Source organism: Delphinus delphis, chromosome 7 (genome assembly GCF_949987515.2).
Source record: "Delphinus delphis chromosome 7, mDelDel1.2, whole genome shotgun sequence".
Taxonomy (NCBI): domain Eukaryota; kingdom Metazoa; phylum Chordata; class Mammalia; order Artiodactyla; family Delphinidae; genus Delphinus; species Delphinus delphis.
The window spans coordinates 102,543,194-102,687,372 of NC_082689.1; positions in this window are offsets into that span (position 1 = coordinate 102,543,194).

Below are 144,179 nucleotides of genomic sequence, written 5' to 3' on the forward strand. Positions count from 1 at the left end.
GCTCCACTGTTGAAGGAAGGAATATAAAGGAATTTGTGGACATTTTAAAACCACCACATAGGCTTATTTGGATACCTTTTTTCTATAACTTCTTCTCTTTCTCACACTCACCTTATACCTCTGGGATATGTGTTTTTTTTTGTTTTTTTTTTTTTTGTTTTTTTTTTGCTTAGAAGTCACCGCTAATTTTAAGAGATGGAAACAAACTAATTTAAAACATATTTTCTTAGATAATCTTTAAACAGCTATCCCTCCTAAACTCCCTGAGATAGGTAGTGTCCTCAGCTACAAAGTTCAGTTATTCATTCAACAAATATTTTTTGACTGCATGCGATATTTCAAGCTCTGTGCTGGGTGCCAGGGTACAGCGTTAAATAAGTTCCAGTGTCTGAGCTCATCTAACTTATGTTTACATGGGACTTCAGTTCTTGGAGGGATACCTGGGAGGAAGTCAAGACATGTGCCCAAGGTCACAAAACTGACACTGTCCACTTCGAAGGAGGAGTAGCAGGGGCAGGGACTGAGAGAAAGGAGGGAAGGCATTTCGAAGGAGGAGTAGCAGGGGCAAGGACTGAGAGAAAGGAGGGAAGGGGTTTCTTCTTGGTTGCCCGGCACTGCTCACAGCCAAGGAGAGGAGGGAGGGATGGGAGGAGGATCTTCAGCCAGGGGGCGAGGTCGTACATTTGTCTGAGTGCCCACTGTGGTGAGACTCCACAAAACAGAGGGACAAGAGCCTTGACTCCACTGCCTTCAGTCCAAGGAGCTGGCAATCTGGGTGTCCTGGGAAGGAGCAACAGGCCAGATGTCTGGGCTCAAGGATGTTCTTTGGCCTTCCCCACATCACCTGTGCAGACAGCTGTCCCCTCTGACTTTCAGGGGACTTGGTCTGGCCTTTTCCCGGCTGATGTATTTAAGGATTAAGCACTCTGTGACCTGGGGCCTCAGACAGCAACCCAAGGTCAGTCCAGATGCTAACACCCATGGACATTCAGGAAGGAGCTCACGACATGTTTGGAAACAGAACTTGCATTGTATCAGGGGTTTGGGGCAGGGACTCAAGCAGAAGGGAGCTATTTTGAAAGCCAGACGTGAAAGGGAGGAAGGAACACTTGAATTTCCAGATGGGGTGGGCTGATTCTGGAGCTGCTGGAGCCTGGGTGGCTGTTGGGAGCTTTTCTGCTCTGTTGCGGTTGTAATTACAGCATCTGAAAGCTTGCGTGACATTGCTAATTTTAGAGAAAATGGGACACTGATATCTGTACGAACACTCAGGCTCAGGTTGCTGATTAGTGCTACCACGTATCGTGGAATCAAACCCAGAAATAGTGTAGGCATTAGGAAATATTATTATTAGAAGAATGTTCCTAACGATGGAAATGAAAAATGTAAATGCCAGCTCTTTAGAGAGGTTTAAAGAGATTAATTGGAATAATAAAACAACTGGAAGTCAAATTGGTTATGGAACTGTGCTTCGAGATGATAAATTCCATTTGAAGTCTGTTTTCCTTTGGCACATTCTTTTTTGACTAAAATATAAAAGTAAATTAGTAAAACATAGCCGTGTAAGTGAGCTTCTCAAATCCATGAAGGACTATATAATATGGGATATGCTGACCAAGTATTTCCCATGTGGTGTAAGAAAATACATTTTAAAAAGAGAAAGAAAGATGTAATTGGAGAGTGTAGGGTAGCTATATAGGCAAACTTGTGGGCAGAAAGTGAGACACAGGAATTGGTTATCAAAGGTCAACTAGATATACCTTCATTTGAAAACAGGAACAGTGGGATGGTTTTAAGACTACATTTAGAAATAGTATAAACAAGAATAGGGTTAAGAGACAGAAAAAATGGAATGATGTAGTTGGAAACAAGAAGTGTACAATGTTTAGGCCTGGAATGAATAACACAAAGGTGTATTTGTTTGTTTTGACTAAGACAGAGAATAGTTCACATGCAAAGATCTGAAATTAATCATTATTCTTAAGGATCATAGCCTGAAACAAATTTGACAAAAAAATGTGTTATATCACATAGATGTAGGCTAAAATCTTATCAAGTTTTCTGACATTGTATTGTTAATAGTGTAGTTTTATAGTTTATAAGTTTAACTTCCAAGAGGGCTGGAAAGATATGAACTTTGAAGCTAGATGGAGCTGGGTCTGATCTGTGTGATCGTACACACTTTATTTCCCTGTACCCCTGGTTTCTCTGTGTAAAGGGAGTAATAGCGTTAACTTTTCAAGATTGCCGTGATTAATGAGGCCATGTGTGTACAGCATCTTGGCATATATTCCACCCCTGCGAGTGCCTCTTCTTCCCCTTTACTCGAAGGGAAACTACTTAAAGAAGGGAAACTATCATGTGCTATGTTGCCATCACCTTAACTGCCTGGGCCACAAGCCTCAGCTCTAACCTCTTGAGGTTTATACCTCAAGCACGGCTCTGAATGATCAGAACTTGTTTTCTTGAACTGTCCATGGACTCAGGAAAACTTTGCATGGAATCCTGCAAAGCGTTTTGGATTCCATACTGAAGATATTAGAGGGAAATCATTGGAGCAATTAGGCTAAAACAGAAGTATGTGTTTAATACCTATGGTTGTTAGACAATAAAGCAAAGTCAGTGATTAAGTCATTAATCGTATTTTACCAAATATTTTCAGACAGCCTGGCTCTAGTCTTTGCCAGCTGTGTGACCTTGGGAAAGTCACCTAATTTCTCTTACGCTCTGCTTTCTTGGCTCTAGAATGGGAATAATAATAGTACTTGCCATGAGGTGATGTATAGAAGAGTGCTCAGCAGAGTGCCTGGCACAGATTGGGCACTAAGTCAATAGCAGATCTAGTTAAACAATTAAGTAAACAAACAAAATTAAACAAGTAAATAAACACAATTAAACAAGTAAACAAACAAAATCCTTGTCCCTATTAAAGGGTAAACAGGGTTTGTGCCTGAAATTCCTAGCACTTTGGTGACTGCTGGCTCTCAGCCTTGCTGTATAATTAATCACAGTACAGTGAACTCTCGATTATCTGCACTAGTGAAGGGCAGAGGCGTGGATAATACAAAACAAGGGGCAATCTAAAAGTCATTTATATCTTTGGCTTTGGAATCAACTCAGAGACAGGCACACATTGCGCATGTGTGTGCGTGCGCGCACACGCACACACACACACACACACCCCTCATTTTCTTTCCTGCGAAGCCTTCCCAATAGGAATCCCTGTCAGCTCCTGGAGGCTTTCTTGGGGCAGGGTGCGAGGGAAGGTACACTTGGCACTTACCAAAGGACATAAAGGATATATAAAGTACTTAAAAAATTTTTTAAATATACAACATATACAAATATAATAGTCATTATTGTTATTAGTAATAGTTGACTTGCAGATTTTTGACAGTTGACTGAAGGCATAAATCAGAATCCAGGAAGCAGGTTGTTCTCACTAACAGCTCCCCGTGACAAACCATATCACCCAAATGAAGTAGAATTTTGAACTGACTGAAGACAGAGTATGATTCACTCTTAGATCCCTCTGAAGTATTTAACTAACAGAGTGCTGCCACATAGTAAGAGATCGGAAAGCATTCAGATGGGAATTGGTGTCTTTCAGGGAGATTTCTGCTGGGGCGATGTGGTCTGTAGACTTGAGATGGAGCCTCCAGAGAACTCTCAGAAAGCACGGACGGCTCCATTCACCTGAGATGGTTTTCAGCTTTGACCTTCTTAAGGCTCATGGTACCTTCTGGAGAGGTTCTTCTAGTCCTTTTGCTGAAATACTTGACAGTGACAGTGAAGATGGAGTGGGTTAGAGATCAAGAAGGGGACAGAGAAAGATGTGATAGCAGTCTCACAGCTATAACATTAAAGAATTTGCAGGCTCTCCCAGGCTAAGTCCCCACATCTCATCAAAACTTCATTTATTTAACCAACATTTGTTTAGCATCTCTTGCAGGTCAAGTCTTGTGCTCAACACCAGAACAAATAGGCATGCATTGTATTTGAGTTGCTTACGTGCCTGTTTCACCTCCTGCGCTCAGCTCTTCAGCGGCGAGAACTGCGACACATTCATCTCTGTGTCCCTAGCAGGCGGTACAGTACTTAGCACAGCACTCCACACAGATCTCCGCACAGAAAACACTATCCAGTGGTTAAGAGGGATGGAGTCTATTGCTTTACCCAAGATATTTTCCCCAGAAACAACAGATGTCTATGACTTGAGAAACATACCAAGAATTTCATGGTACTTGATGGGTGTAAGAATGAAGTAATAAATGAACGAGGGAGTTACGGTGTTGTTTTCTCAAGGAACCTGTTGCTTGGTAGGGGAGGCGGCATGACAATAAATGTTTGCAGAGCACTTAACACAGTGCTGTTATCAGGGGTTGCTCAGGGAAAGTCTTCATAGGTTTGTGTGGGCTGGGCAAGGCTCACGGAGGAGGAAATGCATGACCGGGGTCTTGCAAAAGGCTAGGGTTTAGCCAGGTGAAGAAAGAAGAGGAAGGCTCGCCAAAAACGGAGGCATAGCCTGTGCCTATGTGGAGCGTGTTGGAGTAGATTTGTGTGGAGGTGGGAGCAGAGGGTGGGAGGCTGATCAGGAACCAGAGAGCCACACAGGCCCTCATTCTCATCTATGCATCACCGTGGGTTCTTCATTAAAGGCTGGTTGCTTGAACATTTTCCTGCATCTCTCCAAGGACCATCTTTTATGCCTTTCCTTTTGTTCTGTAGCAACCAAAACAGGTCAGGGCATGGAGCATACACACTCAAATTCGTTTGGCTATAATCCTGGTTCCCCCCAGGGGTGGGTCATCAATACCTGGTGCTGTGCTTTTTAGCTACCAGTCTTCTAGGGTCTTGACAAAGATTATGCCCTTTGTCTCTTCCTCTCACTCATCCATCCATCCATCCATCCATGATTAAGAACAGCAGTCACAGAGATTACGTATTTTTTTAAAAAAAAGGATGCTCGTTAGTCAGTGGAGAAGACAGCAGAGTCAGGTCTCCTAAGACATAACTTGCACTGGTGGGTGCCTGTAAAGGTTTAACTGCTTGATTTTCTTTCTTTCCTTGATTTTTCCTCCCCTCTCTCTGTGAATAAATGAAGATGCTGACGGTCTTCTATCAAGATCCCACTCACTATCTTAGATCGCTTAGATAGCTCAGCTTTTCATCCAGAGATGTCATCTTCCCTGGCAGCAACCCAGGGTGGAGGAGAGGAAGATGGTGTGAAGGAAGTTGAACCCTTCTGTTTATCTGAGACCTGCCTGAAATTGGATGCATCTCCTCTCTCTCAGCTGGGTCATGAGGCTTTCTTAATATCCGCCCCGAACACTAAATATTTAGCGCTAGGGCAACAAGGGGCCAGGAGGGAGGGAGCGGAGAGGCCCATGGCTCTGTGTTGGAGTGTTTGCTTCCTACAATGGGAGGGATTGGGATAGAAAAGACCCAGGCACAACATAAATATTTCCTATTATAGAGGACTAAAGTCACAATGGAATCTGTCATGCTTGTGATATGAGAGATGGACAATATTTCAAGGCTGCTGCCATGCTGGCACCTGAATGGAGTTTATATTTTGTTTATGGAGCTGAATCCGAAGCCTTTTATTTTTTTGGCCCAGCCTGTGTAATTCTTCTTCATGGGAGCTCGAAATGGCTGCGGAGCAGCTCAATATTCCATTTATTTTATTTATAAAAGAAATTCAAAGGCTGAAAAGATGAAGTAATTGACTTACTGGGATGACAGTTAAACCCACTAAATTTAATCTTATCCTCTCAAGTACAACATATCGCACTTACAAATTATCGCCAGGCACCAGGCAGCCCCGCACTCCTCACCTAATGCAAATGGCAGGAGGCCTCTGTTATTGTATTATCTGACTTTACTATCAGCATTAATCCGGCTTAGCTCACTTAATGATGCCACTTGTGGCACTCTGAAGGCAGCGGAGAAGTCTATAAACTACTTCCATTAAAATGCAAATCGGGCCCGCCGAGAAAATAAGTGACACAAAAAAGTGGGAGAATTGGGCCCTGCGCAGCCCGGCTGCTGCTGCCCGCGTGATCCAGGGATAATGACTGATGCTGTGATTACCCGGCCCGCAGAGGCCCAGAGAAAGGGAGCCAGCCTTGCACAGAGCGCCACAAAAGTGCTCCAACAAGCCGGGGCATTTAATTTCTGAAGAGATTTATATTTTTTTGTTGTCAGGAAATGAACAAATACTTATCAATGTAAAAACTGCTATCTTCCATCTCGCTGCCAGGTTTTTTATACTGATATTATTTCACCCCATAACACAGGAAATGAAAATCTTCTCTGCCTTTCAGTTCGCCACTGTATCTTCAAATCCTCTGCTAACAGACTTGCCTACCCTGCTCGGTCTCCCTCCCCGGTAAACAGAAGAGAAAACTTTTGTGGGCTCAGGATTGAGAAATTCCAAGGCTTTGGCTTTTCCAGCCCTGACTTGGATTTCAGGGACAACAGGAGGGCTCCCTCTGTCCGGTTCAGGGAGAGAGGATGGCTGGGGGAGGGCTAGGAATCATGGAACTCAACGGTAACATCTGTTTTACTTAAGCAGCCTGATTCAGTTTTAGGATGAAAAAGTATTCCCTTTCAGCGTGAGGAATCATGGGCCCTGGGTCTTGTATTGATTCAGAACAAGGCCTAATAAAACACGAGCAGGTGACTTAGTTTCATATTTTGATTCCCGTGTTTAAACAGTTTCTCTCAAGTTCTCCTGTGTCAGTTCGGGGATCATGGCATCCCCACTTTGATGTGGGAGGAACGCGAGGGCTGGCCGGGCTTGGCCTCCTCCACTCTTGCAGGTGATGGCGGAGTCCAAGGGCACTGTGTTTCTCACGGTCTCCCGGCAGCCAGCCCGTCCTCTGTGGTCAGGCTCTCAGCTCTGCAAGGATTTACGGTCCTCGCAGAAGGATCAATACCACATTTTAAATATTACAGTGGCTTTTATCAAGACAATATTACAACAAAAACATTTTATCCTGTCATGGGACCCAATTAAAATTGATTTCGGCCCTGTCATTGGTAGGCTTCCCTGTTGCTCTGTATTTGCCACATCTGAAGACATGAGCGTGTTCACCAGGCCCGCTGGTCCTGCCCAAGAGGCCTGGGAACAGAAGAGCAGGGTGATGCAGTATGTGAGGGATGCAGGGCACCCCGGGAGGGCTTCAGACACTGGTTTTTGCCTAAGAGGGCTTTGTCCTCAGCCTCACCCACTGTTTTCTTGATAAGAAGGAATCTCAGGGGAAAGCAGGCTAAAGTGGGGTGAAGCGAGAGCCTGGCTGTGTGGGAGAGGATGAGATTTACCGTGAAGCCCTCGGACAGGGCCACAGAGCATCCTCTGTGCTTTCCTCTGTCTTCTCTACACATCTGGTACGCATTTGCCATGTTGCCTTGTAACTCCCCGAGCTCACGTCCTTTTCCCAGGCTCTGGCCTCTACAATGAATGTGCCTAGCAAGAGTTTGTTGAATGACTAAAAGAATGAAGGAAGAATCAGTATATACTCTTACCCCTATCTCTGCATACCCTGAAGAATTGCCTATGAGCAAATGCAGCGCATCCATGGATTGCCCTCACACAGAAAGAAAGATCCCCTCAGGCTTTCTTGGTCCACTTGAACTTGGCTAGCCCCGCATGACCCAAGTATGGAGTCATACCTGAGTTTGTACCCTGGTTTCTTCACTGCATAGTCGTGGATCTTGAGAGGTTTTCAGAATCGTTCTAAGCCTCAGCTTCCTCATCTCTTAATTGGGAATAGGAATATCTGCCACGCAGAGCTGTTGAGAGTCTGTTGAGATGCCGTGTGTTAATGGTTCTCGGGAGAAGCATCTAAGATGATTCTTTTTCTGTGAGCTGGGAGGTGTGTGTGTAATAGCGATGGGTCACAGGCTGCCTGTTACCGATTTGTATGAGAAAAAAATTAATGCAAATAATTTTTTTAAGATTCATTTATTATTTTATTTATTTATATTTATTTTTGGCTGCTTCGGGTCTTGGTTGTGGCACGCAGGATCTTCGCTGAGGCGTGCGCGGGCTCTTCTTTGTGATGCGCGGGCTTCTCTCTAGTTGTGGCATGCGGGTTTTCTCTTCTCCAGTTGTGGCGCAGAGGCTCCAGGGTGCGTGGGCTCTGTAGTTGTGGCGCGTGGGTTCCAGAGCGCATGGGCTCTGTAGTTTGGGGCATGCAGGCTCTAGTTGAGGCACGGGAGCTCAGTAGTTGTGGCGTGTGTGGGCTTAGTTGCCCCGCAGCATGTGCGGTCTTAGTTCCCTGACCAGGGATCGAACCCCCGTCACATGCATTGTAAGGCAGATCCTTTACCACTGGACCACCAGGGAAGTCCCAATGCAAATCATTTTAATTTAAAAATCCTAAATTGCATAGATTTTTTTTCTTCTCTTAAAACGTTGACACATGGCTTTTGTAAGTGGGTCCTGTGTAATGGAATTGAATGTATCTGGATTTCATGGAGTTGATCCACTCATTACTTTTCCACAGATATTTTTAACCTGCTTACCACATGCCAGGCACTGAGTTAGGCGATGAAATACAACGAGAAAGATCAGGGTAACCAGGGAGCTTCTGTTCTGGGGGAGAGGAAAAGAAAATAAGTGAATGAGCAAATAAAGACTATAACCGCAAATTGTGATAAATGTTATGAAAGAAACGGAGAGGGTGATGTGATGGGGAGCATCCCACAAAAAAATACTATGATTTCTAGATAATTGACCTTCTGCACAAACAGGAGAAGGTGACTGTACGTGACATCCAGCCAGCACCTAAAACAGCCGGTTCCGGTTATGTATTCCTGAGGAAACAAAACACCCCCAGACTTAATGGCTTAACATATCAACAACATTCACTTTGCTCACAGATCAGCACTTCGAGCAGGGTTCGGAGAGGGGAACAGAGGCTGGGCCTGGGCCACCTGGAGGCCACCCCGTTTGCTTGGGGGGAGGTTCACACTGGCCGTCAGCTGGGACCTCAGATGGGGCTGGGTCTGTTGGAACACATGGCCTTGGCATGGGGCTGTTGGCTTCCTCATGGCCTGGGGACTGGCTTCCAAAGGCAAGCATCCTAAGAGAAAGAGAGCAAGGTGGAAGCTCTAGTGCCTTTTATGACCCAACTTTTGAAGTCCCACACCATCACTTTGCTGCATTCTGTTGATTAGAGGTTAGTTACTGAGGTAGACCCACATTCAAGGGAGTGGAAGTAGACCCTGTCTTTCCACGGGAGGAGCGTCAAAGAATGTGTGGACATATTTCTAAATCGCCCACCTACTCAGTTGATGAGATATGAAGCATTCATTTGGATAGATGTTCCCAAGAGCGCTGTACCTCCACATACCGTCTCCCCTCCCAACCAGTTCTCCTCCCTCTGGTCTTTCTATTCTTGCCATCCTGCCACGCCCAGGCAGGGCCTAAATCTTCCTCTGATTGTTTGTTTTTCATTTTGTCACTCTCTCCTTCAGTGGCCTTCAATTGTCTGCTAGAAAAAGCCCAGGCTCCTTTTCCAGAGTCAAAATCCTTGTGTATCTGGCCGCAGCTTCCTTCCTTACTTTATTTCCTAAACCAATGGACTGAAGCTAAATTTAAGGATGAGACCCTCAGCTAGGTTGGGACAGTTATTTTCACCTAAATGAGTCACATTGTGTGTTTTTTGTCTGATACTTTCTCTATCAGGTTCCTCCCCACCACACAAATCCTACCCATTCTTCAAATCTCAGTCCGATACTGCCTCTTACAGAAAGTCTTCCTGGACCAAACCTAGTTAACAATAGCAATAGTAGCATTTATTGAGTCCCCACTATAGGCTAGCAAGTTCACTACAAGCTTTGTGTTTATTTCCATTCATTCTCACAACAACTTTGCAAGTTACTATTTGTTCATTTAAAACGTGAGGATGCAATGGCACAGAGATTTAACTCTAGGCTACCCAGCTAGTATGAGGTGCATTTGGGATACAAATTGTGCATATGCCCTGAGTTCGAGATCTTTCTACTATGATATCTACAAATATCAGTGCTATCTCTACAAGGTAGAAAGCGATAAGTAGATAAGCCATAAAGGAAAAGTACAGGTGGTTCAGAGGTGAGTGTTGTCTCTCCCTCTCTGGAAATTGAACTAATCAGGAACTTCCTTGTCGATGATATGGTGTCACTATAGCAATAAACAGGTCTATTCCAAATTGAATGTTTTGTTTGTCTTTAGCTTGCATGACACTCAAGGCCCACCATGCTCTTCAGAATTATGATCATGATTTCTTTAGGCCTCCCAATTACCTACTGGGAAGCAATGCCTTAAGACCTGAGTGTTGAAGGGTAGAGAGAACAATGGGCTAGGATTTAGGTAGCCTGGCTGTTTGTTCCACCTCAGCAATTTTGAAATAATGTTTTGTTGGGCAGGATAAAAAAATATGGCTACAAATTCTCCCCTTTCCTGTGTACATGCCCCTTGACAATGTGTCTTTGATGTTCCTCCCATAAAAAAGAGAGAGGGCTTGAATATGGACTGGACTTGTGACTTGCTTTGACCAATAGGAAGCAGTGGCATGATGGAAGTTCTGAGACTCGGACATAAGTGGCCCTGTAGCATCTGCTTCTGCTTCTCATGACTCTACTCCAGTCTGCCATGCCAGGAAGACGCTGGGGTAAAGGACCAAGTGGAGAGTGAGGCCCAGCCATGTCTGCTCTCCCATCTGTTCTGGCTGACCCCAGCCCCCATCTGACGGCTGCTGTGGGAATGAGAACTGATCAGCCAACCCACAAAATCTCAGGGAAAGGTTAATTGTTAGTTTAAGTCACTAGGTTTTGGTGTGATTGGTTGCACAGCAATAGATAACCTCTACATGTGGGTGAGAGTTCACCATGGAAGGGAAATTTCCTTTAAAATAGAGGTGTAGAAAGCGGCTTTGGCTGTAGGAATCGAATGGAATGGGATGAGAGAGAGAAAGTTCATTATCTCCTGGAAGTTTATAAAGTTGGAAGAAAACAGGCACATGAAGGATGTTCACACCAAGAGTTAGTATTCAAATACTGACTAAAATGAGAACCAGAGTATCAGAAAATTCCAGGGCTGGGAGGACCTTCCAAAATCATGTGGTCCCAGGATGACAAATGGATTCCATTATTCATCAATTCCAGTTGATTGGTGGTGGCTGCCTGGAATGCTGTGTTGAGAATTCTGAGGCTTTGTCTATTTTCAACAGAAAGAAGAGCTCTGATCAATTAGTAATGTCTGCCATGAGTGCAGGTCTTCAGTTACTCTATTGTGCAATGCTCTTTCCTGTCTCAGCACCTTTACCCTTGCTGCACAGTCTATTTGGAATGCTCCCCACCCACCCATGTACAGTTTTTCTAGCTGGCTCATCCTTCAATATTCACCTTTAATGCCTCTTCCCTGAAGAGTCCTTCACTACCTAAAGTAGAACCCTCCCTGTTAATGTCTCTTCATTGCTCTTGTCATAATTTGTCATCATATATTTGTGTGTGTGAGTGTTTAATTACCTTTCCTCACTCCCCTTCTCACAATACATTCATGTACCAGCAAGGTTCCTGAGGGTAAGGGCATGTGTATTTTTCCCCAGCTTTTTATCCAGCACCTAGCACAGTGCTGGGGCACAGAAGGTGCTCAGTACTATTTGTTGAAATGGTGATTGAGAGGTGATACAGATACCAAGTTTGGACATCCCAACCTAATCTCATTTCCTTCTCCACTATGGAGTCATTAGGTCACATTACTTGCTCACACAGTCTGTCAAACTGCAAACTCTTAGTCCAGTGCATCTTCCAAACCACCGTGCATACGAGGCTAAGGCTGTAAGAGATTGTAAGCTCCAGGAGGAAAGTTGCTGAGACTGTGCTGAGAGACCATGCAGCCGGCCAATTCAGACACGTAATCAAGTTTTGATGGGGAAAAATAGTGACCACTTCACATAAAAATAATGATCTTGAAATTTGTCATTTTAAGCTGACATTTGGCCAGGCTGTGATAGCAACCGTCGGGTGGTACCAAGTTGTGGACATGCAAGGGCTATTCTGTTTTGGGCTTTGTCTCTGCTCCCATCAACATGACACATTCCATATGACCTGGAATTAAATTGATGTGTGGTTGTAGCACCCGGTATCCTGGGGGGAGCATATTAAATGTAGTAAAAAAATTTCATTTTCCAAAACTCTTTTAAACATTAATATTTTGAAAAGAAGATTAATTGAAAATGAAAAATAAAGATACTTTGTCTCACTCTCGAAATTAGAAACAATAAAAATAAATTAACTGACACATGCCCAAAGCAATCACGCTATTTGACGTAGGAAGCCTTCTTTGTTGCCCTGGATCTTCCACAGAGAGCAGACACGTTTCACTCTTTGCAAAGCTTTTCTCATTAGGAATGACCAGTGTTTCCCTGAGGTGAGTCATCTGCTTATTGGGCTACCAAAGAACTGGCTAAAGAAAGCATTTCCCCCCTCAATGTACATTGAGCAAGAAAGAATACTTGGCAAATTTTATGACAGCTGTATTGATAATGACCATTTGTGGGCTTTAAGCAGTGGTAAGAAACATTAAAATACTTTTACTATTTTCTCAGTTAAAAACCTTTATTCTCTCTTTAGGATAAGTGTTCTCTCTCTAGCTCTACCCTGTAGGACAGGGGTTGACAAATTTTTCTGTAAATACTTTAGGCTTTGCCAGCCACAAGATGGTTGCTGCAACTCTGCCATAGAGGTGTGAGAGCAGGCAAAGTGTTGATTTCCAAAAACTGCCTCTCGCCTCCTAATATATAATTAATATAAGCAGCAAAGTATGGCCAAATTCCTATGATTTTAAAGTTATTAAAACAAAGAGACTACGTTCATTGTTCCTCTAAAATGAAGGAACAGTGTCTAATCTAAGAAACTGTTCAAAAATTAAAACGATGAATAACTTCCAAATTCTGCTTCTATGCAGCAGCCCTCGTGCATTTGAAATTTTCAAGTAGAATAGCTATTATTTCCCACTGATGAACCACAAATGGGCTGAAAGTATTTGCATACCTTTTTACACACAGTATACACCAGTACTCTAACCTCTGATTCTTCTTACCAAATTCCATTTAATTTGTCATTAATTAGTAAATTGTTATGTGAAATGCTGCAAAGCATCTTGGGTGAAACAGCCAGCATGATGATTATTCTTCTGGAAGCTATCTGAAATTATTACTACTGAGCAATTTCCATGAAAATAGAAGGGTCTTTGGAGCTGTTCTTTTAAAATAAGAATGAAATGAACCAAATGGGGGAGAACAAATAAAGGCAATAATAAATCAAGGACAAAAGACAGGAAATTAGTCCCCAAAAAAGTATCCAGGAATAAACCATATTAGCTTATTTTTGCAAAGAGTAGATGCTTCTTAACTTTCCTTTGAATATACAATTAAAAAAAAAAAAAAAAACAACAAGCTAAAAACAAGTCCAAAAGTAAAACTCTATAAGTGCAATTTGTATCTGCCTTAAGAATCTTCATATCTCTGAAAGCCTTTATCTAAGGGGGGTGGTGGGAAGAATCTTGGCAGAGTAGAGGCAAGTTCAAGTTCTTTCCTTCTTTCTGTTACACCCACCACATTAATGTATTTGTGCTTATTTTGTCAATTTCAGAATCATTGTTTTGAGTGATTAGCATTGTTTATCTTCCTCTTTCTCTCTTTCTTTCTCTTGCCTAGCTTGCTTGCTTTCCTCTATTTCCTTCTTCTCTCCTCTTCTTTTCTCTCACCTAAAGCCCAGCTGAACTCATCCTCCAGATAGATGGGATTTTGCCTTCAAGTTGTTTCCAGTGTTTAATTCCTCCAACTGCCACCTCCATAACCAAGTCCAAATGAAAGGGAGCCTCTTTGACCCTCTGCCCTCCCTTTCCTGCCTTCTCTTCTCCCGGGTTTCAATGGTTGATTGAACGGTGTGTTAGGTTCACTGAACTTGGTCTTGGCTTCAGTTCCACTCAACGTCTGCTTCCAGGCCAATTTCCATATGAAAGCAGCTGAAATCTTTCCCCATTTTGGAATTCCAGGCAGCACCCTGGGCTCTGATTTCTCAGACTCAAAGTTTTTGCCCAGCTTTCCCTAAGCCCTACATCCCGACCCACCCCTAGTCTCCTCCCACCCCTGTTTCTCTGGCCACCAGATTTCCAGTTCTTCCAGCGCACTACTGTGGCCCCGAGAAAGCATCTGTGAACGCAACTCCAGAGCAACTGGCTCATGTTTCTCTGAGGCTGATGGTGTAAGGAGAGATTTGCTTCTTAGGGTTTGAGATGGGCAGTGGGAGGTGGGAAGTACCATTAGGATGGGGAGGGAGGGAAGAGTCAACGCTTGTTAAGGCTAAGTCTAAGAAAATCATAATTCCCATTGCCAACTATTTAGGAACAAATATAGCCCCACTACAGAACGCATCTGCTTGTAAACCCGGTTTGGGGTCTTAGGCAAACTGCCTCCAAACTTTCTGCTTTGCTTCTGAGATGTGTTTTTGCCAAGCTGAAAAATGACAACAAAAAAGATGTCGCTCCTTTCCAGTGCATTTCTTGGGTCAGCAAATGGCCTCTTTGGACCCTTGAAATGCCATTAGCAAAAATCATCTCCCCAAGCCAGGAGGAACGCAGGAAGCTTGTCTCAATTTGAAAGCCACAGAGATGTGTATGGGCCTCACCCTCAGGTCCTCATCCATTTCAAATCAGAATGGTTTCAGAAGTTGCTGGTGGCCAAATCAGCCCTTATTTATTTACTGGCTTGTGTTAATATTGTCACCTTCGTGTTTCCACTTGAAGCTCTGTCCAACATTAATACCTGGTCACATTTTGGTTATGTTCTGAGCAATGCTTTGCCTCTTCCTTTTGCTGAAATTCAGGCACTGTGATTTATAGACTTCTTGGGGTGGAGCAAATACTGTAATTGTTTTCATTATGTCTCCTAACATATGTCACTTTTACAGTGGGGTGCGATTGTCTAGAAGGCTATAAATGTGGCTATAATTTGGACACCGCAAGATTGTCACAGAATTCCTGCCATGGATATGAGGACCTACATGCACGAAGAGAGTATGTGTGTGTGTGTGCATGTGTGTGCACATGTGTGTGTACAGGCACATGTATATCTGTGGGTCTTTATAACTGTGCTCATACATATGAACAATGCAAGTGTGTGCATGTGTTTATTTTCAACCATGTGCACAAGGGTACTTGTGTAAATATGCGTAAGTGTGCGAGATGCATATGCACGTGGGATAAGCGTGTTGATGGTCACTTTTATGTGTGGACCTAAATTTGTATAAGTGGGTATGTGTGTCAGGGAGCACTTAAATGTGCAAATCAGGATGTGGAGTTCATCCAGTAAGAATCCTAGCATTGTCCTAGCAGCCAAAGGCTTTCACGGCTCTTTGTTAATAGTTGCATTCCCAGTAGGCTCCAGTCTTCAGCTTCTGCCTTGAGGTGCAGTATACTCTACTGAAAGGAGACATTTTTGAAATGCAGAATGTCTGCTGTTGCAAGCCTAAACTCACTAAGTTGTGTTGGCCAAGTCCCAGAGAAACAGCCTAGACATCACTGGACATGCAGGCCCTAAGCAAAAACATATGTGCACGTCTCTGCCTTGGAATCCAATGGCCTTTAAGGAAATGGATCTATCTCTGTGGAAGAGGGAAGGAGGAAAAACTGCACTGGCCACACCATTTGCAGGGAAGGTGCCTGGTATCATTTATTATGCTGACCAGGTACCTTCTCTATGGATTATAATAAAATAACTTGCCCTTGTTTTTTCTGTAGACCCGTTATTGTCCTGCATCTGGCCTTGGTGATGAATTCATACGTACACGAGTGACAACAAGGGAGAAGAGTTTAAGTATTATGGTAGTTGTTAGTATTGATCACAGAATAGATTAAGAGACAGCTAGGAGGAATTTCTTCGTGGGATCAAATTCTCCCCTTTCCCACCCCCTGAGATAGTCGGCAGCAGTAGACACCAACATTTGTCAATGCAACAATTTCAACTCTTGAGCAAAAAGCCTCCCATCTCAGAAATTTTGCATCTAACAAATCACTGTATTTTGTCCTTAAATTTATCCTGTGGCAATATTTTGGCAGGATTGTTAGACTGTGGGATAAGAAGGGGAAGAGTTTTCAAGAAAGGATTTCCTACCCCCAACTGCTGCACACTGAATTGCATTGTCCAGGGAGAGGTGGTGATGATTAATCATGTCCAGTTCCCAAGAACCCACTCTCCCCTTCCCCCTCTCCCCTTCCATCCCCTCCCTTTACGTAGGCTTCTGTGACAGGGAGAATGATTTACTGACTAGTGAGGATAACAGATATCAGTTCTTAGGTCCAATCTAGTTTAGTGTCTTTTAAATAAACAGGCCTGGCCTTGCCTTGGGCCCTAACACCATTGCTTTTTCATGGCCTTTATCCTACATAGTGTGTCTCGGCTCCCAGATCTTGTTTGCTTGGTCCCTGACCCTTTGACTTACTTTGCAACCAAACCCAGGGTCTCAGATGCTGCTGAGACTTAGTTTGTGGGCTTGCATTCCCAGTGCTGAGCTCTGCTTCCCTTTTGACTGCAATTCTCACTTGCTTTTCTGGTTATTCTCTTTTGGGGCTCTCTGTGCAAGCACTTTGCGTGATCCCACCCAGCATCCCTGCTGGGGTCTCATTAGTTCCAGGGATAGCACCCCAACTCCTGGCCAGCTGCAGCTGTGTTATGAGAGTTATTACAGGAGTGAGATTTAATGAGAACTAAAGAGGAAGAGGACTGTGGTTTATTGAGCATCTCCTGCCATGCCAAGTGCCGTGCAAGGGAACTTTACGTGTGTTACCTAATACAACAAGATGGGTAGTGTTGTGGCTCCCAATTAAACTTTGCAGAACCTGGATCGAAGAGAGTTGAAATAACTTGCCCAAGGTTACTCAGCACAGCTAGTGAATTGAAAAACCAGGGTTTAATCCCACATCTAACTTTTTTCTGTTATCGTACTCTTTCCAGTAATCTGTATCCCAATCACAGCAGTATTTGCTGAGCATTCGTTTCTGCCAGGCTGTCTGCCAAACATGCTCTCTATATTGCTTTTTTTTTCTTAAAAAATTGAGATATAATTCACAGACCATAAAATTCATGCTTTTTACTTTTAAAGCGTGCAATTCTGTGTTTTCTTAGTATATTTTCAAGGTTGTACAGCCATCACCACTATCTAATTCCACAATATTTTCATCTTCCCTAAGAGAAGCCCCATACCCCTTAGCAGTCACTCTTCATTCCTTCCTGTCCCTAGCCTCTGACAACCACTGATCTCCTTTTTACCTCTATGGAGTTGCTCATTTTGAGCATTTCATATAAATAGAATCATACCATACATGGCATATTTTTTGCATCTATGCATCTGGTTTCATTCACTCAACATAATGTTTTCATGGTTCATCCAGGTTGTAGCATGTATCAGTACTTCATTCCTCTTTATGGCTGAATAATATTCCATTGTGTGGGTGTACCACATTTTGTTTTCTACAATGACCTTCACAACTACCCTAGGAGGTTGGTGCAATTATCATCTCCATGGGTAAGCATAGGGAAAGCCATAGAAAGATGCAATGACTTGCTTTAGGTCATATTCTAGGAAAAGTCTGCAAAATATGATCATTTTGCATAAGTATTTTCTGTTTAACTTGCTTTTTGTCATCCCTAGCAGAACACGGAGCAGGCTTGTAACCATGCAACATGGATTCAGGATGTAATGCCCGTTACACAAGGGCTTCACATAGGTCGCCCCCACCCAGAGCCCTCCGTCTTCTCTGTCTTAGGGTTCCGCTACACACTGTAACTTCAGGAAGCATCCTGACCCACCCCATGCCCTGAGCTCTGCAGTTTTGCAACACAACCTGGGGCCATAGTCTGGAGTGGAGGGTACATGGAGAGAAGGCTCACTCTTCTGCTGGGACTTTGATTCTGCTTCTCAGAGGGCACAATGTGTCCATTTACAGTGTCCGCCTCAGGCAGAGCCTAGGGGGTTGCAGTTTTTCCTTTCCTGATAAGGATTCCAAAGGCCACATTTTCTATAGAGAAAAAGAGGGTAAGAACTAAAGAACGGGTTGCATATTACAGCAGTAAGTAAACAACTCTTTTATCAACAAAATTCAATTTCATGTCAACTTCTAACTGCTCCAATCTGGCTTTAAGATAAAATACTGACTAATCACCCACTGCAGAGCCTGTACAATGGAGGTACTAGGGATTACCCACTAGGGGTTTCCACCCAGAGTAGGGAGCTAGGACATGCATGGGAAAAGTCACTGCTGTAGCAGCCTCTGCACGCTGGACCACACACTGGCATCGGAAATGGATGTGCTGGGGAAGGGAAAGTCGCGTGAGCTGGAGCAGTCAGGGAAATCTCCCTGTACTGGAGTGGGAGAAGATGGACTGGGGGCATGGGAGCTCTTCAAAGAAGACTGGAATTTAGTCAAACATCTAGAAGAGGATAGCGGTGGAGAAAACTTCCCAAGGAAAGACCTGGAGCTAGGTATAAGCTGGGTGTGGTTGGACAATGAGGAGTAAACCTATCTGGCTGGAGTTGAAAGGATGTTGGGAGGGGCTGATGAGGGAGGCAGGCATGAGACTGTGGCAGGACAAAGAATTTGGATTTTATTTGGTAAGCAAACAAAAATCAGGGCAGAGGAACAGAGGCAGAGGCAGAGTTAACCTGAGTATGGTACAGTTGGCTGGCAAGAGAGGAAGACCTAAGTAGCTGGGAAAAGGTTTCCCAACTTTATTGTTCCTTGAGGAATAATGGCAGAGATCCGGGACTTGGACCCAGAGAGGAAGGTGTGCTTAGAGTGGTGTGGTAAGAGCACAGTGCAGATAACAAGCAATGTTGGCTGGTGTGATGAGGGAAACCAGAGAGAGTGCTCTGAAAGTGTATGGGCAGTCAGACAGCACTTCTTTGAATTGCCCAATTTGGTAGCCAAGTCAAGGAGGTGGGCTCAGGGGCAGAGAATGAAAAATTGAGCTAGCATCTGGGACGGATTGTGCTCACACCTGAACTTAAGAAATACGTTCATAATTCAGCTCAAAATCTGGATGATTTTGAAGGTCCAGTTTTAAAATGTAAATGAGAAACTTTTCATTCTGATGAGAGTTATCATTTATTGGACTCTAAAGTTTGGGGTATGTTATATATCATAATGAAACAGCTCAGAGAGGTTGAGTGACTTGCCCAAGGTCAAACAACAAGCAAATAGCAAGGCTAGGGTTCAGCCCTTGTGCAGTGACACCAAAGCCCACGTTTGTTCATTCACTCAGGTTATATCCATACAGGTTTTCAGACATTGTATGACAGAGAGGCATCTGTGCATACTTTCATCCCAATCATCTTGACTTTTGACTTAATCCACATGTGAGGAATATGACACAGCCTAGTTGTGTTTCTTTGCTGTGGCCTAAAATATAGATGGTTGAACATAAAGCCTTGGGAGATTGGTGTCTCTTTTCAAGGCTTTAAACGGTAGTTCAATAAATGTTCTCTGTTCATATCCATGGAATTTTATGCCACAGTCCCGTGGCTGAATTTTCCTGCAATTGCTCAACTATCTAGTGTTAGTATTTGTCTCTATTTATAAGTTACTTTTTCTGTAGGAAGATTTCATCATTTAAACAGGAATAGACATTGTTATTTCACAGCTTTGTGTTCATCCTGGCCTCTTAGTTTATAATATTTGTTGGGGGAGTGAAAATGGGTGTGGGCACATGCTTGTGTGTGTAATGTGTGCGTGTGTGTGCACACACCCTCAGCCTTTGTTACTGGATGAGAATGAGCACATTAGGGAATGGGCAGTGGTCTGGTGCAGGAACATCTCTCGTGGGTCTGGTGAGGTCCAGCTGCAGGGTCTGTGCTGCAGGGGTGGGGTACGAGGGTGGGGGAGGGCTCCTCCCCTGACCTTTCCACCCAGGATTCTGGCACCAACACTGACATTCCAAGCATCCTCTCTGAGGGCACTGCCTGGGGTATGAGGCTGCTCACGTCAAGCCAGGAAATTTCATCCATATGTTTCTGATTCATTTACACCCATAAAAATGTGATTTTTAAGAGCAACGTGACATGCAATAAGATTTCTAGGCCCTCTCTCCTGCTCTGGCTCTCTGCTCAGAGGAGCGGACAGATCCATTTTGCCAAGAGAAAATGAATTCAGACTGCAGGATCCTCGACCCCAAAGGCCAGAACACCAGCGAGGCTCACACAGATGGTCCTCTGCCAGTGTAAGGCGACTCCTGACAACATACACGATCAGGCTGAAATTGTGCCCAAGATCTGGCTTCTGCCCTTCCCCAGGGAGCCCTGGTTCAATAACTCCATGATAATGATGACTTTTTTCCTTGCTGTTTTTATTTTCTCTACTTCTCAACCTTTCCTTTGCCCTCATTACACGAGGAGCATTGATTCCCCTGCTCTGCCTACTGCTCGAAATATTTGCAGCTCCTATTGCACCTTTGTCCCTTCAGATGAGCTCCTCATGAGCCAATCCATTTATTCTCCTTGGTTTTCGTTCCTATTAACTGAGATATTGCAAATTGCCTGAAATTAGTGGAACTCTGTTTCATTCTCAAATCCATACTGCCTTTTAGGCCATTTGGCTCAAGAACTCTGTCTCCTGGCCTCTACCGAGTTTACCTAGTTTTGCCATCGTTCTATACCTAGTCTATTGTCTTTTTGTTTTACTGATCAGCCATGACTGGTTTTACTCTTTGCTGCTCCTGGAGATGTTGGGTGACGTCTGCTTCTGTTCCAAGTTATGGGAAAAAACTAAATGCCACTGCTTCCAATTAAGGGAAGGATAGGAGTTTTGGAAACCCACAGATTGGTAAATTAGTTCTGACCCTACCACTTCTTAGTTGTTTGTCCTTGGGTCTCAGTTTCATCCTCTGTATAGTGAAGATGATAAAATACATCTCACAGAGTAGCTGTAAGGATTTAATAAGGCCGTGCCATGTCTGTCCTTGTATCCACATGGCCCAGTACAGGGCCTGGAACACAGGAGGGGCCATTTCATGTCAGGTAGAGTCAATGTCCTTCAGCTAAAGGCCACCACGGACAAACTTGTATTTGAGAAAGTTGGGTTTATTACTCATTGCAGCAAGGGAGAGAATAGGTTCTGGGAACCGTGGAATGTCTCACTAAGGGGGTGTTTGAAAGAAGCTATGATGGGATTTGGGCTTCAGTTGAGTGATTTGGGGGAGAGTCTAAGGAAGCAGGGGTTTGATTCAGGCAGAAAATGGGGGTAATTCTATAATTGGGTGTCTCAATAAATCTGATCTCTAAGGAGGGGAGGCAAGAGTAAGGATAAAGCTGTAACTGGTAAAGAAGTAGTCACTCATTCTGCCCAGAGATGGGGGTGCTGGGTGTGTCATGTGTGGCACAGTGACCCTGTCTTTGTCTTTTTTTCGACGCAATTATGACGTGGCCTTGCTTGGTCTTATTTTATCATGACCTTGGAGTCACCTTGTCTGAGGTTGGTGTTCTGTGAGTTTACATCTGATAGGAGAATAACAATGATTAGCTGTGAGTGCCAGGTCAACTTCCCAATGTGAGGGGTGCCTTTTTTTCTTGCTTGCTGGCTTTCTCTTTTTCTCTCTCTCAGAGGAACAGCAAACTGGCCAGTGTTTCTGTAAGAAAGTTGAATTAGGGATGAGTAACCCCCATGTCCTGCTACAACATCAAATGGGCTTCATGGAGCCCAAGTCTGTGAGAAAGTGACTCTGATTGGTGAGCAGTTCAGGCAGCAGTTCAGGGGAGAGAAAGAAAAGGCACTGGGGAGGAGACTGAATATTACCTGAATTCTTGTCCTGGATAAGTGGGGGACTGGAGGTTCCAGGAGCTGGGGTTGAGCATGCAGAGGAGCAGGAGCATGGAGCAATCAGGTGGCTGGGGGCAAAGCCAACACAGTGTGCACACAACTAAGTACGCACAATGGGATCCAAGCACTGAGCGATCCAAGTTAAGTGGGGAGGTCAAGCACAAATGTGAAAATGAATAGAGGCAACCAGAGAAACACCAGAAGCAGTGAGAGGGAGTAAGAGGCTCAGGTATTAGAACTTGGAAAAACTTTATAAGCCCCAGAGTGGAGAGGCAAGGAGTTTATGAGATGTCTTGGTCCTCACCTACTCGTAGGATAGAACTCTTAAAGATACTGGACCAGTTCATAGAAATATGACATATTAGAAACCCATGGAGTAAAATGTCTGCCTGAAAGTTGGGAAGGAGGAAAGTGACCAGATTATTGATATTTTTAAATGTAGTTTCTCTATCCTCTACTCCCTGTAAAACACATTTATTTGTTAGGATGAATGAACTATGATGGTTAGACTACTGAAAGACTATGCTGATGTTACTGAAAGATTGGTGTTGCCTAGAAATCTTTCCCACCCTGAATCACAAAGATGGCTTGCCTCCATCTTTAACAAGCCTTAGAGTCTACTGGCAAACGACTATACACTAAATGTTTATGTTCCCCAAATTCATATGTTGAAACTTAATCCCCAGTGTGATGGTATTTGGAGGTGGGGCCTATGCGAGGTGACCTAATGGTCATGAGGGTGGAACCTTCATGAATAGGATTAGTGGCCTTACAGAAGAGACCCCAGAGATTCCTTGCCCCTTCTGTCATGTGAGGACATAGGGAGAAGATGGCCATGTATGAACCAGGAAGAGGGCTGTCACCAGGCACTGAATCTGCCAGCAACTTGATCTTAGACTTCCCAGCCTCCAGAACTGTGAGAAATAAATAATCTGTTGTTTATGAGCCACCCAGTCTATGGCATTTTGTTATAGCAAACTCAGAAACAACCTTATCATGTTCGCCAAGATGCAGCTCTTTCTTCTCCACATGCCTCATAATTGACTGCCTGCCTAGTACATCTGCCATTGGGATACTTTCCTCAAAGTCAATGCCAGAAACTGCCCTTTCCTTGCCCCAACTCTAGCTAGTGCTCTGGGCAGAGAGGACAATAAGTCCACAACTCCAGCTCTGACAGTCTATGGCCCAGGCTACAGCCCCTCTTATTCCTCTACCAGTTTTCTAGACTCTTTCCTAAATTCTTTGTCTTGTTTCAGACAAATAAGCGTCCTTGATTTTCTGAATTCTTACTACTAGACAACCTGGAATTCTCTGTGCTTGATTCTTCAAGGTTTTTTTTTTTGCCTATTAGATTTCTTACTTACCATGAGGAAATTGGCGTTTGGTCTCAAATCCTTGGGTTGCAGTGACCACCAGCTTCCAGGTTCAGCTTCAGCCCTGCTCAGTTCTGTGCCTTCCCTAGTTCAGGCCCTGGTTCCCTTCCTTGATACCTAATACCCATCAGCACCCCCTTATTGTCTATAAGTCCTGTCATTCAAAATGAAGGAAGTGAAGGTAATATATTCAGTAGAGAATAATTTGGACTATAGAAGTTGCCTAATAAATACTGAGGAAGATACATTGATGGAAACTCAGCCCTTTGGGATGTTTTTCTTGTTTCATAAAGAAACCTGTCCTGGTTCTCAAATAGGTTGTATTGATGTTGGGGTGACATGGTGGGTCTGCACTGCTGCCCCAGAGCTCTAGGAAGCATATTTCCTGCTTGGTATCTAAACTTGAGGTACATGGCTCTGTTTGCCCTGTGGTCTGCAGAGCTGTGGAGTCAGTTTCACCTCTCTGAACTCTACCCATCATCTGCCCTGCAAACATTTCAGCTTGGTCCCATTCTACATTTATTTCAATTATTCCAAATGAACAGTCCCCAGTTGTGCCTTGAACTTCATTCATTATATTCTCTTTTCACTTTCCCCCCATCTGCTCCAGGTTCCTAATTTTACAAATGCCCCTTTACTCTCAGCATAAGATATTGGATTCCATTTCACAAGGAAAATAGAGGAACCAATGGGTGGCTCCCTCTTTGTGCTCCCCCACCACCCAAATGTTCTTGCATCATACTCACCCTTCTCTTCTTCTCCAATGAAAATATAAGAGGTGACCCTCTTCCTGTTTAAGGCTACCTTTCATCTGCTTCCTAAGTGACCATTTTTCATTTTATTTCCCCCAAATTATCCAATTTTCTTAACACCATTTATTAAATTGGTCCATTCTCTACTGATTTAAAATGTCAAATTTATCATATAATAAACTCTGTATATCTACAGAGTTTAGACTCTATTTTGTTTGTCAGAAGTAAACAAAGCTGGAGACTACTGAGTGAGGTAAGGACAAATTTGAATCAATAATATACTATTGCAGTGGAGAAAACAGTCCAGCGTGAGCTGAACTCAATTTTGATTTGTACAGAGATGACTGGGTATTTTTAAGGGAGAATGATGGAATAAGGATCCAGGTAAGTGAGGACTCAGTAGAGTCAGAGAAGTGAAAAATTACAAAATGCAGGAAGAGGGCTTTGTCCGTGTGAAACCCTATGGCTTTTGAAGTTCGGCCCCTACCCTCCCATGGAGGCTGGGAGACTGGGACTCTGTCTTCAGGTGCTGTTTGGAACAAACAGTAGATTCTTTCGGTAGCTTTGAGTTTTCCCAGGCAGGTACATTATGGAGGCCTAAAGTCGTCCTGGGGATGTGGCCTTGAGCAGTTAGAAAGTATGTTACTTTTTGTTCAAGTCATTATAGGCCAAGGTTGAGGTCTAGTCAAGAAGAGGGCTCAGAGGAGCCTGGCTAGAGTTTGGGCAAGAGGAGCCTTTCTCACTATGCATCTCTTGTCTGTTCTTGTGTCAGTGCCAGAGTGTTTCAAGCATTATAGCTTTATACTGCAGTTTATACATAATAGAGGCTATTATATGTGTTTGTTTATTTATTTCTTGTCCCTTACCAGAAAGTAATTTCCGTGAAGTGGGGTTGTTGTCATTTTTGCTTGCTGCTGGGTTGCCAGCACATGGTAGGGGTTCAATAGCTCTTTTTCACAGAGTGAATTTCCTGTACTTTTAATCTCTCTTTCTCAGTTGCTTCCTTCTTACCAATATTTAAGCAAATTCTTTCATTGAAAAAATAAAATGCTCTCCCTGTACCCCATGCTCCCTCCACCTACTACTCTTTTTCTATTTCTTCAGTCATACTTTTTTCAGAATGTTGTCTACCCTGTATCCTCAGTCCATTCACTCCCCACTTCCTGCAGTCTGACTTCCACCTCCACCACTCCCTGGAAATTCTCCTGCTATAAGTACCTGGGATCTCTGTTCTTAGGATATCCTGTGCCCCCAAATCTCAACCTAAGCAAGATGCCTCTTCTGAGCTCCAAAACCATGAACCCACCTCTGACAAACTATTTCCACCTGCTTCCTCAAATGATGCACAATGGAGCTTACAATCCTCCCTTTCCTTCCTAACTTGCTCTTCCTTCCATGTTCCTTGTCTCAGATAACGACATTGTTATGGATCCAGTTGTTCAGATTGCAGACGCAAGACATCCTCAGTCGCCCGTGCTTCCTCACCCTCCAATTTCCAGCCTCCAACTGCTAGTTACTAAGCACTCCTAAATACATCTGTAGTTGATTCTCGTTTGCTAGTTCAGGTCACCATTCCTGTATGCCTGGATTACCTTGGCAGCCTCCAGCCTTCATGCCTCCCATCTTCTTCCTCTGAGACTCAGTCTCCATTCTACAGCCAGAGCGAGCTTTTGAAATAAAACTCCACTCCCGTACTCCCACTTTAAGTCCATCACTGGTCCCAACTGGCTATGGAACAAAGCTCAAACTCTGAAGTCTGAGTTCAAATCTCCAGTCTTTCATAGCTACATAAATATACAAAAGTCATTCTGAGACTTAGTTTCTTCACCTATAAAGTGGGAATGATATATATTCACTAATATGTATAAAATAGATAACTAATAAGAACCTGCTGTATAAAAACATAACTAAAATAAAATTCAAAATAAAAGTGGGAATGATAATGCATGCCCTTCCTATTTTGTAATGGGATGAAATGTCATCAGATATGTACAATATAAAGTGCTTTATGAAGTAAGGAATAATAATCCACGGCTTGATACATACCTGTTGTGTGGATGAATGAATTGCCTCTGTCATTCTGTTCCCCCATTCAGGCCCACTGGATGGGGAGGGGAAGCAAAGCAGTAGGGGAGACAATTTCTAGCCCCTTAAATTTGAGGGGGGTGCTGCTTCACAATCTGGGATCAGCATGTTTAGTACCGACTTTCCTTCTCCTCAAGTGTCTTTATTGTATCCATTCGTAAATCCAGCTGTGGAGGAACCACTTCAAATAAGCTCTCCTTAACATATATCACCACCCCCTGAGGAGGATATGTTCTGTGAAGTTAAGGGAATAAATATAGATTTTTTTCTAGAAGAGAAGAAAAAGGAAGGACTTTCACTTTTATTCAAAATTATCACTTCAGCGGCTGTCTACATGACTTGGAAAATTCCTCTCACATCTCTCAATGGATTCTCCATTGTCAAAGTCCCCATTCTCACTGGCTGACGGAGACTGGTTTTTAGAGCCAACAATATTTGATGTCAAAAATGCAGAGGGAGGTGACACCAGGATCTCTTTCTCCACATTAATCTCTTCATTATTTCTGACATAGATATTATAATGTCATCACAGATTTAATAGAGGATAATGGTAATACAATTCTAATGCATTAGGTGTGATCTGGGGTGACTATAGTCTAAACTTCTAATATAAAATAGATATTCTGTATGTGAAGGTAAATGAGCTTGAACACAGACTCATACAATGGCTATCACAAAGGCACTGCTTTCACAATAGGGAGTGAGAAATGAACTTTTCATTACTGGGTATGATTGACGTCTTTTTGTGTCCGTTCATGGCTGCAAAAATCCCAGTGTCATAGCAGAGAACATGAAGAATTTCTCCACAGCTGCGATGGAGACTTTAAGGCACAAAGTTATGGAGGTTTGAAGTCAATTGTTTCCAAAAATGCAGAGCAAAATGAAATAATTTTGCACCTTGCTGTTAGTCAAGATGTTTTGTTCTAAGGCATTTTTTTTCACTCAGTGGTATCTAGATGATATATATCTTTTCAATAGCCACAGGTGGTAGGTGTCTGTTCCAAGGATTTCCCTTTAAACGTTTCCAGCAGACCCCCATGGAGCTAAAGAAACAGGAGAATATCACTGCCCAGTTCTTCAGCTCCAGGCCATTCTAGTTTCTTAGAACTAACTTATCTTTCCTCTTTTTTCCTTTTTGTTTCTTGTTGTCTTTTATGTGGATTTTGCATCTGGACTTCCCCTCTTTTCTCTATGTCCCTATGTTCCCCTGATTAGGAACTCAGTTCTAACTTAATCCTTAGCTTGATGCTTACTCCCTTGAGTTGACTGTTTTTTTCAAAATCAATCTCTCTGACCACAGTTAAAAGAGACACAGCACACTTTTTCCACTGCTGTGTCTCTAGGGGTCCCTCCCAGGTAGGCCTAGAGCATTGTCCAGGTCCTGATTGTCCTGCAAAAAGATCAAGTGACAGGTCATGAAGATAGGGTCATGAGGCTCATTCTGTGGATGGGAAACTGGGGCTTGGAAAGGTCATGTGAGTGTATCACCCTAACCCCCCAAGTCAATGTTCTGATTCATAGGAGATTAGGAAGAAGAATTGAAATAGAGATAGTTTCCTATATGTTTCATAAGCAAAATATTTCAGGACACATTAGAATGGATTCACACAGGTGGTGGGAGTTTCCTAAAATTTTGGCTGCAAGAATTTCTTCCTTTAGACATGTGTTTCTCAAGAGTTTCTCAGACTCTAACAAAGGTAAACTATTGAGACTTGAGAAAATTTCTTGCCATAATGGAAAAAAAAAGAAATAAAGAAAAGAAAAGACAAAACCAAAACCTAGCAAAAGTCTCTTAGAACGTCACATAATTGTGAAATATAATACTATGTCTTGCAAAACCATGAGTTCTTTAGCAGGTTTATAATGAGTCAGTTTCCCATCTAGGTTTACAAAAAAAGGAAAGAGCATTCTAGTTTGTAAATCAGTATTTTCTGGGGTGCTGGTGTACTTGGTTTGTCTTTCTCTGGAGGTACTAGATTCAAATAGGAAGTCATGAAAAGAATCAACTAATTTTGTAAAGCTGAACTGGTGAATCCAAGTTGTGAAGACATATTTTATCTTAGAAATTGCCCTATCACAGTGGTCATTTGAGGCATGTTGTTAATAAAATATTAGGGAGGTAAAGAAGTGAAGACATTTAGGTTCTAAGGAGCAGAAGCATGAGGAATAAAGACTGGGTAGAGGGGGATAAAAAGGTTGTAACTGGTCAGACAGCATAGTTAATATTGTAATGATTACCATATATTGAGCTCTTACTAGTGATTCATATGTATTATTTTTGGTTTTTCACAATAATACCACAATGTTGCTATCATTACTCCCATATTGCAGGTGAAGAAAGGGAGCTGGAGTAATTTGCCTACGGTTAAAACATTTCTGTGGTGGGCAGCTTCTCGCATGCTTCTTGGTGTTCAGTCCTTTGTACAATCCTGTCTACCTGATTGTGGGCTGGTCCAAAGAAGTTCTTCTAAGGAACATAACATGGCCAAAGTGATGGGTTATCTCTTCCAGATTAAGTTATAAAAGTGATTTCCACTTTCTCTCTGTCTGGTACTTTTGTCTTTTTCCACTGTGATTTCCACTTTCTCTCTGTCTGGTACTTCTCTCTTTTTCCACTGTGATTTCCACTTTCTCTCTGTCTGGTACTTCTCTTCCCTTCCTGTTTGTTCACTCTGATAAAGCAACCGCCATGTTGCAAAATACTCTGTAGAGAAGCCCATGTGACAAGGAACTGAGGGAAGCCTCCAGGTAACAGCTCGTGAGAAATTGAGGCCTCAGTCTCACAACCACAAGGAACTGAACTCATACCACAACCACAGGTGTGAACTTGAAAGTGGATTCTCCAGTTGAGCCTTCAGCAGAGATCACAGCCCCAGCCAACACCTTGACTGTGGCCTGTGAGACACCCAAAGAGGCACGCAGCTAGGGTGTGTCAGATTCCTGACCCAAAAAACTGTGGGATAACAAATGTATGTCATTTGAATCTGCTGTGTTTGGGCCAATTTGTTACATAGCAATAGATAACTAATGTAGTTACAAAGTGGCTAAACTAGAATTTAAACTGAGAGCTTACCTGACCCCCAAACCTATCTTCTTTCCACATTACCCTAAAGTCATCCTCAACATTACTGAATAGTTCCTATGTGCTGGCCATCATGTTAGACATTGGGGTGCACAGGCACAGTTCCTGGGAGGAAGGTAAGTTCCTAGGTAAGTCATCATGAGGCATAGGATTTGAACTTGCCTCAAATATAGGGCAAATGAAGAAGTAGGATCACATCCCAAGCATGGGGAACATGGATATAGAGGCTAGGATCAGCTTGGCCTATGATTAATAGAAGAGCAGGGTCAGAGTGGAGGAATCTCATCTGTGGCTTAAGAAAAAATGGCTCCAAAGAAAAATCTTGTGTGCCCTCAGGATACAACTAAAAAGGGCCTGGGCTATTTTCTTATATATATGTTTATACTAGCATTTTTTAAAAAAATAAAAATAATATTACTATAAGGAATTCCCTGGAGGTCCAGTGGTTAGGACTCCATACTTTCACTGCTAAGGTCCTGGATTCAATCCCTAGTCAGGGAACTAAGATCCCACATGCCGCACCATACAGCCAGGGGGGAAAAACAATTACTAGAGAAAAGACTCTGGGATGTAATCTCTCAAGATATCCTGGAATTGGTATCAACTGATTTCCATGTATATTGTTAAGTGAATACTGCCAAGAGCAGGATAGATTCTAGCTATTTAATAAGAAACGATGAAAGGATAAACCAGAAAGTAATCAAGAAAAAAAAAAAAAAACAAGGTAGAGAAGAGAAGTGGAGGGTAGAGGATGGGAACAAGACTACTCTGAATGTATCTTTTTGTATAGTTCTACTTTTGAATTTTGTAAATGTCTTGAATTAAGGAAAAGTAAATGTTAAAGTTGAAAATAAAGGAAACAAATCAATCTAATTGACCCTAAAATTAAAGAATGATCCCAAGGGACATTTGAACACGGGCCTATGACTGAGCATGCATAGAATATATATTCTAAGAACAAACAGAACTGACTCCATTCAGTATTTTCACGTTAGAAGTAATACTGATGTTATACTTTTGAAGACTATATAATGGGCATCATAGGGTAAAGCAAATAAGTTATGCCAATGCTATCAGGAACCAAGATTTTCCACGTAAGAGGAAAGAAATGTGGTATGACAAGATGTGCCTCGTTCACTTTTTACATTATCCTCCCTCAGCCTGGAATCAGGCATTTCTCCAAGAACCTCTGGTACCTCATAGTGGGAAGTGGTATTTAAAAAAACATAATCTAGGCACTAAAGAATACTAAAAAAATTGGTGTCCCTGTGTCATTTTATTGCCCCTGCCTCTGGATGCAGGTGTTTTGGTTTAGTTTTACCTCCAGCTCACAGCGGGAGTAGTAGGAGATGAGTTTGGAGGGGGTGAATGCTGTCAGATGGTAAAGGGCATTAAATGCATCTTATATAAATCTGGACATGATCAGTTTTATATAAGGAGGGGAACAGTTGAAGGTTACTGGGACTGAGCTGCCTACAGTTGACGGCAACAAAGAATAATGCTTAGTCCGATACACGTTACATATCTAAATTATGTCTTCTGGATCTAACATCGGGGTTCATGATTTCTTGCTTCCCAGTATTCCATAATCCAGTTATAGAATGAATACAAAACCTTTTGTATAACTTTGCAAATCCTGCTATTATTCCTTCCTATGCCATTGGACATACTTGAGCGCCTAGGCTTAGACCAACAGGATTTTAGTTTTATCTTCTTATAGAGTTATTATCATAAATTTAGTTAAATATATATTGAGCTTTAAATATGTGGGTAAAAGCTATGCTAGGCAGCCCAACACTTGCATGAATCCAGAATGTCTCCACATTTACTTCTTAGGAAGTGTGTTTATTTTGTTGTCACTCTCTAGTTTATAAATTATACAAATAATACACCTAGAATAAAAGAATAATTGATGTAGTACAGAATATTAACAACTGAGACAATAATAGTCTTCCTAGCCCCACTCTCATTTCCAGAGGTTTTTTATTTTTTCATTGGTTAGCACCATAATTCTAAATTTATTTATAATTTGTTTTTGATTTATAGAATCCCTCATTTGGAAAATGAGGAATTTAACTCATCTACACATACTAACTTTATCTTCCTTTCTACGTGTCTTCTGAATTTGTTGGTTAAATTGTTATTTTCAGTTGTATTGGTGATCTTTAAAATGTTTCTTAATATAATGAAGCTTCTACTTTTGGTTCTATCTGTTTTAGGCACACGCTATTTCTTGATTCATCATTATTCAGAAATAAACTACCTCTGTGATACTTTCCATTTTCTCTACCTCTGCTCCACTTCCCATCCTCCATCAGTTTTATTATTTTTTTATATTATCAAGGTTTGGGCTCTGATATTCTGTTTTGTAATTACAATTACGTGTTAAGTGTTTTGTCCATAGGTTTATTACAAATCTAAAAATCAATAAATAAAATTTATAGTATCATGATATGTAACCATTGTTTACTACAGAACTAAATAGTGTGATTAGGTCCATGGAGAAAGTAAACGTAATTTCATATCATCAAACGTGCTATTTATAAGACAATATTCCAAGTGTCAAAGCCGAAGGGATTTTCTTTTTTTAAATATGCCATAAAGTGCTTAAATTTATGCCATAATTTAGCATGCCCTGCTTGTGATTCATAACTTTCTCATGCTTTTTCATTTTTACTGGAGTTTATATTTACATATTTTATCCTTTTGGAGAAAAAAAGCTGTACCATTTTAGCATGGTACTTGCTTCTACTTAAATCATAATTTTTGTTGAATAAAATGTATTTCTTTTGAAGAAACTTTCCTTGGGACCCTCCACCTGCTGGTTCCAGTTCACATGAAGCCGGTATTTCTTTCACTGCCCTCTGTAGTAGTCTCCTTGTTTCTTAGAACCCATGATTTCTTATTTCCTAGATTCCTTTCTCATGTACTGAAGTACACCCTTGAGAAAAAAATTTTTTTCATAATATGTGGTAGGTAAACTTTATGGCCTTGTATGATTGAGAATATCTATCTTTACTCTTTTTTGATAGTTTTTCTGCATATAGAATTGTAGTTTCAATATCATTTTTCTTCAGAAAATTGAAGGAGTTGCTCCATTATCTGCCAGCATCCAGTCAAATCTTGACTCGATATCTTTCTTTAGTTCTGAAAAGTTTATCTTTTATTCTTTCACTGGTTATTTTCTCCCCTCTATGTAGTCTTTTCTTTTGTACCTGGAACTCCTGGTTGGTAGAGGTTAAGTCCCTGGATTATCCCTCTATGTTTCTTACTTTTTCAAATCTCAGATTTCTATTTTTTTTGTTCTTTTGCTGTACTTTTTAAAGTAGCTTTCCATAAAAATTCTTTTAACGCTTTGGATGTGTTTTTATTTAGACCATCTTATTTTTAATTTCTAATATTTATTTGAAAAATTATTTTATTGCCTCTATTTAGTTGTAGCCTACTCTCGTTTTGTAAATTCCTTTGAGCATATTATTCTTAAAATCTCCCTTTGCTATGAAGTCTGGTATTCTCAGATCCTTCCCATCTCTATCGCTGGTTTCCGCAAACACCTGCTGATCCTTGGTTATCTTTTCGTATTTGTGAATTAAGCACAGAGATGTGTAGTAGAAGACTGGATGATTACGGAGTGGATGAGGAAAGAAGGGACCATCAGAGGACTAGGAAGAATTGAGGACGGTACCAGAGCTGAACTGTGGAAAAAAGCCCTGGTAAATTCTTCCTTCCCAAGCTGGAGGCAGGTTGTGATGCTCTAACTATCCCAGAGCCAAAGCTGTTCTGCTTTTCTAGAAATAATATGGTAAGGCAATAGACTTAACTTTGTAAAGTGTTCAGCCTTGGGACAAAAGGAGAAATGAAAAAGACAAAGCCCACTGGTTAAAGCCGGGGTAGAGTGTCCTGTCTGCTGATGCTCTGTGAAGTTCCGCTCTGAGGGCAGCGGGCTCTGCATCTCCAGCTGCCTCGTGCGTTTATGCCTTAACTCTGAAAATGTGAAACTGTGTTCTCCCGTCAGGAAAAATCCTTCTTGACAGTTGCGAGTGCTCGGAGGGAGCGTTTGGAGCAGGGCTGGCTGACAGTCTGTCACTCCCGGGTTAATCCCGGCCGGAGCAGCTCCGCAGGAGGAAGCGCTGGACAGACGGGAGAAGGCCCTCCGCAGAAAGCAGCCTATCCTCACTCCAGAGCCCGTTTTAAGGAGGGGGTCCTGACACTGGGCGAAGAAGCCACATTCTCCATGGGGCCGAAATAATCAAGAAAATCTGCTCACGTTTCAGTAGAAAAATCAACCCCCCACCCCACCCACCACCCTGTTTTTCATTTCTCAAGAATTCTAGCATGTGGCTGGATGAAGTGGTCTGGGACATTCATATTAAGGGATGGAAATGAAATAATTGGAGCTAGCATTTTGGTTGCACCCACTATTACAGGCTCTGTCATACAATGCTTTCAGCGCCTATTTCACTCCTCACACCTCCTTCAAAGAAGATAGCCTTGTCTCCACTACATATGCAAGTAAGTAGAAGAACCAACATTTTAATGCAGGTCTGGCTGGCTCCAGAATGCTATTTGTTCCATTAGCATTCGTGTATATCAAAGTATAGAGTACTTGTCAAGAACTGCATTAAAACCCCCTTTCACTACTAATTAGATAATTGTAGGTAAATTAACTTTTTGGACTTCAGACTTTTTTCTCTGTAAAATGGGGATAATAATAATATCAATGTTGTGATCTGTTGTGTACGTTAAATACGTATATGAAACTCAGTACATGCCTGGTATGTTGTAGACATTCAATCAATATTTGTTGAACAAATTAATAAAAAGCAAAAATAGTCTTATAGAACACTCATTTCCTTAGAGCAGGGTTTCTCAACTTAGGCCCTATGGAGATTTTGGACTGGATAATTCTTTGCTGTGGGGTGGGGGTGAGGGTTGCTGGCTTGTGCATCGTAGACTTGTGGAAAGTTGAACACGGCTTCGACCAGTATCCTCTTCATAAGAGCACGTTCCCACCAGATGGCTAGACAATAAAGCTGTTTTCAAAGAGTTCCACCTCCATGTGAGTGAATTCCTCCATTCAGAGGGATCCTTGATCCTCTGTAGCCACTGAATCTGGAAGGATAAGAGGGCTAGGCAGGAGAACAGAGCTGGAAAGAAGGGACAAGTACATACATTTGTGCAGCAGGAGCCCTGAACACAAATTTGTCTGACTTCTCAAGTCTACCAATAAAGAACATGTCCATTTTCAACTGAAGAGGAAACGGCACAAAAGTCAACTCGATGATTTGCCAAGGATGTATTTAGGCATACGAATGGACATTTATTAATAAGGAGCACTGAAATCCCTCTGTAAATAGTACCATACAGCCATTATGTCAGCTGCCTGCAGGTTAAGGCATGTCCCTTGTTATCATGATGGTGCTCTACACGTCTGTCTGAATAGAACAGAAACCCCAACCTGCAAAATACACTCTCACAGTGCCACAGGTAGAATCATTGCCAAGTGCAAGCAAGAGAGAGGTAGATGGAAAGCAAAGAGTCTGAGTTAGATTTGTTTGGGATCCACTGCCTCACTTCACTTAGCTCATATATGTAATTGTGGCTTTATTAGAAAAGAGCTCATTTTCATATCATGTCTTTCACAGTTTCCACTAATGATAGGGCTGGATCTTTAATCTATCTTTCTTCTTCATTTTCTCTGGCCCTTTCCCCATATCTGTGCCTTTCCTCACTGTGTTCCCCTTATCAGGAATGCCCAATTCCAGCTAAATGCCTGGCAGAGCTTAACACCTCCTAGATACCTCCCCTGACCACCCCAGGGCGTTGTATCTACTTGCTGTAAAATTTTATAGCACTGAATTCTGTTCACTTATATGCCTCTTAGCCCATTGGCTTTTTAATGAGCTCTGTGGGAGCTCTTTCTGGTTGGAGGCCTCAGTTTATATTTCTCTGGGCTCCCCAGTGACTTAATTTGTTCTCAGTAAGTTGGTTCATTAAGTGATAGCTAACCCTCTAAAGATTTGTGAGAGTAGGTTTTGGGAAGATCAAAGGGATAACAATAGGAAAGTGTGTTGAATGCTTTTGCAAGAGCGTGATGTTACTGCTACTTCACTTCTATAAAAATAACAAATACCATTACTATTACTACTATACCACCACTACCATTTTTACTACTGACACTTCAGTACTACTTTTACTGCTAATATCTAACAAAGGCTCAAAGTGAAACACAGAAGACTTGAGCAGAATCTTCCAATGAAATTGTGGAGCAAGAGGACTATTGAGTGGTGGTGGTGAAAGCAGGTAAGAGGGGAGAATTCTGTAAATGAAAGAGTAAGGCTGGAGGAGAAAAAAATTCTGTGACAGGGAAAGAAAGGAGGACTGAGATTCATTCCCTGATGGGGTAGAATGCTGGGAATAAAAAAAAAATTAAAATGAGATAAAGAACCACAAAAATGGTATAATACAATTTATTCCCATGGGAGGGAAGACATTTAAGCCCCTCAGTTTTATAGAAGTTGCAGAAGCTGCTTGCCCAAGAGCAAGTCTAATGAATGGCTCAAAGAAACAGGGTTGTCAAGTATGCAAAACCACTTCCTTGGAGATGTAGCTTTACTCTTTCAGTGGTCCAGTTTCATTGGAATAATTGGGAACTCTCTCAGTGATCATGGAGGTCAAGAGCTTCTCAGGGTATAGCCTCACATCAGTCCAGCTTGGATGGGAACTATAGCTTTGTGGATTTGGCAGTTTGGGCTCAGCTAAAAGCAGAGTAGTTTGACTCTTCCTCCAGAGTGACAAAGGTAGAGAAATACCTGGATCAATATAACCAAAACCACCAGTAGATTTGTCATAACCTTCAATCCTCATTCACTGCCCAACTGGGTTCATTTCCACAGCTTTTAATTTTTTACCATTTTAAAACACCTTTAATCCCAAATTTCTCTAATATCCTGGATGAAGTTCCTATCATTCTATCCCTCCAAAGTCAGATCATTCTTTTCTTGGTTAATTTATTAACTGAGCTTCCTACATTGTATGTGATGGCTCTTGGTTAAAAATGCCCCACTGAACACATCAATCTGTCTAGTTGCTGACTTTCAACTTCCTGGCTCAATCAGTCACAAAGCACCCTAATCCTTCTTGGTTTGCCCTGAATTAAATTTGATACCAGTCCAACCTTATCTTTAATAAGCTTATTTAGGTAATTTGCATATAACAAACAAATTAGGTCTTCCAATGATTATTTATAGGGTGCCAAAACCGTAAATCAATCTAGAAATAACTGTTACTAAAGATCTTCTTGTTAAATGGGGAACAGAACCTAATAAACAAATTGAAGTTAATTCCTTCTCTCAGATTCAATTTGTTCTTTACAACTATACAGTTCCATCTGTCATCTACAATCAACTACTAAATTTAGATCAGGAATGGAACTCATGTTACTGTTTTGGTATCAATTCTTTGATTATTTTGAGCATGTGATCACAATTTGTGGTGTTTCTCTGTTCTACTTTAATGGCTCAACTGTAGGTATACATGTGGAATGGTACAAAGCAGAGACATAGGAGATTCTTTTTCTGGCTATGACATATAGTACCTGCAAGCTTTTGAGTAATATACTAACATGCCCCCAATTTCCCCACTCTGAACTGAGGGGAAAGGGGCCCATGGACAAACTTCAAGTAGTCCGTGAACTCTTGAAATGACATGCAACATTTTTAATGTGTTTGTGCATCTTTTTTTCCTTTTAGAGAGAGGTCCAGAGGTTTAATCAGAACCTATTTCTGACATTAAAAGATTAAGAATTACCAGATTAGAGTATATTCCATTCCTATTTCAGTACTTATATAATAATTTGTTTATGATTTTATGTTCTCAAGGGAGAATTCTATTTTTCAAGAAGTCATGGTTTTATTCACTCAACTGTGCTCTCTAAATTGAATGCACCTACAAGTCAGGAGTGTGAGGAAGGATAGACTTTTGATAAACTAACCTGGGATAATTGGTCATTCGTGTGGGGAAAATAAAATCCTTACCTCACACCATACACAAAAGCCAAATTCCAGATATTAAAAACTGTATGTGAAAAGCCAAAACTCAAAACTTTTAGAAGATATGGGAGAATATCCAGCAGTAAAGCATTTCTAAAATAAGATAAAAAGTATATGCCATAGAGGAAAACATGGATACATTTTAGTATGCTATAGATGCAAACTTCTGTATGATCAAAAACTTCTAAACAAATTTTAAAAACATACCACAAACTAGAACAGGTATTTCAAAAACTTATAACTCACAAAGTATTAATATTTTAAATATAATAAAATTTTCTTTCTCTATATTAAGAAGAAGAGGACCAAAATATAGAAAAAATTATGAAGAGGTAATAAAACGTAGAGAGACATGTTGAATGACCTCTACTATTCACATCCCTTCAGACTCTAACATGTCTTGCTATTTACTTTAAAATTTATTCTATGACATTAGTCATGGCTATCTGTTTCATCTGAGTGACTCTTTTGTTAAATTTCTTGAGACAAAGACTATGTTTTAAACTTTTAAATATATCTATCAGACAGCCCCTAACATATCACTGGATACACAGGAGAAACTCAACAAATATCATATTTTTTAACATATAAATATCTCTGAAATTGAGATGCACATTACAATTTATGGAATTTGACACCATCAGCCAAGTAGCATTCAAGACATAGTTGCCTTTAACTATGCAAGCATGAACTTGGTTATCACTATTCATCAGTACCATCAACTTCGATTGACTTATATACATTGCTGGCACTACATTTATTTAGTTTAATTATCATTTAAATATATTTTAAAAGATTACACTATGATTTGACACTGATATAAAATGTTATAGTGAAGGCAGAAGACATGGAAATAAAGTAGTGGAACAAAAACCAAATACCATTGGGCAGTGGCCACAATTCCACATCTTCCTGCAATGTGAAGACCAAGTGCTTTATGAGGGTTCAGAAAGGAAGGGACCCAGTATATAAGGCTGTGAAAAATTCTGTCCTTGAGATATGTGCAAAAGGATTGCCTATCATAGTCCAAGCAATACAACCTCAGGCGAGAGGAACTGCCAAGTCTAAGAAGGAAATTCAAAGCAACATGGGACTGATATAATTGATTCAAGCTGCCCCTCGGTCAATCAAGAAAATACTAGCATCAAAATTTGAATAATGCATGTTAGCAGCTTGGAGGAAAATTCTAGACATAATAGTGGAGCACTCTTTAAGAATGCTGTCTTGATGTGCACTTGATGGCACAGAGGATGATATTGTGTAGATAAACACAAATGTTGACTCTCAAGTCAAACTCTGAATATGAGCAAATTTTGGAAATTTGCTTAACTAATTTACTTCACTTTTATTTATTTATTTTCCATATGCACAATAGTGATGGTTGATACAAATTTGGGTAAATATGTCTAAAATATCTTTTTCAATAAGCTTATAAAAATAAATAACACTAAGTGACTAAAAAAACCCACACTGAATATTGTTGTATATGAATAAAGATGCATCCGTTGATTGAGGTAACAGGAGATATAATTTTCTTTAGGTTGTGCTTTACTCTTTCACAGAAACTGGACTGGCCTTGCAAATAGCATTGATGGAGAGAGTGTGGTGGAAGGTGCTGAGTCCAGGCCTAGCCTTTAAGAGACCTGCAGTTTTAATGTTTACTCTCTTAGAACCCAGACACCATTCCATAAAGAATCTAGTCTAGACTACAGGAGCAGAGACACCATAGTGGGGAGGAATGAGGCAGTTGGGGATTGCCAGCATCAAACATCAGATATGTGAGAAAGGCCTTCTTGCATATTCCAGCCCAAGCTGAAGGAGGCTGCATGAATAATCTCACTAATACTACATGGAGCAAAACCAGCCAGCTGAGCCCAGCCAACACACAGAATTCTGAGCAGTAATATATCATTATTGTTTTCAGATACAAAGTTTTTTGAGGGTGTTTTCTTATGCAACAAAAAATAACTAAAACAGAGGTTTTTCTTAAAAGGGATTGTTACCAACCAAAAAGCCTCAAATGTGTGGTATTGGCTTTGGGACACAATACCAAGAGGAGACTGTAAAGGCAGCAAGGAGACTGTGGGAAAGCAGCAAAAGGCTCTTCATCAAGGCTAGCAAAATGTTGAACATTCAGTGTGGGCACTGCTATTGAAGGCTGAGAAAAAAGGGACCAACGTTATGTAATGGAAAATCTATGAACAAGACTACCAACTGGTATAACTTGGAAAAAGAAAAATTACCAGGTAAACTAGTGGATCAGGCTAAGAATATTTCCAGGAAGACTGTTGAAAATACTGACTAGCTTCTTTTAAAAACATATAATAAATTGTTGCAAGAGAAAATTGAGTTAAAAAAATGAACCATTTAGTTTTCAAGCATAATTTTGAAGAAATGTAGAGGACTTAGGACAATTTCTTCAGCTGGTAAAAGGTATTCAAAATAAGAAATGGCCTCATGGAAAAGAACAAATCTAGAGTACTTCCAGTAAAAGTGTCCTTAGGGTAAAAATTGAATCAAGACTGTAGCTGAAAGATTCTGTTTAGACCTCAGAAAGATTTAAAGTGGTGCTTCATAGTCTCTTTCAGCTAAACAAAAGAGCTTCTAAAGATCATAAGTCAGTGTTCCCTGATTTCAAATTATACTACAAAACTAGAGTAATAAAAGCAGTATGGTACTGATACAAAAACCAACACATAGATCAATGGAACAGAATAGAGAGCCCAGAAATAAACCGACACATTTATGGTCAATTAATCTATAACAAAGAAGGCAAGAATATACAACAGGGAAAAGACAGCCTCTTCAATAAATGGTGTTGGGAAAACTGGAGAGCTACATACAAAAGAATGAAACTGGATTATTTTCTCACACTATGTACAAAAAATAAGCTCAAAATGGATCAAAGACTTAAATGTATGACCTGAAAAACCATAAAATTCCTAGAAGAAAACATAGGCAGTAGGTTTTCTGACATCAGTCTTAACAATGTTTTGTTGTGGATATGTCTCCTGAGGCAAAGGAAACAAAAGCAAAAACTAACAAATAGGACTGTATCAAACTAAAAAGCTTTTTCACAGGGAAGGAAAATATCAATGAAATGAAAAGTCAGCCTACTGAATGAAAGAAAATACTTGAAAATATTTCTGGTAAGGGATTAATATCTAAAATACACAAAGAATTTATACAACGCAATGTCAAAAGAAAAAAACTGATTAAAAAATGAGCAGATGACCTGAATAGACATTTTTTTCCAAAGAAGGCATACAGATGGCCAGTGGGCACATGAGAAGATGTTCAACATCACTAATCATCAGGGAAATGCAAATCAAAACCACAATGAGATACCACATTACACTTGTCAGAATGGCTACTTTCAAAAGACAACAATTAGCAAGTGTTGGCAAGGCTGTGGAGAAAAGGAAATACTCATGCACAATTGTTTGGAATGTAAATTGGTGCAACCACTATGAAAAACAGTATGGAGGAATATACAAAAATAGAAAATAGAACTACTATACAATCCAGGAATTCCAAATCTTGGTACTTTTCTGAAGAAAACAAAAACACTAATTTGAACAGATATATGCACTCCTATGTTCATTGCAGCATTATTTGCAATAGCCAAGATATATAGAAGCAACTTAAATGCCCATTGATAGATGAATGGATAAAGAAGATACACACACACACACACACACACACATACACACACACATATATGTAATTGAATATTACACAGCCATTAAGAACAATAAAATATCAACATTTGCAACATTGATGGGCCAACAGCATATCATACTAAGTGAAATAAGTCAGACAGAGAAAGACAAATACTGCATGATTTCACTTATATGTGAATTCTAGAAAACAAACCAAATGAACAAACATAACAAAACAGAAACAGACTCAAAGATATAGAGAACAAACTGGTCGTTGTCAGAAGAGGGAGGGGTTGGGGGTGAGGGACATAAGAGGGGGAGATTAAGAGGTGCAAACTTTCAGTTATAAAATAAATGTCATGGGGATGTAACATACAGCATAGGGAATATAGTCAATAATATTATATTAGTTTTGTAAAGTGTCAGATGGTAACTAGACTGATCATGGTGACCATTTTGTAATATATGAAAATATTGAATCACTATGTTGAACACCTGAAACTAATATAATATTGTAAGTCAACTATACTCCAATTAAAAAAAAAAACCTTAAGGCAGTGTCTCTCAGCAGAAGTATCTGTATCAGAATGAACTATGGATATGGCTTTGAAACATAGGATAAGCCCAGTGGAACATGTAGAAAACCCACAGAGTCTTAAAGAAGATTGCATTAGTGAAAATATCACCAGCTTGGATGAAAGGAGACAGAGCAGTTCATAAAGAAAAGAAGCTTCTGAACTTCCAATTTTCTGCAAGCAGGCTGAGAGAGTTATGCTGCTGCAAATATGTACCACTTATTGTAAAGGTATAGCCAAGAGCCTACAGGAATTAAACTACCAAGCTCAAAGGGCAGAATTGGTAACTAATCAAGGAATATTCCCTGCCGCAGGTTAGAGAATTGACAACATGTACCCAGCTGGATTTCAAAATTACTAAGGACTAGTTGCTGTTATGTGTCTTACATATATATAATTGTGATAAAATATACAATACATAAAAGTTACCATTTAGCCATTTTTAAGTATACAATTAAGTGGCATTAAATATGTCCATATTGTTTATAACCATCACAGTATTCATCTTCAGAACTATCTCATTATCCCATTAAATTGCTTTTACCCTGCCTCTATCCATCCTCTCATAGTCACTAGTCTACTTTTCATGTCTATGAATTTGACTCTTCTAGCACCTCATATAAATGGAATCATACAATATATGTCCTTTTGTATCTGGCTTATTTCACTTGGCATAATGTTTTCAAGGTTCACCCATGTTGTAGCTTACATCAGAATTTCATTCCTTTTCAAGGCTGAATATTATTCCATTGTATGTATATACCACATTTTGCATGTACATTCATCTGTTGATGGACATTGAGTTGTTTCCATCTTTCAGCTATGGTAAATATTGTTGCTGTGAAAACTGGTATGTAAATATCTGTTTGAGTCCCTGCTTTACAATTCTTTTGTATATAAACCTAGAAGTGGAATTGCTTGATAATATGGGAATTCCATGTCTAACTTTTCAGCAAACTGCCATACTTTTCGGCAGCAAATGTACCACATATTTGTGAATATTCCAGTTTTCCTTCTGTTATAGATTTCTAGTTTCATTCCATTGTGATCAGAAAAGATACTTTGTGTGATTACAACCTTCTAAAATTTAGTTAGACTTGTTTTGTGACCTAATATATGGTCTATCCTAGAGAATGTTCCATGCTAACTTGAAAAAAACATGTCTTCTGCTATTGTTAGGTGGAGTGTTCTGTATATGTTCATTAGGTTCAATTAACTTATAGTGTCCTCAAGTCCTCTTTTTCTTTATTGATCTTCTGTCTGTTCTTTTCTACCAAATTGAGAGGGGGTTGCTGAAGTCTCCCACTGTTATTGTAGACCTGCATACTTTTCCCTTCAGTTTTGCCAATGTTTGCTTCATATTTTTAGAGCTCAGAGATTTGGCACATATAATTATTATATTTTCTTTGTGTATTGATCCTTTTATCAATAAGGATGTCTCTCTTTATTCATTTAACAGTTTTTGTCTTAAAATTTATTTGATCTAATTTTAGTATAGTCATCCTAGTTTTGTTTTGGTGACTATATTAGGAAATATACTTTTCCATCATTTCACTTTCAACTTATTTGTGTCTTTAGAACTAAAGTGAGTCTCTTGTAGACAGCATATCTTTGGATCATGCCCTTTTTAAAAAATCTATGCTGCTAATCTATACCTTTTGATTGGGAAATTTAATTTTTATTTATATATTAATAATCACTGATAAGGAGAGACTTACTTTTGCTATTTTTTAATTTGCTGTCTGATAGCTTTTTTGTCCTCATTTCCTCCATTACTGCTTTCTTTTGTGTTTAGTTAATTTTTGCATTGTCATATTTTGATTTCTTCTCATTTCTCTTTGTGTGTGTATGTGTGTGTGTGTGTGTGTGTGTGTGTGTGTGTGTGTGTGTGTGTGTGTGTGTATATATAGTGGTTATCATGGCAACTATGTATAATATCCTAAGCTTATGACAATATAATTTAAATTGATATCAACCTAACTTCAATTGTATACAAAAATTCTACTACTATACAGCTCCTCCCCCATTTATATTATTAATGTTACAAATTCAACTTTATACAGTGTATGTCCACTAACATAGATTTATAATTTTGCATTTATTATTTAAGTCCTGAGGAATATAAAAAGTGGAGTTACAAACCAAAATTACAATAATACCAATTTTTATATTTGCCCATGTGTTTACCTTGACTAGAGATTATTGTATCTTCATATGGTTTTGAGGTACTGCCTAGTATCCTTTTATTTTAACCTGAAGAATTCCCTCTAGCATTTTTTATTAGCAAGTCTAATGCTAATGAACTCTCTCAGTTTTTGTCTATCTGGGAATGTCTTAATTTTCCCCTCATTTTTGAAGGACAGTTTTGTTAGATATATAATTTTTAGTTGACAGGATTTTTTCTCTCTAACTCAGCACTTTAAAGATATCACCCCACTGCCTTCTGGCCTGCAAGATTTCTTCTGATTTATTACATGATAATATTATTGAGAATCCCTTGTATCTGACAAGCTGCTTCTCTCTGGCTGTTTTAAGGTTCTCTACTTGTCTTTGTCTTTTGACAGTTTGATTATAACATGTGTCTCTTTGGGATTTATTCTACTTGGAGCTTGTTGAGCTTCTTTGTATTTGTAGATTCATGTATTTAAGCAAATTTAGGAAGTTTTTGGACATTCTCTCTCCAAATAATCTGTCTTCCTCCTTTCTCTCTCTCTTCTTCTTCTGAAACTCCTATAATGCATATATTGTTCTTTTTGATGGTGTCCCACATGTCCCTTTGGATCTATTCATTTCTCTTCATTATTTTTTCTTTCTGCTCCTCAGACTTGATATTTTCATTTTCTGTCTTATGTTCACTTATACTTTCTTCTGCCTTTTCCAATCTGCTGTTGAAACCGTCCAGTGATTATTGTAATTCAGTTATTGCTTTTTACCAGCATCAGAATCTGGTTCTTTTTAATAATTTCTTTGTTGATATTCTCATTGTGTTCATATATTGTTTTACTGAGTTCATTAGTTTTTTTGTTCTTTTTTCCTTTAGCTCTCTGAGCATTTTAAGAAAGCTCTTTTAATGTATTTGTCTGATGTCTATGTTTCTTCATATATGGTATTTACCAATTAGTTTTGTTTCTTTGAGTGGATCCTGATTTCCCATTTTGTTGTATGCCTTGTAATTTTTTGTTGAAATTAGGCATCTGTAAAGACAGCCACTTCTCTCAGTTTTTGCAGACTGTTTTTTGCCTGGAAAGTCATCCACTGAGTAGCTGGGCATGCTCTGAGCCTAGGAATAAACCTGAGCTAAAATCTTTTTTTTTTTTTTTTTTTTTTTTTTTTTTGCAGTACACGGGCCTCTCACTGTTGTGGCCTTGCCTGTTGCAGAGCACAGGCTCCAGACACGTAGGCTCAGCGGCCATGTCTCACGGGCCCAGCTGCTCCGCGGCATGTGGGATCCTCCCGGACCAGGGCACAAACCCGTGTCCCCTGCATCGGCAGGCGGACTCTCAACCACTGCGCCACCAGGGAAGCCCAAGCTGAAATCTTAAGGTCTTCTCAGGTCTTTACTGAGCATGCATCTTGCCTGGGCTTATATGTGACTTTCCCTATTCCCTTTATACACATCTGCTTTTGAATGCCTTAATTTCCCAAACATTCTCATCCCATGGGGCCTTACATGGTCTACTGTATGTTTCCATGCACAATCTCTTGCCCGGTATATGTGGCTCTATAGTTCCCCTGTAGCTTTCACAAGTAGCAGTTGCCACTCTTCCTCATCTAAGATTTGAGTTAGGTAAGACAGAGACCGGTTATTTAGGCAACACCCAGACAGATTAGAACATTGTAAGATCAACTACTCTTCTCCTTCCAGTTCAAGGGTGAAAAGTGGAAATTCTTCTACTGTCTCCTTTAAACTAAGACCACACCATGAAGAAAAAGAGTGTGGAAAGGTCGAATAATAATGCCTCAAAATTTCCTACAATTTTGAATGTGGACTTTTCTTTATTGGATGTTTGTTCGGTTGCTGTAAATTTTTCACTCTTCTGAAGCTCCTATAAGATTAGTTCAGTCAGTTCTGTTTTACTTTATTTATTTATTTTAAATATTTCATGGGGAAAACAAGGGCTTGGAAGTTCCTAGTTTGCTATTTTTCTGACATCACTTCATTTTTCCCATTCTGAATGAAAGCTTCTAGTACAGTTATTCAATCCACGTCTTACCATTTTATACTGGACAATTTGAGGGCAAATAACATGTTTTTAGTCTACATATCTCCAGACCAAAAGTGTTGCACAAAGGAGCCTCATACACATGTGGATCTGAGGCAAATGATGAGATTTGAACTTTGAGCTGCTGCCATAGTGGAATGAGACTTTTGAAAGAGGAGTGCATGTATTTCAAATGTGGGAGATATGAAAGGTTTTATTAGAGAATATAGTGTGGTAGATCATTTTCAAAAATGGCCAAAAGCAAATTCTCTCTTTCTTGTACATATATGCTCAACCTTCCTTCTAGTGAGGTGTATTTCCCTTTCCCTTGAACTGGAATGGCTTTTCAACTTGCTTGGATCAATAGAATATAGTTGAAATGATGCTCTTGGACCACCAAGCCAAGGCCTTAGAAGGTCTTGTATCTTCTCCTTTCAACCTCTAATTCAGCCATCATGTAAAGAATCTTAGATTATGTCACTTAATTGTGATAGACCACATGGAAATGCAGATGATATAGAGGAACACTAAGGCTACCTGTCTTAGCCTCAGTTAAGTGCAGTCTCATGATGATACCAGTCTACACCGCATGAGCAAACAGCCACCCAGCTGAGCTCAACTAATGTTACATATTAACCTTCCCCAAGCCCTAAAAACAATTGCAGAATCATGAGCAAACAAAATTGGTTGTTGTTTTAGGTCACTAATATTTTTGGGGGGGAGGGGCTGGGAGGAAGAACATTTATATGGAATTGCCACATTATTTGTCTGAAATGACTATTTAATATATTTTCATGATCTATTCAATTTAGACTAAAAGCTATTTTCATTTTTGTAGCTGACCTCAGAAACTAGCCTTTGTTTAAAATGAGACTTCTATAGCATGTGTTTTTCTCATTAAATCTACATGCTATAGAGGAAAGGGCATATATTTTGGGGGTATGAATTCTGGGTATTAAATTCTATTTCTGCCATTTATAAGCTTTGAGGCTATATTAAGTGATTTCATCTTTCTGAGTCAAGGTTTACTATTCTGTAAAATGAAGATAATAATTCTGACATAGATGTTTAGAAGGATGAGATATGCTAATATGTGGAGTTGGGTCCATATGTATATCTGCACAACCTACACAATTGCACATGGTGATGCTCTTGTATAAAACATAAAGCACAATTCCTGGCACACAGTAGGCATGTGAATAGTGGTAATTAAAGGAGCCCTCTTCTAAGAGGGGTATTTTTAGACACTGAAATGCAATGAGACTTCAAAGGTAGGAAGCTATAATAGAAAACTGACAGATGTTTGGATTATTAAGTTAAATTAATAACAAGTTTATACTTATAAAGGAATTGGAGCAGTGCTTGCATACATAGTAAGCATTAAATAAATGCTAGCTAGTATTATTGTTGTTGTTGCTACTGTTATTATTTGAACAGATGGCTCACCTAACATCACTTCTGGTCACACTTGTTTATGTCAAGTCTGGCTTTATATTCTGGTACCTCACGCTGGTAAACCATCTTTGGGACATGCCTCTATCCCACAGGAGAAAACAGTGACACCACAATCTGTATCCTGTGCCCAATAGATATATCTATTTCATCCTGACATCCTCAATTAACCTTGCATCTTCTCTACCTCAGAAACTTTTAGTCTTTGAACTAATTTAATAGCTTCATTATTATTACTATTATCTGAAGAACACAGTCTTAGAGAAATGCTTGATTGATAAAACTAAAATGTTCCCAAGAATGTTCTATTTCTTACTTTTCTTTCCTTCTCTTTCTCTCTCTTCACTAATTTGATAACCTACTATATTTCAAGGAGTATTTGAAAAACAAAATATTTTCCAGTTTGCATTACATTAATTTAGCCACTTACTTTTTAGTTCAGGCATTTTTTAGTGTTAATTTGGTGCTGACAGGTGGTTTTTGACTTGGTGGGTTTTGTCTACAGTCTTCAGGACATCCTTTACTTCACACTTTTGCTCTAGGGTCAGAGTTCCACATATCTTAAGTCTCCCACAAAACAACCCTCTGCTAAGCAACCTGCATCACTTCAGCTCAGTGGTAGCCTCAGACCTTTTGTATTTCTGACCAAATGTCCAGGCTTACTGACAGAGTCAGTTACCTAATGCTGCATAACAAATCACTCTAATACTTAGTAACTTAAAAAAACAATAATTGCTATTTCTTAGCTTCTGTGGGTTAAATATCCAGGAGCAGCATGATTGGGCTGTTCTGACTGGAGATCTCTCATGAGGTCACAGTCAGATGTCAGCTGGGGCTGCAGTTATCTGAAGGTTTGACTGTGGCTGGAGGCTCCTCTTCCAAGGTGGCTCACTAATGTGGCTGACAAGTTGGTACTTGTTATTGGTAGGAGGCCTCAGTTCCTTTCCATGTGGGTCTTTTCACAGGACACCTTGAGTCTCCTAACAGCATGGTGACTGGCTTCTCTCAGAGCAAAAGATCTAAGAGAGAAAGTCAGAAGCTTCAATGTCTGTTGTGACCTAGCTTAGGTCACATCACTTTCCCCATATTCTGTTGGTCACACCAGCAGAGCTCTAAGGAGACTACACAAAAGAGAGAATACTAGAAGGTACTAAATTATTGGAGGCCATATCAAAGCCTGACAACCACATTATTATCATGCTTCATTGAGTTTTCAAGAGTGGGTCCAAATCTAAAATTTTGACCAGTCCAGCTATTGACTCCATATCTCAGGAAAAAGGTTCTCTTGTACTTTATGAACATAATTTCCTCCTTAACTTTCTTTAGAGCTGTTGTTCCCAACCAGTGGTTCTCGAATTGAGTATGCAATCCTTAATATCCTCTCTTATTTCAGAAAGAAGGAAGGGAGAGAGGGAGGGGGGGAAGAGGAAAAGAAGTAAGGAGGAAGGGAGGAAAATCCTACTTAATGTTTCTCATCTTTGTTCTTAAAGAGCTCTGGAGTTCCACTTGTCACACTGAAGATAGTATTTTCCAATATCTCATTTTGAAGGATCAGGCTCATTAATGAGTTCCAAACATATATTTCTTTCTCTACTGGTTGTATCAACTTGTTCCTTGGTGTTTTTACAGGCTCTCACGCTGCTTTCATGATGTGAAAAGTGATATTTTTACAAATATGATCTTCTTGGTTTAGACCTTCTCTGTATATACAGAGGATATTTAGTATTTCTCATCAAACTCACAGGATGTGTAGCAATCAAAATTTTTGCCAGTGTCTTCCCTGCACACATATTGCTTTGGAAAAAAGCATATATTTGCATTTGAAAACAAAGATCTATATTGATGGTGCAGTCCATAATTTGGGTTTCCTTTTGCTAAACTGGTCACGTTATTCTCTAAATCATGTAGACACTGGCATATAGATGTTTTTAGGCACAAATAATCTAACGGGTAAGAGCTTGGACTCTGGCATCTATGCCTGAGTGTGAATCATGGTTCTGCCAGTTACAAATTGGGGGGCATTTGGCAGGTTATTTAAATTTTCTATGCTTCAGTTTGCTCATCTGTAAAATGAGATTAACAATAGAGCTAACTCTGTAAGGGTTACCAGTTCAACACCTTTTAGCCATACTCAAAAACCAGTTTTGAAAACGAATCTAAACCAGTAGTAGCCATTGTGTTAACGTGTGAAGTGAAATGGTATAGGAAAAACCGCTTTGAAAAGCTAAGACCACTCTGACAATATTCTGAAAACACACCTGTATGTATTCTTCCTGCAGATGAATTCAGACAACTGCCACTCTGGGAAAACAGCCAATTTGTCACACTAGTAGATGTATCCAGTACAAAATAGCAGAGATAACTTCAGCTTTGACATAATTCAGACTTTTAAACATCAAATTCAATATTAAATGGAAATCAAGTTTCACTTTTTCAAAGAAATATTAGATCTCTGTCTTTGACGTCTTCATAGATCCACGGTTCTCTATGGCAGTGGGGTCCTCTTTTAATAGAACACTTTTGTCAATTAAAAATAAGGGAAGACATGAATCTCAACAAGATAAGTATTTTTAATTTATTAAATATACACAATTTCTATGCTAATAATATATGCATTAAGAATATACACAAAGAATAGAAAATCTCACATAATGAATGAAAAAAATAGTGGTTGCATTTTTTCTCTGAGTATTTCAATGGATTATCTTGTCCGCAGAATGGGATGTACACATCCTACTTTGGAGATGGCTGCTTACCCTTAGTTGAACAAGAACAAATGGCTGATTAAAACGACAATGAGAGACTACTACACATCCATTAGAATGACTATAACCCAAAACAATAACATGAAATGCTGGTGAAATGTGTAGAACAAAGGAGCTCTCTCATTCCTCGCTGGTGAGAATGCAAAATGGTGAAGCCACTTTGGAAGACAGTCGGGCAATTTTTAACAAAACTAAGCATAGGTTTATCATAGGATCTAGCAATCAGGTTCTTAGGTATTTACTCAAATGAGGTGAAAACTTATGCCCACACAAAAACATGCACATGAATGTTTATAGCAACTTTACTCATAATTGCCAAAGCTTGGAAGCAACCAAGGTGTTCTTTGATAGGCGAATGGATAAATAATCTGTGATAATCCTTACAATGGAATATTACTGAGCAATAAAAAGAAATGAGCTGTCAAGTCATGGTACAACATGGAGGAAACAAATGCATTTTGCTAAGTGAGAAAAGACAGTTGGAAAAGGCTGCATACTGTATGACTCCAACTGACATTCTGGAACAGGCAAAACTACAGAGACAGTAAAAAGATCAGTGGTTGCCAGGGTTTCAGATGCGGGATGATGGGGAAGGTGGGCAGAGGAATGAATAGGTGGAGGAAAAGCAGTATAACTAATCCATATGATACCATAATTGTGGATACATTACATGCATTTGTCAAAACCCATAGCAGGTGCAAGGCAGAGAGTGAACTGTAAACTATGAACTTTACTTAATAATAATGTATCAATAGTGGCTCACCAATTACAGTAGATATACCACAGGAATGCAACATGTTAATAATAGGAGAAACTGGGTGTGGAATGAGGGAGACGTATGAGAGCTCTCTGTACATTCTGTGTACTAAAACAAAATAAGCCAAATAAAAACTATTTAAAAAGCATAGCCTCTGAAAAAAAAATTAGTTGATTCGACTGGTTTGACTTGGGTGGCTCTTTGAGAATGATGACGGACATCAAGTTGAGGTCCTTGTGGACCATATTTGCAACATGATAAGGAAAGGACTGTGTTTCCCAAACTTCTACTCTAAGCGAAAGCCAGTGTTCCCTTTCTGGAAAGACTTTCGGCTTTGAAGCAGGCCAGATTTGAATCTGTGCTCCAATACTTACAGTCACATGGCCATGAGCGGCTCACTTAACTGTTATCTTAGTTTCCGCATCTGTAAAATGGAGCTAATTGTTTGATATCTAACCTTATAGGGTTAGCGTAAGGATTAAATTGGGAGACGTACGTAAAAAACTAGCCAGCAGTAGGCACCAATGAACAATAGCTTTTGTTAGGGAAACCCAATGTAACTATGTCTTAAGAACCATCGCTACATATTCTACCATGGCTTACACATTTATTGAAATTAAGACTCATGATGTCTATTAAAAATTCTCTCAATGACACTCAAATTTACTGAAGCATAGAAAATAACTGGGAACTGTAATAGTTCTAAGAAATAAAATAAAATGAGGCTAACATAAATAGAAAGGAGTTACCTACTGGCTTTTCCCAATTAATTAGCATACGCTCATTCAATTATTCATACCTTAGGGAACTCATTTAGGCAATCAGGTATCCCATAAATATTCATCTTATTTACCTTCAGTGTCTCTGTCATTAGGATTGGAAATTGGCAGTGTTTTGTCAAGATATTTCACAACTGGTTGCTTTGAAAAAAATTACCTGAGACTCAACTCGTATGTCATTAACAGTGAAAACGATCCACCACAAGAATGCTGAATTAACAAAGGGATGGTCTGTCCTCATTGCCAACTCCCAGGCCTCCATCCTCTACTTGAGAGACAGGAGCTCTCTCAGCGGGCCAGCGATGGGACCGCAGAGGTGCCATTCTGACCTTCGGCCACTAGCATGTGCTCTTGAATAGTTTTTCATGGCAGTCATGCCCTGGGCCCACAGGAACGGAGAGGCTACACCTCTGGTTGTAATGTGTGGAAGGGGCAGAAAAAATGTGATTTATAAGTGCAATAGCACTGTGCCACCAGCACAGACATGACCTCATAGAAGGAGACCCTTCAAGATACCAGGATTGGCAGGAACAGCATTTTCAGGGGGGAATGTGTCATCAGGACAGGCCACATAATTTGCAGGACCCAGTGCAAAATGAAAATGCAGGGTCCCCTGTTGAAAAATTAAGCATTTTAAGACAGCAACATGGGGTCCTTCCAAGTGTCAGGCCCTGTGTCACTGCTCAGGTTGTACACCCTTGAGGCTGGCCCTGTGTGCAATACGATGACACCGTCTCCCTAAGTGCCTGGACTCCAACAACAAAACAGGTATGAGTGACCCTCCCTGGTTATTAGGAAGCCAGTTTTGCATTATCGATACTATTTTTTGAGTGCTTATTAAAGCTAGGCCTTCTGCTAGGCTGACATTATCTCTAACCCTTAGGATATGCCTCCTAAATATACTTTAGTGTGTCCGCTTTACAGGTAAGGAGAATGAGTTTTAGAGAGAGCAAGTGACTTACACAGAGTTTAGAAGGGACTGAATCAGGTTAGAAACCCAGGTTTGTCTGTCCGCCTCCAAAACCCACAGGCTTCTCATGTGGATCGTGTTGCTTTGTAAAGTTGGAACTTAGGAACATCTGAAATATAGCACATGCACTTTGGGGGGTAACTTTTCTATTTCCAATCATTTTATTTACCTTTAAAGATTTTGTAACACGTCTCAGCTCCCCTCACCAGGCCGAGAACTCCCTTCCTGTGATAGGAAACACTGCAAAATAAAATTTACAGGACAAATTACAAATGTTGCTTCTACCTCTTGCCCTCCAGGCTGCAGACAAAAGCTCTTTTCATTGTGTCAAAGGGATAGAGTCAGCCGAATAGTATAAACTAGAAGGACAATTTAGTTTCCAAGAGGAGCCTAGTCTAAACTTTTTTGATCCGCGCTTGAAATAAATCAATATGGTGCAGGACAGGTCATGAAAGACACTTTGAGAAGGGGAAGGTCTTTAGAATATAGAGTAGGTCCAAGTTTTCCTCTCACCTTCCCACTCACAAATTGTGTAAAAACCAGGGGTTTGGGGGGGAGTGGGCAGGGAGTGTATCTTGGAATGGCCTTTTGAAGGTCTTTTCTTGCTTAATGGTAAGGAAACAATTTCAGAATGTCCCCACATTTGGAAAGGAAGGCTCCTTTTTGTTTGAAGCTTAGCAAAGCTACTTTGGTTGCCATGAAGACAGACTCAGTCCGAAGGACCTTTTTAGGCTGCGCTCCTATTGGAAGCTACAGCCCCCTTGCAGCCAACAAACAGCACGAGTGGCCCAGCTTTCCCAAAGCTCCGCTGCTCATTAGAGCCATCAGTTAACCCCCTGCCCCTTCCCGTTGCCTACTTATTATAATTAATTTTATGGCCCCTTTAAAAAAAAGAGAGAAAAGAAAGGGAGACCTCTACATTTTATGCTACATTGCACAAGCAATTGAAAGTTACGGGGAAGGAAGAAAAAAAAAATCCCAGAACCAAATGTTTAGCAGGCTTTTCTTCTATTTTAAATGAGCAACCTATTTAAATCAATTATCAGCTCAAAATGAGCAGGCTGATCTAATTAGTCTTGGCCCCTGGTGGGTTAATGAATGAAAGGGAGGTGCTTGGTAGATGTGGGCTTTGGAGTCTTCGGAACTGACCACACTAACACAGATCCCTTCTGAGTTTCTAATTCTTATCAGGCAGAATTATAGAAAGAAATAAAGACAAGCACAGGGAGAGTAGAATGAGAAAACGAGAGGCATAGAGGAGAAATATTAGTTCCATTAGCAGAATGACTAAGCATTGCATGGCATATTTTCAGCCTGTGTTATACCAGGCACTGATCATTACTGTTTGATAAGTAGTTCAGAATTGTAAATAAATCAGTTCATGTTTTCTTTAAGTGTGTTTCAAATGGAACAACGTATTGACTTCAGAAGCAAACGTGCTGGTGAGTGATGACAGCACAAGCCCTGAATCTTGGCACATATAACCTCCTCCCGCTTCCTGCCCCACTCATGTCCAACCCTTTATTCAATCATGATGGTCCCTGGCCATTAATATGTGCTTAATTAAGGAACTAATATAAGGAAGCAGGAGTGGGAAATATGATCAACAGTAAGTTTGTGATTGTTGCACCGGAAGGTCTCAAGTTTCCCAGGATTTTTTTTTAATATGTCTTTTTGAGTATTCCTCTGTACAAGGAAGTAGATATTTGCTTTTTGGGCTATGACATTTCTTACCCCAAATGTTAACTCTTTGGTAAATGTTACAAGTGTTTACAGTTTGGGAGTCTGATGTCTGTTACTTTTTGGGCTACTGCTTTCTAATGGAAATTATAAGGGCCTGAGGTCAGGCAGAGCAGCTCTGCTTAAGTGTGTGAACTTAAGGAACTTTCTTCCTACCTCTGAGCCTCAATTGTCTTACCTCTAACATGGGGATGATCTCACTTGGTTGTTCTGAGAACTGAGATGGTACGTGTAAAGTGGCCACTATATGTGCCCTACCTCTCTCCTTCCTCATTTGAAGAGTGTACCTAAGGATGTTTTGGCAAAAGGCAGAAGTGAACTTGCATTTTGCAAAATAATGCAATAGGATGTGAATATTTCTGCGTAAATTTTCCCTTGAATGGGATCACTTTTTAAAAACACTACTTGAAGGAATATAAGAGTGAGTCTCAGGTAACCAAGCTCTTGCCTCCGATTGAGGATGGGGAATAAACAAGGAGACTCCATAAACGCCCTGCTGTTTAATGAAGATAGCCAACAGGTATTTCTAGATTAGAAAAGCATCAATGAAAGGCTGAAAAGAACCAATATTGTCAGTAGGTTTTCAGGAGGCCAGTCACCATGGGATGGAGTAGGGGCTGTGGAAGGTTAGGTGAATGTACTCAGGCTGCCTGAGCCCAGCCTGTGATGGAAGGAGGTGAAGCCCTGAGGAACTGGTTGAAAACATACTACTAGGTATGGAAGAACCACTCTCCATAACTCCTCTACCTAGTTCTTCTCCCCCCACACCAGCTTTTAGTTCATCAGGGTCAGAGAGATTTAGGAGATATTGGATCATCTTTGAACTACAAAATGAGTATGTTGGCTGATGTGGCAAGATGCTTCTTTGCCGCAAAACAGCTATACCCTTTAAGACATTTCTAAGAACTCAGTCTTTAATCAATGAAATGTCCAGACACATTGGCCTTTACAGAAATCAAAACCCCACTGTTCTATGACCACTTGGAGAGATCATGATACTTTTCACCAAGCACCCAATACCGGCACCTTATCATCCATTGTTTAAGGCTGGGAAGTCTCGCACTGAAACTACAAAATGCCTTGTTGGAGATGAAAGTGGTAGAATTTGGAAGATGAGGGAAAATTTTTCAGAATCTCATGTGAAATGGATTTTGACTTTGTGGAGCAAAGAGTGGGTGTGGGAGGATTCAGAAGCACATATAAAGGAATGGAAATAATTTGCTATTTTTAGAGACACAGAAAGACATAGAGAAAAAAGGGAAGAAAAAAATCTTTTGCAGCCAGGAATTGCAAACTTTGTAGTTCATCGTAGTTTCAACATGGGTTCTTACAATGATTTATTCAATTAACCTCTTGCCTGTAACCCCCATCTTTAAATAAGCAGAATCTGAGAACAACAATTATAACTTTGCTAACGAGAAACTGGGTGAGTATTAAGTGTTTAAAAATCCCACTATTGGAGCCTGGTAATTTTTAAACATATAATTACCTCTTTTATTATGCTTTGATTAGATTAAAATTAATGCATTATTAAGTCATGATATGTTCAACCATCTAGACCTCTGTATAGACACAGATAGCAATTCCTTTATTTCCCCTTCTCCAGGTCTAAGTTAATTAAATTCCCTTTAATTATAATTTACTAAAAAGCTTCACTTTTGCCACTATTATGTCTTTTGAACTTTGAAATTTGAAAAAAAAGGGAACCTTAAAATGGTCTTTTACAGGAGAAATGAACTGTCAGCGAATTCAGGCAAAATTAATTATTTCAGCTTGATAAACCTTTTCATCTATTTGACTCCTTATACAGAAAAGCCAATTAATAATGTCAAACATGCTTTGCCTCCAGGGACCTGCAAGTTCTAATGAGTCTGTTTACTGTGGAGTGGCTAGCAAAATGAGCTTCATGTAGAAATTTTCTAATCGCGCCACACCTGTCAAGCTCAGTCTCATTATCTGTGTACCAAGGGCAAACCTCATTTTGTCAGTAGTGGTTTTCGAAGAACTAACAGATGCCTGGGGGAACATGCAGGACTGTCCTCCAGTAGACGAGTCACTTAATTAACAATCAGAGCAGCAGGGTGAATTCCTAATGCTCCTTAGTCCCGACCTTCCTCATCCCAACTCCACGCGCCCCTCTTATCGGCGACTCGGAGCCTCGGTCCTTCTCAGCGCCGAGCGCTCATCGACCAGGACCTCTTTCTCCTGGGTGCTTTGAGGTGATGATTGATGAGGTGCTTCTGGAAACAGTGATTAAGCAAACGTGTATTGTACCACGAGTGGGCCAATCTGGGGACCCGGGCTCCACCTGCCCAGGAGCTGATAATTGTTTGGTTGGTGGGGCGGAGCCTGTAGCAGAGGGCGTTGACAACCACCCCTAAAGGAAACCACATATTCCCCCCTACTCTCCATTTGCCTCTGACTTGAAGGAAGCCCAAATATGCAGAATTTGACAGCAGGCAGGGGCCCAGGATTCGGGAAAGTACACCTGCCTTAGAGCAGTGCTTCTCAAGCTTTGATGCACCTTGAATCACCTGGGGATCTTGTTCAAACCATTTTCTGATTCAGTGAGTCTGGGCCTGAGACTATGCATTTCTGACCAGTTGATGCTGATGCTGCAGGGAATGTGAATCATATACTGAGGGCAGGGTTGAGACCAGTGATCTTGGACAAGATGCTAAGCCTTTCTGGACCTTCAATCCCACCTCTGTAAAATATTACAGAAGATTCAGTTCCTCCCTGTTGCCTTTAGGATAACAGACAAACTCCTTCATGTTTATGGAGACCACAATATTCCCCCAATACCCAGAAAGATTAAACTGGCCCATCTCCCCATCTCTGAGAAAGAATCATGCCGGCTCTCTACCCTGAGTTCTGAAGATCAACACACTTCTCCAGTTGTCTTGTTTGAAGAGAATTTGTCTTGACTAGGACCACATTCCCAGCTCTTGAGGTAATTTTATAATACTGCATCATGCCTGAGAAGAACTGAGATTTGGAAGAGAAGCCTGGAGAGGCAGTCAGACTCAGGGATTAGATGTCCAAGAGTCCTGAATTCAAAATGGAAATCTGCCATTTATGGGCAAGTGATTTATTCTTGTGCTGGCTCAGTTTCCACTTCTGTAAAATTGAGGGATAATATCTAACTCACCTATTATGATAAGGATTAGAGATAGACTCGACTAAATGGTAGATATTTATTACTATGTATTGAAATAATCTGTGGAAGGGCTTTGACATTAGATGAGTGCCATCCATGTGCAAGGTACAGTACTATGACTTTTTGATTTATTCACAAATGTTTTTCTCTGTCTTCTCTGAGCAATGTAGTGTCACTGAGCTATGGACTTAAAGGTCTAAAATAAATCAGACAGTTCACATAAAATCAGGCAGTGGGCTTTGAGGAAATCAAACATTGTCAACCTCTCCTTGCATTAGCTTTATTTCCCCAGGAAAAGTGTGTTTCTGGGGAAATCCCAAAGTGTAGCTGATTCAGCCAGAGCCTTCTAATTTCTTAGCCCAGGGAGCAAAAGAAAACTGGAAAATAGAGCCTGATTAATTCTGTCAACACCCTACTAGATTGCTTTCTATGCTGCCCTCCTGTTGAATATTGGGCAGAGAGATGGCTGGACGCCAAGGGACTCTTCTGTCCTCCGTGTATGCTTCAGCTAAGCTGACACTGTTGTGTCTCCCTTCGACCTTTAGACTGTTGGTCACCAGAAAATATCCTCAGGCACTTTGCAATGATTAAAAGAATTTTTGAGCAGTATTTCACATTGTCCTCTTTCAATAAGCGGAAAAGGCTTAGTCCATTTTTAAGTATGATGTTTTTCCATACTGATATCAATTTGTTTACCCAAACAATAAAACTACCATCTCTAATTTTAGAGAATTAGGTATTGATGTGGAAAAAAGTCACAGAGATGTTTCTTTTGGGCCAGAGATTTTCATACTGAGTTCTGTGAAGCCCTAGGTTTCCAGGGAAATGTCTTGAGATGTCTCGGAAGGGAGGGAACAAATGAGAAGGTGGGGCCACGGGCCTCCCATCTTAGTTTCAATCAGGTCTGTTTGTATCTGTTTTATATATTGGGGTTCCATTAAGATTTTATTTGAAAAAGGCACTGTGACTTTTAAAATGTTGGGAATCATTGCTCTAGGTCAAATTTCTGTGCTAACAAGGATGTCAGATCTTATAGCTTTAGGGTCCTCATACCTCAACACAATGTCCTTGCTTACTACAGCCAGCATTGCTCATCACGCCTTCCCATTATCCTGATGAGCTTTACCTTTACAGAAAAATCTGCGGAGAGTCCATAGTTCCTTATGCTGACATACTGCTGATAAATAGTTATGGGGAAGGCTGTCCATCTCGTCTCCTTTTTTGTATCACAAGGGGGACTAGAGAAAGTGTAGAACAAGTATAGGACATGGCAGGCCCATTTTATTGACACTGATGGCAGGTAAGAAAGTTCTTTGGGATTCCAAAGTTGTGTTCCCCATCATAATCTTGGTATTGCCAAATCCCCGTCTACATTTTAATGGAGAACACATTTTTAGGGTCACTCAAGTATTAAGCATCTTTAAATTGTGTCTGTAGACTGCATTTACACACAGAACATTGGACTTTCTGTGACTATGGAAGAATATTCCCCTTGTTTAGTAGAAAACTACAGATTTCAGAGTCTGACAGAACTGTTCTTTATTTTGTTCTACCGTTTACTGGAGAGATGCCTTAAGTGAACTAGGTACTCAGTGCTCAATTTATCCCTGTATTTCTGGACAGATCCAGAAAACAGATCCCTCTCCCTATTTTCCCATCATGATTCAGAGCCAGCTTATGTTAGTAAAAATATTTTGGTCCAACCCAAAATACGGTGGGGTGTCTGATTGGAAAAAATGGTTCAAAGTAGATTTCAGTTCACTCTAAGCAATTCATTATTCACCTACCAAGCACCTATCTTATGTCAAACACTGTTCAATGTACAATGAGGACTACATACAGAGGTGAGTCAAGCATACATCCTGGAGCAGAGAGACACAGACCACAGTCAAACTGGAGTAAGGGCTACAATAGGAATTACACTCTGACATCTTGAATGACTGACTTCATATTCTATACACCCTCACTAAGATTGGAATGTTTCCTCACATGCTCCACTCCCTTCATTTTACAGGGAAGAAACCAAGGTCCTGAAATGAGGAAGGCCTTATGGAAGGTCACATTTCTTGTCCCCCAGGTTATAGCAATTTTTATTTCACATAGGTGTCAACTTAAAGAACACCATATCACGCCACCTGATGACACATCCTGGGGAGGTTGGCACTAATTCCATACTTATTTATGCTTTTTTTTTTTTTTTTTTTTTTTTTGCCATACGCAGGCCTCTCACTGTTGTGGCCTCTCCCGTTGCGGAGCACAGGCTCCGGATGTGTAGGCTCAGCGGCCATGGCTCACGGGCCCAGCCGCTCCGCGGCATGTGGGATCTTCCCGGACCGGGGCACGAACCCGCGTCCCCTGCATCTACAGGCGGACTCTCAACCACTGCGCCACCAGGAAAGCCCCCATTTATGCTTTAAGTCTACCTTCTTTTAGTAAGTCTGGAAGCTTTTCCCACTTTTGAAAAGAATGTAACTTTCACCCTTCACAGCTTTCCCATTGCATTACCGTGTCTGTCCAGCTCTCCTGGCAAGCCCATGAGCACTTCTGAGCTCGGCAGAGCCCTGTGGTTAGAAAGAGCTGGTGGAAGTTAACACAGATTTCTTGCTGCCGTGTCAGTTTTGTGACTTCCCAGAGATTTTCTAAACCTCCTTTTAGCAAAGCGACTAGAAGGGCTGGAGGCAGGGGAGTCATAAGCTCAGTAGTAGAGAAACTCTGCCTGGCGATGCCATGGTGAGTGATATTTAAATACAGTGTCTCATTACTTTCCTAGGACAGAACTGGAGTGCACTCACACTCATTCTCTGGACTATGACTCTCCATGAAGTGCACTTCTAGAGAAGATTTCCATGCTGCATTTCCTGGGAAGCTATCCTTTGCTCAACTTCTTCATTTTGATATGATAACAGTACCCACTGAAGACCAGAATACCCAGTCAATAAAAAATGTACAACTTAGCTTATCTTTAAAAACAAATTTGATTGAAGTATAGTTGATTTACAATGTTGTGTTAATTTCTTCTGTATGGCAAAGTAACTCAGTTTTATATATATATATATATATATACAACTTAGCCTATCTTTGAATGTTAGGTTTTGAAAATAACCTGGGAAAGCATATCGTGGAAATAGAGATGTTTATTTATTTACCTCGTTTATCATAGGCCAGATACTTTGCTAAACTATGAGGAGTAAGAAATAAGAAAGTTATACAGTCATGATGCAGTAAAGAAAACCTACAAGAAAACATGGGTTTGCACTTCAGGCTGGTAATTTAAATAATAGTATGATGTCCAAAGCAGTGCTGGCATAAATATATCAATGAAAACTTTGTAGAGGTGTAAGAAGTGAATTGGATCTCTAAGGGTGAGTGAGAACTCTCTGGGTGCAACTTTAGACAGAGAAAATTTCCTGGGGACTCTTAGTTAGGCCCGACAGCTAGACATTTATTCCTAAGACCCCATGAAGCCAGTTGGTTATTGAAGACCTTAAGACAATATCATAATGGTTAAAGAGAAGATTCCAGACCCGATTGCCTGAATTTGGACTAGTTGTACCAATTCTTAGCTAAGGAATCCTGTGTAAGTTATTTACCTCTCTGAGCCCCAGTTTCCTCGTTTGTAAAATAGATATACTAATAGTTACTTCCTTGCAGATAGTTAGGAAGATTAAATGTTAGAGGTACCCACATTAGTTTCTTAAGACCAATGCTTGGTGTTTAGTATACATTACTTACATTGTATTATTTGTCCCTCCCACATTCAAATATCTCTATGATTTCCCTGTTACAGTGCCTGATACTAGAATTGACAGTGTGTTAAGCAACAGAGACCAATTATCTTCCTGGCAAAGTGTCATTAGCTTGTTGGCCCAGATATAGTCAGAGATGGCCTGATCTCTTAGCAATATTTGCCATGGGTATGGGAGGAGTGGGGGCATATATGCTTCTTAGTTGTTATCGTTTTCTGTAGACATTTAGGAGGTAAGGCCAAGAATAAGGAAGCCTCAACAGTGTGGATGTCAAGGGAAGGACACTGAGGTAGCCAGGGAAGGGGGAAGTCTGGATAGAGAAGGCTAAGTACTAGGAGAGGCAGGGCAGGCAAGGAGGGCTCAGGAGGCTGGGTTGGGAGGGGTGTAAAGCAAGAAGATCACATTCAGAAAGCTAGATCCACCGGTTTTAGAAGGATTTACAAGCTAGGGTGATGGCACCAAAGAGGGAATTATTGATGTGTCTGTGGGTGATATGAACACCACTTCAACGAAAGTACCAGAAATGTCAGGTGATGTCATGCCTCATTCATTTGTTTACTGAGCTCCTTCTGGGTACCAGGAGAAATCATGGCAAACCTTTCATGATGCTTATATTCTACTAGGGAGGGGGAAACAGTGGGGGAACAGATTGCAAACAAATAGTATGTAGCATGTTAGATGTTATAAGTACTCTAAGGAAAAATAGAACTGGGTAAGAGGAGAGAGAGTGAGAATGGTGAGAGGGATTCCATTCTGGGAGGGAGTTCAGGGGAAGCCTCTCCAGTACAGTGACTTTTGAGCAGAGACCTGGAGGGAGTGAGAGTGTAAGCTGTGCTGACACCTGGGGGAAGAGTATTCCAAGCAGAGGGACTATAAGTGTAACTGTGGTAGCCAGCCTCCAAGAAGGTCCCAAAGATTGTTGCCTCCGAATACACATGTACCCCAGTGTGGTCCCTTTTCACATTGAAAAGAGCTGACCAGTATAGAACATTGTGGAACTATAGTGTGACTTCCAGGGTTAGTTCAAAAAAGGTATTGCAGCTTCTTCCTTGGTCTTTCTTTGATCACTCACCCTGGGGAAAGCCCACCACCATGTCATGAGGACACTCAAGCAACTCTGTGGAGGGGTCCACATGGGGAAGAACTGGGAGTTCCTATCAACAGCCAGTACCAACTTGCCAACCATATGCATGAACCATCTTGGAATCAGATCCTCAAGCCTTCAGAAACAGCAGCCCTGGCTTATATCTTGAGTGCAACCTCAGGAGAGATTCCCATGCCAGAACCAGCCAACTAAGCTGCTCTCTCATTTCTGACCCACAGAAACTATATGAGATAATAAATGCTGATTGCCATTTTAAGCCATTCAATCTTGGAGTAATTTGTTACACAGATAACAAGTATGGGAGTGAAAAAATTTTTTTCAGCAGAATTGCTGAAGATGAGGAGTCAGCACTGAGACAACATCTAGGACCTGCTCAATAGAGTAGCAGGAGAAGCAGAGCAAAGAAACAGTGCCTAGGTTACTTGTTCTGTGTGTTTCCATGCCTTTTCTTATGCTCTCCCATCATATACCTTCCTCTCTCTTGTCATCACACCAGGTTTAACTTCAGGCCTAAACTAAGACTCTACCAAAGCTCTGATCCTACCTCCTGCATTAAGCATTAAACATTGTTAGTGAACTCCTGGAAGAAGAAGTGAGAGGAATATAAATTTATTGGGTTCATGTTATATGCACAGCCCTTTACATGTATTATCTAATATAACCTCCTACAACCTTATAAGGTAGGTATAATTACCTACTTTCTATAGATGGAAAAAAATGAAATTTAGAATGGTTAAGTAGTTTATCTTAGGACACATAACAAAGTGATCATTTGAATTTAAACCTCCAAAATTTTAAACTTTAGATTTAAATTGTTTTGTTTTTCTTTTTTCACCGTGCAAGACATTGGTTATGGAAAATTTGAAAAGTGTAGGAAGGAACACACACAAATTATTAGTAATCTCACAATTTGGAGATAAGTACTACTAATATTTGGGATTAGATAGGTCTAGTCTCTTTTTTAAGCATTTTTTTTTCAGTTTACAAAATTCGTTTAGACTATACAGTTTTAAAAAATATTTTGCATCCTCTAATATATCATAAACACTTAAAATTTTTTTTTTAATTTAGTTTTTGGCTGCATTGAGTCTTCATTGCTATGCGCGGGCTTTCTCTAGTTGTGGCGAGTGGGAGCTACTCTTCATTGCGGTGCATGGGCCTCTCATTGTGATGGCTTCTCATTGCAGAGCACGTGCTCTAGGCATGTGGGCTTCAGTAGTTGCAGCACATGGGCTCAGTAGTTGTGGCACTCAGGCCCTATAGCACGTGGGCTTCAGTAGTTGTGGCATGTGGACTCAGTAGTTGTGGCTAGCTGCCTCTAGAGTGCAGGCTCCGTACTTGTGGTGCACGGGCTTAGTTGCTCTGCGGCATGTGGGATCATCCTGGACCAGGGTCCGAACCCATGTCCCCTGCATTGGCAGATGGATTCTTAACCACTGCACCACCAGGGAAGTTCCCATAAACACTTTCTGTATTGTTACATACTCCTCTACGAGTAATGGTTGCAAGTAAATTTCATTTTTTATTAAATCAATGTATTTAATAAGAATTTATTATTGTACATTTATGTTGTTTCCAAATTTTCTCTGTTATAAAGAATCATGAAATAAGCATACTTGAAGACAAATCTTTTTTGCACATTCATGATTATTCGGATAAAAATTTTTACAGGTAGTATCACTGGTAAAATTTAAATTAAAATTTAATTTTTTAAGTTTAAGGTAAAAACGTAGGTAATGCTTCTGATACACATCACCAAATTGCTGTCCAGAAAGGTTGTACCAAACCTACTCCCACCAGCAGTACACAAGGGTACTCATTTCTCCACACATTCATCAGCATTAGAATTTGTATTAGAATTTTAAAAATCTGTTAGTTCTTTTAGTTTGAATTAAACTCAGATTTTAATTTTGAATTTATGGGATTCTGTTGATGAGTCACTAAAAGCTGCCCAAAGAAATCTTGGTGGAAAACATGCACACACTCATTATAAATGTTTATGAGGTTCTTGAATCCAAGGACACGTAGGTAATGTAAAATTTGTACAGGCACTGTATTGGTGAAGTACAGAGAAATAGGAGACACTTGCCTCCAAATATTAGTTTGTAACAGTTGAGGGAGATGAGGCTGAGGAGTGTTTTCACTACTATGCTATTAATACTATTATTACTACCATTCCTGTCAGTGACAGTGATAGAGGAGAGGTCATTAGGCCCAATCCAATCTCATGTGGAGTTGCATGGTTGCAAGGTTTGTGAAAGGATGGGGACAAGCCTGTACAGCTGCAAGGAGTCAATCACAGTCACGTGATTTTGAATCTGCATCAACAGGTGTGCCACCTGGGAGTCACTATCTGGATAGGTACTAGCTGGTATCACTCTGCTATGTGAAGCACTGTACTAGGCCCTTTGCAACAGCATCATGACTTGGGCATAATCTTCTTGTCACTGTCGTGGTCACTGAGACTCCAGGTCATATAGCAAGTGAGGGAGTGGGCAGACCCGAGACTTGAATCCAACGAGTCTGACCCAATGCTTGTATTTTGCCTACCCCTTGTTTTGCATATTACTTCACAAAGTTGCTGAGGACTCTCCATACAGGCAGGTAGGCACAACGCCTCCTTCTCTTCTGCACTTGGCACCTGCCACTGTGAAAACAATGAAGCCGCTAAATGGTACCACGTGTCTACATGTTGAACTCCATGCTAGTCTGTGAATGGTACTGAACGCATCTGTGCCCAGCATCTGGTATTATAATTATTATAGTATGTTTTCATTAAATGTTGCCAACTAATGAAAGGAAATTAGAGAGGGAGAGAAGGAGGGAAGGAAAGGGGGAGAAAATAAGTGGAGGAAAGAAGGAACAATGGTCTTGAATCTGTTCCAACAATTTGCCCCAGGGCCCTGAAGACCACTGTGACCCAATGTGTTAACAAGTAATGGCCTATGAGAAGCAGATGATCTACCCACAGTTCTGAATTAATAGTGGTGGCAGAGTCAAGCAGAGTGAATCTCTAGGAGAGATTGGCCTCCACCTGGTGGGGAGCGACTCCATCTCTGGGTAGAGGACCACTCTTCCTAGAGTCTGGGGCTTTTCCGTGGATCCCAGGGACTCCTGGTTACTCTAGGACAGTTGGCAATGGCCCTGCACTCTCTGGGTAGTGGTGATCCCTCTTCTGCGTGGGGTGCTCCCTGGGTACATTTTACCTTAGTCTCTAAGGTGTGTCTGCCCTTCACTTCTCATTGGAATCACCCCAGGGGCCATGGCCAAGCTTGATTCCATGTTCCTGATGAAAAAGCATTTTTGGAAAGGGCATTTTCACTTAAAATCCTTTTTAAGCAGAAGCAAATCTTAACCTAATGTTCAAGGTGTCATCCTTTTGAACTTTCTCTTTTAAAAATGAACAAAACAAAACAAAACAAAACAAAGAAACAAAGCACATTCTGCACAATGATGGGTCAGAACATTACAGCTTTGTTGATTTTTTTTAAAACATTTTTTTGAGAAATGCTTACTCCACAGATCCTGCTGAAGAAGCCACTGAGAGAACATTCTCCTCTCTGGTGTGGTTTAATATAATAATTATTACGAATCACAGCAATAATGAGCCACATTCACCTCGAGTTATAAAAATTAAGTAATAGCGATCATAGGACTCTTTAAGGGTGTGATGCTTCTGTAATTCCCAAAGCATGCCCACAAACATGATCTCATTGGATTGCCACAGCAGCCAGGTGAGATGGGGAAGTGTTGATACAATTGGCCCCATTTTCAGACCAGATGGAAAGAGGTCAGGAATCTCGCTTAAGGTCACAGAGCCTACCAGTGGCTGGTAAAGAGCCTGGGCCCCAGCCTTAATAGTCCCGCATCTTTTACAGAACACTTGGGACAACCTAAACATGACTGCCCGTGTGCCTGGCTGTGGAATTCTACAGTTAGGTCTCTGAACTTTTCTCTCTTGCTGATGCCACCAACCGTGGCAAGAGCATGACTCCAAAGTACTCTCCCATTCCATCTAGCCTTCCCAGCTTTTACCAGGAAGCTGCCAGGCTAGTGGGAGGCAGCTTTTCATGTATGAGTAAGTTTAGCAGGTAGTTCAACCTGAGATTTCATGAGAACACACTCCCTCTTCCATTGGCCACAGGACAGAACTAGGCTGTTAATGATACAGTTAGGGGCTTGGGCTCTGGGCACAGCAAACCTGGCTTTAAATGCAGGCTCTGATTCTTACTAGTGTGTGACCTTGGACTGAGTACTTCTCCTAGCCTGTTTCCCCATGTAAAATTGGTTTGATAGTAGAATAAATTGCAGAGATGGTTTTGATAATTAAATGAGATATAAAGCACTCAGCACATAGCAAGCACTCAATACATCTTAGCCATTTTGATTATTAGTAGTATTATTAGCTGGTAGGGTAGAAATTCATCTAGAAACCCCATTTGTGTCATTTGGACCCCAAAGATGGTATAAACACTGATGCCACCACAAAGTCATTAAGCAGGGAACAGAGTGAGGTTTTCAGAACCTAGCAGCCCAGTCTTTGGTACTGTTAGTTTCCTATGACTGCTGTCACACACTTAGTGGCTCAAAACAATACAGATTTATTGTATTACTGTTATATAGGTCAGAACTATGATGTGGGTCTCACTGGGCTAAAATCCAGGTGTTGGCAAGGCTGTATTCTTTTCTGGAGGCTCCAGGGAGAATTGGTTTCCTTGCCTTTTCCAGCTTCTAAAGGCTCCTGCATTCCCTGGCACCTGGCCGCCTTCCTCCAACATCAAAGCCAGCAACAGTGGGCTGAGTCCTTCTGTTGCTGGACATTGCATCACCCTGGCCTCTTTTGTCCCCTTCCTCCACTTTAAATGACCCTGTGATTAGATTGGGCCCACCCAGATAGTCCAGGGTAATTTCCTATCTTAAGATTGGCTGATTAGCCACTTTAATTCCATCTAAACTTTGATTCCCTCAGTTCTGTGGATTGGGACATGGACATTTAGGAAGGGGGTGTTATTCTGTTTACCACAGATATATGAGCTCTGCTCACTGAGTTAAAAAGTGGAAACAGAGTTGAGCACTTGGGAGCCACTGCAAGATCAAGGGAATGAGGAAGGACACTGGGCCAGGGAAACTGATCCACAGCTCAGGATTGTTATAGCTGCTGTTTATTGCCAACTATCTGCTGGACAATGTATATACATATTCTCTTTAATCCACATAATCATATAAAGTAGATATTACTAGCCTCATTTTATATGAAGAACCAGAGGCTCAGAGGAATTAATTCATCCAAGGTTACCCAATGGGGCTAAGGTTTAACTTAGGCTTGACTCCCAAAGCCTCTACAGGTGTTTCTCAAAGAATGTTCTATGTGTCTGCATCAGAATCTTCTGGGGAGCTTGTTAAAACACTGATTCCTGGAATCCATCCCCCATCCCAACATCCTGGTTTAGTGAGTCTAGAATAGACCAAAGGATCTGCATTTAACAAACTCTCTGGGAGAGCAGGTGATTCCAGCTTTCACTAACTCATAATTTCTACCCTCTTAAATTTGATGAGGTTTATTTTGTAGTCTAGTATGTGATCTATCCTGGAGAATGTTCCATGTGCACTTGAAAAGCATGTGTATTCTACCGGTTTTGGATGTAGTGTCCTGTAGATACCTATTAAGTCCAACTGCTCTATTGTGTCATTTAAGACCATTGTTGCCTTATTGATTTTCTGTCCAGATGATCTGTCCATGGATGTCAGTGGGGTGTGTTAAAGCCCCCAACTACTGTTGTGTTATTGTCAATTTCTCCCTTTACAGCTGTTAGAATTTGCTTCATATATTTAAGTGCTCCTGTATTGGTTGTGTATATGTTAACTAGTATAGTAATTTTTCTTGTATCGATCCCTTTATCATTATATAATGTCCTTCACAAAACCTATGTTTCTAAAGCACACAGCCCTGTGGTGAGCTGGGCACCAACAGGCAAACATGATCCAGAGTTTCGGGATAAAAAGCACAAGGAATCTGTAAATAGAGGGGAAACAAGAAGATCCCGTGAAGTGTTTCCTGATGGATGGCCTGGGCCAGGCCAGGAGTAAAAGATGAGATAGAGGCTGAGGCCTAACCTGGTTTCTCAGTTTTCTGGTTTCTCTGCCATCAGGGAGTTAGAGGACTGGCCTGAAATTCGCATAACATGTATCCGACCAGCTTTTGAGCTGTTCAGAGTGGGGAAGGGAAGGAAGAATGGGTCCATGTGAGTCACTGGAAACAAAGCCATACTAAGTGTGGAATACCTGCTCCCTTCCCTGGTGTGCGGAATCGCAGGGCAGGGGTGGTTCCCAGGACCTTGCTTACTGCTGAGGAATGTGCAGGATCACAGGACACTGAGCCCCTCTCTGCTCACCACACTTCATTCCCTCCAGACCCAGTATCTGTTCTCCAGAGGTCAGACAGAGACCACAGAGGAGGGATGGGTACCAGGCTGAATCATCCTCCCCTTCACTTGGAGGAGAGTTGGGATGACTGCATGCGAGGTTAGTACCTCCTTTACAGACTTGTTCTCACAGAGGGAGGTGGCGTCCTTACCTTGGGCAAGTTCCTCTACCAAAGACATTTATGGAGCTCTTGTTTTGCAGCAAGTTCATCTTTTCATTACCTGAGGTGGGCACTGGTACCATCTGTCTCCTTGTCAAGTAGTTCCTGTTTCCTCCATTAACCTTCAAAAGTCCCCATCCCTTCATTGGTCTTGAGGTCAGTTCAGACATGGGCAAAAAAGGGGTGCAGCAGTGCTGGGATCTAGGATGCCCTGGAACAAGCTTTGGCTCCTCTGTGACCTCTGTCTATGCATTCTTGGCACCCCTTTCTCCTGGAAGTCTTGGATTTCTCACCAAATTAACTTCCCTAGAGGATATACACAGGCAAAGGCATTATCTCCCGATGGCTCTACCTGAAGTCCACGAGACACCTGCTAATAGTGTATCAGTGGTTTCTCTTATTCCCAGGTCTTTCCTTTGACCAAGTATTTTTACCAGACCATCTTTGTTTCTGAGGGTTCAGTTGACATAGGAAGGAAGCACAATAATGTTCCAAAAAGAGAGGAGGATTTTTACTAGATAACTTTGGTGCAAGTCCCAGCAGAACCATTTGCTTGCTGTCATCTTGGACAAATACCTCAACCTCCCTGGGACTCATTTCACTTGGTTGACTCACAGGGTCATTTTGAGGATTAAATGAGACAATGCATATAAAAACACATTATGAAGAATAAGATATTGTATACATTCGTTAAAAATTTATTGAGCCCATTTATTATTTATTCTATGTCACTCCCTGAGTGAGGCACTGGAGGAATGGACATTTAAGATACAGTGCAAACTGAAAGCATTTGCAGGACACAGCTTTCATTATTGTGATTAATAATAAGCTAACATTTGAAGGCCAGCAAGCCCAGCATAGTGATGAGGGCATGGGGCCTTATGAGGAACTGGCCATGGTGGTCACATGGAAGCCAGGGTTTGGGGACAGCCATTTCTTGTTAGTGACCTAGGGAGATCTCCACATGCACCCATGTCCCCTGGGATGGAATCTAGTCCACAGGAGGGAAGTACTCTGGTTTGGGCTTCTACGTCCTTCTTTCTCTCCTGACATCTACTTCTAGAGATGGTACTAGATTTTCCATCCATCCTTCTTGGAACCTCTTAGGGCATCCACTGGGCTTTGGTTCCTTGGCTCCTGAATATAGGGGAGACTCACATGCAGTCCCTTGTCTGTACTTTTTGGGGCCTGATGTGTTTCAGAAACCAGCTTTAGATTTTATAAAAACAATACTGTCCATATATTTCATATTAAATAACACCTCAGGAGGATCTGGGAGTCACCCCCAATCAAAGGTGGAAGCATTTCTGCAGAAAAACATACAACTATTTTCCACTAAGTGGGGTCAGTAAACACTACCCATAATTTCATGTCACCAAATGAATTATGCTAAAATTTGTGATTTTCAGAGTTTTTTGAGTTTGGAATTGTGCCTAAAGGACTATGGATCTATAACAGTTTAGGCCTTCAATTCAGAAAGTGACCACTCAGAGCAAATGCCCTTCTCCCCACTGTTACTAAGGGTTGATGTAACTCATCATTGTAAAATCTCCCCTTGCCTCAAATGGCATTGCCACTCCTCATTCACTCCTTCAATCACTTATTTACTTATTCAATCATTCATTCATTTCCCCACAAATCAAAGTTGATTAATTTGTTCCTTCATTTAATAAAAAATAAGGTTAGCAATGAATTTGTATCAGACCCAGACCCAGAGCCTGAGAAAAGAAAGAGAAATGAGACATGTGTTTGCCCTCGGGGGCTCTCAGTCAGGTGGGGTAGACATATAGGAACACAACCCTGATGCATTTCAAAACAGAAAGAAATTTGGGGGAGGGGACCCAAGCAAAGGGTCTAGGCAAGACAGACTAAGAAGGTGATTTTGTGGAGGAGGGCCTTGCCTGGCCCTGAAGAACAATTAGATTTAATGGGCACAGAAGTTAGGGTCATGGATGGGGCAGGTGGGTTTCTAGATTGGGGAATGTGCACAAACATGGAGGGTTTAAAATCATGACACATTTGTGAACAGTGGAGGGCAAGCTACAGAGGGGTAAGTTCAGTAGCTGTGACACCTCTTAGCTTGTCTCTGAGACAGACATTGGTCCCATAATTAGACTAGTAGGGCAGGCATCCCCACAGCACCCTCTAGGGAAGGCCTTTAGGAAACACCTTTAACTTTTATTCACAAATAACATTTCTTGGAGCCGAAAGACACCACCAGTAGCTATCTGGTCCTGCTCTGGTTTCAAACAGGTATTTGCTAACAAAGGCCACCAACGCAGGAAGTGGTAGATGGAGGACAGAGTTTGACTGTCTTAACTCCCCAGACCAGCTGTCAAATCAGCCCCACGGTTAGACAGATCATTGATTAGATTCAAAGTTTAGCTCTGCTGCCTTGTAGCTGTTTAATCCATTTGAACTTCAGATGGATTGTTGGGAGAGGGGAGGACAGGTGGAATTATATGTAAAGACCCAGCAAATAGGATGTGTTCAGGGATTGCTCCGGATGTAAAGCCAATGAGGAGAGAAGTCTTCATCTTTGCTCACTGCTGTCTCCCCAGGACTTATAACTGGCACATAGTAAGAGATCAACATATATTTGTGGAATAATGAAGGACTCCTCTTCCCCCCTTTCAGTGACTAATGCATCCTTTTCTTGGTTTTACTTTTTTTGTGTCATTTATATTTGGTTTGCTATATTCAGTTTCTTGTGTGCTCTTTTGATTTGGGGGTATGAGATGGACACCACGCTCTAAGACAGGCCGGTGTTATAGGAAAAGATTTGTGATGCATTTGCTGACCAGAGTAAACTCAAGAGCTGGATGGGCCCATTATCAATTTGGAAAAGTTCAACTCTATTTGACTGCTTCAAGGAGAGAAATTGTGTACAGCAAAAATAATTATCAAAAGGAAGAAATGATGAGATTAAAAACTCAAACTCATCTCTTTTGTCTCAAGAGGGACTGATACAGGGACTGACAGGTATACATTAAGTGCCCAGTGAATGTCGAATGGAATAACAAACTAAGAAACAAATAAATGAGTGATTGAGTGAATGAATGCATTAATTTATAACAGGAGAGACGAAGGAAACTGTCATTGAAGGCCCACCATGTGTCAAATTCTGTGATGGTTGTTTAAATCTATTCATTAATCAAAAGAAATTCTCAATTTGGTAAGCCAGTATTTCCTTCTTTGTTGATAAATTAATCATTTCCTTGTAGCAGACTATTATCAAATATCCTAAATTTGAGATGGGTAAGTTTTTCTTTTTTCTAAAGTCTATGAAGGATATATAGCAATAAGAGAACTTTGGATGTGACCTAAAAAACATGGATGTGACATGGAAAATCTCACCAAAATGGTTTAGAAATGAACTTTTTGGTTTATTTTTGGTGGAAGACTAGAATTGAGTAGACAGTCAAATTATGGGTTAGTAGGTTCCTGCCAGTTGGGAGGTGAGTATACACCCTTCAAGATGGGGAAGAAGGAAAAGCTCTCCCTATACTCCACCTTTTTAAAAGAACCAGTAAATCAATCAAACAGATTCCTAGGCTATAAACACAGAAACACATCTTGGGAAATATGTCCTGAATCTTTTATTCTTCTGAAGAATCCTTTATTCTCTTCATTACCTTTGGTGGATTGATGTTTGATTAAAAAATAATAAATTTTCAGCACTTTAATAAATATGATACATATGCAATGGATTCTAAATATATACATAGTTTAATTTATTAACCTAATACCTATACTTTTCCACAAAAGAGAAAAACACTACTTACCACAAACCTGTGTTGACTGTGGCTTCATCCTCCTCCAAGACATTGATTCTTTCTTTACCGTTACTGGCCATAGAAGAATGACACCTTCATAGTATGGAAGTCACTGATTGCGAAGTTACAAAAAGTGTGACAGCTTTGAAAAAAGACAGTAGACTGATTCAGCTCTTTCTTCTTATCCAGTTTATCAATGTATAACTGGGGCGATCTGGTGGAAAGTTCAGGGAAAGGGACTTAGAAATGTTGTTGACTCCTATCTCAGATGACAGTGGCTGGAACCATACATCCTTGATTGGAATTTGACTCTTGTATTTAATAGCTGTGTGAATTTGGCAACTTATTTAAACTTTTTCCCCTTGGTTTATAATCTGTAATAAAGGAAAAGAGTTTAAAAACCCATATGTTATTTAACATTTATATAGTGTGTTTTTATTGTTGTTGCTATTAAAGTGAAGTTGGGGTATAATTCTGAAAAGAGGTTTCTGAAATTACATTTTGGTTCCTATACACATGAAAGAGCTATTTAAATGTTAATATCTTTTTATAGATTAGTGTCCTAATGCCAAGAAGAAACGGAAGCTGGCCATGATCTGTGGAGTGGCCTGCCAATACTTGCAAGCTTGGTGGGGGCCCAGCTGTTATAATTCAGAGAAGGGATGAAAAGAAGAAAGAGAAGTGTCCTAAGAGAAGAGGAAGAAGTTGGAGGAAGGGGATTGGAGACAATCTCCCTTAGAGCAAATCCAGCTTACATCATTTAGAAACAAGCTCTTCTTTGAAGACTATTTGTAAAACCCATGAGCCAGGTCCAGATTTCTCCCCCCACCTCCCCACACACATAAGAGCTCATACAAGGGCTACTTGACTCCTGCCTGTAGATCTAGCTCTATCCCAGGCCGTGAAAACAAACCTGTTCATTATCAGTGGGAATTTAGGAAATAGCAAATCAACCTGGGGCTTGTCGTAGTAAGGGCACCATAAGGTTCCTCTGAACAGCTTCATTTGCCCCATCAGCTGACAAGTGGGGATTAGCCAGGTTAAGGGTGAGGGGGAAGATGCACCAGGAAGAGAAAATAGCATGTAGGGGAAGACCCTCAAGAGGAAAGCAAGATGAGCAAGGGTCAGAATAGTATAAAAATAGGCTAGACCCTATGACCCAACCATTCTCCTCCTAGGTATATACCTCATGGAAAACATACATTGTGTGCCAAAAATATGTACTCAGATGTTCATAACAGCAGTCAGAGTTGGTAATATCCCCAAACTGGAAACTACCCAAATGCATATCAACGGGATGAATAAATGAATTATGATACATTCACACTGGAAAACTATTCAGAATGCAAATGAATGTACCACAACTATACACAACAATATGGTGGAGTCTTACAAACAAAAGGTTGGGTGACAGAAATCAGACACAAGCATGTACATGCTATGATTGTGCTTATAGAAGGTGCAAAAGCTGAGTAGTTGTTCACCTTTGCAGGGTTGATGACCAGAAGGTTGTTCTGAGGGGGTTTCTAGGGTGCTGGCAATATTCTGTTTCATGATCTGGGTGCTGGTTACTTGGATGTGTTTAGTTTGGGAAAATTCATTAAGCTACACACTTAAAATATATTACCTTTAATTTATGCATGTTATACTTCAATAGAAAGTTCAAAGTATGGGACTAGACAGATAGGGATATTATAGGTCTTGTCTAGGTTTTGAGTTTCACCCTGCTTGTGCCCCTGACCCAGGAACTTGGAGTTGGCTGTTCTTTCTTCCTTTGATTACCTGACTACATGCCTCAAGTCCCACACTGCAATCTGGCCCCATCCCCACTGCTTTGTTCTGTATTCTCTCCTGCCCAGCTGCCTGGTATCTAGGTCATACTCTCTGACCACCACCTGAGATTCTCTCAGTATCTGCCCCTCACTTCAACTCTATGTCTCACCCCACTTCCTGTCCATACTGGGGAAGGGTACTATACCCTTCCCCAGAGTCTAGTGGGCAATCTCATTGGGACTTGAAGGGGAAATATTGGTTTTTTGCTACTTTATTTGGCTTAATGCCTAAGATGTCACAGATGGTCTCTCACTTAAGATCATACTCAGAATGTTTTTAAAGTTTATTATCTGATTTGGGTCAATATTTACTTTCTTGTTAGGTGACAAAATAATGACCCCATATGGTTTAAGTTACTTTTAGTTGGCTATTCTGTTACTTGCAGCTGTAGGCATTGTAACGTGCATGTTGTAGTTCTGTATAGAAATAGCAGCCACTGTCTGTTCTTTATCTCCTCCTACAGGAGGTGGTACATAGTCTCCTGAGCATGGAGAGGAGCTAGGATGGGTGAACGAAGAGATAAAAATTTATTCCTGTGAGCATGGGCAGTTTATCTAAACCCTTGGGGATTCAATTTCCCTCAGTGCTAACTTTGAGTTTGATAGTGTCTGGCCTTACATTTAGGTCTTTAATCCATTTTGGATTTATTTTTGTGTATGGTGTTAGGGAGTGTTCTAATTTCATTCTTTCTCCATCGTATATTCTAGGCCTCTTTTGTCATATATTAGGTGACCACGGGTGTGTGGGTTTATCTTTGGGCTTTCTATGCTGTTCTACTTATCTATATTCCTGTTTTTGTGCCAGTACCATACTGTCTTGATTACTGTAGCTTTGTAGTATAGTCTGAAGTCAGGGAGCCTGATGCCTCCAGCTCCATTTTTCTTTCTCAAGATTGCTTTGGCTATTTGGGGTCTTTTGTGTTTCCATACAAATTGTAAAATATTTTGTTCTGGTTCTGTGAAAAATCCCATTTGTAATTTGATAGGGATTGCACTGAATCTGTAGATTGCTTTGGGTAGTATAGTCATTTTCACAATATTGATTCTTCCGATCCAAGAACATGATATATCTCTCCATCTGTTTGGAAGTTCCTTAAAAAACTAAAAAGTAGAACTACCATATAACTCAGCAGTCTCACTATTGGGCATATACCCAGAGAAAACCATAATTCAAAAAGACACATGCACCCCTATGTTCATTGCAGCACTATCTACAATAGCTAGGACATGGAAGCAACCTAAATGTCCATCAACAGGTGTACAGATAAAGAAGATGTGGTACATATATATAATGGAATATTAGTCATAAAAAGGAACGAAATGGGGTCATTTGTAGAGATGTGGATGGACCTAGACACTGTCATACAGAGTGAAGTAAGTCAGAAAATGAAAAACAAATATTGTATATTAACGCATATATGTGGAATCTAAAAAAAATGGTATAGATAATCTTATCTGCAAAGCAGAAATAGAGACACAGACGTAGAGAACAAATGTATGGATGCCAAGGGGGAAGGAGGGGGTGGGATGAATTGGGAGATGGAGGTTGACATATATACACTATTGATACAGTGAATAAAATAGATAACTAATGAGAACCTACAGTAAAACACAGGGAACTCTACTCAATGCTCTGCAGTGACATAAATGGGAAGGAAATCCAGAAAAGAGGGGATATATGTACATGTATAGCTGATTCACTTTGCTGTACAGTAGAAACTAACACAACATTGTAAAGCAACTATTCTCCAATAAAAATTTTAAAGAAACAAACAAAAACCCAGAATCACAACAGAAGACAACTGTAAAATAGATAAAATGTAAACAAAACCCTGTGGTATATCTGGCTAGATCCTATTGAGCGCAAGAAGCAAAAGAGATTAGCCAGTGTTAGAGACCTCTTTGATGTAATCAGAAGGCTTGGAGAGTATTGAAAAGCACTCATTTTCTCATTGTGCAAGCCAATGTTACTTCATGCCTTGCCTGCACACCGCCTAAAGTCATCCTTCTGAGCCCCGGGGGAGGTACTGTACCATACCATGGAAACTGGCCCAGTGATCCTCTAGAATCTGGCTAGCAAGAGGTAGGGAAGTGGACAAATGGTGAAGAAGAGAGTATGTAGAAGTCACTCCCTTTGGCAAAGGGAAAAATGTGAGACAAACACTTTGCTTGGCAAGTGTCAACTGGTTCCTTGTCCCTGTGTTCCTACATCCCCTTTCCCTCATTGTTTCAATGAGAGAAGCAACACAAAGCTGTTCATGTCACCAAGGTAAAGAGAGAAAGGGGTCAATGGGCTGTGCACCTCACCATGCTGCTAACCTTGTCTGCTCCTGCAGTGGTCCTGGCTCTTCCCTCACCCTCCATGCCTGTCCCCACCGAGATGCAGTGGGAGCCCAGAGGTTATCTTGGTGTTGGGGCAGCTTCCTGTAGCCTCATCCTATCCCCAAATCAAAACCAGACCGTTCATGTCTTTGTATGTTGCATTTTGGATACATGGTGGGATCTCTTCAGGGTACTGTTCCCAATCTGTACGGACGTGAGTTGTGAATGATGATTACAGTAGATCATCTTGTTTGTGAATGGCACCTTAATATGCTGAAAGTAATGTGAAGCCGTATATCTTTCCAGAAGGATATATCTACATCCTGAAACAGCTTAATAGACTCTCCTACCCCCTTCAGTTATTATTCAGGTTCACCAAATGGAGTTCCCCAAAAGACATTACTGCTTTTGACCAAAACTGAAATTTCCTGTCTCTGATTTCCTGTAATTTCAAAGTTACTTCCCTTCTGTCCTGTAACTAGCAAACCCAAATCCCCAAAGTCAAAGAGGCCCGATACACTGGCTTCTTCCATAGCACTATAATAAATAATTGATATCTTACTGTTTTATGGGGTTGCTTTGCCCTCAGCAAGGACTGCAAGACATTGCACATTCTGTGGACTTCTATGGAAGTTCCTTCAGTTCTCAAGGAAGCTAACATTGTCAGTCATTTTAAATTTTAATTAAGATGTTCAGTAAAAATAAAAAGACTATAAAAGATTCTGGGTAGTATATGACTAATACTTCTTGAAGCAGGTACTTATTTTTATCTCCATAGTAACTGGGGGCATCTATGAGCTTGCTTCTTTAACCCATGTTAACACTTTTGTTGTCATTCAGCTTTAGGTGTCTTCTAGTTACTTAAGTCATCTTAGAAAACCATGTCCACTATATTCTTAAAAATTTTATTCTTGCTTTTGTCCTCCTCAAACTTATAGAATGTAAGAGATGATGTCTGTTTCTTCTCTATTTGTTTCAGTCATTGTCTTAAGTCCTCATTTTTGAGATGTATTATACAGAAAACTAATCCTGGGGCATTCCAATGTTAAAATACTTTGCAAGATGACACACACCATATTCTACTCTTGGAGATTTCCAATGTATATTAGCCTTCTAAAGGTTATGAGAATCCCTGCATACTTAAGAAAACTGTTTAACCTTGTGTAACTACATTTTTTAAAACTCATAAGTGATAAGTTATAAGTGATAAGTTTGGCAGAGGTGTTCAATAGTTCTTTCTAGAACAGAATTTAGAAGATTTGTGTAAAAAGGGAATATGATAGTTTTTTTGTGTGTGTCTATTACAATTTATTTTAACATCTTTATTGGAGTATTATTGCTTTACAATGGTGTGATAGTTTCTGCTATAAAACAAAGTGAATAAGTTATACATATACATATATCCCCATATATCCTCCCTCTTGCATCTCCCTCCCACCCTCCTTATCCCACCCCTCTAGATGGTCACAAAGCACCGAGCCGATTTCCTTGTGCTATGGGACTGCTTTAAACTATCTACCTATTTTACATTTGGTAGTGTATATAAAAGTCCATGCCACTCTCTCACCTATTCCCAGCTTACCATTCCCCCTCCCCATGTCCTCAAGTCCATTCTCTAGGTCTGAGTCTTTATTCCTGTTCTGCCCCTAGGTACCTCAGAGCCATTTTTTTTCTTTTAGATTCCATATATGTGTTAGCATACGGGATTTATTTTTCTCTTTCTGACTTACTTCAGTCTGTATGACAGTCTCTAGGTCCATCCACCTCACTACAAATAATTCAATTTCATTTCTTTTTATGGCTGAGTAATGTTCCATTGTATATATGTGCCACATCCTTTTTATCCATTCATCTTTTGATGGACACTTAGGTTGCTTCCATGTCCTGGCTACTGTAAATAGAGCTGCAATGAACATTGTGGTACATGACTCTTTTTGAATTATGGTTTTCTCAGGGTATATGCCCAGTAGTGGGATTGCCGGGTCATATGGTAGTTCTATTTTTAGTTTTTAAGGAACTTCTGTACTGTTCTCCATAGTGGCTGTATCAATTTACATTCCCACCAACAGTGCAAGAGGGTACCCTTTTCTCCACACACTCTCCAGCATTTATTGTTTGCAGATATTTTGATGATGGCCATTCTGAATAGTGTGAGGTGATACCTCATTGTAGTTTTGGTTTGCATTTCTCTAATGATTAGTGATGTTGAGCATTCTTTGGTGTCTGATGGCAATCTGTATATCTTCTTGGAGAAATGTCTATTTAGGTCTTTGGCCCATTTTTGGATTGGGTTTTTTTTTTTTTTGATATGGAACTGCATGAGTTGCTTGTATACTTTGGAGATTAATCCTTTGTCAGTTGCTTCATTTGTAAATATTTTCTCTCATTCAAGGGTTGTCTTTTCATCTTATTTATGTTATCCTTTGCTGTGAAAAAGATTTCAAGTTTCATTAGGTCCCATTGGTTTACTTTTGTTTTTATTTCCATTTCTCTAGGAGGTGGGTCAAAAAAGATCTTGTTGTGATTTATGTCATAGACTGTTCTGCCTATGTTTTCCTCTAAGACTTTTATAGTGTCTGGCCTTATATTAATGTTTTTAATCCATTTTGAGTTTATTTCTGTGTATGGTGTTAGGGAGTGTTCTAATTTCATTCTTTTACATGTAGCTGTCCAGTTTTCCCAGCAACCCATGTTAAAGAGGCTGTCTTATCTCCGTTGTATATTCTTGCCTCCTTTATCAAAAATAAGGTGACCATATGTGTGTGAGTTTATCTCTGGGCTTTCTATCCTGTTCCACTGATCTATATTCCTGTTTTGGTGCCAGTATCATACTGTCTTGATTTCTGTAGCTTTGTAGTATAGTCTGAAGTCAGGGAGGCCGATTCCTCCAGCTCTGTTTTTCTATCTCAAGATTGCTTTGGCTATTCGCGGTATTTTGTTTCCAAAGAAATTGTAAAATTTTTTGTTCTCATTCTTTGAAAAATTCCATTGGTAATTTGATAGGGTTTGCATTGAATCTCTAGATTGCTTTGAGTAGTATATTCATTTCCACAGTATTGATTATTCCAATCCAAGAATAAGGTATAACTCTCCATCTGTTTGTATCAGCTTTACTTTCTTTCATCAGTGTCTTATAGTTTTCTGCATACAGGTCTTTTGTCTCCTTAGGTAGGTTTATTCCTAGGTATTTTGTTCTATTTGCTACAATGGTAAATGGTAATGTTTCTTTAATTTCTCTTTCAGATTTTTCATCATTAATGTAGAAGAATGCAAGAGATTTCTCTCCATTAATTTTGTATCCTGCAACTTTACCAAATTCATTGATTAGCTCTAGTAGTTTTCTGCTGGCATCTTTAGGATTCTCTATGTATAGTATCATGTCACCTGCAAACAGTGACAGGTTTACTTCTTTTTTTCCAATTTGGATTCCTTTTATTTCTTTTTCTTCTCTGATTGCCATAGCTAGGACTTTCAAAGCTATGTTGAGTAATACTGGTAAGAGTGGACAACTTTCTCTTGCTCCTGATCTTAGAGGAAATGGTTTCAGGTTTTCACCTTTGAGAATGATGTTGGCTGTGGGTCTGTCATATATGACCTTTATTATGTTGAGGTAAGTTCCCTCTATGCCTGCTTTCTGGAGGGTTTTTATCATAAATCATTGTTGAATTTTGTCAAAAGCTTTTTCTGCATCTATTGAGATGATCATGTGGTTTTTATCCTTCAATTTGTTAATATGGTGTATCACATTAATTGATTTGCGTATATTGAAGAATCCTTGCATTCCTGGAACAAACCCCACCTGATCATGGTGTATGATCCTTTTAATGTGCTGTTGGATTCTGTTTGCTAGTATTTTGTTGAGGATTTTTGCACCTATGTTCATCAGTGATATTGGCCTGTAGTATTCTTTCTTTGTGACATCTGTGTCTGGTTATGGGTGCATAACCATGGGCGATGGTGGCATTATAGAATGAGTTTGGGAGTATTCCTTCTTCTGGTATACTTTGGAAGAGTTTGAGAAGGATAGGTCTTAGCTCTTCTCTAAATGATTGATAGAATTTGCCTGTGAAGCCATCTGGTCCTGGGCTTTTTGTTTGTTTGTGGGAAGACTTTAAATCACAGTATCAATTTCAGTGTTTGTGATTGCTCTGTTCATATTTTCTATTTCTTCCTGGTTCCATCTTGGAAAGTTGTGCTTTTCTAAGAATTTGTCCATTTCTTCCAGGTTGTCAATTTTATTGGCATATAGTTGCTTGTAGTAATCTCTCACGATCCTTTGTATTTCTGCAGTGTCAGTTGTTACTTCTCCTTTTTCATTTCTAATTCTGTTGATTTGAGTCTTCTGTCTTTTTTCTTGATGAGTCTGGCTAATGGTTTATCAATTGTGTTTATCTTCTCAGAGAACGAGCTTTTAGTTTTATTGATCTTTGCTATCATTTCCTTCATTTCTTTTTCATTTATTTCTGATCTGATCATTATGATTTCTTTCCTTCTGCTAACTTTGGGGTTTTTTTGTTTTCTTTCTCTAATTGCTTTACATGTAGGGTTAAGTTGTTTATTTGAGATGTTTCTTCTTTCTTGAGGTAGGTTTGTATTGCTATATACTTCCCTCTTTGAACTGCTTTTGCTGCATCCCATAGGTTGTGGGTCATTGTGTTTTCATTGTCATTTGTTTCTAGGTGTATTTTGGTTTCTTCAGTGATGTCTTGGTTATTTCATAATGTATTCTTTAGCCTCCATGTGTTTCTATTTTTTACAGATTTTTTTCCTGTAATTGGTATCTAGTCTCATAGCATTGTGGTTGGAAAAGATACTTGATATGATTTCAATTTTCTTAAATTTACCAAGGCTTGATATGATCTATCCAGCAGAATGTTCATGAGCACTGGAGAAGAAAGTGTATTCTGTTGTTTTTGGATGGAATGTCCTATAAATATCAATCAAGTCCATCTTGTTTAATGTATCTTTAAAGCTTGTGTTTCTTTCTTTATTTTCACTTTGGATGATCGGTCCATTGGTGAAAGTGGGGTGTTAAAGTAGCTTACTATGATTGTGTTACCATCGATTTCCCCTTTTATGGCTGTTAGCATTCACCTTATGTATTGAGGTGCTCCTATATTGGGAGCATAAATATTTACCATTGTTATATCTTCTTCTTGGATTGATCCCTTGATCATTATGTAGTGTCCTTCTTTGTATCTTGCAATAGTCTTTATTTTAAAGTCTATTATGTCGGATATGAGATTTGCCACTCCAGCTTTCTTTTGATTTCCATTTGCACAGAATATCTTTTTCCATCCCCTCACTTTCAGCCTGTATGTGTCCCTAGGTTTCAAGTGGGTCTCTTGTAGACAGCATATATACGGGTCTTGTTTCTGTATCCATTCAGCCAGTCTATGTCTTTTGGTGGGAGCATTTAATCCATTTACATTTAAGGTAATTATCGATATGTATGTTCCTATTACCATTTTCTTAATTGTTTTGGGTTTGTTATTGTAGGTCTTTTCCTTCTCTTGTGTTTCCTGCCTAGAGAAGTTCCTTTACCATTTGTTGTAAAGCTGCTTTGGTGGTGCTGAAATCTCTTAGTTTTTCTTGTCTGTAAAAGTTTTAATTTCTTTGTGGAATCTGAATGCGATCCTTGCTGGATAGAGTAATCTTGGTTGTAGGTTTTTCCCTTTCATCACTTTAAATATGCCCTGCCACTCCCTTCTGGCTTTTAGAGTTTCTGCTGAAAGATCAGCTGTTAACCTTATGGGGATTCCCTTGTGTGTTATTTGTTATTTTTCCCTTGCTGTTTTCAATATTCTTTCTTTGTATTTAATTTTTGATAGTTTGATTAATATGTGTCTTGATGTGTTTCTCCTTGGATTTATCCTGTGTGGGTCTCTGTGCACTTCCTGGACTTGATTGACTATTTCCTTTCACGTATTAGGGAAGTTTTCAACTATAATCTCTTCAAATATTTTCTCAGTCCCTTCTTTTTCTCTTCTTCTGGGACCCATATGATTTGAATGTTGGTGTGTTTAATGTTGTTCCAGAAGTCTCTGAGAGTGTCCTCAGTTCTTTTCATTCTTTTGTCTTTATTCTGCTCTGCAGTAGTTATTTCCACTATTTTATCTTCCAGATCACTTCTCTGTTCTTCTGCCTCAGTTATTATGCTATTGATTCCTTCTAGAGAATTTTTAATTTCATATATTGTATTTTTCCTCATTGTTTGTTTGCTTTTTAATTCTTGTAGGTCCTTGTTGCTAATTTTTTGTATTTTCTCCATTTTATATCCGAGATTTTGGATCATCTTTACTATCATTATTCTGAATTATTTTTCAGGTATACTGCTTATTCCCTCTTCATTTGTTTGGTCTGGTGGGTTTTTACCTTGCTGTTTCTCTGTCTTCTCATTTTACTTAACTTATTGTGTTTTGGGTCTCTTTTTCACAGGCTGCAGGTTCGTAGTTCCCATTGTTTTTGGTGTCTGCCCCAGTGGCTAAGGTTGGTTCAGTGTGTTGTGTAGGCTTCCTGGTGGAGGGGACTAGTGCCTGTGTTCTGGTGAATGAGGCTGGATCGTGTCTTTCTGGTTGGCAGGACCACATCCGGTGGTGTGTTTTGGGGTGTCTGTGACCTTATTAGGACACTAGCTACCCTCCCTGGTAATGGGTGGGGTTGTTTTCCTGTCTTGCTGGTTGTTTGGCATAGGGTGTACAGTACTATAGCTTGCTGGTCGTTGAGTGGAGCTGGGTTTTAGCATTGAGATGGAGATCTCTGGGAGAGCTTTTGCCATTTGATATTACATGGAGCCAGAAGGTCTCTGGTGGACCAATGTCCTAAACTTGGCTCTCCCACCTCAGAGACATAGGCCTGATACCCAACCAGAGCAACAAGATCCTGTCAGCAATCAGCTGCATACAGGAAACCCCAAGTCTACAGTTGCTCCAAAAGTCTACCTCCTCAATTTTGGGATGATTCATTGTCTGTTCAGATATTCCACAGATGCAGGGTACATCAAGTTGATTGTGGAGATTTTACCCACTGCTCCTGAGACTGCTGGGAGAAATTTCCCTTTCTCTTCTTTGTTTGCACAACTCCTGGTGTTCAGCTTCGGATTGGCCTTGCTTCTTCGTGTGGGTAGCCTGAGGGTGTCTGTTCTGTTCTCACCCAGACAGGATGTGGTTAAACTAGCAGCTGATTACGGGGCTGTGCCTCACTCAGGTCGGGGGGAGGGATGGGTACGGATGCGGGGCTAGTCTGGGGTGGCAGAGGCCAGCGTGACGTTGAAACAGTCTGAGGCCTGCCGTGTGTTCTCCCGGGGAAGCTGAACGTGGATCATGGGACCGTGGCACAGGCTCCAGGGAGGGGAAGTGTGGATAGTGATCTGTGCTTGCACACAGGTTTGTAAGTGCCTGCAGCAGCAGCCTTAGCATTTCATGCCCATTCTGGTGTTTGCCCTGATAGCTGAGGCTCATTCCCATCTCTGGAGCTTGTTTAGATGGTGCTCTGAACCCCCTCTCTTTGAACACCCTGAAACAATGATGTCTTGCCTCTTAGGCAGGTCCAGGTTTTTTCCTGGACTCCCTCCTGGCTAACTGTGGTGCAGTAGCCCCCTTCAGGCTGTGTTCACACAGCCAACCCCAGTCCTCTCCCTGGGATCTGACCTCCAAAGTCAGAGCCTCAGCGCCCAACCCCCACCCACCCCAGTGGTTGAGCAGACAAGCCTCTCAGGCTGGTGAGTGCTGGACAGCACTGATCCTCTGTGCAGGAATCTCTCCGCTTTGCCCTCTGCACTGCTGCCCTCTCCTTCGTGGCTTCGAAGCTTCCACCCCCGCCACCACCCCATCTCCACCATTGAAGGGGCTTCCTAGTGTGTGGAAACTTTTCCTCCTTCACAGCTCCCTCACACAGGTGCAGGTCCCATCCCTATTCTTTTGTCTCTGTTTTTCCTTTTTTCTTTTGCCCTACCCAGGTACCTGGGGAGTTTCTTGCCTTTTGGGAAGTCTGAGGTCTTCTGCCCACGTTCAGTAGGTGTTCTGTAGATGTTGTTCCACATGTAGATGTATTTCTGATGTATTTGTGGGGAGGAAGGTGATCTCCACGTCTTACTCCTCCGCCATCTTGAAGGTCTCCCCTACATTTTATTTATTTATTTTATTTTATTTTTTATTAATTTATTTATTTATTTTTGGCTGCATTGGGACTTTGTTGCTGTACACGGGCTTTCTCTAGTTGTGGCAAGTGGGGGCTACTCTTCTTTGCGGTGCTAGGGATTCTCATTGCAGTGGCTTCTCTTGTTGCAGAGCATGGGCTCTAGGCATGTGGGCTTCAGTAGTTGTGGCACACAGGCTCAGTAGTTGTGGCTCCCAGGCTCTAGAGTGCAGGCTCAGTATTTGTGGCGTGTGAGTTTAGTTGCAATGTGGACCAGGGCTCAAACCCATGTCCCCTGCATTGACAAGTTGATTCTTAACCACTGCACCACCAAGTAAATTCCGGGAATATGATAGTTTTGAAACATGGCTTCATGGTTTATGTCTACCCTCCTTGAATCTGGGTGGCTTCAATCAATAGAATACAGCAGAAGTGTGCTCTGAGTAGATCATGCATGCCCACATAGCTTCTGCCACATCACATTTGGAGTTCTAAGCTACCATTTAAGATATCTAACTATCCAGAAACTAGACTACCTGTAGGTATATTGATCAATAGCTAAGCCATCTGGTCAGCTACCCTGTAAAAGGTGCCAGCATAGATGTGATGTCATCTTGGATCCACCAGATCCAGACCCAACTTAAGTATCAGGTTGACATCCCAACGGATGTCAATGGATGCCATGTAGAACAGAAAGATCACCCAGCTGAGCTCTGGTTGAATTCCTAACCTACAAAATGATGAGAAATAATAAAATACTTGTTGTTTGAACCTCTATGTTTTGGGTTAGTTTGTTATATAGCAATAGATAACTGAGACAGGTATGACTGAATTCCTAGGTGTGGAAGAGAAACTTGAATGTCTTCTCTGAGACATTCCAAATCTAGAAAGGCCAGAGCCCATTAGGGAAAGCTTGGAGTCAGGGAATACCCAAGGGTCAGCACTTTGATCAGGTTTGATAAATGCAGTCACTGGTTTAACATCAAGCAAAAGTGTGACCAGAGCAAGAACAAGTTGGAAACAAGAACATCTCTGGGGTATTATATCTTACCTTGTATATGGATGTGCTGCCTGGTATATGGATGTGCTAGGCTGAGTCACAACAATCACCTTTGCTGTATGGACCTAAATCTTCTGATGCAGACATGAAAGAGTCAACCATACTCTCCTACCACAAAGTTCCTGGTGCCTCTGATAGAGATATAATCATGGGTTGGATGAAACATGAAGAAGATTCTGATGTCCTTATGCCTATGAGGAGAAAAGAAGTGACAGTAGGAGGAAATTCATGTCTAGAAGGGTCAGAGTAGTTATGATTGATCACTGATCAGTGCTCAACTGTTGTGTTTGGAAAGTGAAGATTATCACTCTGTCTTCCTATTAAGGCTCAGTTAGGGGGCTTCCCTGGTGGCGCAGTGATTGAGAGTCCGCCTGCCAATGTAGGGGAGATGGGTTCATGCCCTGGTCCAGGAGGATTCCGCATGCCACGGAGTGGCTGGGCCCATGAGCCATGGCCACTGAGCCTGCGCATCCGGAGCCTGTGCTCCACAATGGGAGAGGCCACAACAGTGAGAGGCCCGCGTACTGCAAAAAATAAATAAATAAATAAAATTTAAAAAGCTCAGTTAGCAGTGCTAATGGAAAGAGAACAAGATTGTAGCAAATTGGGAGATCATAAGATCCAAATTTCTTGACTCATTTTCTAAGATTCTGCCCTCAGTGTACTCTGGGCCATTCAATGGTATTCTAATAATCCATTGGTTATCTCATTTTTGCCTCTGACTAGTCTCCTAGTTTCTCCATCTAGGTTTTTCCCTCTGTACATATTATACCCAAGAATGTATTCATCAGGAATGAACTCCTCCCTTGGCCAGCTCTAGGACCTTCCTATTAATTGCACTCTCAGGCTGCTCTCCAAGTGAGCCAGACACAAATCATTTGATGCTAAACTTTGATGTGAATTAAAAGATGGGGGATGAGGGAGAAAATGTGCCATTCCCTCACAGTCCTCACAAGCTTATATTAAAATGGATGATACTTATGTGCAAACACTCTTATCTAATAAGTCATTAGAACTTGACAATGCCACCTCCTTTATATATTATTAATCCAATGCATTCTCTCAATCACTGCTCTAGCTCAGACACTCATCATATCTCTCTTATATAACACCTTCCTTCTTCCAATTTCTCCCCAACTGTTGCCTGAAGGGTTTTTCTAAGGTATAAATTAGGCTATCACTTCCCTGAATAAGACCCTTCTTACTGGGCACAGGATAAAGTCCAAATTCTATAGTATTACCATATTAGTCATAGTCCAGTGAGGAAAAGAGCAATTATTCTAGGTTTTCAAATAGATGGAGCTTAATAGAGGGAATTGTTTTCACAGCTAATGGAGGAGCTAAAAAACCAAACAGAGGATGATAAGGCAATGCAGACATTAACAAGGAGCAGGTAGGCGTAGAGGTGGGACTGAGATCTTTGAGAGGGTGTGCCAGCAGGAGCTTCAGCCACAGAGATAAGCGGCTGGTGCTAGAAAGGTCACTCAATGAAGAGCAAGAAACAAATCCCTGGCTTCTGTCCTGCTTCTACCCTCCAGTTTCTACCTGTGCCTTTCATTGTTTAAACTTCCCAGGTAGCCAATAAATGAAGGATTTTATACTGTAGTTTCCTGCAGAGCAAAGGTGGAAATGGAACTGAAAGCAAAGTGGGAAAATGACTAGCACAGTGACATATAAGACCTTTGTGGTCTAAACGTACTTATTCCATCCTCATGTTTCAGCATTCCCCAAACTTCTCCTCTCCCCCAATCTGTACTGAACTACTCAGAGCTCCCTAAACGTATCATTCTCTTTCACTTGAGGTGAATGTTCCTTCCACTTATAATGTCCTCCCCTTGATAGGATTAGATAATTTACATTTATTTTTCAAAACCCACCTCACTATCTTCTATGTTAAAGTGTTCCTTACATATCTCCAAAATAGAGTTTATCACTCCTTTATGTGTTCTACCCTTGCATTCTGTTTCTATTGTGCATTATAACCTTCTTCTCTTTGCATTGAAGGTGAGGCAGATAACTTTTAGTTTTGCTTGCCCAACTTTTTCTCTCATAATAAGAAGCCCCCTGCTTTTCTTTCGGGAGCCTTCTGTTCTCGTTTACATGATGCTAGAGAGGCTTTCAGCCACATGGATCTATCTCCTTGTTCTTGAGATTGGCATATGACTCAGGTTGAATGATGGAGTACTTCGTCTATAGTGATTTCATTGAGACGTGTATGTGAGTAAATGACCTGTGGGAGTTCTTTCTAGAGACTGATATGGATATTAGAGGACAGAGTCACAATCTTTAACTGTCAGCACAATGCAAGCTAGAGCTTCTGGGGGTCATCTTTGTCACCTCTTGGTAAAAACCTGCCTGAGAATCAAACCAAAAGAAAGCAAAGCAGGACCAAGTGATAAAGAGATTCTTGACATTGTTTGGGCACCTGGATTTAAGTGTACCTGAATGAGATTAACCCCTAAACTTCTCAGGTACATGAGTCAGCAGATACCTCCCCCCTTTAATTTTTTTTTAATTAAAACACTTCTTATGTGTACGTAAAAGAAGATTTATTCTCTGTTATTGGAATTAAGAATTTGACATATAGCCATAAGATCTACATTACAGATTGTGTTCTTAGGTCTTCTTTGTTTACAATATTTTTGTTTATTTATCTTGGACTATAAGAAATGTGTTAAAATTGTCTTTTATTGGGTTCCCCTGGTGGCACAGTGGTTGAGAGTCCGCCTGCCGATGCAGGGGATACGGGTTCGTGCCCCAGTCCGGGAAGATCCCACATGCCATGGAGTGACTGGGCCCGTGAGCCGTGGCCGCTGAGCCTGCACGTCCAGAGCCTGTGCTCCGCAACGGCAGAGGTCACAACAGTGAGAGGCCCACACACCACACAAATAAAAAAAATTGTCTTTTATTAATGCATTTCTGTCCATTTTTCCTTGTTTCTCCTGTAGTTTCTGTTTTATGCAAGTTGTTGCTGTTTTATTGGATACATAGATATAATTATATGTTTATTGTGAATTATAGCTTTTAGCATTATAAAATGTACCTTTCCCAAAAAAATGCTTTTTGACTTTCACTGTGTATGTGTGCACACATGTGTTACACATGTGGTCTGTTCATTTGTTTTCTCACTTTCTTTTTGATATTTCTCTTGCTGAAAAGGCTCATTTTTTCCTCATTACCTTTCAGTGAATATCTTTATACAATACCTTTAATACCTCCTTTGTTAGATACTGTCTATTAGTTTCTTACTATAAACAATATTGAAATAAACCAATAAATAATATCTTATTCCCTCTCTTTTCCCACCATAGCAAAATTCTACTCCCAGTTAATATCTATAAGACAATTAGAAAGCTTACCTTGCTTTCTGCATAATCCCTCCCTCTTTTTTATTTCAAAGATAACTTTAATAGTTTTTCTTATGAATCATTTCCAAATATATTAGAGATCACCATCATTTTTTAAAACTTTGCCACCTGTAGTGAAATATACGGGTTACGTATAAATACAAACAGTACCCTGTGTCAATCACCTTCAACTGGAAAGTGCCTCTCCTTAAAAACAGAATGAAGACTCACCTTCCAGGTAAGTGGCCACTGCATTTGTTTCATGGGAAAAAAAAGACAAAATATTTATAAGTACGCATTTGCCTTTGAATAAGAATTACTCTAAGTTAGAATCACTGCTGGTCACATTTGCCTTCTCTGTACTTCCCTCCTCTCCTTATAAGTTCCCTGTAGAGCCAGGTCACCCTATTTGTCAGTGGAAGCAATCTGTGCCTGTGGAGCATCTGTGGGTAGCCCTTGTGGTCTATAGGGATGTGTGTGTGCCCAAATCATGCACAAATCTTTGAGAGAAGCTTCAAAGCATGTTCTCATTCCCCACCCGTTATGTTCTCTTAGTTCCATCTTGGCTGGTGTAAGCTATCCTCAGCCTTAAAGGGAAGTCTCAAGTGCAGGTTTTATTTGTTTGTTGGATACTCTGACCTCCTCATCTTTTCCAGCAAGCCATTACGATGCTCTTCTTTTCCCCCTCCCCATTTGTGTTGCCTCCAGTGTGAGACAGAATGAGGTAGGCAAACTCATTGTCGTCTCCTTTCTGAGCAGCTCTGGCTTAATAAATTCCTCCGTGAGCTGAGAGGAGGAGCCAACTGCCTGGTCCACGGCATCTCCTGGCCTCACGCTCCACGATGGTACAAATCCTTCTCTATCATGGAGAGTGCAAATGTTCAGGGTTTAACACCCTCCTGGGTCCCTTCTCCCTGACTGTTCACCCACTTAGGATTACTCCTCTCCCCCTGCTTTCTCCTGATCTCTCCTCAGCCTTTCTGTCTTCCTCCTGGCTTGCTAATTTCTGTCTCCTTCCCCTCTCCTGTCAATGGCCTAGACGAATAATGAATGACATTTTAGCCACTCTCCTACCAGCAATTTTTCATGCTCTACATCAGATGCTTCCAGTTGCTCAGAATTAAGTGCAGAGCATTGGAAAAGGTGCAAAGTCTGAATTTAAGTCCTGGCTCGGTCACAAAGCATCTGGGAAGTCTGTATAGATGTTTACTAAATCTGTTTTGCAGAGTTGCACTACAACCATGGCTTAATGCTGGCTCTGTTTGTAAATTGAAAACTCCCACAAGATTTGAACTAAATATACATCAGATAGAGTCAGTTTTGGAGAAAGCACCCACTCTTCAAGGTAGAAGGGCAGAAGATATAGCCAGTCATGTTAGTCACTTTTCTAAAGTCCGTGAAAGGCTGTCAGCAGAAACAGCTCACAAGCTTCCTCACCCCTCCTGCCTGGCTCCAGCAAGCACCCTCCCACCCCTTGTCCCACAGTGGGAATATTTGGGAAGGCTCTTTTCCTCTTGGACTCATTTTAAATTACATTCTGGCAGCAGTTAGATAAATTCTATCTGTCTTCTGAGCCCCAGGGCCTCCTGAGAAAGGTTTAATTGAAGAAAGAACAGAAACCAAAGCTTGACCCAGGCAGTTTGGGTTTATGTGCTTTGTCAATTTACCTGGGTGATTCCCCAGAGGACCAGGAGGATAAAGTTTACTTAGGAGTGAAAAGTAAGAAGGAGAGATCCTTACAATGGGGGATCTGCTTTACACGAAATAAAGATGAACAGGCAACCTTTGACTAAAGTGTTTTTATACACAAGAGGTCAAGTTAAATAACTTGGGATCCATGTCTAGCCTTCACATAAACATCCAGCCTGGAGTCAGTGGTACGTAATTGCTTTGCATGGTGCTTTGTACCAGGAAAAAGTGCAGTTAGTTAGATGTGTGTTAATGACTCAAGGGCTCTGGATGTGATTTCCACCCAGGCAGGGCTCTGCCATGGCTGCAGACTTTGTGAAAGAATTTGTATTCCCCAAAGCTCCAGGATCAGCTCTCACTGTTCTCATTTTATACCGTCTCTATTTAAGAATGCATCTGGTCTCATGTCTTTAATTACTACCCCAATAGGAGCAGCCTTCCGGAGCCCTGTCTTCTGTCTTTTACTATATTTGGATCACTGGTTCTGAGACTCAGGTCAGGCACCTACCATGTTCCCACTGTCTCAATTACCCAAGCACACAACTCCCACCAACACGTAAAACTACTTTTCCTTTTCCAACTTCTTATCTTTGGGAAGGGTGCCTTTAGAGGAGGAGGCTACCCTCACATTAAGAAGACTCATTCAATAAGAAGTAGCCCTGAACGTTCCAATGCTACATACAGCAAACGAATTGAGCATTCTTACTTCAGTAGTGGCCAAAAACTAAATACCTTTCATTCTCTAGCTTTTGGCACCATGGAAGTGACACCTATGTTACAGCTATATCTATTTTTGCCTGTCTCATCCCCTGTTTTAAACTGTATGAGCTCCTTCAGTGCAGGAGCTGTGTTGCTTATTTTTTGTGGCCCTCACAGAACGTCAAATAGAGATTTTGTAGTATATGCTCAATAAACACTTGCTAAAAGAATAAATAAGAGAATGAACAGATGAAAAAGCAAGATATTCTCTTAAGGGAACCTCAGCTTTGAGTTCTCTGGACTTTAATGACTACAGTAGGTCTTATGGCATTTTAAAAGCATGCCTTCTCTGAAAATCTGTGCATCATATTTTCTAAGAGTTTAGTGTATAAGTAGTAAGTGGCTTCTAATGCTGTTAGCTACATTTAAAAGGTGAGAAGGTTGGCATCTGAGTCTCAGAGGTTTCAAAAATCAAATTTATAAGTACTTATGTCTTTTTTCCTCATTCAAGGGACAGAAAAGTGGGACAATCCCCTGGAAAGTGCACATTTCAGGAAAGTCTCTAGGTTGGGTTAGGGTAAAATGCATTAGTATTTTAAAATTTGGTACATATATTGAACTTTGAGTGCAACCTTGTGGGAACTGTATTGTGAAGTTAATCTGGAAAGTGCTGCAGTTCCACTAGAGGCATTTCTTCTTGGGATATGAGATTAATTCAGATGTCTAAGAATTCTGAATTCAAGCTTACAGAGTGAACTTTGATGTTTTTTTTTTTCTTTCAAAAGAGATGCATAAAGCTGCATAGATAGAATTAAGAAGCCAGGAAGCGTCAAGATAAGAAACCTTACTAATGAGGTGAGACTAGGTGATCTCTACCATCCTTTCCACCTCAACAAGTCTGACTAGTATATGAAGAAATGGTCAGGATGTGCTAGGGATTTTAGTCTTAGAAATAAATCAACTTCATGTAATCCCTAATTACTAGAATTACTATAACTAATCAAGTGACTGATCATCAGGATATAATAGGCTTAAACCACTCCAGTGAATAAAAGTTATACTCCTTATTATGGACTGTAAAGTCCTACATCATACCCCCCCACCAGTTTTTCCTCTCTTATCTCTTGCCATTCTGTCCATCACTCTCTATGTCTATCCAGATCAGTTCTCTGTTGTTTCTTTGAAAATATTAAGTCCATGCTTCATGCACTTTTTTCACTTCCTAGTTTACTGTGCCAGGAATACTCTCCCACATCTGTGCATAGCTGGTTAATTCTCAAGTCTCTTCTCAATAATTACAGGAAAGTAACATTTCAAAATCACCCTCAGTCCTTGCATTGTGCTTTGTTTTTCCCTATAGTTCTTTTCATGGATTGAGTTTATCTATATATTATCCTACACTTCCTATTTGCTTATTTACTTATCTATGTGCTTATTTTCTGTCTGTCTGTCTCGACTAGAATATAAATTCCTAAAAAGGATGGGTCTTGCCAGTTTTTTCCAGAAGAGAGCTTGGCACAGAGTGTGTGCTCATTCTTAAAATGTGGGAAACCACAGAAAAACATAGCTCCCAACCTGTCAATAAGAAAAAACAGGATAATATACAAAATCAAACTTTCCTTGAGCCTATCACAGACAGAGGTCACAAGACAACAAATGAACTAAATTCCAAAAAGTGAAAAACCTCTTCGAAGGGCGATGAGTCACACAAATCGTGTTTGACAGGACATGAGAGAAAGAGATGGCCTCCATCAATTTAATACATTATTAAGGCTAAGTGTGGGCTAGAGTGACAATTTAGAGTATTGGGAACCCCAGCCACAAGAAGAAGCTGTACTCTCTTGCAAGCTATGCTTTATGAGCCTCCACTGTGTTATCCCAAGAAAGATTGGGGACAGGTCAAGAGACCAGAAAACTTCCTTCCATGGTGTAGACATGCAGGAAGCTTTTGATAGCTGTGGGGTGGGGAGACAGGCATGAAACACCATGCACATCTCTGAACACTTTTCTCATATGAAACAAAGACTTAAGCCACTGAAGGAGGGGTAGGAAGTCTTCCTGCCCAGGGCTCAGCAAAATCCATAGCTTCTAAAAGAAGGAGTAGAGGTCAAAAGCTGTCTTTTCTTTTTTTTTTTTTTTTTTTTTTTAACATCTTTATTGGGGTATAATTACTTTATAATGGTGTGTTAGTTTCTGCTTTATAACAAAGTGAATCAGTTATACATATACATATGTTCCCATATCTCTTCCCTCTTGCGTCTCCCTCCCTCCCACCCTCCCTATCCCACCCCTCCAGGCTGTCACAGAGCACCGAGCCAATATCCCTGTGCCATGCGGCTGCTTCCCACTAGCTATCTACCTTACTACGTTTGTTAGTGTGTATATGTCCATGACTCTCTCTCGCCCCGTCACAGCTCACCCTTCCCCCTCCCCATAACCTCAAGTCCGTTCTCTAGGAGGTCTGCGTCTTTATTCCTGCCTTACCCCTAGGTTCTTCATGACATTTTTTTTTCTTTCTTAAATTCCATATATATGTGTTAGCATACTGTATTTGTCTTTTTCTTTCTGACTTACTTCACTGTGTATGACAGACTCTAGGTCTATCCACCTCATTACAAATAGCTCAATTTCGTTTCTTTTTATGGCTGAGTAATATTCCATTGTATATATGTGCCACATCTTCTTTATCCATTCATCCGATGATGGGCACTTAGGTTGTTTCCATCTCCGGGCTATTGTAAATAGAGCTGCGATGAACATTTTGGTACATGACTCTTTTTGAATTTCGGTTTTCTCAGGGTATATGCCCAGTAGTGGGATTGCTGGGTCATATGGTAGTTCTATTTGTAGTTTTTTAAGGAACCTCCATACTGTTCTCCATAGTGGCTGAACCAATTCACATTCCCACCAGCAGTGCAAGAGGGTTCCCTTTTCTCCACACCCTCTCCAGCATTTATTGTTTCTAGATTTATTGATGATGGCCATTCTGACTGGTGTGAGATGATATCTCATTGTAGTTTTGATTTGCATTTCTCTAATGATTAATGATGTTGAGCATTCTTTCATGTGTTTGTTGGCAGTCTGTATATCTTCTTTGGAGAAATGTCTATTTAGGTCTTCTGCCCATTTTTGGATTGGGTTGTTTGTTTTTTTGTTGTTGAGCTGCATGAGCTGCTTGTAAATTTTGGAGATTAATCCTTTGTCAGTTGCTTCATTTGCAAATATTTTCTCCCATTCTGAGGGTTGTCTTTTGGTCTTGTTTATGGTTTCCTTTGCTGTGCAAAAGCTTTGAAGTTTCATTAGGTCCCATTTGTTTATTTTTGTTTTTATTTCCATTACTCTAGGGGGTGGGTCAGAAAGAATCTTGCTGTGATTTATGTCATAGAGTGTTCTGCCTATGTTTTCCTCTAATAGTTTGATAGTTTCTGGCCTTATATTTAGGTCTTTAATCCATTTTGAGCTTATTTTTGTGTATGGTGTTAGGGAGTGTTCTAATTTCATTCTTTTACATGTACCTGTCCAGTTTTCCCAGCACCATTTATTGAAGAGGCTGTCCTTTTTCCACTGTACATTCCTGCCACCTTTATCAAAGATAAGGTGTCCATATGTGCATGGGTTTATCTCTGGGCTTTCTATCCTGTTCCATTGATCTATCTTTCTGTTTTTGTGCCAGTACCATACTGTCTTGATAACTGTAGCTTTGTAGTATAGTCTGAAGTCAGGGAGCCTGATTCCTCCAGTTCCTTTTTTTGTTCTCAAGATTGCTTTGGCTATTCGGGGTCTTTTGTGTTTCCATACAAATTGCGAAATTTTTTGTTCTAGTTCTGTGAAAAATGCCAGTGGTAGTTTGATAGGGATTGCATTGAATCTATAGATTGCTTTGGGTAGTAGAGTCATTTTCACAATGTTGATTCTTCCAATCCAAGAACATGGTATATGTCTCCATCTATTTGTATCATCTTTAATTTCTTTCATCAGTGTCTTATAGTTTTCTGCATACAGGTCTTTTGTCTCCTTAGGTAGGTTTATTCCTAGATATTTTATTCTTTTTGTTGCAGTGGTAAATGGGAGTGTTTTCTTGATTTCACTTTCAGATTTTTCATCATTAGTATATAGGAATGCCAGAGATTTCTGTGCATTAATTTTGTATCCTGCTACTTTACCAAATTCATTGATTAGCTCTAGTAGTTTTCTGGTAGCATCTTTAGGATTCTCTATGTATAGGATCATGTCATCTGCAAACAGTGACAGCTTTACTTCTTCTTTTCCGATTTGGATTCCTTTTATTTCCTTCTCTTCTCTGATTGCTGTGGCTAAAACTTCCAAAACTATGTTGAATAAGAGTGGTGAGAGTGGGCACCCTTGTCTTGTTCCTGATCTTAGTGGAAATGCTTTCAGTTTTTCACCATTGAGGATGATGTTTGCTGTGGGCTTGTCGTATATGGCCTTTATTATGTTGAGGAAAGTTCCCTCTATGCCTACTTTCTGCAGGGTTTTTATCATAAATGGGTGTTGAATTTTGTCAAAAGCTTTCTCTGCATCTATTGAGATGATCATATGGTTTTTCTCCTTCAGTTTGTTAATATGGTTTATCACATTGATAGATTTGCGTATATTGAAGAATCCTTGCATTCCTGGAACAAACCCCACCTGATCATGGTGTATGATCCTTTTAATGTGCTGTTGGATTCTGTTTGCTAGTATTTTGTTGAGGATTTTTGCATCTATGTTCATCAGTGATATTGGTCTGTAGTTTTCTTTCTTTGTGACATCCTTGCCTGGTTTTGGTATCAAGGTGATGGTGGCCTCGTAGAATGAGTTTGGGAGTGTTCCTCCCTCTGCTATATTTTGGAAGAGTTTGAGAAGGATAGGTGTTAGCTCTTCTCTAAATGTTTGATAGAATTCACCTGTGAAGCCATCTGGTCCTGGGCTTTTCTTTGTTGGAAGATTTTTAATCACAGTTTCAATTTCAGTGCTTGTGATTGGTCTGTTCATATTTTCTATTTCTTCCTGATTCAGTCTTGGCAGGTTGTGCATTTCTAAGAATTTGTCCATTTCTTCCAGATTGTCCATTTTATTGGCATAGAGTTGCTTGTAGTAATCTCTCATGATCTCTTTTATTTCTGCAGTGTCAGTTGTTACCTCTCCTTTTTCATTTCTAATTCTATTGATTTGAGTCTTCTCCCTTTTTTTCTTGATAAGTCTGGCTAGTGGTTTATCTATTTTGTTTATCTTCTCAAAGAACCAGCTTTTAGTTTCATTGATCTTTGCTATTGTTTCCTTCATTTCTTTTTCATTTATTTCTGATCTGATTTTTATGATTTCTTTCCTTCTGCTAGCTTTGGGGTTTTTTTGTTCTTCTTTCTCTAATTGCTTGAGGTGCAAGGTTAGGTTGTTTATTCTAGATGTTTCCTGCTTCTTAAGGTGGGCTTGTATTGCTATAAACTTCCCCCTTAGAACTGCTTTTGCTGCATCCCACAGGTTTTGGGTCGTTGTGTCTCCATTGTCATTTGTTTCTAGGTATTTTTTGATTTCCTCTTTGATTTCTTCAGTGATCACTTCATTATTAAGTAGTGTATTGTTTAGCCTCCATGTGTTTGTATTTTTTACAGATCTTTTCCTGTAATTGATATCTAGTCTCATGGCCTTGTGGTCAGAAAAGATACTTGATACAATTTCAATTTTCTTAAATTTGCCAAGGCTTGATTTGTGACCCAAGATATGATCTATCCTGGAGAATGTTCCGTGAGCACTTGAGAAAAATGTGTATTCTGTTGTTTTTGGATGGAGTGTCCTATAAATATCAATTAAGTCCATCTTGTTTAATGTATCATTTAAAGCTTGTGTTTCCTTATTTATTTTCATTTTGGATGATCTGTCCATGGGTGAAAGTGGGGTGTTTAAGTCCCCTACTATGAATGTGTTACTGTCAATTTCCCCTTTTATGGCTGTTAGTATTTGCCTTATGTATTGAGGTGCTCCTATGTTGGGTGCATAAATATTTACAATTGTTATATCTTCTTCTTGGATCGATCCCTTGATCATTATGTAGTGTCCTTGTCTCTTTTAATAGTCCTTATTTTAAAGTCTATTTTGTCTGATATGAGAATTGCTACTCCAGCTTTCTTTTGATTTCCATTTGCATGGAATATCTTTTTCCATCCCCTTACTTTTAGTCTGTATGTGTCTCTAGGTCTGAAGTGGGTCTCTTGTAGACAGCATATGTAAGGGTCTTGTTTTTGTATCCATTCAGCTAATCTGTGTCTTTTGGTGGGAGCATTTAGTCCATTTACATTTAAGGTAATTATCGATATGTATGTTCCTATTCCCATTTTCTATATTGTTTTGGGTTCGTTATTATAGGTCTTTTCCTTCTCTTGTGTTTCTTGCCTAGAGAAGATCCTTTAGCATTTGTTGTAAAGCTGGTTTGGTGGTGCTGAACTCTCTCAGCTTTTGCTTGTCTGTAAAGGTTTTAATTTCTCCATCAAATCTGAATAAGATCCTTGCTGGGTAGAGTAGTCTTGGTTGCAGGTTTTTCTCCTTCATCACTTTCAGTATGTCCTGCCACTCCCTTCTGGCTTGTAGGGTTTCTGCTGAAAGATCAGCTGTTAACCTTATGGGGATTCCCTTATGTGTTATTTGTTGTTTTTCCCTTGCTGCTTTTAATATGCTTTCTTTGTATTTAATTTTTGACAGTTTGATTAATATGTGTCTTGGCGTATTTCTCCTTGGATTTATCCTGTATGGGACTCTCTGTGCTTCCTGGACTTGATTAACTATTTCCTTTCCCATATTAGGGAAGTTTTCAACTATAATCTCTTCAAATATTTTCTCAGTCCCTTTCTTTTTCTCTTCTTCTTCTGGAACCCCTATAATTCGAATGTTGGTGCGTTTAATGTTGTCCCAGAGGTCTCTGAGACTGTCCTCAGTTCTTTTCATTCTTTTTTCTTTATTCTGCTCTGCAGTAGTTATTTCCACTATTTTATCTTCCAGGTCACTTATCCGTTCTTCTGCCTCAGTTATTCTGCTATTGATCCCATCTAGAGTATTTTTAATTTCATTTATTGTGTTGTTCATCGTTGCTTGTTTCATCTTTAGTTCTTCTAGGTCCTTGTTAACTGATTCTTGCATTTTGTCCATTCTATTGTCCATTCTATCTCCAAGATTTCGGATCAACCTTACTATCATTATTCTGAATTCTTTTTCAGGTAGACTGCCTATTTCCTCTTCATTTGTTAGGTCTGGTGCATTTTTATCTTGCTCCTTTATCTGCTGTGTGTTTTTCTGTTTTCTCATTTTGCTTATCTTACTGTGTTTGGGGTCTCCTTTTTGCAGGCTGCAGGTTCGTAGTTCCTCCTGTTTTTGATGTCTGTCTCCAGTGGCTAAGGTTGGTTCAGTGGGTTGTGTAGGCTTCCTGGTGGAGGGGACTAGTGCCTGTGTTGTGGTGGAAGAGGCTGGATCTTGTCTCTCTAGTGGGCAGGTTCACGTCTGGTGGTGTGTTTTGGGGTGTCTGTGGCCTTATTATGATTTTAGGCAGCCTCTCTGCTAATGGGTGGGGTTGTGTTCCTGTTTTGCTAGTTGTTTGGCACAGGTTGTCCAGCACTGTGGCTTGCTGGTCGTTGAGTGAAGCTGGGTGCTGGTGTTAAGATGGAGGTCTCTGGGAGATTTTCGCCGTTTGATATTATCTGGAGCTGGGAGGTCTCTTGTGAACCAGTGTCTTGAAGTTGGCTCTCCTACCTCAGAGGCAGAGCCCTGCCTCCTGGCTGGAGCACCAAGAGCCTTTCATCCACACGGCTCAGAATAAAAGGGAGAAAAAGTAGAGGGAATTAGTAGACGTATGAGGAAAGAAAGAAGGAAAGGAGGGAAGGAAGGAGGGAAGGAAGGAAGGAAGGAAGGAAGAAAGAAAGAAAGAAGCAAAGAAGGAAAGAAGGCAAGAAGGAACGAAAGGAGGGAGGGAGGAAGGAAGGAGGGAAAGAAGGAAAAACGAAAAGAAAGAAGATACAGTAAAAATAAAATAAAGTATAATAAAGTTATTGAATTAAAAAATTCTTAATTAGAAAAAAAAAAAGGACGGATAGAACCTTAGGACAAATGTTGGAAGCAAAGCTGTACAGACAAAGTCTTACACAGAAGCGTACACATACACCCTCACAAAAAGAGGTAAAGGGGGAAAAATCATAAATCTTGCTGTCAGAGACCACCTCCTCAATTTGGGATGATTCATTGTCTAAAGGAGGGAAGGAAGGAAGGAAGGAAGGAAGGAAGGAAGGAAGGAAGAAAGAAAGAAGCAAGGAAGGAAAGAAGGCAAGAAGGAACGAAAGGAGGGAGGGAGGAAGGAAGGAAGGAGGGAAAGAAGGGAAAACAGAAAGAAGATACAGTAAAAATAAAATAGAGTATAATAAAGTTATTGAATTAAAAAATTCTTAATTAGAAAAAAAAAAAAAGGGACGGGTAGAACCTTAGTACAAATGTTGGAAGCAAAGCTATACAGACAAAGTCTTACACAGAAGCGTACACATACACCCTCACAAAAAGAGGTAAAGGGGGAAAAATCATAAATCTTGCTGTCAGAGACCACCTCCTCAATTTGGGATGATTCGTTGTCTAAAGGAGGGAAGGAAGGAAGGAAAGAAAGAAAGAAAGAAAGGACGAAGGTAAAGTATAATAACGTTCTTAAAATTAAAATTGATTATTAAGAAAAAAAAATTTTAAGAAAAAACCATGGACGGATAGAACCTAGGACAAATGGTGGAAGCAAGACTATACAGACAAGATCTCACACAGAAGCATACACATACACATTCACAAAAAGAGGAATAGGGAGAAAAATCATAGATCTTGCTCCCAAAGTCCACCTCCTTAATTTGGGATGATTGGCTGTCTATTCATGTATTCCACAGATGCAGGGTACATCAAGTTGATTGTGGAGCTTTAATCCGCTGCTTCTGAGGCTGCTGGGAGAGATTTCCCTTTCTCTTCTTTGTTCTCACAGCTCACAGGGGCTCAGCTTTGGATTTGGCCCTGCCTCTGCGTGTAGGTCGCTGGAGGGCGTCTGTTTTTTGCTCAGACAGGACGGGGTTAAAGGAGCCGCTGATTCGGGGGTTCTGGCGTACGGAGGCCGGCGGCGGGGAGGGAGGGGCACGGAATGCGGGGCGGGCCTGCGGCGGCAAAGTCCGGCGTGACTCTGCACCAGCCCGAGGCCCGCCGTGCGCTCTCCCGGGGAAGTCGTCCCCGGATCCCGGGAACCCGGCAGTGGCGGGCTGCACAGGCTCCGCGGAAGAGGGGAGTGGAGAGCGACCTGCGCTCGCACACAGGCCCCTTGGTGGCGGCAGCAGCAGCCCCAACGTCTCCCGCCCGCCTTGGGGTCCGCGCCTCCAGCCGCGGCTTGCGACCGTCTCTGGAGTCAGCGCCCTCAGCCGCAGCTCGCGCCCGTCTCTGGGGTCCGCGCCCTCAGCCGCGGCTCGCGCCCGTCTCTGGGGTCCGCGCTTTCAGCCGCGGCTCGCGCCCGTCTCTGGGGTCCGCGCTTTCAGCCGCGGCTCGCGCCCGTCTCTGGGGTCCGCGCTTTCAGCCGCGGCTCGCGCCCGTCTCTGGGGTTCGCGCTTTTAGCCGCGGCTCGCGCCCGTCTCTGGAGTTCCTTTAAGCAGCGTTCTTAAACCCCTCTCCTCACGCACCAGGAAACAAAGAGGGAAGAAAAAGTCTCTTGCCTCTTCGGCAGGTGCAGGCTTTTCCCCGGACTCCCTCCCGGCTAGCTGTGGTGCACTAACCCCTTCAGGCTATGTTCAAGCCGCCAACCCCAGTCCTCTCCCTGCGCTCGGTCCGAAACCGAAACCCTAGCCTCAGAGCCTCAGCTCGCAGCCCCGCCCGTCCCGGCGGGTGATCAGACAAGCCTCTCGGGCTGGTGAGTGCCGGTCGGCACCGATCCTCTGTGCGGGATTCTCCCCGCTTTGCCCTCCGCACCCGTTGCTGTGCACTCCTCCGCGGCTTCGAAGCTCCCCCCTCCGCCTCCCGCAGTCTCCGCCCGCGAAGGGGCTTCCTAGTGTGTGGAAACTTTTCCTCCTTCACAGCTCCCTCCCACTGGTGCAGGTGCCGTCCCTATTCTTTTGTCTCTGTTTATTCTTTTTTCCTTTTGCCCTACCCAGGTACGTGGGGAGTTTCTTGCCTTTTGGGAGGTCTGAGGTCTTCTGCCAGCCTTCAGTAGGTGTTCTGCAGGAGTTGTTCCACGTGTAGATGTATTTCTGGTGTATCTGTGGAGAGGAAGGTGATCTCCGCGTCTTACTCTTCCGCCATCTTCCCTTACTCCTCAGGGTCTGTCTTTTCTTGAGAGAGAGAAGAAAACATTTTTAGTCCTAGGGATTCTGCATAGATATAAAGCAGAAGTCTGCTATCATTGGGGAAGGGGCAAGAAATTATCTCTGTCCAAGAGCCTCCACAAGTAAAAGGAAAGGTTCAACTGCCATGGATGGGGAAGGACAGCAACACGGAAAATGCTTCACTCCTGAGGCAGGTGCACAGAGTGTATGTAAGGCTAAAGCTGACTGAGAAGAATGAAGAATCCTCCTGCCCCAACTATTAGCTTAGCAGTGAGTAACAAGCAACATTTGTCTAATCCTAGAGGAGAGGCCAGAACATGGCACAGGTGTCCAGAGACTCTTGAAAGCTGAGAGTGGAGCCAGACATTGAGAAAAGTCATCCCACAGCTAGACCTCTCTCTAAGCACAAGTTAACAGCACACCACTGAGGGAGAAACTTAAAGTTTGTGGTCAATATGCAACAACAAAACAAAAACCCAAATTAATTATTATCTACATTGACTCAAACCTCCAGTCACTACACCCCAGCAGATACACACACTCTTGTCTGATACAAAGAGACACATGGCTACTTTTGGGCAAAAATACTATTTGCTTCTGTCTCTATTGTCTTTCTACACATAATATCAGATATGTAATAAAAAATTATGAGATATACATAGAAACGAGCAAAAAAAAAATACTACCCCATTGTCAAGGGAAAAGGCCATTGACAGAACTATACTCAGAAACTCAGAGATAACACAGATGTTGGAGCTATGAGATAGAGACTTTAAAATAACTATGATAATTTATATTATCATAAATTCATATATTAAAGGAATATATTAAAGGATATATATATCCTTTAATCCATAATATATATATAATATATATATCCTTTAATCCTACATAAATCTGTATATTAAAGGATATATATATAAAGATATATATATAGATATATAAAGGATATATATATATATAGATATATAAAGGATATATATATATATAAAGATATATATATATATAGATATATAAAGGATATATATATAAAGATAAAGGGCTTCCCTGGTGGCGCAGGGATTGAGAGTCCGCCTGATGATGCAGGGACTCGGGTTCGTGCCCTGGTCCAGGAAGATTCCAGATGCTTGCGTACCACCAAAAAAAAAAAAAAAAAAAAAAAAAGATAGAGACTTTAAAATAACTATGATAATTTATATTATCATAAATTCGTATATTAAAGGAATATATTAAAGGATATATATATCCTTTAATCCATAATATATATATATAATATATATATCCTTTAATCCTACATAAATCCATATATTAAAGGATCTCATGAAAAGCAAAACAACACATAAACAAATGGAGAATTTCAGCAAAGGAATGGAGAATTATAAAAAAGAGTCAAATAGAAATCTGAGGGAAAACGCTAACAGGATATCAGAGATGAATAATTCCCAAGATGGGCTTATAATAAGACAGTCCACACATGAAGAAAGAATCAATGATCTCAAAAATTCGTCAATAGAAATAATCCAAACTGAAACAGAGAGAGAAAAAAAGAAATGAGTGACAAAAATGGAGCAACCAAGAACTGTGGGACAATATCAAATGGTCGAACATAAGGGTAACTTAAGACCCAGAAGGAAAGGAAAGAGGAAACAAGGTCAAATATGTATACTTAAAGAGATGATGACTGAGAATTTTCCCCTAATAAAAGACAACAAACTATAGATCCAAGCAGAACAAAAACACACACAAGTGCACACACACACACACATACACACACAGAGAAAGACAGAGAGAGCACATACACACTAAGAGAGATGATAACAAAACTGCCGAAAATCAAAATTAAAGAGAAAATATTGAAGGTAGGCAGAAATAAAGGAAATATTACAAACAGGGCAACAAGAATGACAGCAGACATGTAGTCAAAACTATGTAAGCCAGGAGACAATAATAAGGCATCTGTAAAGCAACTGAAAGAAAAATCTGTCAACTCAGAATTTTAAACTCAGTGAAAATATATTTAAAAAAATGAAGAGAAAATCATTTTTCAGATAAACAAAAGCTGAAAAAACGTATTGCCAAATGATCTGCACTAAGTATTAAGAAATGTTAAATGAAATTCTCTAAGCAGAATAAATATTATAATAAATGGACATCTAGTTCTACACAAAATAATTAAATAGTGGAAATTATAAAATCAAGGAAAATACAAAAAAAAATTTCTTATATTTTATTGCCTTAAAAGATAACTGAAAGCACATGAGAAGATGCTTGACATCATTAGTTATAAGGGATATGCTAATCAAAACCATAATGAGATGCTATTTCTTGGCCACTAAGGTGGCCAGTAAAAGAGAGTTAGATAATCATATCTTTTGGGCAGAATATGGAGAAATCAGAACCCTTATACTCTTCTGGTGGGAATGTAAAATAATCTAACCATTCTGGAAAAAAGTCTTGCAGTCCCTCAATCAGTTAAGCATAGAGTTACCATATGACCCAGAAATTCTACTCCTAGGTATATACCCGCCCCCCCAAATAAAAGCATGTGTCCACACAAAAACTGTAACAAAAGTCCATAACCACATAAATTCACTTGTGAATTTTTCTTAACATTGAAGGAAGAAATAAAACCAATCTCACAAAAACTATTTCAGAAAATAGAAAAAGAAGACACTCTTCTTAACTAGTACTAAGAGACTAGTATAATCTTGATTTCAGAATCTTGCCAAGATTCTTGGCAAGTTACAATTTTGCCAAGTTACAATCCAATCTCTGTCATGAGGATAGGTACAGAAATTCTCAACAAAATATTAGCAAATCAAATCCAGAAGTAGTGAAGGATAATACGGCATGAGCAAACTGTTTATTCCAGGAATGCAATGCATATTTAACATTAAATAATCAATTAGTATATTTGACACATAGATGGAGTAATGGAGGAAGACTATGTCCTCATCTCAATAATTGCAGAAAAATTTACATAATTGCAAATTTTATCAAATTTAACTTCGGTTCACAAAAATATTCTTAGCAAACCAGGAACAAACAAAACTTACCCAAATAAAATTAATGAATTTCTTACAAAAACCTTTTAGCCAACGTCATAATTAATGTTGAAATATTTAAAGTTTTATCATTTAGAAACAAGACAAAAATATCTGTTATCAACAAAAAGGAAACACTGGTTGTCCCTATTTTTAGGAAATAATTTTTCTACTGAAATAAAGGTATTATTCATATTAACATTGCCCTGGAAGTCCTAGGCAGAGCAAGAAAGCAATACATACACACATACATACATACCATTAGGACGGTGTGGTGTGTTAGTTTCGTGTGACTGCTGTAAAAATTTCCACAAACTTGGTGGCTTAAACAACAGAAATTTATTCTTTTTATAGGTTTAGAGACTAGAAGTCCAAAATTTAAGAGGACTGTGCTCCCTCGGGGGACTTTAGAGGAGAATCCATTCCTTGTCTCTTCCAGTTTCTGGTGGTTGACCTAGTATTCCTGGGTTTGCAGTTGCCTTTATGACTCTAGTCTCTGCCTCCATGTTTGTATCAATTCCCTCTCTGTGTGTCTATTATCTCCCTTTCCTTCCCTCTTATAAGGACACTCATGATGGCATTTAGGGCCCATTCAGATAACTCAGAACAATCTCCTTAGATCAAGATTTTTAATTTAATTATATCTACAAAGAGCTTTTTTCAAACAAGATAATATTTACAAGTTTCAAGAATTAAGATTTGACATCCTTGGATAGTCATCATTCAATCTACTACAGATGGAAAATGAATAAATAAAATTATCATTATTTACAGACAACATGATTTTATAAATCATAAACTAAAAGAATCTATAGGTAAACTATAAGTGACTTTACTAAGGTTGCTAAAGCACTATTTTAAAATTAATGGTATTTGACACACAATCAACAAACAGCTAGAATACAAACTTTTAAAAAGATACAGTAAGCAATAGCATAGAAATCCACCAAATACCTAGAAATAAATCAAACAAATGATGCAAACACTTCTGCTGTAAAAACTATCATAACTGAGAGAAATTGGAGAAGACCTAAATAACTAGAAAGATATATCATGTTTCATAGATTGAAATATTCAATATTGTAAAGATGTCAGATCTCCCTAAATGGATCAACAGATTCAAGGCAATCTTAATCAAAATTTTCATTGCTTTTTAAAATGGAAATTGACAAGCTGATACTAAAATGTGTATGGGAATACAAAGGGCCAATAATGATCAAAATAAGCCTGAAGGAGAGCAACCAAGATTCTTCTGTTACCAGATATCAAGACAATATAAACCTATAGTAATTAAGATTATGGCATACAAGACATATCCACATGCTCATGTAAAAGATAGAAAATCCAGAAAGAGATCAACACTAACATCACTCTTTCTTTACTACTTTCTTTTCCCAGAATCCACCTCTAATTGCCCCAGTCTCTTGTACTATCTCCCTCCTTCCTGTCTCATTTACCCTTAGCATAGACGTTTTTATTAGAAAGTTGTCTGTACACTGATTTTAACCCTATGCTTCTATAATCTTCTGGAGGGAAAGAAACAAATCTAGTACCTCTATATATATAATAAATGAGAGCTGTCTCTTTAATTTCTCTCACAGAGAGGAGCCCAACAGACAAACTTCTAGATGATCTGATGCAACTCCCAAATCTTACTGAAGAGAAAACTTCAATTCTGAGAGATGAAGACACTTGCTAGAGTAACATATAAAGTTAATGGAGGAAGTAAATCTACAGTCTAGGTAAGAAAAATTCTAAATCAACAGGGATTTCTAACATCTCTGACTCACTATGAAAAATACAAAGAATACACTTTCACCATATACGTATGTATTTATATGTATATATATGTGTGTGTGTGTGTGTGTGTGTGTGTATAAAGACCCTTGTTCTTTGTGTATTTCTTGTAATGTTGTCATCTGTTTTATGTGAAGACCTGGCAGGTCTTCTCAGAATGGATTTTCACATATAGAGTCAGTCCCCCAGGAAAGGAGTGGGCTGGAGAGGGAGGCAGGAGAGAGCAACTTCAGGGTCTCTGAACCCTCCATGCTCTACTGAGACTAACCTTTGAGCAGGAAAGACTTCTTGACAAGCACTCCTCATGGTGCTCTCGGGGTGGGAGGAGGAGGAATAGTAAGGCAGCACCCACTATAGGAGACAGGCTGAAGGAGGACACCTTGGAAACTGGCTGCAGGCTGAATGAAGGGGAAGTTCCATCTTGAGATCCATGCTCTGAGTTCTGAATTGATTTCCCCTTTGAAATCCTACCACTTACGAAGTTCATTTCAGCTCTGCACAGAGTGTCTTGGGAAGGGCCATAATCCTGCCCTAGGAACAGAGTGTCAGCAGACAGTGGTCTCTCCTATCCCCAGAGGTCAGTGTTGTGGGGCAGGGGTAATCTTAGAGAGCTCTGAGGGGAAGGAGAATCTTGGGGAGAGAAAGCAGCAAACTTAGTGGCCTGATGACCCACCCTAGCTGGAAATAATGTCTCTAATGCACACTTAGATGATTTAAGATTTGTTTCATTAAGGAAGTTACTTGTATCTTTACATCCTCAGTCTTCCCTTTCCTTTGGCACGTGAAACATTGCACTCTGGGGAATCTGGCCTCACTTCTTCACATCTCTAGTCATCCCTTTCTCTCATCAAAGAACTGGTCTCTTTAACATACGGGAGATTAGTTCACAAACAGGAATTCCACCTTCTCACAAGAGAACTTCAAAATTAAGTCAAGAAATCCGCCCCCCTGCAACAGTCACATATCCCTCCATAATGCTCTGCTGTGCCTAGGATGAAGAATTCGGGGAGGGTGGGGTGTAGAAAGTATGGTGAGAAAATTTCACCACATCAAACTGCCTCAATCCCCTTTTATAGCTGCTGTGGAAATGGAGGAAGGGTTTAAGCCTTTGGTCCATGTGTTTTAAAAAATAATTATAAAATAAGAGAAATATGCATTTCATGCATGAAGCATTTTAAGACACTGGAGCATGAGTTTCACAAAAGCCCATGCTTAGGTCAGAACACTGGTTGGCATTCATCACTTACTGTAAACCTTGACTTTGGTCCCTGGATTCCTGGGGAGCTTGCATCTGTGTCGGCAGCTCCCACCAGCTTTCACACTTCATAACCCTCTAGGATCACAGTTCCACATTTTGGGAGAATGCGTCATTCAGGACATGTGCTCATCATCCTAGCTACAACCTATGGTGAAAATGGTCAAGGGATATGTTGAAGCTGAATCATTTTCCTCTGTGGGTTCCTTTCATTTTACCTTTTGAAATAATTTCAGGAAAGTTCAAAAGATTTTCTAGGAATCACAGGCTTTGGGAAAATAAAATGTATGATCACTTACTTACTGAAAAATTATATGGTAGAACAGAATGGCCAAGGGGGCAAGCTAGAGCTTGATTGTTTGGTTTACTTCTGATATCTATTACTTACCAACTGTGTGTACTTGGGCAAAAATGTAATCTATCTATGCCTCAAAATCTTCATACATGATAAAATGGGGATCATGGGGCTTCCCTGGTGGTGCAGTGGTTGAGAGTCCACCTGCCGATGCAGGAGACACGGGTTCGTGCCCCGGTCCGGGAGGATCCCACATGCCGCGGAGCAGCTGGGCCTGTGAGCCATGGCCGCTGAGCCTGCGCATCCGGAGCTTGTGCTCCACAACGGGAGAGGTCACAACAGTGAGAGGCCCGCATACCGCAAAAAAAAGAAAAAAAAAATGGGGATCATAACAGAACTTAACCTTTACAATTGTTGTACGTAAAGGAACACATTGCTGGTGAGTACGTATTGGCTGGATGCATTAAAAACTTAGAGTTTTTCAACACCCATGTGGACAACTGCCTTTTATCTGTCCTTTTAAAAATAAAATTTGTCCTATCTTTTCCATTACATGTTAAAAACAATTTGGAAAGTGCACAGAAGTAGAAAAGAGAAGAAAAAGCATTCTTGTTGTCCTACTCAAGGGGAAATATTAATTAAATTTTGGTATGTTTCTTTCTGGTCTTTTCCTGACATAGATAAAAGAAAAAAATCATACACATAGATGTGAATTTGCTACTAGTACCAATTCAGAAGAAGGTTTCTTGTAAATGTAACTGTACCGGGTGGCTCAAAGCTGGACCCGATCTCACTTTACCTGATGTGTTGTCCAGAGTGGTGTATGCGGTTATTCTGTGGAGAACATATGCTTCTCCAGATGAGAGCAAGAGCCCCAAGGGAAAGAAATTACACTGTTTATTCATTTTATAACCCTCTCATTTTTACAAACATAGGTCTAAGGCATATGATAGATTCTCAATAAATAGTTGTAGAAGAGGCTTGAGAAGCCATGGAATTATTTATTGTTATGGTAGTAATAATATTGAAAACCTTGGAAAACTAGCTAGAGTAGAACCAAATAAAACCTTGTTTGCTAAAATAGCTGACGTTTCTAAGAAGTTACTGTTAATGAAGTCAAAGAAGAATTCCAAGTACTCTGGCTTACCTTTCAAGGGCAGCCTTTTGTCCTATTAGGGATAGCATCGAATATTCAGAGCTGGTTTGGAGATTTTCGCAGAGAAGCAGAGATCTTTGAATATCTTGGACCAAAAATGGATGCTCTTTAACACTTTTTAAGTGCCCTGATTGGGGAGGATCACAGATGGGATGATAGAGGAAGGACACGCCTACTCAGTTGGCCCCATCAAGAGGTGGTGGTTGGCATAATCTGATTGTTCTCATCCTAGATATTCTCACAGGATTGACTCTCACACAGAAGTCAAAAGTGTTTGTCTTTGAGGTTCACCTCCTCATCCTCTGAGTGACTGTATCTACCCCTACGTACACAGACCTTTTGAGTTACTTCTGCACTATCCAGAGTTGATTTCAGGAAAACAGCATCTGTCTACCGTTTACATCTTAGCAGGAATGAATCACTGTGTTCCTTCCCTCTGGTGTATTAATTTTTAAGTCTCATCTGTCACTGTAAAAAAAATGTATTTCTGTCTTCCACATCAGCCAACAGGGAAGAGTAGAATTGGGGGAGCATTAGGTCCACCCCAGGCCTTGGAGTTGTACTATGAAGGTGGTCACTTCATTACACCTGTCTTTATTCTCATTTTCTCCAATGTTCCTGGAACCCTCCTCCTTCTAACACTTACTGCAGTATCCTTCTTATCTTTCTTCAAACCATAAAACTGCAAACACTTATTTCTCATTGGATCTTCACAGTAGCTAATAAAGCTGGTAGGGAAGAGACTATTATTATTTCCACTTCACAAATGAAGAAATTAAGATTTTACAAAGAAGGACTGTGCTGTGCAAAAGCTTTTAAGTTTAATGAGGTTCCCATTTGTTTCTTTTTGTTTTTATTTCCTTTACTCTATGAGACAGATCCAAAAAAATATTGCTGTGATTTATGTCAAAGACTGTTCAGCCTAGGTTTCCTTCTAGGAGTTTTATAGTTTCTGGTCTTACATATAGACCAGAATGTTCTAATTTTATTCTTTTACATGTAGCAGTTCAGTTTTCCCAGCACCATTTATTGAAGAGACTATCTTTTCTCCTCTGTTAATTTTTGCCTCCTTTGTTGTAGATTAACTGACCATAAGTGTGTGGGTTTATTTCTGGGTTTCCTATCCTGTTCCATTGATCTATATTTCTGTTTTTGTGCCAGTACCATACTATTTTGATGACTACCTTTGTAGTATAGTCTGAAGTCAGGGAGACTGATTCCTCTGGCTCCATTCTTCTTTCTCAAGATTGCTTTGGCTATTCAGGATCTTTTCTGTTTCCATACAAATTAAAAACAATTTTGTCCTAGTTCTGTGAAAAATGCCATTGGTGATTTGATATGGATTGCATTGAATCTATAGATTGCCTTGGATAGTATGGTCATTTTGACAATATTGCTTCTTCCAATCTAAGAACATGGTATATCTTTCCATCTGTTTGTGTTGTCTTCAATTGGAGATAAAGGAACTCTCCTACACTGTTAGTGGCAATGTAAGTTGGTGCAGCCACTATGGAAAACAGTATAAAGATTCCTTAGAAAACTAAAAATATAATTACTGTATAATCCAACAATCCAACTCCTGGGCATATATCTGGAGAAAACTGTAATTCAAAAAGATCCATGCACCCCAATGTTCACAGCAGCAGTATTTACAATAACCAAAACATGGAAGCAACCTAAGTGTCCATCAACAGATGAATGGATAAAGATGTGATATATATACACATAGATACTCAGCCATAAAAAAGAATGAAATAATGCCATTTGCAGCAACATGGATGGACCAAGAGATTATTGTACTAAGTGAACTAAATCAGACAGAGAAAGACAAATATCATATGATATCGCTTATGTGTGGAATCTAAAAAAAATATACAAATGAACTTATTTACAGAATAGAAATAGACTCACAGACATAGAAAACAAACTTATGATTACCAAAGGGGAAAGGGGAGGGAGGGATAAATTAACAGTTTGGGATTAAAAGATACATACTACTGTATATAAAATAGATAACCAACAGTGACCTACTGTATAGCACAAGGAACTATACTCAATATATTGTAATAACCTATAATGGAAAAGAATCTTATATATATATATATATATACACACACACACACACACACACACACACACACACACACACACACACACATATATGTATGTATAACTGAATCACTTTGCTTTATACCTGAAAGTAACACAATATTGTAAATCAACATTATTCCCATTTTAAAAATAGTTCTTTTCAATCATCTTTTTTTAAAAAAAGAAAAAAAAAAGATGAACTGTGAAAACAAAGGTATACGGTGCTTAGTGGTAGAGCCAGGAGTAGAATCCAAGTGCCTTGATTTGGTCAGAACATTTTCCTCACCAGTGCACCACTATGGTGAAGTGATATCTAAAGTCAGGACCAGTAGCCCTTCCTCAGGGCTGTGTTTTCCCTGTCATTCATTCAAAAAAAGCTCCGGTGGAAGAGGTTACTTGACTCATTGAGAAGCCACCTACCACCACAGTCCTGCCCATAGGTGAGAAGAGAAGTGTTGGGTAGGTCAGGTAGCCTGGACTGTATGTCTTCGGCCTCTGCCATCACCATTCCTGAAGAAGTCTAGAACTTCTTTCTAGTGTGGGTGGATATTTTTTCCCAAACACTGCAGAGAAAAAAGACCTAGCATATGTAATCTAACTCTCTTTCTAGTCATTCCAGGTCCAAATGGACTTTTTCAACAGTCTGTATTTACTGTTTATTCACTTTTATTTATCTGTGGTAGCCAGGGTATCAGTGCTAGCGATGCTTGCTGTGAGATAGAGACCATGGAGAGAGGGCACTCTAGGGTGAGCCATGTTGATATGGGGATTGGGGGTGGTTACTTGTCCCAGTCTGTCAGTTCTGTTGATGAGGTTGAAAAAGCCACTATGCTTTCTTTCCATTCAAAATTAGAGTTTGGCTGATATAGGAGACTTTTTGTGCCTATAGCCACTTCAGTCAGAACCTGAAAACTTACCATGAAAAATCTAAAAATGTTGCTATGCAGTGAAACCCAGTATGTTTTTTCTATGAGGGGCTGTTCACATGAAACGGCTATGCCATATAATAAAAATAATTATTATAGATAAGGTTTACTGAGTGTTCATTATATCCTTCCATGCAATGACTTACATGTATTCATTAGTCAGTACAGGCTGGGATATAACACAGTAACAAAATTACCTTGCTTATCATTTTCCTATTCTGTCATAATAAATTATCATAAATTTAATGGTTTAAAATGCAAATTTATTTATCTTACAGTTCTGCAGGTCAGAAACCTGATCTGGGTTTCACCTGGTTAAAATTGAGGTGTCTTCAAGGCTGTGTTTCTTTTGGAAAGCTATAAGGAAAAATCCACTTTTTAAATTCATGTTGTTGGTAAAATCTAGTTCCTTGTGGTTGTAGGATTCAGGCTCCCTTTCTCTACCTGTAAATGAGGACCCAATTCCCAGCATTCCTTGGCTCAGTGTCCCCTTTGTTCATCTTCATAGTGCCAATGGCATGTTGAGTCCTTCTCCCATTGCATCTCTCTGACCTACCTGGGAAAAGTTTTAATGACTCATGTGATTAGACTGGACTCACCCAGATAACTCAGAATACTCATCCCTATTTCAAAGTCAATGTCTTTAATCATATCTCAAAATTCCATTGTCATGTAAGAAAATATATTCACAGGGTCTAGGAGATTAGGGTGTGAACATTTTTGGAGGGTCATTTTCCTGCCTACCATAACCTGAAATCTCAGTGACTTAACACAATAAAAGTTTGTTTCTTTTCATGTAAATTCTAGTGGGTATAATGCAGCTTTCCTCTGTCTTCTACCTCTACCATTTAGAATATGTGACATTTAAGGCAAATGCTGCTGCTAAATCAAGTAAAATGGAAACTACTGGATTAATAACATGGCCTTAACTAGGATAACATTGGTGGAGAGGCAGGATGGAAGCCTGCTTGGGATGTATTCAAGAGATATAGAAGAAGAGTAATTGAAGATAATAAGTATAGAAAACTATTATTTTCATTTTACAAAGGAGAAACTTGAGGGCCAGGAGTTGTCTTTGTAGAGCCTACAGTGATCCTCAGTAAAACTGAAAAGTTGATGAATTTTGTCTGGGAGCCACTTCATTAGGGTAAGAATTATAGATTGACACTCAAAAGCCCAGGGTCTAGACTCCAGCCATTTACTTCTCTGAGTATTTACTTAACTATGTGCTCTTGGTCTCAAGCATATACAATATTTTAATGTGTGATACATATGTATTATAAATATATTGATATATGCATATTTACCATATATCAGATATTTGTGGAATTGATTTGAATTGAATTAAACAAACAAAATACAATGCAGAGGTTTGGGCAAGGACTACTTATACCTGAGAATAAATTAGTCCATGTTAAATTAGTCCTCCATTATATATTATATGTTCAATTAATCCTCTTTTATAGGAGGATCTGCCCAGGGTGAAGACAAAGGAGACAGTAGCATATGATCATTATGAGTATTGGGTTTGGAAGCCAACAATCTTAGGCTTAAATTTTTACTTTGCTACTTATAGCTATGTGACCATGGTCAAGTTAATTAACTTTCCATGGTTTCATCCTTGCATCTGTAAAACGGATAGGATATCAGCCCCATCCTTTAGGTAAGATAAACAGAGAATTCATGTAAAGCACATAGAAAAATGCTCAATAAACATTATTACATTAACTGGGTGTGGTGATAAAAGAATGGAGGACTCAGAGAAAGCAGAATAGGAAAGCCTTTCAGGCAGCTCTTTAAAGGATGGGTGGCAGGGGTGTGAACCTGCATATAAAAGGTCAGTTCTAAGTCAATTCTGAGGGCATGTGATAATGAAGAGGGCCTGAACTAAGGTAGTGGCCATGGAGATGGTGAGGTAGGCTGGATTTGAGAGTGCTTTGGAAGGTAGAATCAGAAGGACTTGGTGGTGGGGAAGGAAAGTGTTGAGGTTAATTCCCAGGGTTCAAATCTGGGAGACTGGATTTTGTCATCAACCAAGAGACGTTTTGTGAGAGAAGAAAATGAGCTTGGTTTTGGCTTTTTCACTTCCAGCTTCTGGGGGACCAACAAGTAGATATAACTACAGTCCACTGAGTGTGTGGCTCTGGACTTCTGTTCTCTCCATCTCATTCAAAAATAAAGATTTGAGTAATATCTTCATAGGAGCAGAAGTGGAAGCCATATGTGTGATTGTTATCACCCATGGATAGTAGAGAACACAGAAAGTATAGAACATCCACAGATAGTATAGAGTTCTCAATCTTAATGCAATTGTGGATGGGACTGCTTTTGTTGTTGTTGTTGTGGCGGGACAGGCCTGTGCATTGTAGGACGTTTAGGAGCATCCCTTGCCTCTACCCACTAGATGCCAATAGCATCCCCCTGCCCCAATGATAATTACCAGAAATGTCTCCAGAAGTTGTAAAATATCCCTGGAGGACACAATTGGCCCAGATTGAGAACCACTGGTTAGAATAAAGGTAAGAGGTCAAAGGACAGGACCCTGGAGTCCACCAACATTTAAAAGTAAAGTAGACAATGGACAGATCATCCAAACTGAAAACAAATAAGGATGCACAGCTTTAAATGACACATTAAACAAGATGGACTTAATTGATATTTATAGGACATTCCATCCATAAACAACAGAATACACTTTCTTCGCAAGTGCTCATGGAACATTCTTAAACATAGATCATATCTTGGGTCAAAAATCAAGCCTTGGCAAATTTTAGAAAATTGAAATCAAATCGAGTATCTTTTCCAACCACAACACTATGAGACTAGATATCAATTACAGGAAAAAATCTGTAAAAATACAAACACATGGAGGCTAAACAATACACTACTAAATAATCAAGAGATCACTGGAGAAATCAAAGAGGAAATCAAAAAATATCTAGAAACAAATGAAATGAAAACACGAAGACCCAAAACCTATGGGATGCAACAAAAGCAGTTCTAAGAGGGAAGTTTATAGCAATACAATCCTACCTCAAGAAAGAAGAAACATCTCAAATAAACAACCTAACCTTACACCTAAAGCAATTAGAGAATGAAGAACAAAAGACCTCAAAGTTAGCAGATGGAAAAAAATCATAATGATCAGATCAGAAATAAATGAAAAAAAAAAATGAAGGAAACAATAGCAAAGATCAATAAAACTAAAAGCTGTTTTTTTAAGAAGATCAACGTAATTGATAAATCATTAGCCAGACTCATCAAGAAAAAAAGAGAGAAGAGTCAAATCAATAGAATTGGAAACGAAAAAAGAGAAGTAACAACTGACACTGCAGAAACACAAAGGATCAGGAGAGATTACTATAAGCAACTATATGCCAATAAAATGGACAACCTGGAAGAAATGGACAAATTCTTAGAAAAGCACAACCTTCTGAGACTGAACAAGGAAGAAATAGAAAATATAAGCAGACCAATCACAAGCACTGAAATTGAAACTGTGATTAAAAATCTTCCAACAAACAAAAGCCCAGGACCAGATGGCTTCACAAGAAAATTCTATCAAACATTTAGAGAAGAGCTAACACCCATTCTTCTCAAACTCTTCCAAAATACAGCAGAGGGAGGAACACTCTCAAACTCACTCTACGAGGCCACCATCACCCTGATACCAAAACCAGACAAAAATGCCACCAAGAAAAAATACTAAAGACGAATATCACTGAAGAACATAGATGAAAAAATCCTCAACAAAATAGTAGTAAACAGGATCCAACAGCACATTAAAAGGATCATACACCATGATCAAGTGGGGTTTATCCCAGGAATGCAAGAATTCTTCAATATACACAAATCAATCAATGTGATACAGCATATTAACATATTAAAGGATAAAAAAACATATGATCATCTCAATAGATGCAGAAAAATCTTTTGACAAAATTCAGCACTCATTTATGATAAAAACCCTCCAGAAATTAGGCATAGAGAGAACTTACCTCAACATAATAAAGGCCATATATGACAAACCCACAGCCAACATCATTCTCAATGGTGAAAAACTGAAAGCATTTCCACTAAGATTAGGAACAAGACAAGGCTGCCCACTCTCACCACTGTTATTCAACATAGTTTTGGAAGTTTTAGCCACAACAACAAGAGAAGAAAATGAAATAAAAGGAATCCAAATTGGAAAAGAAGTAAAACTGCCACTGTTCACAGATGACATGATACTATACATAGAGAATCCTAAAGATGCTACCAGAAAACTACTAGAGCTAATCAATGAATTTGATAAAGTAGCAGGATACAAAATTAATGCACAGAAATCTCTTGCATTCCTATACACTAATGATGAAAAATCTGAAAGTGAGATTAAGGAAACACTCCCATTTACCATTTCAGCAAAAAGAATAAAATACCTAGGAATAAACTTACCTAAGGAGACAAAAGACCTGTATGGAAAAAATTATAAGACACTGATGAAAGAAATTAAAGATGTTACAGACAGATGGGAAGATATACCATGTTCTTGGATTCGAAGAATCCACATTGTGAAAATGACTATACTACCCAAGGCAATCTACAGATTCAGTGCAATCTCTATCAAACTACCAGTGGCATTTTGCACAGAAATACAACAAAAATTTCACAATTTGTATAGAAACACAAAAGACCCTGAATAACGAAAACAATCTTGAGAAAGAGAAATGGAGCTGGAGGAATCAGTCTCTCTGACTTCAGATTATACTACAAAGCTACAGTAATCAAGACAGTATGGTACTGGCATAAAAACAGAAATATAGATAAATGGAACAGGATAGAAAGCCCAGTGATAAACCCACACACCTATAGTCACCTTATCTTTGATAAAGGAGGCAAGAATATACAATGAAGAAAAGACAACCTATTCAATAAGTGGTGCTAGGAAAACTGGACAGCTACATGTAAAAAAATGAAGTTAGAGCACTCCCTAACACCATACACAAAAATAAACTCAAAATGGATTAAAGACCTAAATGTAAGGCCAGACACTATAAAATTCTTAGAGGAAAACTTAGGGAGAATACTCTATGACATACATCACAGCAAGATCTTTTCTGACCCACCTCCTAGAGAAAGGGAAATAAAAACAAAAATAAATAAATGGGACTTAATGAAAATAGCTTTTGCACAGAAAAGGAAACCATAAACAAGATGAAAAGGTAACCCTCAGAATGGGAGAAAATATTTGCAAATGAAGCAACCGACAAAGGATTAATCTCCAAAATGTACAAGCAGCTCATGCAGCTCCATATCTAAAAAACAAACAGCCCAATCCAAAAATGGGCAGAACACCTAAACAGACATTTCTCCAAAGAAGATATACAGATTGCCAACAAACACATGAAAGGATGCTCAACATCACTAATCATTAGAGAAATGCAAATCAAAACCACAATGAGGTATCACCTCACACCAATCAGAATGGCCATCATCAAAAAACATACAAACAATAAATGCTGGAGCGCATGTGGAGAAAAGGGAATTCTCTTGCACTGATGGTGGGAATGTAAATTGATACAGCCACTATGGAGAACAGTATGGAGGTTCCTTAAAAACTAAGAATAGAATTACCATGTGACCCAGCAATCCCACTACTGGGCATATACCCTGAGAAAACCATAATTCAAAAAGAGTCATGTAGCACAATGTTCATGCAGCACTATTTACAATAGCCAGGATGTGAAAGCAACCTAAGTGTCCACTGACAGATGAATGGATAAAGAAGATGTGGCACATATATATAATGGAATATTACTCAGCCATAAAAAGAAATGAAAATGAGTTACTTGTAGTGAGGTGGCTGGACCTAGAGACTCATACAGACTGAAGTTAAGTCAGAAAGAGTAAAACAAATACCATATGCTAAAACATATATACGGAATAAAAAAAATGGTTCTGAAGAACTTAGGGGCAGGACAGGAATAAAGACGCAGACATAAAGAATGGACTTGAGGACACTGGGAGGGGGAATGTTAACGTGGGATGAAGTGAGAGAATGACATGGACATATATACACTACCAAATGTAAAATAGATAGCTAGTGGAAAGCAGCTGCATAACACAGGGAGATCAGCTCAGTGCTTTGTGACCACCTAGAGTGGTGGGATAGGAGGTGTGTGAGGGAGGTGCAAGAGGGAGGTGTTATGGTGATAAATATATACATATAGTTGATTCACTTTGTTATATAGCAGAAACTAACATAACATTGTAAAGCAATTATACTCCGATAAAGATGTTAAAAATAAATAAATAAATAAATAAACAAACAAATAAAAGTAAGGTAGAGAAAGAGGGTTTAGTTTGAACAATCAAGAGAGGAGAGTTCCAAGAGAGAAGTGTTTGGAAAAGTCAACCTCTCTAGAGAGGTTACATAAGAAATGGACAGAAAAAAATGATCTTTGAGTTTGGTGATTGGAATGTTCTTGGTGACCTCATTCAAAGGCCTGGTGAGGGCAGGAGCCTTGAGGTGAGGAATAAATTAAGTGCATGGGAGTAAAGCTAGTGAAAGTAAAGTCTACTTTCAATAAGCTTGAGTCAGAAATGAAGGAGTAAGAAGAGCAGTCATTAAAGGGGTGGGATATCAGGGATGTGTCTTCTCAAGAATGGAACTTCTTGTGTACCACTCCTTGCAGGCTATGACCACATCTTATTACTTTTTGTAATGTCACACTTGATTTGTAGAAAAGAATAAATATAGATTTGTTGAAGCAGAGACTTATTTTGTTACTGTTTCTTGGACTGTGGGTATTTTAAAACAACTCCAGGAAGAAAGCAATGTTTAACACAAAGGGATGAATCATAAATGGCAGAATTTCAGATGTGAGTCAGAGATATTTTGGGCGTTGTCTTGCCCTGTGTCCTCTAACCATACCACCTACTCACCTCACATTTCCCATATGAACTGATTGTTCCCTTTTCTGCAGCCAACCAGACTTTGTTCCCTAACTGAAGCCATGGGTAATTACTTCACCCTTGACTAATTGACTGTGACAAATAGCTACTAAATTGGGTAGATAAGGAGAACAAATTTGGTGTCCTTGTCTTTCCCCGACTCTTCAGCCTTGGAGAGATTGGAATGTTCCCCTGGATTGAGTTGCACAAAATTCTACCGTCAATCTTAAGGATGTCTGCTTAGCTAATGAGATGCAAATAGTGACATGTCAAAGAAAACAGCCCAACTGAAAACCTCATAACTTACAATGCTGTCCTAAGGGCAGCAGCAGAGTACCTAAAAGGGGAAAAAATACAACTAACAGTATGACTTTTGAGTGATGAGTTGTTGATTTATCTACAGTTTATAGACATAATCCCAGCCTCAAGAGACAAATGAGAAGTTTCAAGAAAGAAAATCTCTTATTTGAAGATGTAGAATTGTAATTTCGTAAAGCCACAAGCAAAGGCAAAGTTTATTTTCATTTGGTTTTGACCATAGCTCATCTCTTCTCCCCGCAAAGAACTCATAACTAGAAATAGATTTTTTTTTTCATTTGGTAATCAGTAATCATTTACAACAAGAATCATCCTGATCATAGCTTCCAAGAAGCCAGGACTTACTTAGGCCTCATTCATGGCTGTTCTTTACATCACTTAGCCTGGTGCCTGACATCACACAGTTACTTGGTTCATAATTATTGAACTAAAATGGAGTGATGTTTTGAATTGACGTAGGTTAAAGTAGGATTCCGAATGTCTAATTTGATTTTAAATAAAAACTCAGAAACATTGCCTTGCATCAGGTGACACAGCTGGCCTTGAAGCGAGCAGCGCTTAGGTAAGCCCCAACTTTTGATGTATTGCTAAACAGCCAGCTTAATCAGAACACCTTTCTTGAAGCCTCCACGATGAGCAGTGACACACTAATTGAAATGTACTTTCCCCAGTGAACCACTTAACAATTTATATAAATATCAAAGCCCTGGGCTTTACTGTCAGTCTTTGTTTTGGAATGAGAAATTTATAAAAAACATATGTTTCCAACTGTCATTGATAGAGTGTTCTGAAAATATGGTCACTGAATCACATCCGACTTTTCTTTCTGCAGACACTGAACTCGTCAGGGTACATTTCTCTGTTAATAACATCTCCTTTCAGAAGGAATCTACTCCACACCAGGGTTTCATTACTAAATTCTGGGGAGCTATTGATAATGGAGGTGGTGTTGAGAGAAAGAATGGCCAGAGAGAAAGAGCTAATATATTTGAAATTCTAATTCTGGCAGATGAGAAAGGGAAGCAATTATGAGAGAAACTGCTGATCTTGTTGCTGGCTTGGTAATTCTAATGAATATTATTGTCTTCTCTGGTAACTTTTAGACACGAGTCTGTGTCCCTTTCACAGGCAAAGTTCTGTGATTGTAAGTGAAATCCTTCCTGAATCTGGAGACCTTCCTGTTTGAATTGGAGGAGGGACAGTCAGACTGTGATCATAAGTCTGGCTTACAGAGAACTTGGGAGTTGAGCTGGAAGTGTGAAATCCTACAATAACTGTATCCTTGTGCCAGACAAAGCCTCTTTTGTCTTTTTAAGCTATCTGACTTTCCCATAGGGTTTCTTTCCCCAAACATGCCTCGAATGGTGTTGCTTAATGAAAAATGCCACTCAGGACAAGGTAGCTTTCACCAACGACTGTACGTGGTGGACATTCTAGTAATTCTAGTCATATGAGAGAGCAGACTAGACTTAGAGAGCTTGGGAAAATGAGTTCTGAGAGTGGCACCCAGAGCACAGCTCGGCTCGTGGGGCAGTGGGTCATATGTCAGTTTGTGTCCTCCACAAGCCTCTCCAAATCATCTTGAAAATGCCCCAGATCCTGAAACCCATGCAGTTGTTTTGCTTCCAGTGTAGTGTACATATAAATCTTTTAATTTCACGTCCTAAGCCTTGAGACATTTATATGGAATTGTTTGGGGGGAAAAAAAAGGTGGGAAGGAAGGAAGAAAGAAACTTCTGCTGGCAGTCAAGCAATCTGCATTTCATTTCAATTTAGATAGCTTTGCTCTACATTTTTTTCCCAAGGTTTCCTGGATTTCAATAATATATTTTTCATCACCAGATCACCAAAAACTGGTTGTATTGAGCTGTCCCTGGGGCTTTGGAGTGGATATCAGAGATTACTTTATAACTGGGAACTTATGAATTGTACAGGGTTTACAAATGACTTGTTTTTCTGTTTAATGGTCAAGCCAAGAAACTGATAACTTATTCCTGGAAGGGTATGCATCTGATATGTTAACGGGTCTTTGAGAACAGGATTAAAAAAAAAATCCAAATACAACACACACACACACACACACACACACACACACACACACACACACTCAACTAGTTTTAAATAAGACATTTGTTGAGTAGATGAGCTCTGACCGCCACAAATTGCAGGCTTTAAAATGTTCATTTTAACGTGTTCTTATGTCTCTCTACCTTTGACCCACCTATCCCAAATACTCTAAGAGCTTTGGGGATGAATATTTTTTAACCTCTTGGTGGCTGTCATTTGACCCTGCAAATGACACCCTATGGACTTTCGGCAGGACCAACAGTGGAAGAGCACTGAGCTCCAGCATTTGCTGGTCTGCACTGTAGAAATGACTGAGCTGGCAGTGGGTTCTGGGGTCTGGTGGGTTTGGGGAGGACTAGTGTGCGTGGTGCCTTTCTGAGTGCAACTGTTTTATTTCGTATCAGCCTGATGGCTGTAGCAGGTCAGGGAGTAGCAGGAGGGGGGTCGATAAGTGTGGGGTTTCTATAAAAGATATGTTTGGATTTCCATTTTATAGGAAACTGTGTTTGCCAAATTGCAAACCCATAGAAATATCCTGAGCTGGGAACAAAGAATTCAATTGCAGCCTTTGGGGTGGAGGTGATTTATGGCTGGCCAAAGGAAGAGTCCAGGTCCACACAATGAGGGAAGTGGGAATTGAGGGGGCAGAATAAGAAAATGAAAGAAGGACTGGAATTTTCCTGACTCTACCAGCTCTCTCAATATAACATTGTGAAGTGTTAGGTGTAAATGGATCAGAAACATATGGATTAAAGTTCCCTTCTAGTGGGGAAATAGTGGGAAACAATAGTTGTCAAAGTGGGGGGTTGGACAATTCAAGTGTGAATTCAGTTGAAAAATATGTCAGCTGATAAGTTAAAAGTCTTCCGTGATGGCCTCTCTCCAGCTTTGGAGGATGGTTGCATTGAAATCTGATAGCCAAAACTGCCTTTATTATTCCCAAGATAATAGGTGCTCTGGGATTCATTTCCCACCCCTTCTCCACCTCCACAGCCATCTCCAAACCATAAGGTCTTTCCAAGGTCCTCTTATGATACCCCTTGGCTGTCATTGCTCTTATCTTTTTAGTTTCAATGGATTTTCAACACAGTGATTTTTTTTCAAAGATGTGGATTTGAAATGTGTGATGTTTAAAGTTGGAGAGTTTTTTCTTTGGTTTACTCTTGCAGGCCCTGCCATATGCATCCTTACGCATGATAATTTTGGCTAATGTTAAAAAACAATCACCAATTTCTTTTTGAGAATTTTTAGTACTGTGACATGTTGCTAGGTGGCTGGGGTCATTCTTGGGATGACGTACACTTGAGGAGAGGTTGGAGGAGGAAGAGAGAGAAGTCTGCAAAGGAGTCTTCTGAAGATAATTGAAGATAATCTGAATATGAGGCTGAATGTGGCTGTGCTCGTTCCACTTCTGCATGTAATAATAATTATAACATTTCTGGAGCATTGGCAATGTTCTGGGCACTGTTCTAAGTTTCCACATGCATTTCTTCACTTAGCCTTGACTCTCAGGACTACATTGAAGGAGAGTGTATGATACCCATTTACAGATGGGAAAACTAAAGCACAGAGATTTTAGTCACTTGTGTATGTTTACAAAGCTAGTAGTAAAGAGGGGACTAGGGTGAAGCAAATGAGACAGAAAGCTTGTCTGGTGCAAGATTTAAGAGGGCACCCCAAAACTCAGTAATCCAGATAGATGATATTTAAATGTAATATTTTAAAAAAATAGAATTTAAATATTTTAAAGTGTTTGCATTAAATGTGATTTTTTTGTTGTTTATAAGGAATATAGAAAATAAATTGATGGAAACATTTACTAAAAACTTTTATAAGGCTTGAGAACTTTCCATAGCTTGTCCAATGTTACAAAACTGGTAAGAATGCAGCTAAGACTCCCTCTTGCGAGAGCACCGGAATCGACTAACTGCTGAGTGGTCATCAATAGGAAGTCACTGGAACTCACCAAGGATGATACCCCACATCCAGAGACAAAGGAGGAGCCACAGTGAGACAGTAGGAGGGACACAATCACAATAGAATCAAATCCCATAACTGCTGGGTGGGTGACTCACAAATTGGAGAACACTTATACCACAGAAGTCCACCAACTTGAATGAAGGTTCTGAGCCCCACTTCAGGCTTCCCAACCCGGGGGTCTGGCAATGGGAGGAGGAATTCCTAGAGAATCAGACTTTGAAGAGTTGTGGGATTTGACTGCAGGACTTCAACAAGACTGGGGGAAAGAGAGACTCCACTCTTGAAGGGCACACACAAAGTAGTGTGCATGTCGGGACCCAGAGGAAGGAGCAGTGACCCCATAAGACTGAACCTGACCTACATGCTGGTGTTGGAGGGTCTTCCGCAGAGGCTGGGGATAGCTGTGTCCCACCGTGAGGACAGTGGCAACAGAAGTTCTGGGAAGTATTCCTTGGCATGTGCCCTCCCAGAGTCTGCCATTAGCCCCAACAAAGAGCCCAGGTAGGCTCCAGTGTTGGGTCGCCTCAGGCCAAACAACCAACAGGGAGGGACCCCAGCTCCACCTATCAGCAGACAAGTGGATTAAAGTTTTACTGAACTCTGTCCACCAGAGCAACAGCCAGCTCTACCCACCACCAGTCCCTCCCATCAGGAAGCTTGCACAAGCCTCTTAGATAGCCTCATCCACCAAAGGGCAGACAGCAGAAGCAAGAAGAATTACAATCCTGCAGCCTGTGGAACAAAAAACACATTCACAGAAAGATAGACAAGATGAAAAGGCAGAGGACTATGTACCAGATGAAGGAACAAGATAAAACCCCAGAAAAACAACTAAATGAAGTGAAGATAGGCAACCTTCCAGAAAAAGAATTCAGAATAATGATAGTGAAGATGATCCAGGACCTCAGAAAAAGAATGGAGGCAAAGATGGAAAAGATACAAGAAATGTTTAACAAAGACCAAAGAATTAAAGAAGAAACAAATAGAGATAAACAATACAATAATTGAAATAATAACTACTCTAGAAGGAATCAATAACAGAATAACTGAGGCAGATAACGGATAAGTGACTTGGAAGACAGAATGGTGGAATTCACTGCTGTGGAGTAGAATAAACAAAAAAGAATGAAAAGAAATGAAGACAGCCTAAGAGACCTCTGGGATAACACTAAACACAACAACATTTGCATTATAAGGGTCCCAGAAGGAGAAGAGAGAGAGAAAGGACCAGAGAAAATATTAGAAGAGATTATAGTCAAAAACTTCCCTAACATGAAAAAGGAAATAGCCATGTTAGTCCAGGAAATGCAGAGTCCCATACAGGATAAACCCAAGGAGAAACACGCTGAGACACATAGTAATCAAACTGGCAAAAATTAAAGACAAAGAAAAATTACTGAAAGCAGCAAGGGAAAAATGACAAATAACATACAAGGGAACTCCCATAAGGTTAACAGCTGATTTCTCAGCAGAAACTCTACAAGCCAGAAGGGGGTGGCATGACATATTTAAAGTGATGAAAGGGAGGAACCTACAACCAAGATTACGGGGCAAGGATCTCATTCAGATTCGATGTAGAAATTAAAAGCTTTACAGACAGGCAAAAGCTAAGAGAATTCAGCACCACCAAACCAGCTCTACAACAAACGGTTAAGGAACTTCTCTAAGTGGGAAACACAAGAGGAGAAAAGGACCTACAAAAACAAACCCAAAACAATTAATAAAATGGTCATAGGAACATACATATGGATAATTACCTTAAATGTGAATGGTTTAAATGCTCCAACCAAAAGACACAGGCTCCCTGAATGGATACAAAAACAAGACCCATATATGTGCTGTTTACAAGAGACCCACTTCAGACCTAGGGACACATACAGACTGAAAGTGAGGGGATGGAAAAAGATATTCCATGCAAATGGAATTCAAAAGAAAGCTGGAGTAGCAATATGCATGTCAGATAAAATAGATTTTATAATAAAGAATGTTACAAGAGACAAGGAAGGACACTACATAATCATCAAGGAATCAACCCAAGAAGAAGATATAACAATTATAAATATATATGCACCCAACATAGGAGCACCTCAATATATAAGGCAACTGCTAACAGCTATAAAAGAGGAAATCGACAGTAACACAATAATAGTGGGGAACTATAACACCTCACATACACCAATGGGCAGATCATACCAAATGGAAATAAACAAGGAAACAAAACCTTTAAATGACACAATAGACTGGATAGATATAATTGATATTTATAGGACATTCCATCCAAAAACAGCAGAGTACACTTTCTTCTCAAGTGCACATGGAACATTCTACAGGATAGATCCCGTCTTGGGTCACAAATCAAGCCTCAGTAAATTTAAGAAAATTGAAGTCATATCAAGCATCTTTTCTGACCACAATGCTACAAGACTAGATATCAATTACAGGGGGGGAAAATGTAATGAACACAAACACATGGAGGCTAAACAATAAATTACTAAATAACCAGGAGATCACTGAAGAAATCAAAGAGGAAATCAAAAATACCTAGACAAATGACAATGAAAACATGATGACCCAAAACCTATGGAATGCAGCAAAAGCAGTTCTAAGAGGGAAGTTTATAGCAATACAATCCTACCTCAAGAAACAAGAAAAATCTCAAGTAAACAATCTAATGTTACACCTAAAGGAACTAGAGAAAGAAGAACAAACAAAACCCAAAGTTAGTAGAAGGGAAGAAATCATAAAGATCAGAGCAGAAATAAATGAAATAGACACAAAGAAAACAATAGCAAAGATCAATAAAACTAAAAACTGGCTCTTTGAGAAGATAAACAAAATTGATACACCATTAGCCAAACTCATCAAAAAAAGAGGGGGAGGACTCAAATCAATACAATTAGAAATGAAAAAGGAGAAGTTACAACAGACAATGCAGAAATACAAAACATCCTAAAAAACTACTACAAACAACTCTATGCCAATAAAATGGACAACCTGGAAGAAATGGCCAAATTCTTAGAAGGGTATAACCTTCCAAGACTGAAACAGGAAGAAATAGAAAATATGGACAGCCCAATCACAAGTAATGAAATTGAAACTGTGATTTAAAAACTTCCAACAAACAAAAATCCAGGACCAGATGGCTTCACAGGTGAATTCTATCAAACATTTAGATAAGAGATAACACCCATCCTTCTCAAATTCTTCCAAAAAATTGCAGAGGAAGGAACACTTCTAAATTCATTCTATGAAGCTACCATCACCCTGATACCAAAACCAGACAAGGATGTCACAAAAAAAAAAAAAAAAAAACTACAGACCAATATCACTGATGAATATAGATGCAAAAATCCTCAATAAAATACTAGTAAACAGAATCCAACAACACATTAAAAGTATCACACACCACCAGCAAGTGGGATTTATCCCAGGGGTGCAAGGATTCTTCAATATACTCCAATCAATCAATGTGATACACCATATTAACAAACTGAAGAATAAAAACCACATGATCATCTCAATAGATGCAGAAAAAGCTTTTGATAAAATTCAACATGCATTTATGATAAAAAGTCTCCAGAAAGTGGGCATAGAGGGAACCTACCTCAACATAATAAAGGCCATATATGACAAACCCACAGCAAACATCATTCTCAATGGTGAAATATTGAAAGCATTTCCTCTAAGATCAGGAACAAGACAAGGATGTCCACTCTCACGACTATTATTCAACATAGTTTTGGAAGTCCTAGCCACGGCAATCAGAGAAGAAAAACAAATAAAAGGAATACAAATTGGAAAAGAAGAAGTACAACTGTCACTGATTTTAGATGACATGATACTATTCATAGTGAATCCTAAAGATGCCACCAGAAAACTACTGGAGCTAATAAATGAATTTGGTAAAGTTGCAGGATACAAAATTAATGCACAGAAATCTCTTGCATTCTTATACACTAATGAAGAAAAATCTGAAAGAGAAATTAAGGAAACACTCCCATTTACCATTGCAACAAAAGAATAAAATACCTAAGAATAAATCTCCCTAGGGAGACAGAAGACCTGTATGCAGAAAACTATGACACTGATGAAAGAAATTAAAGATGATACAAATAGATGTAGAGATATATCATGTTCTTGGACAGGAAGAATCAATATTGTGAAAACGACTATACTACCCAAAGCAATCTACAGATTCAAAGCAATCCTTATCAAATTACCAATCGCATTTTTTACAGAACTAGAACAAAACATCTTAAAATTTGTATGGAGACACAAAAGACCCTGAATAGCAAAAGCAGTCTTGAGGGAAAAAAATGGTGCTGGAGGAATCAGACTTCCTGACTTCAGACTATACTACAAAGCTACAGTAATCAAGACAATATTGTACTGGCACAAAAACAGAAAGAGAGATCAATGGAACAAGATAGAAAGCCCAGAGATAAACCCACGCACCTCTGGTCAAATAATTTATGACAAAGGAGGCAAGGATATACAATGGAGAAAAGACAGTCTCTTCAATAAGTGATGCTGGGAAATCTGGACAGCTACATGTAAAAGAATGAAATTAGATCACTCCCTAACACCATACACAAAAATAAACTCAAAATGGATTAGAGACCTAAATGTAAGACTGGACACTGTAAAACTCTTAGGCTAAGACATAGGAAGAGCACTCTTTGACATGAATCACAGCAAGATCTTTTTCGATCCATCTCCTATAGTAATGGACATAAAAACAAAAGTAAACAAATGGGGCCTAATGAAACTTAAAATCTTTTACACAGCAAAGGAAACTTCAAACAAGACGAAAAGACAACCCTCAGAATGGGAGAAAATATTTGCAAATGACTCAACAGACAAAGGATTAATCTCCAAAATATATAAACAGCTCATGCAGCTCAATATTTAAAAAACAAACAACCCAATCGAAAAATGGGCAGAAGACCTAAATAGCCATTTCTCCAAAGAAGACGTACAGATGGCCAAGAAGCACGTGAAAAGCTGCTCAACACCACTAATTATTAGAGAAATGCAAATCAAAACTACAATGAGGTATCACCTCACACCAGTTAGAATGGGCATCATCAGAAAATCTACAAACAACAAATGGTGGAGAGGATGTGGAGAAAAGGGAACCCTCTTGCACTGTTGGTGGGAATGTAAATTGATGCAGCCACTATGTAGAACAGTATGGAGGTTCCTTAAAAACTAAAAATAGAGTTACCATGTGACCCAGCAATCCCACTACTGGGCACATACCCAGAGAAAGCCATAATTCAAAAAGACACATGCACCCCGATGTTCACTGTAGCACTATTTACAATAGCCAGGTCATGGACACAACCTAAATGCCCATCAACAGACGAATGGATAAAGAAGATGTAGTACATATATACAATGGAATATTCCTGAGCCATATAAAAGAACGAAATTGGATCATTTGTAGAGATGTGGATGGTTCTAGAGACTGTCATACAGAGTGAAATAAGTCAGAAAGAGAAAAAAAAATACCGTACATTAATGCGTATATGTGGAACCTAGAAAAATGGTACAGATGAACCTGTTTGCAGGGCAGAAATTGAGACACAGATGTAAAGAACAAATGTATGGACACCAAGGGGGGAAAGCGGTGGTGGGTGGTGGTGGTGGTGAGATGAATTGGGAGATTGGGACTGACATATATACACTAATATGTATAAAATGGATAACTAATAAGGACCTGCTGTATAAAAAAAATGCAAAAAAAAAGAATGCAAGAAAACTTTTATAAAGCTCAAAAAACTAAAATTAAAGAATTTAAATTAAACATTAAAATTAATTAAATTAAAATATTGATAGATGCCAAATAATTTATAATGATCTCATTATTGTGATGATCACTACCCTGCACACTTGCCCAATCTTTCTTCCTCCTTCACCCCTGCTGGGCCCTGGCACACCAGGGATGTAAGAAATTGTAACCCCCAACCTGCCCCCACCAGATGCCTCCACCGCCCACCAGCCCTGTGTCCCTGGTGTGCATACCTTGAAGAGACAAAGTCAGAAGGGAGAGAGGGATGAGAGGACATGGGATGAGGTACAATCCATCTCCGAGGAGGAGAAGGTGGCTGACTGTAGAGATAGGAAGGTAATGAGGTCTGAAGGTTCCCGGGGAAACGTCAGAAACCAAAAGTCTCTGGGGTTGTGGGAAGAAACGAAAGCAGATGAGGAGTGCGTCCAGGAGGCTGAAGGAATTGTTGTGTGTTTGTTGTGGTCCTGTTCCAGTCTTTCCACCTCACTGAGGGGAGACAGTCACGGTGAGCCCGGGACAGGGCACCACAGACGCCGATAGTATGTGAGCGTGGAACCGCTGTGCGGGTTCAGCAAAGATGCTGCCCCCGGCAGGGCGGGAGGGGTGCGGGGCTCCCTGGGGGCCCCAGGGGTGGGCCGAGGTTGTAGAGATGGCGAAGAAATGGGGAGTGGCGGTCAGGAAAGGGATACAGAGGGAAAGGTGCGCGGCTGGAGAAGAGAAAAGCCACACACCCTACCTCCACCCCAGCTCCACTTCAGAGAAAGTAGTGCTGGACCTTTCATCATCATCATCAACATCATCATCATTCCTTTTGGAGATAAGGGAACTGAGACAGTGAAACACTCCGTCATTTGCCCAAACACACAGTTACTAAAGGGCAGAGACAGAATTTCAGCTCGCAGTTGGCTCCACTGCTCTTGACCACCAGGTGAGAGAGACTGGGAGAAGACAGGCAGAATGCAGAAGACCAAGATGCAGAGTTTAAAACTAATCCTGCTTGGCTATCCTGGGTAAAATCTGAGCGGTGTGGAGAAATCCCCCCACAACCCAAGCACGAGTCAGGGCTGGGGATGCATAAATTAATCATGCCATGATTTTCCATCATTAACTTATAGAATAGGCTCTGGCAGCAGAGAGACCCAGACCGGAGTCCACTTCAATGCTTTGAGCTTCACTTTTCTCATCTGTAGAATGGGGATAGTAATACATACCAGTAGAGAGCCGTGGTGAGGAAGAAACAAGAAGATGCAGTTGAAGGCAGAAGACATTTAGTAATCTGAGTTGTACCAGTATTTGCTAATATCATTAGGAGCTGGATAATCATCACTGTGAATTTCATCTGTTATAACAGACATAACAATAGTAAAAAGAGCTAATATTATTGAGCACTTACCATGTGTTAGGCCCTGTATTAACTCGTTTCATCATTTTAAACTGCCTCTGAAGTAGGCACTGGACTGTGCTCATTTTATTGCTAAATTAGTCTGAGCACTGATGTTTTGGGCATGGGTTGACCACTATGGGTTTGGTTCATCCACTATACATTTTGAAATTTAGAAGGCATTTTGCAGTAAATTTGTCTTAGCAGAACAAACTCAGTGTCTGCCCCCCATCAGAGCTCAGAGCAGCCATTGATCCTTCTGTGCAATCTCTGTGACCAGCACAGCCCGCCACAGTCCCTTCCACTGGTGAACATGTTCTGCTTACTGTGATAGCTGTAGCTCAGTTGGCCAGGTTGCAGGTGTGGTCTTATCACTGCTCTTGTGTTTTCTTCTGCTTCCTTTCTGTTTAGTAGATGACCTGTTGCCGCAGTTGCAACCTGAGGTGGACACTCTATCTCATATTACTTTGCATCCACCATATAGACTTGATGGGTGAATAAATGAATATATGGTATATCATAGAATAGTCCATGACATAATTGATCTGTTTATATCTAGCTTAAATTAAATGTTTGTGATTTTCATCCTCAACTGTTACCCCTACTAGGGGATCTGGTGCTTCTGTTCTATTTTATAGGTGATTTCATGTCCCTCTGCCAGAAAAAAAAAAACAAACATTACCACTCTCTAGAATCCTAGGGTGCTTGCCCGAGTGACAATGCTTTGTGTGTTTGTCTTTCTAAACTTTATTCCATGAAAGACCTTAGAACCTATGCAGGGGAGGATGGCGGGGGAAGCGCCAAAGAACTTAGTCTACATCTCCTTGGCCCAGTGATATGATGTGAAAATAGTTCCTTGAGATTTGGAGATGTCAACATGCTGAGTGCATGACAGGTAATGAAAGAAGATTGTTCCAACACATTATTTTTATGGGCTCACTGGCTCAAGCTGTGGAATAACAGAAACAAATCCTGTTTGAAAGTATAACATCACATTTACAGATAGACTTAGCAGCCTGAGAACAGTCAGTGCAAGCTTCAGCCTGGTGGGGGGTAAGCATGAGGTAAGAGCTATTGATTTTTATATCTCCTAGAATAGCAGAAGTCTATGAGGGATGGAGTGTAAGTAGCATATATGTCCCCATTTCCCACTCTTATCTGTGACAGACATCACTAATCAATTATAGCCATCTTTCCCACTTTGCCTGGTCCAGTCTCACAATTCTCAATACAGCATTCCAGGCAGTCACTTCCAATCAGATGGAATGGGAATGAGGAATGAAACTTATTTGCCAACTATGTTCTTCCTATGGACAGGATCATGCTGAGTTTAGTACCATTTAGTAGATACAATGAGTTTGACTTTTAAATGATGAAAAGCACCATCTGCATATGTTTAACTTTAGAAGTGTTACCACCTATTTTTTTTTAACCTTGGTTTACCCATCTCTGAAGTAGAGAAATAATGACAAATCCTGCAGGGCTATTGGATTGATTAATATGATTATAAATGTAGAGTGCCTACTAGAGTATCAGGGGACATTCAGTTAATTGTGGCTCCTACTATGACTGGCTTCGAGCCTTAAAGAGCTTGAGGATCCATCTGGTCCATGACTCTGCATCTAGACACAATTAAGCTTAGCCCTTCCCACACCAAAAATGGGTATGATACCCAAAAGGGGAGAAAACTTCCCCTGCTTCCTTCCTCAGCCTTCTTGTAAGTTTTACAAATGCTTATGTGATGATATGAATTGGCAGATTCTCTCAAAATGTTTTTCCTTCAAGAGGTCATTACTGTTGGAATTGATACAGAGATTCACGTTTAATGAAGTGACACCAGTTATTTGGATAAAGTTGAAAAGTCTACCCCAGTAACTAGAATGCCATTGCCTGTCATTGTCACCATGTTAATGGCCTTGGAACTGGTTCCCTACTCCTACCCTATTTCACTGCATTCTTCACACAATTCCAATGTATTTTAAAGTGCAAATCTGACAATGCCATTCTCCTTCTTAGAGATTTTTAATGGTGCTGTACCAGTCAGCATTCTGATAGAAAAATGATGGCTCAGACGGTAAGCAGGGGAGTTCAATAAAGGAGTTATTTACAAAAATGTGGACAAGGGTAAGGGAAACCAACAAGGTGTGGTGGTGTATCCCCAGTCTAGCAACTGTGGGAGCCATCACCAATGACCCTCTGGGCTGAAGGGTCAGTGCGAGGGAACGACTATAACTCAGGCTTTCTCAGTAGGAGTAATATCACTCCCAGGAGAGAGAAAATTGGTTGGGGGATGTGAAAAAAATTTCTGTTTTATGTATAGAGCTCAGATATACAGAGTACATAAACACATTTCACTTGGGAGTGATTAGCAAAATAAAATGTTTTAAAAGTTTCCTTAAAGAGGTAATAATAATAAAAAAAAGATGGAGAAATAAAATCTATGGCCTTATGTAGAGGAATATAGTGGCCATGACCTGCATGGAGGGAGGCTGGGGAGCAGATACCCTTACCTCCCTCCTCACCTGCCCTTTGATCTGTGTGTGCTTCCTAGGGCTGACCCAACTGGAACCAGAGCACAAGGGAGCTTGTGAACATAGACAATTCAGGTCAACTTCCATGGGACCCAGAAGTGGGTGAGGAAGTTAGAGTGGATTTGGAGGGGCAAATGGAGAATATCCAACAGCACTACCAAGAGCTCTTAGGATAAAGGACCAAAGATTTATTTTGTCTCATAAAGATCTACACAACTGGTCTCTCACCCTGCACTCCTCTCTTACTCTTAAATGAGTCCATAATTTCATCTTTTTAGTTTCGCAAATGTTAAGCTGGTTCCTGACTCAGGGCCTTTGCTGTGAACATGCTGTTTCTTTGCTGTGGTACATGTTTCCTTCCCCCTTCTTATCTTTCAACTCTCAGCTTACAGGTCACTTTCTCAGGGAGCCCTTCCTGACGCCCTGGCAGAGATCCATTCTATCTATTATAGTTTCTCCAAGAAGCACTCAGAGCTTCTTCTTTATAGCACTTATTATAATCATAATTCAAATACCTATTTGTGTAATTATTTGCTTAATTTCTCTCTCTCTCACCAGACAAAATGCTTTATCACACGAGAGCCTACCTAGCACACAGCAAGAATTCAATGAATATTTGATGAATAGGTACATGCCAGAAGGAAATAAATACACCAAAGACACGGGAGCTTCCTGGAGCCACAATGTTAGAAACAGCTTTACCATTGACTAGCTGTGTGATCTTAAACAAGTTGTTTAACCTCTCTGAGCCCCAAACTTGACTCATCTGTGAAATGAGGATAATAATAGTAGCTATTTCATAGGGCTAGGGAGAGTACAATGAAGTCTGTACATGTAAAGTGCTTAGAAGAGTGTCTGATAATTGCTCAATAAATGACATCATCAAACCTTCATTGTATAATTCTTCTGTTGTTGACTGGCTGTTTGGTGGTGAAATTTGCACTAATTAGAGAAGGAAAAGAGTATGTTAATCATAGACAGCACTGATCCTAGGCATATCATTTTTTAGAACCAAGAACCTAATTTTCTTGATATCAAATACTAAAAACAATTTAGTCTTTCTCTTGTCATATAGTTAAAGTCTGGGGAAAAGTTATGTGACAGCTAATTGAGTTTAACCTGTAAAAAGCAGAGATTAAATTTTTGCTATTGAGATGCAACATGAAGGCTTGGGTTGTTCTGCAAGTCTTTGCTTTGTTGGTTTTCTCCCAAGGCTTTTCTTCTAACTCAACACCAGGCAAATTAGGGACAAAGGGGAGACAGGGCAGAAAGTGACATTAGGAGCCCTCTGGGTTACAAGAGGCATGGTCTTGGGACAGTCAGAGTTGCTTTCTGGGAAGTCACTGGGAGATGCAGGGAGACCAGTTGAGGGGATGCTAATCACACTGAGAGTGGGGACTGAGGATGAAGGACCAGGAGAAGTAAGCAAGGTAACATGAATAATACCATGAGGCAGGAGCATTGACAGCACCTGCGAGAAACATTGGATACATTTTCTGTATTACCTGTCTGAGAAAAATTTAACCAGATTGGGCGAAGACACACTGAATTTTACACTGCAGAAATTTAACTTTTTTTTTTTTTCCTGATGCTAGGCACAGGGTGAATCATGGAGTCCCGTGGTAGTCAGAACCTTCTCACTCTATCCTTTAATACCAGAGAAAAGTGAAGTCTAAAGAGGTCAAGTGACTGACCTCAAGCCACGCAGCTATGATAGAATCGGTACATGATCTCACATCTCCCTGACTCCAGGCCAGTATTACTGTCTTCCTTGACTTTCCTTTAAATCTAACTCTTACCTCCTTTTGTTGCCCTCTATTCAGACTCGGGCCAGAAATTAAATCAATTTCTATAAAGTTAATTTCCATAAAGTCACACAAGCAAACCAACTCCAGTCCTCAAGCCCCACCACCTGTCTCACACACACACACACACACACACACACACACACACACATCACCTGCTGTCCCAGCTCTGTTTCTGGAACCTGAGCAATGTCAACACCATGTGTCCCTGATTTTTCTGAGTGAACCGTGCATTTGACATGGGTGGGGGCATGCATGGCTGAGCAATCACTGTCACAGAGGGAAGAATTTATGTTTGCATCTGTGTCTCACCTTCTTTCACATCTGGCCTTGGTAGACCTTTGGGAATTTGCTGTGAAAGGGGAAGGAGAGCAATGGAGAGGGCTCTCAGTACTGGGGGAGCCAGAGCTGAATAAAGATGAGATTGCTACTCTTCCACCCTGAGAGAAGCAGTGGGTTTTGACTATTTAGTGGCTTGGTGTCCTTGGTCTGAAGGGTTCTCCTGTAATACACTAAGGATTTTAGAAACATTTTATAAGGTCGCTTTCATGGTTCACCAAGCCAGGATTTTGTTTTTCCCAATGAGAGTCACCAAGGAAAAGAGTGTATTACATCTTTAGGGATGCGTCTCAAATAGCTCTAGTTTCCCGTATTAACCAAGGGTAGATTTATCACTCAAGAATTCATCCAGACCCTTCTAAAAATAGTACATTTCTTTATCATCTTTTAAGTAAGATTCTGTTTGTTTAGCCCATGTCTATGAAGTAGGTCTTTGTTTTTCCTGTGACACTGGTGGGAAGTACCATGACTTCAGAACTCAAGGAGTAAGTGGTTAAACTCCTCTAGATTTTACGGATGGGTGATTTAACCTCTTTTCAGCCTTATTCTCAGAGTTAAAATGTCTATACCCTTAGATCAGACTTTATGTGACAGTGTCTCAATCTTATTGCTTATCATGATTGCCTCCCACCTTTATCCTACCTCTTTTAGATGTCAAGGACAGAACTACATGCACTATTCACAGGTCTACATATAATCACAGGTTAGGAGTAAGGGAAGGGGGATGTCTTCTCTTGCTTTATTTTGACCTTCATGGAAATGCTACACAATTGGAAAATGCTGTTGTTATTTTTGTTGGTAGGATCCATTGCTTTTCTTTGCTGTAAGAGCAGAGTGTGGACAGATAACATCCAGGAGTAAATGATCTACAATGATTATTTCCTAAATGCAGGTGGGTTCAGATGTCATCACCTTCCAAATAGTATCTATTCCACACTGATGTCAGTTGGACAGCTACCTGCTCCCTATCCGAGTAGGAAAGGCTGTAAGGCCATACTCTGGTGACCATACAAACTTCTCTGATCAGTCCTCTTGTTCAGCACTGTTGACTTAGTACAATGGATGAGAGCACGGTGTGGATGGCACCCCACTGGCCAGGGTTGCCCCTCGGCATGGGTCATAGCTCTGTAAAGAAAGACACATTCATGACAGGCGCCATTCTTTCTATGAGTAAATGACTCACAGTGGTACCATATAGCCATATATTCCAAACATTTTTTCTCTGCAATGCATAGAAATAAATATATTTCACATTGCAAATCAGTACATACATATGCACACACACACATATCCGACATCAAAACTTCACAAAATAATACTCTTGCGAAGTGTGATGAAAGGTAAAAAATAAACTATGAAGGAAAACCATCCCCAAACAAAGAATATTTTTTAAAGATGCTAGTTTATACTAAATTGTTTTTTGACACCAACTGCCAAGACTAGCAGTTTAAAAACAACAGGTTATAGTACTTTTATATGAAAGATCTGAACTTTTTCTTTTCCTTTTAAAATTTTCTTTTCCTTCCTCTTCTTTCTTCCCTCCTCCCTGCCTCCTTCCTTTCTATCTGCCTTTCTTCTTTTCTATCTTTCTTTCTTCCTCTCTCTATTTCTTTCTTTCTTTTCTGAGAAATGCTGTTGGAAAGAAATCAAAATACAAAGTTAGCAACATACCAATCTGCTCCTCACTAAAAGATCTGTAAATCACGCTATTTCCCAGTCTATGACTCATGTCCTGTCTTCAACTTTACTTGATGCTGCCAAATTGTACCCCAGAAAGCTTACACCAATTTACTTTCCCAAAAGCAGTGTATGAGAGTTCCCAAGTCGCCATGTGCTGGTACTGTGAAACTTTAAAAAATTCTGCTAATCTGATGTGAAATTGTTCAAAAGATTCTTCCTGCAATTATTAATAAAATTGAACATTTATCTGACATATATTGATCAGACTTCCTTGTATGTGAAAATTACTATTCATATGTTTGGTTTATTTTTCTGTTAGGTGGTATTATTAATTTGCAGCATTGTTTATATGTTTGATATACCAAGCATCTGTATACCAAGCATTAGTTAATTATATGACTAGCAAATATACTTTCCCAGTATGTAAAGCGATAGGAATTGTAATTAATTTTTCTCTGATTTTCCCCAAACCATATATGATATAGTCCTTCCTTTTCCCTATTATTTGCTCTACCATTCTGTCATTTTACAAAGTTTTTATCTATGGCAGTTCTCTTTCTAAAATTTATACTCTCTTCTATTGCTCTATTTATTTATCTTTGAACCAACACCATACTGTTTGAATTACTATAGTTTTATAATGGGTATTGATACCTGAAAGGGTAAATCTTCCCTCTTGTTCTTCAAATTTTACTTGGCTACTTTTGACCTTTTGTTCATTTATATGGGTTTTAGTTTTGTTTTTTTTTAACTCCATGAAAATTCTTATTGGTATTTGAATGGAATTATGCTGAATTTATAGATTCATTTGGGTAAGATTGCCATCTTTTTGAACACTTAAAAATTTTTAACGAGGTCTATACCTCTATTTGGATTATCTCTTATTTCCTTAATAATATTTTGTAATTTTTCTCCAGTAAGTTTATTGAAAATGTCTTCTGTTAGATTTATTCCTAAAAAAAAATTAGTTTTGTTAACACTTAGAATATTATCTTTTTTCCATGATATTTTCTAATTTATTTTTGGTATATAGAAATGATATTGATTTTTGTATGTCAATCTAGAAATCATTTTAATTGATTTTTATTGAGTTATAATTAACATACAACCTTATATTAGTTTCAAGTATACAACATAATGACTCGATACTTGTATATATCATGAAATGATCACCACAACAAATCTAGTTAACATTCTAGACCACACGTTACATTTCTTTCCTTGTGATGAGAACTTTTAAGATCTACTCTCTTAGCAACTATGTCACCATGCTCTATGTTACATTCCCAGGACTTTTTTTTTTTAATTTTTTGTGGTACGTGGGCCTCTCACTGTTGTGGCCTCTCCCGTTGTGGAGCACAGGCTCTGGACATACAGGCTCAGCAGCCATGGCTCACAGGCCTAGCCGCTCCGCAACATGTGGGATCTTCCCAGACCGGGGCACGAACCCGTGTCCCCTGCATCGGCAGGTGGACTCTCAACCACTGCGCCACCAGGGAAGCCTGGACTTATTTGTTTTATAACTGGAAGTTTGTACCTTTTGACCACCTTCATCCGTTTTACCCATCTCCCACATCCCACCTCTGGCAACCACCAATCTGTTCTCTGTATCTATGAGCCTGATTTTTGTTTGCTTGTTTTTTAGATTCCACGTGTAAGATAGATCACATGGTATTTGTCTTTCCTTGACTTATTTCACTTAGCATAATCCCCTCAAGGTCCATTAGAAATCTTTATGAGCTTTCTTACTGCTTCAAAACTTTTCTTGGCTTTTCTAACTAGACACTTACATTGTAAGTATAAGAGTGACTTTATTACTCTCAAATTTTTATAGTGTTAGATTATTGCAAATAAAGCTGTCATAAAATATTTGGGTGAACAAAAGCTTTCATTTCTCTTAAGTAAAAAGTGGAATGACTGGGTCTTATGGTAAGTAGATGTTTAACTTTTAAGAAACTGCCAATCTCTTTCCCAAATGGAGGCAAACTTTTCCATTCATTCCCACTAGCAGTGTGGGAACGTTCCAGTTGCTTGGCATCCTTGCCAACACTTGATATGTTCAGCCTTGTTAATTTTAGATATTCTACTTAGTATGTAGAAGCATTTTATTGTAGTTTTAACTTACATTTCCTTAATGTCTTATGAAATTATGTACCTTTTCATGTACTTGTCATCTGAACATTTTGTTTGATGAAGTATCTGTTCACATCTTTTGCCCAGGTTTTAGAATTGGGTTGTCTGTCTTCTTAAAATTAACTTGTAAAATTTCTTTATATATTCAAAGTCGTTTGTTACATAGACTAACAGATAGTTTAACAACTATTTTATCCCAGTCTGTGGCTTGTCTTTTCATTTTCTTAACAGTATCTCTTGTCTCTTTTTTGTTTGTTGTTTTGTTTTATACATATATATATATATAATGTATATATATATATATATATATATATATATATATAATTCTTTTCCATTATAGTTTGTTACAAGATATTGAATATTGTTCCCAGTGCTATACAGTATATCATTGTTGTTGATCTATAGTCCCATACTCCCAATTTATCCTTCCCCTGCTTTCCCTTTGGTAACTGTAAGTTTGTTTTCTATGTCTGTAAGTCTGTTTGTGTTTTGTTAATAAGTTCATTTGTACTATCTTTTAGATTCCACATACAAGTGATATATTTGTCTTTCTCTGACTTACTTCACTTAGTATGATAATCTCTATGTCTATCCATGTTGCTGCAAACTGCATTATTTCATTCTTTTTATGACCGAGTAATGTTCCAATGTATGTATATATACCACATCCTCTTTATCCATTCATCTGTTGATGGACACTTAGGTTGCTTCCATGTCTTGGCTATTGTAAATAGTGCTGCTATAAACATTGGGGTGCATGGATCTTTTCGAATTAGAACTTTTGTCTTTTCCAGTTATATGCCCAGGATTAGGATTGCAGTATCATATGGTAACTCTATTTTTAGTTTTTTAAGGAACTTTTATAGTGTTTTCCATAGTGGCTGCACCAATTTACATTCCCACCAACAGTGTAGGAGGGTGCCCTTTTCTCCACACTCTCTCCAGGATCTATCATTTGTAGACTTTTTAATGATGGCCATTCTGACGACTGTGAGGTGATACCTCTCTGTAGTTTTGATTTGCATTTCTCTAATAATTAGTGATGTTGAGCATCATTTCATGTGCTTGTTCGCCATCTATATGTCTTCTTTGGAGAAACATCTATTTAGGTCTTCTGCCCATTTTTTGATTGGGTTGTTTGTTTTTTTGTTTTGCTGTTTGTATACTTTGGAAATTAAGCCTTTCTTTGTCACATCATTTGTAAATATTTTCTCCCATCCCGTAAGTTGTCTTTTCATTTTGTTTATGGTTTCCTTTGTTGTGCAAAAGCTTATAAATTTGATTAGGACCCATTTTAAAATTTTTGTCTTTATTTGTATTGCATTAGGAGAGTGACCTAAGAAAACATTGCTACAATTTATGTCAGAGAATGTTTTGCCTATGTTCTCTTCTAGGAGTTTATGGTGTCATGTCTCTTATTTAAGTCTTTAAGCCATTTTGCCTTTATTAATTTTTTTTTTTTTGTGGTACGCGCAGGCTCAGTGGCCATGGCTCATGGGCCCAGCTGCTCCGTGGCATGTGGGATCTTCCTGGACCGGGGCACAAACCCGTGTCCCCTGCATCGGCAGGTGGACTCTCAACCACTGTGCCACCAGGGAAGCCCTTTGCCTTTATTTTTGTGTGTAGTATGAGGGAGTTTTCTAACTTCATTTATTTACATGTGGCTGTCCAGTTTTCCCATCATCACTTGCTGAAGAGACTGTCTTTTCTCCATTGTAGATTCTTGCCTCCTTTGTCAAAGATTAATTGACTGTAGGTGTATGTGTTTATTTCTGGGATCTCTATTCTGTTCCATTGATCTATATGTCTGCTTTTGTGCCAGTACCATGCTGTTTTGATTACCTTTTGAAGAAGAGAATTTATAATTAAATGAAGTCCTATGTATTGATTTTTTTCTTCTATAGTTCATACTTTTAGTGTTGTGCTTAAAATTTTTTGCCAAACCCAAATAAAATTTTTAAGATTTTCCTTTCCTTCTCTAAGTTTTATTTTATAATTTTATCTCTTTCATTTAAGCTTGTCCATTTTGAGTTAAGTTTTGTCATCAGGTAAGTGTTGAGGTTTTTGAGTTTTCTTTTGCTTCATTTTTTGCATGTGTTTATCCTATTGTTCTAGCACCATTTGCTGAAAAGATTTTCTTTGGCACTGTTGTTGAAAATCAGTTCTATATATGTGAGACTTACTTCTGAATTTTCAATTCTGTTCCATTGAGCTACATGTATATCTTTTTGTCTAAACCCCACTGTCTTGTAGTTTCACTGTAGTTTTTCTTTTTTTTTTTTTTGGCGGTATGCGGGCCTCTCACTGTTGTGGCCTCTCCCGTTGCAGAGCACAGGCTCCAGACGCGCAGGCTCAGCGGCCATGGTGCATGGGCCTAGCCGCTCCACGGCATGTGGGATCTTCCCGGACCAGTGCACGAACCCGTGTCCCCTGCATAGGCAGGTGGACTCTCAACCACTGCACCACCAGGGAAGCCCTCACTGTAGTTTTATAGTAAATCTTGAAATCAGTTATTAAGTCCTCCAAATTTTCACTTTTTCAATGTTGTTTTGGCTATTTTAGGTCATTTCCATTTCCACATAAATTTTAGAATCAGCTTGTCTATTTTTTTAAAGAATAAGCTTGATGGGATTTTGATTGGGATTATATTTAATATATAGATCATAGCAGCCTTTGCTTTAATAGTCTAAAACTGGAAACAACCCAAATGTCTATCCAAAGATTAATGAATAAACAAACTGTGATATATCTGTATGATGGAATACAACTCAACAATAAAAAGGAATAAACTTTTGAGACATGCAAAAACATGGATGAATCTCAAAGTCATGATGAGGAGTGAAAGAATCCAGATGGAAAAGAGTGTATGTTGCAAGATTCCATTTATATAAAATTCTAGAAACTGCAATAATCTGTATAGTGGCAGAAAGCACATCAGTGGTTACATGGGGCTGAGTGTTGGGTCTGGGAGAAAAAAAGAGGGATTACAAAGGGATATGGAGAAATTTTTAGGAGTGATGGATATGTTCATTACTTTTATTGTGGTGATGGTCTTAAGCTTAGCAAATTGAACACTTTAAATATATGCAGTTTATTATATGTCACTTATAAATAAATAAATCTGTTTAAAAATCTATATCAATTAATCTTTGTTTATCTTTTTCCCTACTGATGATACTGTGTAATTTTTGTAGTCACCTTTGTGTTATTCCTGACTGTAATGAAATGCTGCTGTTTTGTAAGGATTTTCTTCCCTTTTTTCCTTTTCTTCCTCTCCTCCCTCTTCTCTCCTCCCCTCTCCTCTCCCCTTTTCCCTTTCCTTTTCACTTCCTATCTCTCTCTCTCTATCTCCATAGATTTGTGATATATTCTATCAAGTTAAAAGAGGTTCCTAGATCTCTAAGTTTTATTTTATTTTATTTTATTTTTTAAATCACGAGTGACTGTTGAAGTTTACTATTGCTTCTCTTTTTTTGCATTTAAAAATTATTATAGGTTTTTATTCTTATTTTGTTAAAGGATAGTATTCATACATATGAATATATAGGACTGTCTAAATATCTTTGCATTTTTTAGATAAACCTTACTCTTGAAACATTTTTGTTTTTAAAATGATAGGTTTGATATGCTATAGGTTTACTTAGGACTTTTTTTTGCATGAGTGTTCACAAGTGAGATTGATCAATAATATTTTCTTGCCCATGTTTCTCCAGTGTTGATGTCAAGTTTGGGCTTATAAAATATATTGGGACACTTTCTTACTTTTTATTTTTCTGAAACAACTTATACAATATTGAGCTTATCTGATCTTTAAAGGTTGGTAAAAATCTCATCTGAAAAGCATCTGTTGGTGTCTTTTATGGTAAGCTTTAACCTGTAAGATATAAGGTAAGGATATAGATATTTATAGATTCAGTTACTTTAATGATTATGAATTATCTAGGTTTTCTATTCATTCCTTTGTCAATTCTTTAAAGGACTTTATTTTTTAGAGCAGTTTTAAGTTCACAGCAAAATTGAGTGGAATGTACAGAGTTTTCCTACATTTCCCCCTGCCCCTACACATGCATAGCTTCTCTCGTTATCAATAACCACTATCCTGCCCCAGTGTGATACATCTGTTACAATTGATGAACCTACACTGATACATCATAATCACCCAAAGTCCATGGTTTATATGGTGTAGTACATTCTAAAGGTTTGAACAAATGTATAATGACGTCTCCATCACTGTAATATCATATAGAGAATTTTCACTGCCCTAAAAATACTCTGTGCTCTGACAATTCATCCCTCCTTCCACAACCCCTTGCAATTAGTGATCTTTTTACTGTCTCCATAGTTTTTGCCTTTTCCAGAATGTCATATAGGTGGAATCATACAGTATGTCACCACTGCAGATTGGCTTTTTTCACTTAGTAATATAGATTTAATGTTTCTCCATGTTTTTTCATGGCTTGAGAGCTCATTTCTTTTTAGTGCTGAATAATATTCCATTGTCTGAATGTACCACGGTATTTATTCTTCTTAGACAATTTTTGTAGTTTATGTTTTCCAGACACTTTAACATTCTAAGTTTTAAATTTTATTTTAAAAAGGTATCCATAATATATATTCTTTATATGTTTTAACAATATATATTACATATTATATAGATGTGTATATATATATATATATATATATATACATACAGAGAAAGAGAGAAAATCTCTATTATATCTATAATTTTGTCTCATCTGTACTTCTGAATGTCATTTACTTGTGTTTTCTACTACT